The 144,179-nt window shown below is 38.7% G+C and overlaps 2 protein-coding genes across 3 annotated transcripts; both read left to right on the top strand.

Moving 5' to 3' along the window:
- Positions 1-40,911: 40,911 nt before the first annotated feature.
- Positions 40,912-60,624, top strand: EEF1E1 (eukaryotic translation elongation factor 1 epsilon 1). The gene is made up of 4 exons (XM_024552300.3): positions 40,912-41,021; positions 46,174-46,374; positions 52,413-52,508; positions 59,986-60,624. The coding sequence occupies exons 1-4, from the start codon at positions 40,935-40,937 to the stop codon at positions 60,124-60,126; spliced, it is 525 nt and encodes a 174-aa protein (XP_024408068.1). The 5' UTR covers positions 40,912-40,934; the 3' UTR covers positions 60,127-60,624.
- Positions 60,625-73,196: 12,572 nt separating this feature from the next.
- On the top strand, positions 73,197-121,851 carry BLOC1S5 (biogenesis of lysosomal organelles complex 1 subunit 5). 2 transcript variants are annotated; one of them, XM_024552298.3, is made up of 5 exons: positions 73,197-73,366; positions 79,145-79,227; positions 99,639-99,768; positions 110,296-110,354; positions 119,460-121,851. In XM_024552298.3, exons 1-5 carry the CDS (start codon positions 73,228-73,230, stop codon positions 119,637-119,639), a joined length of 591 nt encoding a protein of 196 aa, XP_024408066.1. In that variant the 5' UTR covers positions 73,197-73,227; the 3' UTR covers positions 119,640-121,851. The 2 variants fall into 2 exon arrangements, with proteins under 2 accessions (XP_024408066.1, XP_024408067.1); XM_024552299.3 differs by having other exon boundaries at positions 110,237-110,354; positions 119,460-119,610.
- The last annotated feature ends 22,328 nt before the right edge of the window (positions 121,852-144,179 follow it).

The following is a 144,179-nucleotide window of genomic DNA, read 5'->3' as shown; positions in this document are numbered from 1 at the left end:
GGCTGGCAGTTGCCAGAGGACTGGGCAAAAGAGGGAAAGGGGTTAAGAAGTACAAATGGGTAGTTACAAAATAGTCACATGGATGTAAATACGGAATAAGAAATACAGTCAGCAATACTGTAATAGCTATGTATGGTGGCAGGCGGGTATTGTAAATACAGGCATAAACATTTTGTAAAGTATATGATTGTCTAACCACTATGCTGGGCACCTGAAACCAATACAAATAATATTGAAAGTAAGCTGTAATTAAAAGTAAAGTTTAAAAAAATGAAAATTAAAAAACCCATGTTTGGTATAAAATTATTCTATGATGTGGTCAGGTTATGCTGGGGTAACAAACCTTCCCTCAAGTCTCCGTGTAATACAGCGTCACATGTTGCTTCTGATCATTTAATTGTCAAAGACGTGTCACACGAACACAGAGGGTCTCCCCCGGAAGGGCGGCACATATTCGGGAACAATAGTGAGGTACACCACAGTGACAGACCGGGTGACAAGATTTTAAATGTCTGCGTTTTACTCTTTTAGTCATTACTCACTGAAGTTTTCTTGTATCATAATTTATTTTCCAGTGGAGTGTGGATAGAAAAAAAAAAGAAACCATGAAATATATAGAATTTTCTGTAAGTTAAAATAGGATACTTTATGATAATATTTGAGTGCTAGTGTCTTCTGTTTAATGATCTTGGATGCCAACCCACGGCATGTGAAGGGAATGTTGCAGAGTTCGTCATCTTTCTTCTAACAATTATCTTGGCTTCTTCAATGGACGACTCTGATCATCATCTATGGTTCAGCCCAGTCACCTTCCCACAAGACAACCTCACTATGCTTACAAACTTTCAGTGGCTTCCTGTTGCTCTCAGCAGTGGCTGGTTATGGTCACCATGGTTCCTTCTGATGTGGCCCCAGCTTCCTTCTCCAGCCTCATCTTTTGCTGCCCCAAACTCCACCTACGTATACCTGACCCTTACCTTTCCATTTCCTAAATAAGCTGGCCACTGGGCCCTTTTACATGCTATTACCTGTGCGGAACAAGCACCCCTCCTTTCCATCCCAACTCTCAAAACACTCTCTGCCCTTGGGCTGGGCAGCCTCTTCCTACAAACCTGCAGTTGCAGTTTGAGAGCAACCCTTTCACAGGCAGCCTTTCCCGGGGATCAGAGCCAGGGCTCAGCACTCCTGATTTTCAACCTCCATCCCCCATGTTCAGTACTTGCTATATCACAGCACTTATTACACTTTGTTTTAGTTCTTGTTTAGTTGTTTGGCTCCTTCAACAGACTCTTAGGAGAGAAAGTACTGAGAGAACCAATGACCCATGGAGTTCTAGAATCAGTTCAGAGAGATCTTGAGTTCAGGGACCACAGAATTCCCCATCAGGCACTAGGAGGATGCACTAGGAGGATGCCCGAGGCCCATGCAGGACCTACCATTCTTCAGCAGATCCCTGTCGAGGCACAAAGTGACCAGGGAGCAATGCCCGTATCAGCTCCAAGGGAATTCCTGAGCTGACCTGGTGATAAAAACATGGCTGCCCAGATGATATTAGCCAAGCCTGGGCTATAACAAATATACTAATTCACTTGGATGCCATACTCAAGAGAATGAATAAGGGGTGGGGAGAAAGACCCTCATAGGGCATCTGAATTTTTGAATTGAACCAATATATCTTAAAAGGACTATTTTTAAAGAGAAAGAGATCATTATCTTTAGTTGTTTAATTTAAGTGTCTTCTGGCAGCAATGAGAATGGGGGCTCAGGAGTAATGCATGTTCAAGTTAAAAACAATAAGGAAAACTACTGTTTTCTTTTACACATCTCCATTATAGTGTATTGAATTTGACCCTACTTTACCAATGGGCAAATTATCACCTCTCACCAAATTATTGTGTGTGAACACTACATGTGTGTGAAGATTAATTAAATAACACTTTTAAGAAATACTCATCACCCTTAACAGGAAGTTTCTTCATTGTGATCAGTTCATGTGATATACTTAAAATTATACAAACGGTAATATTTACCAAGTGTCTACTATTTCTTAGTACAAGCACTTTCATGTTATAAATGAAGAACGTCAGATGGGGAAGGGGTTAGTACCTGGTACAAGATCACAAGCAGCATGTGGACTTTAAGTCCGTTGCGTCCAACTACAAAGCTTATGCATGCTCCACTTTTTCAAAACTTGTAACAGGAGTTTCTGTCTTTAAGGCATGTAGTAAAAAAATAATTTTTAAAACCTTTAACACAAGATTTAAAGTTCTATAAATATGGAATGTCATCTATATAAATAAACAAGCATAGTTTTCTAAAAAATAAATGAAAATTTTGATTTTAGGACTCAAAAGGTTAACTCCTGTATGTGACACCTTGAACAAATGATTTAACCATATTGAGCTCAGTGATTCCTCAGTGGTAAGATGAGAGGAAGAATACCACGATCAAAGGGAGTACTTGAGGTATAAACATTACATATATTTGCCATTTAACTCTTCCTTTTCCTGTGGGAATAAAGAGGAGACAGGTATTTCTTTAAGGAGAATGGAGGTGGATGTGTTCTATGGATGGCTTCCTCCAGCCATGTGTGGGCTTTGCTCAGGCTGTGGAACATGTCCAGTGTGGCCACAGGAAGGGCACTCTTTGATGCCCTTCTTGCTACACCCTCTTCAGCTGCACTATTTCTCCCACCACTGGTCTTCACTGAAGCCCACAGAGCAAGAGCAGAACTTGGCAACATGTCCCTGGAATTAGAATGACAAAAGAAGCCCTTGTACCTGTGCCTGCAAGAGTGCCATAGCAAGGATGCTGCTGTTCACAGCAGACTTCCATTCCATGAGTATCAAAATGCAGGCCCAGAGAGTGAAAACAGCCGCACTTCAACGCAGGAGAGGGCAGCACTGGAATACCAATGTCTTCATTGATCAAACCTGTTACAGTGAAGTGATTTTGTTTGGTCATCATTCATTGTTGAGAACATAGTTTTCCAAAACTTCGCATTAAATTAAACTGACCTAGTGGTAAAAACATGGTTGCCCAGATGATAGTACCCAAGCCTATACTACAACAAATACAGGGCACTGTTCTTTGAGATGGCAGGCACTGCCCGTTGTCCAGAATCCTGTTGGTTGACGGTAGTACAAAGAAAAAGGGACAAATTCTCTTAATTTTTTTTTAAATTGCTCTGATCTTTAAATCCAGAAATCACAATTTTTCTTTAAATAAAATGAATCACCAGACATGAGAATAAAAAGGAGTATAAGTTAAATGCTATTTTATATCTATTATTTTCAGGGGGGGGTTAATGCAAGCTTCAACACATAGATATTGCCTTGCCATTTAATAAATGTTTGAAAATAAAAGTTAGAAGCTGTTCAAACAAATTAAGTATAAATAAAATTCTTTGGAGTTAGAATCAGGACCCTTGCTGTTAAGAATTAAGGAGCAAATTTTCCCTGAGAATGTATTTAAGTTTGAGGGATGTTTGATAAATAATTTACTTATTTGTAGTAGAAAATAAATAGAAAAACAATAACAATGAGAAAATTTCCCCTAAGTAGACCCAACCTTCCTGGGAGATAAAGTAGTGATTGTAACTGTGGCGGTTTCGGTTTTCCCACACGGCCTCTGGGTGAGGGGTGGGTGGATGGAGACCAAGTTTTTCCTTCATGATCGTGACCTAAAATCCATTGTAAAAACATCACTTATCATCCCAAAGCACTGACTGATCCCATTTAAAAAACAACGCCTTCGGTAAGGGTTATACCTTAAGATTTTATCAGTCATTTACCACTTAGTACAAGTGTCTCCTAAAAGCGAGTCGGAAGTGAAGGGCCTGTTTGTCCAGGAAGATCCAGTGCTGAACCCCAAGCAACTTCAGCAAGAAGCATCAAAAATCCATTTAATAGTGTCCATTGATTTCTTTCAAACATGGCTTAAACAAATGATGAAAAATTGTCACACCCTTTCTAACACACTATGCATAACTTTGTACTAGTTGGGAAGAGGAAGCAGAAGGAACTGGAAGAGGTTCCTCTGGGAAGATAAGGGAAAACTAGGTCAGTACTCAATCAAACAGTACCTCTGTAGGAGGGTACCATCTCCACCTTCTTCAATGCTACACTCCCAGTACCAAGCACAGACGTGGGGCATGGTCCTCAGTGACTGACTACATGAAGAAATATCATATGACCATCATCAAACCCCTACAAAATATTCAGGGCAGGTATCACTTGGCCAATGAGGAAACTGAGGCTGAGAGAAGTTAAGACATTTCCCCAAAGTCATATAGGACAAAATGTGCTCCTGGTTCCTCCTGAAAACACTTCTATCCAACCAGGAGTCTCTCCTAATGGGCTGAATGATTGCATTTTTTTCTAAAATTCATACGTTAGAGCTCTAAACCCCAACATGATGTATTTGGAAGTAGAGTCTTTGGGGGAATATTAAGCTTAGATAAGGCCTTAAGAATAGAGCTCCCATGATGGAATTATTAATCAGAACACTCTCACTCTCCCTCCCTCTCTCTCTCTCTTCCTTCTTCACTGTATTAGATACAGCAAATAGGCAGTCTTTTGCATTCGAGGAAGAAGATCCTCTTTACCAGCAAGTAACCAAATCTATAGGCATCTTCACCTGCACTTTGGCTTCCAAACTGTGAGAAATAAATGCATATGATTTAGGCCACTTGGTCTACGGTATTATGTTATAACAGCCTGAGCAGACTAACACAGCTTCTACATTTACCTTGATTTATTTGAATCACTCATCATCACCTGATACAGCACCATATTCCCTAGAATCTAAAACACTGTACCTTGTGATACACAGAAGTATTTTATGTGTACCATTAGGAGAAAAACTGCCTCCAATTCCACTAGGACACCATGCTTCCTTATCACATAGAAAATCATTTATACTCATTAAGAGCTTTTAAAGATCTAATCAGACATAGATTTTATCATGTATCTCCCTGAACATACATTTTTTTAAATAAAATAAATCAGTTAAAACATTTCAGAACATTTTCGCAGACTCCAACTCCTGAATTATTTTTTGAGCCAGAGCCGTCTTATGCTTGTTTTGCCACACGGCGCCATCTTTAGTGCCTTAAGACCATTGGTCATGCAGCATTTCCTAAAATAAATCCATGAGACCTTAAACCCGCCAGGGCTGGGCTCCCGCCCAGCTTTGCATCTTGTGGCACGTGCCTGTTTGGACTCTGCCTTCCAGGAGGCGACTACATTCCTCTGATTTGTCAGTGCCCCCTCTCTCACCCAAAACCATTTGCTCCTAGAGGTTAAAGAGTTATATACATTGCCTCTAGAATTTTCTTCCAAGCTCTTGACAGCCATTGTGAAATCTCTAGAGTCACATGTTTCAGGAAGTGACCACTCTAGACCAGTGACTATAAGACGCATCTCAATATCAGAGATGTTTTAAATATATATGTGCATTTAGAATCAATAGCATGCAGTTTTTTATGGATTTGCTATTTGCTCCACTAGAGTGTGAGATCAGGGGTTGTGACTAATTGTTTATAGCTTTGTCTCCAGTCCTGGAACGATCTTGGCATGCACTGTGCTCAATAAACATTTATTGAAGACATGACTGGATTAATTCATTCATGAATTCCATTAAGTTACCACTGTAAGAGACGGTTCTTCTTTTTAGTTAAACTTGTTCTCTTTGTTCAAAAACAGTATTGATATCATGATTTTTCCAAAGAAAAATAAATGGCCTTATGTTAAGAGTTACAGTTAATTTTCTTTCTTTTATTTATCTTACTTTCTAAACTTTCTAACAAGACATTATTATGTTATTAATTTTATAATAAAGTATAATATGTACACATTATTTTAATTCATGCTGCTTCATTTTTTATGTAGTAAATGGTTAAAGCCATCCATATTGCATAGCACAAGCACAGCTCCAATTCAATTATTTTTGCATTAACTCTATTTTCAGTACTTTAACTTTTAGAGCACCTTGGTACAGGGTTTCTTGAAAATGCATATCTACAGCCTGAGGATAAATGGAAGGAGACCAAGGTAAGTTACTTTGGGATCAATCAAAACCTCTTTATAAACCCCAGGCTTGGGACCTGGCTCCTGTGGGCTCAAGCAGATCCTTCTGTTCTCCCAGATTCTGCAGTCTTTGGGGAGGCTCGCTGGACCCCCAGAAGTTCTCTGTGATCTGAAGGTGCTGAAGAACATTGCAGGCTATTGGTAAGCTTATAGCATGCTACTCAAAGAGGCAGGAAGGAGCTAATGGAGATTACTTGAACAACAATAAAAATGCAAAAAAAAAATTAAATAAAGAAAAAAAAAGTTGGGAAAATATTTCAGTCAAATAATCAGCCTCCCAGAATGGTCAATTTCAGTCTAGATAGTGAAGGGGTGGAAAGGGTTCTATGGATTGAACTGGACCCCCCTACACCCATTCTGTGTGTTGAAGCCCTAACCCCACTACCCCAGAATATTTGAAGATAGGACCTTTACAGAAGTGAATGAATTAAAGTGAGCCCCTTAGAGTGGGTCCTAATTCAATCTGACTAGTGTCCTCATAAGAAGAAGAAATCTGGACACCCACGAGAGACACCAGGTGTGCACAGCTGCCCAGAGGGGTGGCTGTGTGCAGACACAGGAAGACAGCCATCTACATGCTGAGCAGAGAAGCCTAAGAAGGAACCCACACTACCTCACTCCTCAGTCTTGAACCTCCCGCCTCCAGAATGGTGAGGAAATTAATTCTGGCTTCTTAGACCACCAGTCCGTGGAGTTTTGTCATAGCAGCCTGGACCGACTAACATGGGTTGTGCAGTCAGCAACCCTGAGCCAGCAGGACTCTTCTCCTCATACAGCTTTAAACTCGTAACATTATGTCCGTTCCCCGGTGTCCCTGAGAGTGTGTCCATGATTTATGATGGGGATAGTGAGTGGTGGCATAAATGCCTTACACTTATAGATAATTCCAAAACTCTTCCTAGCTCTTACTGTCAGCTTTCCTCCATACCCATCTCCATGATCTGTTAAAACTTTGCAGCCAAGAGACTGATTTGAAATTCCAAGTCCAGCCGGGTCTCTGTGATGGTCCACACAGGTCAAGGGTAGGCACAGAAAAGGATACAGGAAATAAATCTAGAAAAATACATCACCCAGTTAATCAGCTCCTTTACAGACAGCTCTAAGTTAGTTGTATCTGAAAAGATGGAAGTGAAAGTGTATAGCATAGGAAAGGAAACTGAAGAACTTTTAGCCCAACACTCTGCATTTGCTAAACGAAGGTAACAGATTCATTATGTCACCTCCACCCACCCCACTCCTCAACAGTATGCTTTTGATTGCCCTCTTACCTACAGGTAATTCTCCATCAAAATCAAATCTGTCAGCTGTTTCTCAATTTTATAAACTATGAAGGTAAGGGGAGAGAGGAGGGCAGCAGAGGCTGTGTTGAATGGGAGCAAGGCTATTTTTCCCAGGCTGCTAAAACACCAACCAAAACTTGTCCCAGCAAGGGTCTTGAAATATGCCTGCATTCACGGTGCCATAGTGACATCAGCTGGTCAGTTTCCAAACAACACCCAAGCCAGGGAGTAAGGAGCTCAGAAAAACATTTAAAAGTCAATGATAACCAAGAACCACTGGGTAAATTTTATTTTTAGCACCTGCACATCAGCTTGATTTTTTTGAAGTGCTTTTTATAGTGATTCTTCCAAATATGTAATATTAATAGCTGGTGGAGTAAACTTTTAGACATGGGAATTTAAAACATTTCAGTGGCAACAGGTGTGGTAATAAGTATAATAAATATAAATAAAGTACATAAATTTTAGATCATGAATAGATTTTAGTTTTACAAGGTAGGGTGGAAACTAAACACAGTTTGTATGGCTTCTCATATGATGTTAAGACATAAAGTCTTAACCTCTCTGCATAACCTCACAGAGAGTTACACAGCTCTGCCAATTGGCCAGACCAAATATGAAACACAAGAAAATTAACAGTACAAGGGTGTGAGCACAAGAAACTAGAGTACAATCTATTGTAGTTAGACTTCTTTGATTGGGTTACCAGATGAAGGACTTCAGTGGGAATTTTGGCACGGTGCTAACAGTTTCTTAACCCTGTTGTTTGCACACATTTGTAACAGTGCCGGAGACTCCATGGTTGAAGCAGAACAAGAATACAGGAGTGGAGGATTAAGAGAGTGGTGGAGGGAGAAACTAGAGCACCGTGCCTGTAATTCATGGTGGGAAGCAGAGAAAAGATTAAGAAACATTCTTGGAATCCACAAAACAGTTTGAAAATAACTGTCCAAAACTTAATAGTGTTCTAAGAGGAAGAAATCAGATGACCAAGTTTTACATAAGATAACTTGGAAACTAAAGAAATGAATTTGTAATTCAAGGTAAATTCTTTTTAAAGGTAAAGGAAATGTATTGGTAAAGAAAGAATAAGTATTGGGTTGACCAAAAAGTCCATATGTTTTTTTCCATAAAATAAGAGACACATTTTTCATTTTCACCAATAACTTTAGTGATTTGGATATTTTGAGTATGTTGGCTACCTCCCACATGGTACAACGTTGATTGTTCTCAGTTAATGTCTCCATTTGATCATAATCAACTTCAACTGGTCTACCCAACCCTGGAGCATTGTCCAGCAAGAAATCCTCAGTATGAAACTTCACAAACCATTTTTGACACGTTCTATCAGTCACAGCACCTTCTCCACACACTGCACAAATCTTTTTTTGCATTTCAGTTGTGTTTTTACTTTTCTTGAAAAAATAAAACATAATATGACTAAAACGTTGTGTATTTACTTCCATCTTCAATATTAAAATGGCTACACAAAAATTCACCAATTTTGATAAGTTTTTTTAATACACGCTGGTATGACAGCTGTCATAATACAATCTAACAAAATTCTTTCAAATGAAGTTAAAGACAACTAATCAATACTAGATCCTTCTTATGGAAAAAACCAAATGAACTTTTTTAGTCAAACCAATAGATTGATTAAAATTGAAAAATCCCCAAAATGTAGATATTGGATTGTTATATTATCTTAAAAACAACCACTTATTCAATAATTTGAGTTGTTTCTCATGTATAGAGAAGCTGAGCTCTTATTTGTAACAACTGCCCACAATGCTAAAGATTTCATGCTCACTACCCACATCAGCCAAAGGTCAGCAGTCATTCTGCCCTACGTGACTTCATCCCTCAGATCAGGCTGAAGAAACGCCCCTGTGTGGGCACAGTAATCTATGGCGGAGAATAGAACTAAGCCCAAACCACTAGTGGCTCTTCAAGCTCCTGCTCACATTTCTTTGACGGAAGGAAGTCAAATGTCTGCCCCTAACATCAGTGTGTGTGTGGGGGGGGGAGTACAGGGAGAGGCAAACATAGGTTTACAGTTGTTCGTATGGAAAAACAATATGATAATTTAAATAATAATACAAGAATAAACTCTGTGTTTCCCACACTCACAACTATAAACTTGCTTTTGTTCTTCCCTGTATATTGCTCTTACAGGGAGACCCTGCAAACCACATAGCTTCAGACAGGGATGTATAATGCTCTTACAGAGAGGGCAGAAAAGAATTAGAAACAATAGTACAATCTACCACCCCACTAAATGCTCCAAGTCTTGTACAAAGTAGATGCTTAATAAATGCTTTGAGTTGGTATGTGAACAACTTAAGGTTGACATGATGTCGCAGTAAATGTACATTGATTCGTCTTTTCTGGTGCAGAGTTTTATGCCTTGGAGTGTTACATAGTAACTTCCTCTTTTCTACCACAACTGTCTACTAGGAATAAATCTCACAAATATAATGTTGGGCAAAAGAAGCCAGTTGCCAAAAAGTACTTACTATGAGGTGAAAAGATAAAGAAATTGTGGCATTTTCATACACTGGAACACTACTCAGCAGTAGAAAGGAATGACCCATTGATACACACAACTGCATAAATATAAATGAGTCTCAAAATAATTACGGGGAATGAAAGACAAAAAAAAGAGTACATTATGTATGATCCCTTTACATAAAATTCTAGAAGATGCAAACTAATCTGTGATGACAGGAAGTGGTGACCTGAGGAGGGGAGAGGTCGAAGTGGGAGAGCGGGTGGATAAGGGATCTCTGGGGTGGTGGATATGGTCATTATCTTGATTGTGGTGATGGCTTCATGGGTGTTTTCATAGGTCAAAACTCATCAAACTGCACACTCCAAATATGTGCAATATATTCTATGTCAGTTAGGCCCAATAAAACTTGAAAAATGCTTTAAGAAGCACGTGCTATATGATAATATTTAGGCAATGTTTAAAGACAGGATAAACTAATCTTCGGTGGTCAGCATAGGTCGTGCCCAGACGGGCTACAAAGCAGTGCAGGAAATGTTGCTTCTCCATGTGGATACAAGTTACGCAGGGTGTTCTATTGGTCAAATTTAACTGAGCTATATATTTATGATTAGTGCACTTTTCTGTAGGCAAGTTATAATGCATAAAAAGTTTTTAAATGTGCTGCTAATTTTAGAACAAGTATCAACCATTTTAAAAATACCAAAGAAAGCCATCCTCATAAAGAATTTATTCATGACAGTAAATAATAGTTTTGTGATTGCATTCATTTACCATCTACTTTTGAAATTTGAGGGCTGTAATTGGATTTTATTTTCCTGCAAGCCTCCGTGACTGAGGACATAATGGGAACCGCCCTGCCTGGTTTCAGAGGCTGTAACCCCCCATGATTATGGCTGAGTCAGAGTTGGGACCATAAGCCACTAAGGAGACAAAGCTTGTCTCCCTGGCAGGTGTGCCACCTGTGCTCACTTCACCCTGCTTGGCCCTGAGCTTGGCCAGTTAGCCAATGACGGGTAAGAATCCTCAAGGGAGGATCAACCTAAGACAGGTTCTGGTCACCAGGAATAAACTCACAGGGAAGGACTTGGGGGACTGTGGAAAAAGGGGGTGATGGACCCTCGCCCCTTGGCTTTGAAATAGCCTGAGTCCTCATTCTGTCTGCAAGAAGTCTCCTTGGCTGCCTTACTTCCCTTGCCTGACTTAAGCCTGAAGCAATAACAGAGGGCAATACAGTCCTGTGCTGGGAGGTGCGGATTCCCTGGGGAATCAGGCCTAACAAAAATACATACATTCCTGTGAAACCTACTTAATTTGTACCCTCAGCTTAAAAGATAAGGGTCCAGACCTGAGATGAGTCTGGCACTAAAGTTTTATAGCCCTCTAACTAATTGGCTGTAACTCAGAATAAGCCCTCAAAGTTCTCTGTAAATCATGTATTGTTTAACCCTTACTGGCTGACAATGATTGATGAGCTTTATCCATATTCCTGTGCGAATGAACCTAATAAAAGCCCCTGGAGAGAGAGGCTCTGGGCCCTTCCCCTTTGAGAGAAGTGGACACCTTTCCTCCCCAAGCAGATCATGTCTTGGTAGTCTTTTTCTTCATCTGTGGCGGACCGGGGGCTGCGTTAAGCCCCCCAACAAGGACAGATCACCAAGTCTTGCAGGCTAGACCCTGGGAGTGAGCAGTCATGGAGACTAGTGGGGAAATGTACCTACACACAGACATGCTGCCAAGATCTGTCCCCCAAAGTGCGCAAAGGCTGGTGCTCTCTTTTGTGTCCCTAACTTGCATTATTGCTACCTGCCCTATCTCCTTATGCAGGGACACAAAGGGAAGCCACAAATGATGTACATGCACCCACACAACTCCAAAAGCAAGTGAGCTAATAAACTCCCACAGATGGGATGATACTATCATTACAAACAGCTGAGATAAGAAATGAAAACTCCTAGACATTTGTATGAACCCATCATTTTTACCATTTTAACATATTTTTAAAAAAGTATTCCCACTGAATGATTACTTTAATGAATAAATGTAATGTACAGGCAATGATTTGATAGTTGAAGTGGATTAAACTTCCCTTGTTGGTGAGAATGGTCTTTTTTAAAATAAATGTCTTTTATTTATTTACATATTTATTTATCTTTCTATCTTTAGATAGAGGGGAAGGAAGGGAGAAAAAGGGAGAGAAACATCAATGTGTGGCTGCCTTTCACGCGTCCCCTACTGGGGACCTGGCCTACAACCCAGGCATGTGCCCTGACTGGGAATCAAACCGGTGATGCTTTGGTTCACAGCCTGGCACTCAATCCACTGAGCCACACCAGCCAGGGCAGCAAGAATGGTCATAAATTGAAATGAGTTGAAGGGTTATCATTTCCATCAATCCCTCACTCCCAGTGCCCCAAAATAGAAAATCAGACTGATTTTCAAATGACTTTGATCTTTGTGTTTGCTTTATATTATAAACTATTACCTGGTCCCATTAATGCCTCTATGGATTAAGAGTAAATAACATGGTCTCAAACTGTGTGCTTAAGTAATTTTAAAAGAAAACTTTTCAAAACGCCTTTGATCTGTTGAAGAAACTACTACTCTCCTCTCATTCATAAAACTTTAAGATTCACCATTAGTTCTCATATAATAAAAGAAAAATGAAAATAACTATAACCACATATGATCATCATTTAAAATATGAAAAATTTAAAAATACCTGAAAATCCAATTCAACATCAAATATCCTCTACGTGCTTACCAGGTGGCGTGCTGTGGACTACATGGATGATAAAAGCCAGATTCTGGTGTCTGGAAAGCAGGGTGGTGCCCTAACAGACTCCTGGAGCCTATGCCAGTTTTCAGGGTCACGTGGCTGGTTAGCAGACACTTGGCAGTTAGCAGAATGTTGGTGATGGTCCGTCCCCAAAAGGCTCCCAGTGAGAGCTCAAAGGAAAAGGATGAAAATGTCATGGGAAGCTAAAGAAAAGGGGAGGCTCGTGATGTAGTAAAAGAAAAATTAGTAACACTGTTGCTGTGGGAAGATAGTAACAGAATATGCACTTCCAAAGGAATAACCTAGCTAAGGAGATTTCCAAACAGTGCATTCAAAGTGCCGCCTGCCTCCATTAGCTGCTTAGAGTAAACTGCGAGTAGAGAAATAAGGTAAACCAAAGAACTGCTAAATATAAAGGAACCAGGACTTACTAGGTTCATAAACAGAACTTTTTCTCATTCCCAGCCTTTCCAGATAGCAAGCAATGCTCACTTTAGAGAACGCCATCCAAGGTGTGGTTAGAGAAACCTGTCTAAAGATGAAACCGAGGGTGTGACTGTAAAACCTGTTGTTAAGATCTCAGAAGGTAGCACCCCTTCCAAATAGAAAATGGTCTCTCTAGGGATTTTAAAATTATTGTGCCTCACCTGCCTTACAGAGAACCAAAGCTGCAGAAGTATTTATTCAAGAAATTTCAGGTGGTGCTTTTGTCTAATGGAATGGATTACAAAGCAATGCACAATGAAACCTGTGATTTTTTAAAGAATTATACTAGTTTGAATTGAGAAGGATAAACAGCACAAAAGGAAACAATACCTTTGCATGCTATAATTCTATGGTTAGAAAGTAGACTGAGAAATTACTCCACTTCAAACAGGACCACATTTTATGAAAAAGGAAGTCGATTTCAGAAGACGGAGCCAAGAGCCACGGTGCCTCATTCCCAGGCAACGGGATGGAGCCCTAATTATGGAACAGGCAGCAAACCGCACGTGCCCGTGTGATTTACATAACTGGTGTGACCCATAACTGCTGTGCACCCTCACCTCCTTGGAACAAGAATGTCTGTAACGGTTTTCCCATGCCACCCCATCATTATATGTCGGGTAACTGGGGTCCAGATGATTTAGCACTTTACTTCACAGTCCTTTCAATCAAAAGGAACAGTTTTCAAGGAGTTGTTCCAGAGGAGTAATGTTCAAAAAGCCTCATTCTCACCTTGACCCTTCAGTAAAGTAAGGAAACAAAGGAAGAGAGCAGAAATGGATGTGGGGCCTGCCCATCTCCAATTCTCCACAGACACGTAGAGAGGGAGCAACATTTATCAAGGAATTGTATCCAGCTGAGAAATGAGCAGCTGTCCACAGAAAAGCTGAGAGCAGAGATGAAGAGAACCAGTGGCCAAGAGAACAGGTCAGGAAGGGGCACAAATTAAAATTTTCTCTTTCAATTTATGCCAAGAAAAAGGCCCTTCCAGACAGGAAAGCTTATGTTGCCTATAAACTGGAATCATGGGAACTTCAGACATCATCCAGTCAAGCTATTCCTCAAAAAAGGAAATTTTATAATTGTTGAAATTGGGTGATTAGTAATAGGAATTCATTATATTATTCTCTCTAGGTGTATGTATGTCTTTAGTTGTGCATGTGTTTGAAACATTCCATAATAAATATTTTAAAATAAATATTGCATTGAAGTTTAATACATGAAACAGATTAAACGCCTGCAGTTTAAACATATCTGAAGTATTTTTTCAACATCCAGCATACTTGCTAAGAATCATTTCCAAGGAATTCTTGGCAGATGATCAGCCATTGCTTAAGTACTTGTCATTACAAGGAGCATACTCATTTTGAGGCAGTCAGAGCTGGATGGCTCTGCTGGTGAGAAAATAATTTTGATATTGACCCCTTCTAACTTCAAGTGAGAGCCTGACAATTCCTCTACCAAGAAAATATATTTACCTTTTTATTTTCTGCAGCTCATTTTCAAATAACTGACAAAATTTGGTATTCTGCATCACAAATAATATATGCTACAAAGTCTGCTAGAGAGGTGCTAAGGGCTATGTTTCCATCCTCTGAGTTAAAAAGATGTGAACAAAATATTTAAGTTAAATTAAGATACCTACAGGCAAAACCTCACAAAGTGTTGCACATTGTGCTACATAATAGATTGAGATTTTTTTAATATCATGGTACCCTCCATTTTCACCTACCTGTCATCTCGACATCATTTGTTATTAATTTAACACCAGAAAGGCTGGGAAGTGCTGCAAGCTACAGAGAGCACACAAATCAGGAGCAAAGACAGCAAAATCTCCTTGGAGATTCTTGTTCACAAACTTTAAGGGAATTTGAAAAATGCCCCTCAATTTGGAGGAAGCTTGATATAAAAATCTAATAAAGTATGGAACACAAGTTTCAGGTGCCTGATTTAAATGCAGAACCCAAGACTAAGATACGGGCAACCAGGTCATCTGTGGAATTCCAAGAGGCATCGCCTCCTAATTACGTGGACTAATCCCCAGCATAAGATGATGCTGAGATAGGGAAGTCTACACGTACCTCAGCAGAATTGCTGGAGAGAAAAAAATGTGTGTAGTTTGCAGGCTAATTTTTGCAGCAGTGCTCCCTCACTAATAATCACATTTGGCTTTACCATGAAGAATTATATAAAACTTGCTTGTCCCATACTAGCCAAAGTCTAGTCTCAGGTGAGTATTCTTTATCCCAATACACGTCCAAATGCCACCCTACTCTCCAAAATGTTTTAAAGAAAATGCCACTTTAATGTCCACGACATGAAAAAGACCCTCCTTTACTAAATGTCTTAATCAAATCCCACTTACTGAGATAGGTACTCATATACACCCATATCTGTTGAAAAACAGTGATTAAATCTAAAGTTTCGTACTGACCACACTATGAAAGCAATTGACTAAATGCTCACCAAGCCTGTTTCTTCCTCTTCTGTTATCAGTCAGGTTTCTTGCAGAAAGTAGAATCCAACTCTGATGACTCGAGAAACTTCAGTGAAAGGACTATTTTCGGGGGAATAGAGAGGAGTAAGAAAATCCATCAGGGTGCTAAAGCACCGAGACACCAGCAGGAAGAGACAGTCACTACCACCCCCAGGGCTCCGACTACTCTCAGATAACGTCGCCTGTCTGCGGGTCATCCCAGGCTCAGGAAATGGACTCCTCTCAATGAATAGGTTGGGTGTCTTGACTGATGACACTTCATGTATCAAAAGGTTTCCAGGAAAGCTTATTACTCACACACAAGGAGCTTCAGGGGAGCAAGGCAGTCTGGAATGGCTGAGCAAAGAGCAGAGAGTGGGTTCGGCCTTCCTCGGGCCTGGGGGATCAGAGTGGAGAAGAGTTCCCATGCCCAGGCTAGGACTAGAGATACAAACCTCCCGTTGGTGTCCAGAACTCGGAAGGTGTATGGGGTTTCCTTATGTAAAGTAGCAGAAATGATGTGGTAGAAAGGGCGATGGTGGATGCTTAAATGTTGTCACCCATCAAGCACCAAAATAGAGTCAGACTCTTTGACACAGTGAAATGCAGCAAGATAAGGGAATAAAACCCCCAAACTCTAGCTCTCCAATCTCCTGCCTGTGCCTCCCACACTGAACCTATCTGGAAGTAAGAGAGCCTGGGTGATGATTTCTATAGGTGATGTCAGTCTTCTGAGGCCCAGAGCAGGGACAAAGACAGTGGAGAATTGAACTTGGGGACAAAGGCAGAATAAGCAGCAGATAGATTCCAGGACTCAGACTCCCTTCAGTCAGGTTTGGTTCATGGCTGAGTTCTGGCCAATGGCATGGGACAGAAGTGAGCTGCAACCTTTTCAGGCCCAGTCCCTAGCACCTGGCGTGGCCCCCAGGGCTCCCTTTTTCCCTTGATCTACAGTTCAGATTAAAAGGGTCCAGAGAAGCACTCTGAGGCCTTAGAACGGGATGGAGCCACTAAACTATGTGTTTAGGCCGTGTTCCTAAATGACTGTGGCTATCAGAGATCCACATTGAATAGTTACATGAGTAAGAAATCAGTTTTTATGTTCTAAACTTCTGAGGTTGTAAAATTACTTGTTATGTAAACAACTATAACCAATATACACATGAATATTGTTGGGAAAGAAAAAGTCTTAAATGAGCTGAAGTTAGCAAATGATTCTAAGAATAATTGTTTAAAAACCAGTAAAAACAACTTATTAGCAGAGAAGGACCAGGAAATAATAGGTTACCTACTATTAGGGACCAAGCCTTTGTTTCACATGTTCTGCGCCTGTGTTTTCCAGCTGTGTTATGGAAGGTGTGCTCTATTGAGTGGAAGAAAGGGGAGGAAAACAGCTTGGGGTAGGAACTCAACAGTGTCTGCAATAGCTGGGGAGGTGCAGCCTTTCAACACCAGCATGTAGGTTGCTAGCCCTTGTGCGTGCGTACAGTTTGGACCCCTGTAAGGTCCATCCTCTTCCTTCAGTGCTATTCTGCCTCCCTGAGATTTCACTCCTATAATTATTAACCATTTAATCTTCATTCACTCATTCTAGAAACATTTATTGAATGGCTATTCCATGCCAGTCACCTGTCATATGACTTAGAGTCTACTGGGAAAAGTCCCAAATATGAAGAAATAAGTGCTTTGTTGGAAGTATTTTTAAGGTTCAGTGGGACCCAAAAGGCAGCATGGCCAGCTCTCCTGGATTGAGGGTGGGGGCAGGAACGGATTAGGAAAGTCTTCAGAAAGAAAGTGAGCCTGACAAGGTCTGAAAGGAAGGAGCTGTGTGAGCACATGTCCTTCCAATAGCCTGTCCTCAAACAGAGGGAGTTGACCTGTCCCGAGGGAAGGATCTGTAAGGCATGCTGGCCGCTGGCTAACTCTTCACTCTAAGGACAGTACAGAGGACATGCTTCACCCTTGGCCCTTCCATGTTGGGAAGATAGTCGGCTGCTAAAAGTCCTGTGACTATCTGCCATCACCACCCCCAGGGATGCAGGTAAAGCTGTGCCAGCGGCTCTTCCCTAACACATCCTCAACTCAGCAGCAATCCTGGTGCTCCCAGTGCCTGCTGGCAGGAGAGCCACCACGTGCAGCGGTGACCCTTGGATGGCTCTCAGGCCAAGCTCTACTCAGACTCCGATGAACTGGTGTCCCTAAGAAGAGCCTGGAACTTCCAACTGAGTTGCCACTGAGTCTGAGAGGTAGGAGGCTGTAGAGGACCTGTCAGACTGGGGCAGACCTCCAAATGTGAGGGAAATAGGATCATTTTATTCATCTAAGGTACTTTGCTTTCTGAAATGCTCTGAAAGTTCATTTTCTTGCCCTTCTTTGAGGCTCAGTTTCCTTATTTCTAAAATGGGAATAATAATAACAGTAGCATTTGCTTTAAAGCTTGTAAGGATCCACAAGTTAATACAAGGCCTTAGAACAGAACTCAGCACACAGCAATGATCAATAAATGTTTGACTGGCCAATGATGAGGATGAGGATGAGGACGAGGATGAGGATGATGCCAAGATGATAAATAGCCACTTCCTGAGCCCAGATAACATGGTTCGGGAGATCAATGAATGAGCAGTTGGGAACTGGTGAAAGGAAATGATTTTTCTTCTAGTGAACTGGTTGCCAACTCTGCATCATTTCCATTTGCACTGGCCTACCCACCAGACATGATTTCCTTCTTTGTGGCTTTAATATAATTTAAAGGCAAATTACAATATCCTCCCAATTTGGATGTTAGTTGTTTTGACCCACTGGCCTAGCTTTCAGCCTCATTCTGTATCTTCGTATGTTCATGTATTTATTCAGTAAATGAATTTCTTGAGTGCCCCCTCTGTTCTGACCCCGTGCTAGGTGCTAAACAGGGCATAGTCTATGTCCTCAGCGAGCCTGCCAGCACAGGGCAGAGAGAGAAGGAGACAGTTTCAGTACAGTGGGGCACTTCTTGTGCAGGGAGCATTGCCATGGCTGCCACGAGAGTTCAGAGTCTCAGCCCTGAGAGGATTGGGGTAGGAGAGTGGGGGCATTCTGATGGAGAGAACAATAAATGCAAAGGCCCAAAGGAAAAAGAGCCCATGGGACTTTCAGGCATTTTGAGGAGACAGGCAGGGGGAACACAGAACACCAGGCAGGAAGTGCAAAGGTGAATCTGAAGAAGTCAGTGAAGTCAGGTTATAAAGGACCTTAGTTGCTGGGCTAAGGAGTCTGGACTAAATTCTAAGTTCTACGAGAGACCAGGGGTATGTTTTCAGCAGAGGTGTGACAAGAAAAAATTGGCAGCTTAGAGAGATCTTTAGAGCTGCAGGATGGAGGACAGATGGAAAGGAGGCAAAATGGACCTCAGGATCCTATCCAGGAGACCACTGAAAAATTTCAGATGGTCTATGACGGTGTTTGTGCTAAGACATGAGTGGTGAGGGAAGGGAGAAGGGCACATAAAGGGCAGCTTCCAAGGGGTAGGCAGTCTGGGCCCAAATACAAATGCAGTGAAAAGACGGTTAGCCTGTCTTCCCAGGGGGCTTCAGTTCACTGTCGGTTGCCTGCATTTGGGATGTGAATGGGAGGGAAGAGTCGAGGATGGCACCTAGACCTGTGACCACGGCAAATGTTTGAATGTCATTCAGTGAGATGGACACTAGAAGAGAAAGGCCAGATCTGGGGAAAGGGCATAAGGAAAATACAGTGAGTTCAGCTCAGACGTGTTGAGTTTCAGGCATCTAAGAGACTTTGGAGTAAAGAACCCAAAATGCACGTTACTGGCCTCCTCTGATCCAGCACCTGCTTACCTGGCCAGCCCTCTCCTCTGACCTTTTCAGCCTGAGTGACCCCTGCAAAGAATCATGTTCTCCTCACTTTATAGCCATTGCCCATGCAATTCCCACGACCCAGACCTGCACCCCACCCCCTCCAACACCACCGTTTTACCTCTCACCTGACCGACTTCTCATCCTTGAAAGTGCAGCTTGGACAGCCTGGCCTTCTGACAACCTTCCCTTACCTCCCCCAATTCCAGATTAAGTGCCCCTCTGTGCGTTCTTGTCATTCCGTTTCTTGATCCTTGCCTATCACACAATTCTACTTGTCTGTTGTCAAGTTTCTTCCCTCAGAACACTCTAACTAGACGGGGGGTTGCTTATCAACATGTCCCTGGTGCTCAGTTCAGTGCCTGGCCCATGGCAATGGCTTAACGAACACGTGGGGTAAATGCAGAGCATACGTAGATGTGAGAAGTACCTGTGACATAGAGTAAAAGTACACGTAGCACCTGCATCGCCTTCCTTACCACACAGCTGATGTCACTTAAACGTGGGTTTAACCTCCACATATTCTGAAACAGGAAGTTAAGCTGTCCTAAAACAACATTTTCAGATAGGCACTGCTAAGAGCAATGTGACACAGTAACAGTCTCTGGCATATGCAGCTCACGTTAACGGATGCACCTGTGACGTACAGAAAGCCGTCAAGCCCGCTCCAAAGAGCAACGTCAGTCAGTTCACGTTCCACTCGCTAAATTAATTTCATTTGACGTGTAATTTGTATCCTAAGGTGCTGGGGATTTAAACCTTGACTATGAGAATAGAAGATTACAGAAGTGTTCCATTAGACAAAATCAAATCACCAAGTTATTTTTATTATGAGTAAGGCTGTCTTGATAAGGATATCTCCAAATCACATATACAGATCACCTAAAATACATTTATTGATTATTTTAATTTAAATGCCTCCCCCCCTTTTTTTATACCTGCTTTTGAGTGAAGAAGAGCATGAATCAGCTCAGCACAACCACAGAGAAAGGAGACAGCAGGAAGTTGGAAGTGTGTGAGCTTGAGGACCAGAAAGCTGAGTTGAAATCTTAGGTCCTCCATCTATTAAAGGTGGTATCAACCCTGGCTGCACATTAGAATCACCTGGGGATTTTTATTTTTAATACCAATAACTTGTCCCACCCAGACAAAATAAATCAGAGTCTCCAGGAGTACTGCACAGCATCTGTATTTTTTTAGGTGATTCCTGCTCGTATCTATTAACTATGTGATTATATGGGCAAGTTACTCAGTACCCCTGATATACAAAATGGAGTGTGGTAGATACGGGCCACTGCCACTGACCATCAACCTTTTTTTTTTTTAATTTAATAGTTATTGCTAGAATTAGGCTTGAAAAAATTCATACACTGCAATTGGTTTATATATCCTTATAACTCTTTAAATTTATATGTTCCACTTTCCCTCTCTCTTCTTTTTTCTCTTCAATTTATTTATTGAAACAAATTATTTGTTCTATAGAGTTTTCTATGGTCTAGAATTTGCTGATTGCCTCTTCATGGTGGCACTTAACATGTTCCTCTTTCCTGCTTTTATTTGCTGTAAACTGGATTTTAGATCCAAAGGCTTAATCAGATTCAGATTCGACTGGCGAGACCACTCCACAGGTGATGATGTGTACCTCTCTCAGAAGCACATTATGTCAATTCGTCTCTACTTTTATGATGTGAACAATGATTAGTAATCATTGCCCAGATCCATTATTTCACAGGGGCCTGCAAAACAGTGATATCGGGTTGTTTTGTCTTCATTTATCAGCCAGAGCACCTCCACAAAGAAAACTACTCTCACCAGTGTGGGATTTCCCTGAGATAGAGTATATAAAGGACAATCAGGAAAAATTTTTCCTTTATATCACTTTTCAAAATAATGAATTGGATCTGTAGAATCCTCCAAAGGTAACTGATGAAGGTTGTTTTGATTTTCTTCTTGTTTTTGTTTTTTAGTACAATTATGAACTAATAGATTTAAACATATTTAATTTGTTTTAATCCATTGCAATTATTACTGACTTTCAAATGATTCTATCCTATCCTTCGACACTCCTCATCACTCTCTGATAATCCCTTTGCTTTCTGCTTTGACAAGATGACCCAGCTTATCTTTTGCACATATACTTCCCAGATCTGGAATCAGCCAGTTCTCCAAAGAACACTGATTCATGGAGTTGCCCTTTTTTCTAAGGCTTTTAAGTAAACTAAACAGGAAATACTTTTTATTTTCTTCAAGATAAAAATCATCATGACTGTATATATTGATATTTTGTTTCAAATTCAGAGCTGAGGAGTGTTGACTGAAGTTCATCTATCCTGCTTCTCTTTTCCTGTGATACCCCAACCCCTAGTTCTCAGCATCCCCCCTTCCCTTTGTGCCACGGTGCACTGCCTTTACATGGGGCGAGTGTCCTGCTTTCTTAGAGGCACAAAAACATACCAACACTAGCACCACTAGGATGGTAGCCGAACAAAAAAAATACATTTTCCATAAATTTTTGTCCTTAGAGTATATCACACAAAGAATGTGTAATTAAATTATTATTACAAGGTTGTTTAAAAGAGTTCTACCCTATGTGATCAAGTCACCAACTTGATGTATATTTTGTTTTATTTTTCTTTGAGTTCTTTAGGGATTTCTTTTTAAATTTAACATGCTCATAATTATGTAAAAATATATATCCTATTTCAAAGTCAAATCTATGTGAAAAGGTACAGTTACCAAAGTCTGGTTTCTGTTTCTGTCCTCTCCATAACATCTCCTCCCTCACCAGTAATCGCTTTTTTATTTTTTAGGTTTTGGTTTATAATTCCATTTTTTAAATAAAAGCAAAATTTTGTGTATGTTTTTAGCACCCCCATCTTTATTAGTAAATGATAGCATTCCATAAACACTTTCTACACCTTGTTTTTTCACTTAACGATATGTCTGGAGATTATTCTACACGGCTACCTGGGCACGTCCTTCTTCCTCCTTAGGGTTGCATACTGCTCCGCCATGTGACCGTACCAACATTTATTCAAACAGTCCTCTATTTCAGAACATTTGGGTGGTTAAATTTTTGCTATCATAAGCAGGATAAGAGCCTATAACCCTATGCATACATTTTTTTCATCAGTATTCCATGAAAGAGACTCCTGGAAGTGGGATTTCTGGATCAAATGGTAAATGTGTTTGTAATTGTGCTGGACGTCACCCAGTTCCTCTGATAAAGATCAGGGACTGTATCATTTCACTGTCCCCAAAATGTAGGAGGGATCTATTTCTTCACAGCAGCTTGCCAGGTGCTTGGTCACACCTTTGGATCATTGCCAATCTGTTAGATGAAAAATGGTATCTGGGTGGTTATAATTTACATTTATCTTATAATAAGTAAATTTACCATCTCTTTATAGCTTTAATGGACATTTGTATAATTTTTTGTGAAATGTCTGTTCATGTTTCTACCCGTTTTACTACATAATTAGTCTGGTCTTTTTCTTCTCTATTTTTAGTTCCTTTATACTTCAAGGTTACTAAACTTTTATAATGATATAAGTTGTAAATGTTTCCCAGTTTTTCATGTTATTTTTACTTTGTGTGTGACTTTTTTTCCAATCAAAACTTTCTTTATTGTTATGCAGTTAACTATATGTGTCTTCTCTCTTATTGCATTTGGATTTGGAGTAATGATTAGGAATGTTTCCCCCACCCCCTGAGTATAGAAGAATTTATCCATGTTTTCTTCTGGTATTTGTATGCTTTTATTTTTTACATTTAATCTCTAATGCATTGGAATTTATCAGTGTGTATGATGCAGGCTATTAAACACCATTTATTAAAAAGTCCATCTTTCCTCCCCTTAATTTGAAATGCTGCCTGTATTGCATATTAGCAAATGCAACTGGATCTATATCTGGATTTTCTATTCTGTTTCATTGATTTGTCTATTCATATGTCAATACCACACTGTTTTCATTATAGAGAATGTACAACAATGTTTTAATATCTTAAAGGGCTCTCCGGAACGCGGGATAAGCAGCACCGGCGCTCACCTGAGGTCCGGTTGCGCGCGGTAGCGCGCGCGCAGATTAGCGAACGGGGCCCATACGTGAAACCCCGGAGGGGCGCCCACACCTGAAACCTCCGAGATCTTTTGGAGCAGAGACTAGCTGCTCCACCCACAGACCCAAAACCTCGGAACCGAGGACCGCGTGATTCGGTCCCAGGGCGGCCCCGCCCACCCGAGAGTCTCAAGCCCCGGGCGGCTGGATCGGGCTCCCAAGCGTAGAGCCTCTGGCTCGGCGGCGGGCTGCGCGCTCACCAAGCGTAGGGCCGGCTGGATGCGCACTTCCCAAGCACAAAGGGGCTGGCGAGAGTCGTAACACCAAGGCGGCTGAACCAGCAGCTTGCAGCGCGCCAGCCTCCCTAGCCTGGGCGGCTCGATTGGTCGGCCGGCTGCGCGCTCAGAGCCCAAATAACGTCACAAACCCAAAGCGGCTGGATTCCCCTGCTGCGCGCGCACGCGTCCGGAGCCAAAGCGGCTGGAGCGGCCACTCGAGAGTCCCAAGAACAAAGCTGCTGGATTGGCTGATCAACGGCCTGATTGCCTGCCAGGGACCACACCTACAAAACAGTGAAGAGTGTGACCCAGAAAGGAAGAAAAGTAAAACCAATCCTTCCAACCACCCCCTCCCGTTGCACAGACAGGACAACAGCAGAAATAACCTGAACGGTTTAAAGCCAACAGAAGATTTTTTTTTTTTTCCCCTTTTTTTTTTTTTTTTTTTCCCTTTTCCTTTCCACCTGAACTCCTTCTTCCTCTCTCTCTCTTTTTTTTTCTTTCATTCCTTCTTCCTCCCATCCTTTACCATTTTTATGTCTTCTTCCTGCCTTCTTTTATCTATTTCTATGTTTTAATTTTTGTTAAAATTCCTTCTTATCTTGCCTCCGATCTTTCTTTAATCCTTCTTCCCTCCTTCCTCCCTTTCCTCCTTTCCTATTTCCTTTTTCCCTCCTTCCCATCTTTGGTTTTTTTTGTTTGTTTGTTTGTTTGTTTGTTTTTTCCTTTTCTTTCTCCCCCCCTTTCTATTTTTCCCACAGGTGCGACAACAAAACCTGGAGTGCTGAAAAGACTAGAGTTAGACCGTGTTAAACACATAAACGTCAGCTCAAGACCAGTGAGCACAGGAGAGTAAGGAGACAGCACCACCGAATCCCATTGGCATTCTACCATAGAAGTTCATATCATAAACCCAGGGATTCAGAACAAAGCAATTTAAGAAGCAGAGGCCAACAAGAAGAGCCTCACAAACAATGGGAAGACAAAGAAACAATTCCCAAATGAAAGGAAAGGAGGAAGTCTCAGAAAGAATGCTAACCGAAAAAGAGGCAAGTCAACTATCAGATACTGAGTTCAAAGCAATGGTCATCAGGAAGCTCACTGAGCTCTCTGAGCTCAAAGAGAACTACCAGAAACTACAAGGAAACTACAATGAACTCACTGCAAACTATATCAACATGAAAAAGGAAATAGAAAATATCAACAAGAGCCAAGAGGAAATGAAGAATACAATTTCTGAATTGAAGAACACAGTAGAAGGAATTAAAAGCAGACTTGATGAAGCAGAGGATCGGATCAGCGAGCTGGAGGATAAAGTAGAAAAAAACACCCAGAAGGAGCAAGAAAAGGAAAAGAGGCTCAGAAAGAATGAAGAGGCAATAAGGGAAATGCAGGACAACATGAAACGTAACAATATCCGTATAATAGGAATACCAGAAGGAGAAGAAGAAGAGCAAGGGATAGAAAACCTGTTTGAAAAAGTAATGATGGAAAATTTCCCTAATCTGAGGAGAGAAAAAGTCACCCAAATCCAGGAATCACAGAGAGTCCCAAACAAGAGGAACCCAAAGAGACCCACTGCAAGACACATCATAATTAAAATGGCAAATTTCCAAGACAAAGAGAGGATCTTAAAGGCAGCAAGGGAGAAAAAGGAAGTAACATACAAGGGAGCCCCAATAAGGTTAGCAACTGACTTCTCAATGGAAACGCTCCAAGCCAGAAGAGAATGGCAAAAAATATTCCAAGTAATGAGAACCAGAGGCCTCCAACCAAGACTACTTTACCCAGCAAGGCTCTCAATCAAGATAGAAGACCAAATAAAGAGCTTCCCAGACAAAAGAAGTCTAAAAGAATACAGCTCCACCAAACCAGCTCTGCAAGAGATGCTAAAGGGACTGCTTTAAGGAAAGGAAGGAAAAGAGAAAGACAGAGGAACACAGGTAGGAAATAATGGCAATGAATAACTACCTATCGATAATAACCTTAAATGTAAATGGATTAAATGCTCCAATCAAAAGACATAGAACAGCTGAATGGATAAGAAAACATGACCCACACATATGCTGCCTACAAGAAACCCATCTCAGGACAAAAGACTTACACAGACTGAAAGTGAAGGGCTGGAAACAAATTTTCCAAGCAAACGGACAGGAAAAAAAAGCAGGGGTAGCAATACTCATATCAGACAAAATAGACTTCCAAAGAAGGGCCATAAAGAGAGACCCAGAAGGTCACTTCATAATACTCAAAGGAAGAATCCACCAAGAAGACATAAACATTATAAATATATATGCACCCAACATAGGAGCACCCAAATACATAAAGAAAATCTTGGAGGATTTCAAGAAAGATATTGACAGCAACACAATTATAGTAGGGGATTTTAACACCCCACTATCAAAAATGGACAGGTCTTCCAAACAAAAGATTAACAAAGATATTGTGTCACTTAACAATACCCTAGAGGAAATGGACTTAACTGATATATACAGAGCTTTTCATCCCAAAGAAGCAAAATACACATTCTTTTCAAGTGTCCATGGATCTTTTTCAAAGATAGACCACATGATAGGACACAAAGCAACCCTCAACAAATTCAAGAAAATTGAAATCATATCAAGCATCTTCTCTGACCACAAGGGTCTGAAACTAGAAACCAACCCCAAGGGTAAAAACCCAAAACACTCAAAATCATGGAGACTGAATAGCATGCTATTAAACAATGAATGGGTCAAGAACGAGATTAGGGAAGAAATCAAAAACTTCCTGGAAACAAATGAAAACGAACTCACAACAACCCAAAACCTATGGGACACAGCTAAGGCAGTCCTGAGAGGGAAGTTCATAGCAATACAGGCCTACCTTAAGAAGTTAGAAACAGTTCACACAAACAACCTAACCCTACGCCTACAAGAACTGGAGGAACAACAACAAAGACAGCCCAGAGCAAGCAGAAGGAAGGAAATAACCAAGATCAGAGCAGAACTAAATGACATAGAGACTAAAAGCACAATTGTAAGGATCAATGAATCCAGAAGCTGGTTCTTTGAAAAGATAAACAAAATCGACAAGCCTTTAAGTAGGCTTATCAAGAAGAAAAGAGAGAGGATCCAAATAAACAGAATTAGAAATGAAAGAGGAGAGATTACAACTGATACCACAGAAATACAAAGGATCGTAAGAAATTACTATGAAGACCTATATGCTAAGAAATTTGAAAACCTAGATGAAATGGACACATTTCTAGAAAAATATAATCTTCCAAAACTGACTGAAGAAGAAGCAGAAAACCTGAACAGACCAATATCAGCAAAGGAAATTGAAGCAGTCATCAAGAAACTCCCATCACACAAAAGCCCTGGACCAGATGGTTTCACAGGAGATTTCTACAAAGCATTTAAGGAAGAACTAACCCCTATCCTTCACAGACTATTCGAAAAAATCCAAACTGATGGAAGACTCCCAAACTCTTTTTATGAAGCCAACATCATCCTAATCCCAAAACCAGATAAAGACACAACGAAGAAAGAAAACTTCAGGCCAATATCGCTGATGAACATAGACGCTAAAATTCTCAACAAAATATTAGCAAACCGCATCCAGCAATATATTAAAAAGATCATCCACCATGACCAAGTGGGATTCATCCCAGGGATGCAAGGATGGTACAATATTCGCAAATCAATAAACATAATACATCACATCAACAACAGCAAAGACAAAAATCACATGATCATATCAATAGATGCGGAAAAAGCATTCGATAAGATACAGCACCCATTTCTGATAAAAACACTCAGCCAAGTGGGAATAAAGGGAGCAGTCCTCAACATAATTAAGGCCATATATGAGAGACCTACAGCCAGCATCACATTCAATGGACAAAAACTTAGAGCTTTCCCACTAAGATCAGGAACAAGACAAGGATGCCCTCTCTCACCACTCCTATTCAACATAGTATTGGAAGTCCTAGCCACAGCAATCAGACAAGAAAAAGCAATAAAAGGCATCCAAATTGGAAAGGAGGAAATGAAACTGTCACTGTTTGCAGACGACATGATAGTGTACATGGAAAACCCTATAGACTCCACTCAAAAACTACTCGACCTAATAAATGAATTTGGCAAAATAGCTGGATACAGAGTCAATACCCAGAAATCAAAGGCATTCCTGTACACCAACAACGAAACTGCAGAAACACAAATCAGGAAAAAAATCCCATTCGATATAGCAACAAGAAAAATAAAGTACCTAGGAATAAACCTAACCAAGGAGGTAAAAGACCTGTACTCAGAAAACTACACAACACTGAAGAAAGAAATTAAGGAAGATACAAACAAATGGAAGCATGTACCATGTTCATGGATTGGAAGAATTAACATCATCAAAATGGCCATACTACCCAAAGCAATTTATAGATTCAATGCAATCCCTATTAGAGTACCCATGACATATTTCACAGATATAGAACAAACATTGCAGAAATTCATATGGAACCATAAACGACCTCGAATAGCAGCAGCAATTTTGAGAAAGAAGGAGAAAGCAGGAGGTATCACAATACCTGATATCAAACTGTATTACAAGGCAACGGTAATCAAAACAGCCTGGTACTGGCATAAAAACAGGCTCATAGACCAATGGAACAGAATAGAGAGCCCAGAAATAAACTCAAATCTATACGATCAATTAATATTTGACAAAGGAGGCAGGAGCATAAAATGGAGCAAAAACAGTCTCTTCAACAGATGGTGTTGGGAGATCTGGACAGCTACGTGCAAAAAAATGAAACTCGATCACCAACTTACGCCATACACGAAAATAAACTCAAGATGGATAAAAGACTTAAATATAAGCCGTAACACCATAAAAGTCCTTGAGGAAAACATTGGCAGGAAAATCTCAGACATTCCACGCAGCAACATCCTCACAGACACATCCCCTAAAGCAAGGGACATAAAGGAAAGAATAAACAAATGGGACCTCATCAAAATAAAAAGCTTCTGCATGGCTAAAGAAAACAGCACCAAATTACAAAGAGAACCAACAATATGGGAAAGCATATTTGCCAATGATACCTCAGACAAGGGCCTGATCTCCAAAATATATAAAGAACTCACACGACTCCACTCCAGGAAGACAAACAACCCAATTAAAAAATGGGCAAAGGACTTGAACAGACACTTCTCCAAGGAAGACATACAGAAGGCCCAGAGACATATGAAAAGATGCTCAGCATCACTAGCCATCAGAGAGATGCAAATTAAAACCACAATGAGGTATCATCTCACACCAGTCAGAATGGCCAACATAAACAAATCCACAAACAAATGTTGGAGAGGATGCGGAGAAAAGGGAACCCTAGTGCACTGTTGGTGGGAATGCAGACTGGTGAGGCCACTGTGGAAAACAATATGGAATTTCCTCAGAAAACTAAAAATGGAACTGCCCTTTGACCCAGTAATTCCACTGCTGGGATTATACCCTAAGAACACTGAAACACCAATCCAAAAGAATCTGTGCACCCCAATGTTCATAGCAGCACAATTTACAATAGCCAAATACTGGAAGCAACCGAAGTGCCCATCAGCAAACGAGTGGATCCAAAAACTATGGTATATTTACACAATGGAATTCTACGCAGCAGAGAGAAAGAAGGAGCTTATACCCTTTGCAACAGCATGGATGAAACTGGAGAGCATTATGCTAAGTGAAATAAGCCAGGAAGTGAGGGACAAATACCATATGATCTCACCTTTAACTGGAACATAAGCAATAGAAGGAAAAAGCAAACAAAATATAACCAGAGACATTGAAGTTAAGAACAATGTAACAATAGCAAGGGCGGGGGTGGGGGGTGGGGGCGGGGACAGTGGGTAGAGGGGATTACAGGAACTACTATAAAGGACACATGAACAAATCCAAGGGGGAGGGTGGAGAGGGGGGAGGGAAGTGGGTTCACCTGGGGTGGGGTGAAGGGATGGGGGAAAAGGCATACAACTGTAATTAAATAACAATAAATAAATTAAAAAAAAAAAAAAAAAAAAAAAAAAAGGGCTCTCCAAGACAGCACTTCATGTTGCTCTTTTTAACTCCATAGGATTTCTATGGCTTTTCTTGCTTGTGTGTTCTTCCAAATGAACTTTTCGTTGTCTCCAGCTCCCGATTAACACACACACACACACACACACACACATACACACACATACACCCCACCTATGGCTTTTTATTAAAGTTTGCTAATAATTAATTTAGGATTGACATCATATGGCATGTCTACACATTTGTTCAAATATACTTTGCAGCCTTTTGTTTTTACATATTTATTCATATAAATTATACTTTCTATTATGTTTACATCTAGATTTTTAAATATTTAATAAAAATGGGGTTTTTCTCTAATTATAACTTCTAACTGTTAATTTTTTGATGTTGAATTATAATCTGCTCCTGTGATAAATTCCCTTATTGTTTATAGTTTTTCCATTGATTCTCCTGACTTTTCAAGATACAAAATCATATTATCTACAGAGATAACTGACCTCTCATTTCCACTGGATGCCTCTCATTACTTTCTCTCCTAAGTGCACTGCCTAAAACCTTCTAACACAATGTCACCAAATAGTGGTGATGGTGAGCATTCTTACCTTGTTCCTTATGGTAACAGGAAAATCTCTAATGTTTTCTCATTAAATAAAAAATAAACCACCACCTTTTAGATTTTGGAACACACGCACCATATCAATTGCTATTTTATTGAGTAGTCTTAGTGTGAATGAGTATTAAATAATGTTAAGTGACTATTCTGAACCTGTAGAGATGACTATATAATTTTTCTCCTTAGCTGTATTACTATGATGGATTATGTTAACAGATTTCCTAATGTTGAACCTCCATAGTATTCTTGAAATAAATTCCACTTATTTATGATGTATTATTTTTAACATGCTATTGGATTCTATTTGCTAATACTTTATTTATAATATTTATATTTATATTTAGAACTGAGATTGTTCTGTGGCTTACTTGTTTAGAGAAATCATTGACAAAGTTAGAGATCAATGTTTTACTCTGTAAAACAAATTTTCAAGTTTTTCTTCCTCTTCTATGCTCTGGAATAGTTTCACCAGAGATAATTTGATCTTTAAGTTTGATATACTCCCCCTGTGAACACATCTGGAATTGATACTTTTTTGTGGGAAAGATCTTTTACTACTTCCTCTATTTCTTCCATAGCAATTCTTAGTCTATTTAAGAATTTCTGTCCCACTGGTGTCAATTTTATTGTCATCCTTGAAAATGAAATAGCCAGTTGTTTACCAGTGAAATGAGTTTATTTGGGAATAACAGGAGACTCGTAACTTGGGAATTGCAAACTATGGCAAAACCATAGGCAAGTTAGGAGAACAGAGGAGAGGGCTTGCTTTTGTAGAGGAAAGGAAGGGGTGGGGAGGGTGGTCTCAAATGAAAGACCGTTAGAGGAGAGAGAGAGTTGCAGGGGGTAGGGTGGGTTATTGTGGCTTCTCCTTGACTGAGTTGCTGCTGGGCAAGGAGAAATTCTCCTCCCCTCCCGCTGGGGTAGTAAAGCAAGGTTCTTCCTGCAGCCTTCTATGAACAAGGAGCAGTAGAAGTGCACGAGAGCTCCCACTCAGGTCTTCCCAGCTCCATTTCAAATGAAGTGTTCCTTCACATGTTTTCACATTAAGTTGCACTGTTCTAGAACATAATTCAGAACATTTTTTTCTCGAAAACTTCATATAAGCTTACACATTTATTTGCAGAAACTTGTTGAAATTAAGTCTCATGATTTTTTAAATTCTCTGTTATGGTAGATTTTTTCCTCTTGTTAATATATAATATTAATCACTGTTTTATCTTCATTACATATTTTGTGTGCTTTGATTTGTGCCTTTTTCACTTTTTCACTACATACAGTAGCTTGTGGGTTTTTTTCAACTTTCATAATTTGAATTTATTTATATTTCTACTTTTGCACTGTTATTGCTGTTTTCTTACACATTTATTTTATCTTTATTACTTCTTTCCTTCGGCTTTCTTTTGGCTTATTTTTAAATTCTTTACCTAGATTTTAGTTTCATGTTAGGTTATTTTTCATTATTGTTAATATACATATTTCACTGTATACATTTTCCTTTTATAACTGTCTCTAACATTTATGATCCTGCAGTTTCAGCCTGTGTTTGCTCTTTGACCCCATAGTTATTTATTAGAGTATTTTTACATTTCTAAAAAAAGCCTTTCCAAATTTTTAGTTTATTATTAGTTTCTGATTTTATTTCATTGTGGTAAAAAAATCATGTTTTGGTTATTTTTATTCTTTAGAATTTGTTTACTTTCAAAATGTATTTTCTTTATAACCTAAGACACAATCAATTTTCACAAGTAGTCATGTGCACTCAAAATGAAGGTATGGTGGGCTGACAATGTCCCCCAAATACATCAGGTGCTAATCCCTAGAACCTAGAAATGTGACTTCATAAGGAAAAGGGGTCTTCTCGGATATGACTAAGTTAAGAATTTGTAGATGTGGAGATTACTCAATTGTGCCCTAAATGCAATCACAGTGAGAGAGAGGCTGAGGGAGATTTGACACACACAAGGAGAAGGCCGTGCAAAGATGGAACAGACAGAGGTTTGAAGATGCAGCCTTGCTGTACCTTGATTTTGGCCCAATGAAATCGATTTTGGATTTCAGCCTCTGTCAGATGACAGAATAAACTTCTGTTGTTTAGGCCACCAAGATTGTGGGAATTTGCCACAGCAACTGTAGGAAACTAATACAGAAGGTGCTCCCTCTATTAATTAGGTTTCAGAGATTCACAGGTAGGTATATGTTCTATACTATTGATTATCCTATCTAGATTTTCTATAGTGCTCCTGATTTTTCTGTCCACTTGCTCTGTCTTTGATGAAGACATATTAAAGGTTCCTATTATTACTGACTTCCTGTTTCTCCCAGCATCCCGTTGTAGATACATGAAAACTTTGAAAATTTTGTCCTGTTATCGAATATATAATATTAATCACTGTTTTATCTTCATTACATATTGTAGCCTTTCGCATTATAAAATGTCCTTGTACTGTTTGGGGTATGCTCTTGCAAACAACATAAAGTGAATTTGTTAGTCAACTCAAAAACCCTTTTCTCTTTATAGGTGATTTAAACCTATATATGTATTTATTCATATCATCTATATGCGTGGCCTTAGTTCCTTCATATTGTTTCATGCTGTATAAATTATACATACCCATATGGACAAACATGTAGTCTTCTTCATATGTAGTCTGTTTTATTTGTTTGCATTCTCTCTTTTGATATTTAGGAAAGTTCATATTTTCGTTCTAAGGTTACCTTTAGAATAATGCTTTTATATAATAATCTTGATCCCCTCTTCTTTTGCCTCTCAGTTACATATAATAAACAATATTAGAATTAGCTAGTATTGTTTTTTCTCCTTCCATCCTGTTCCCTCAGCATCTAATTTGAAATAATAGCTTTTTCCTAATTAAAACCCATAGAGTCATCAGCAAGCTGTTTTCACTTCCATATGCTCTTCATCTTATCTCCCCAATATTTCATAGTTACTCAAATACTTATCATTTTTGATAGCTATACATTGATGTTATATTGTTTCTACAATGCAGAGCAGATAAGCATTGCATAATGAGCAGCTCCTTTATTGCAATCGTTCAGTCACGGTGCTAGAGGTAGACATACAGTCAAGGTCCCTCAAATCTAAAAGTCAAAACTCAGTTTCCCAGGTTACCTTACAAACAGGACACAAGCCAGTGACTAGATTTTGGCAATCACACATTGCATTCAGAACTGAGCAATGTTAAGAAGCACACCGTGTATGGAGCTGCCGTTTGTGCTGGAATAGCTGGCACTCCAGGGCATCCAGCTCCCAAAGGCAACAGAGGGAGACGAGCAGTTTCCCAAAGATTTCAAGGTCATGTTCCTGATGCAGAAATGGTATTAGCAGTAGTGCCAGTAGTTACAGTAAAATCTAATTTCTGGGTTTGTACTTGGTAGTCGTGACATCGGTGACAGGGGTTTCCTGAGCAAATCACTTCTCCAGTTTGGTTTGGGAACTCTGGGTTTGAGATTGTTTCTGCAGCCATTCTACTATTATTGTGATCTTACTAAAATTCTTTAATATACTCCTGCTTTGCTCAAATTATTCAGAGTAGATACTGTCATTTGCATTCAAAGCCCTCAGTGATACTTGGAGGCCATATATGTCCCCTTACTGCTGTGAAAACTGAATGATATGCTAAAATTCTTTTTTCAAATTTTCATTGAATTTATTGGGGTGACATAATAAAATATGTTTTAGGTGTACAATTCTATATACCTTATCTGTCCACAACCCAAAGTCAAGTCTCTTTCCACCACCATTTATCCCAACTTTATTCTCTTCAGTTTCCCCTACACCCTTTCCCCCCTAGCAATCATCATACTGCTATACTATTATCTGTGTCTAGAGGGTTTGGGGTTTTTTTGCTTAATTCCTTCACCTTTTTTCACCCAGCCCCCCAACTACCCTCCACCATGACAGCTGTCAGTCTGTTCTCTCTATGAGTCTGTTTCTATTTTGTTTGTTTACCCCTTTTGTTCATCAGATTCTACATATAGCTGAAATCATATGGTACTTGTCTTTCTCTGACTGGCTTATTTCACTTAGCATAATACTGTCCAAGTCCATCCATGCTGTTGCGAAAGGTAAGATTTGCTTCTTTTCTATGGCCGAGTAGTATTCCATTGTATAAATGTACCACACTTTTTTATATACTCATTACTGATGGGCACTTGGCCTGCTTCCAGATCTTGGCAATTGTAAATGATGTTGCAATGAACATAGGAGTGCCTATATTCTTTCAAATCAGTGTTTCAGGTTTCTTCAGATATATTCCCAGGATTGGAGTCTCTGGGTCACAAGACAGCTCCATTTTTAATTTTTTGAGGAATCTCTGTAATTTTTTTACACAGTGGTTGCACCAATCTGCATTCTTACCAACAGTGCACAAGGATTTCCTTTTCTTCACATCCTTGCCAACACATTGTGCCTGGGTTCTCTATTCTGTTCCATTGAGCTATATATCTGCTTTATGCCAGCACCATGCTGTTTTGATTACTATAGCCTTGTAGCATAGTTGTTTGTTGATTTATTGATGATAGCTGTTATGGCAGGTGTGAGGTAATAACTCATTGGGGTTTTAACTTGCATTTCTCTGATGGTTAGTGATTGAACATCTTTTCATGTGCCTACTGACCACCTGTGTCTTCTTTGAAGACAGGAGTTTATTCAGATCTTTTGCCCATTTTTAAATTGAATTTTTTTTGGTGTGGAGTTGTTTGAGTGTTTTATAAATTTTGGATATTAATCCATTATGAGATGTAACATTGGCAAACATGGCCTCCCATTCAGTGGGTTGTCTTTTTATTTTCTTGATGCTTTCCTTTACTGTACAAAAACATTTTAGTGTGATGTAGTCTCACTTACTCATTTTTTTTGTTTCTCTTGCTTAAAAAGACATATCAGAAAAAAATATTACTACAAGAAGTATTCCAGATTTTACTGCCTATGTTTTCTTCTAGGATTTTTGTGATTTCGAGTCTTACATTTAAGTTTTTAATCCATATTGAGTTTATTCTTGTGTGTGGTATAAGAAAGTGATCTAATTTGATTTTTTGCATGTATATGCCCAATTTTCCCATCCTCATTTATTGAATAGACTTTTACCCCATTCTATGTTCTTGCCACTCCATTAATTAACCATAAAGATGTGGGTTTATTTCTGGGCTCTCTATTCTGTTCCACTGGTCTATGTGTCTGTTTTTGTGCCAGTACCATGCTGTTTTGATTACCATGGCCTTGTACTATAGTTTGATATCAGGTAGCATGATTCTTCCAACAATGTGCTTCTTTATCAAGATAGCTGAGGCTATTCAAAGTTTTTTGTGGTTCCTTATAGATTTTTGGAATATTCATTTTAGTTCCGTGGAAAAAGACATTGGTAACTTCACAGAAATTGCATTGACTCTACAGATTGCTTTGGGTGGTATGAACATGTTAATGATGTTAATTCTTCCTTTCCAAGAACACAGTGTGTGCTTCCACTTATTTGTATCTTCTTTAGTTTCTTTCTTCAGTGTGTTATAGTTTTCTGAGTACAGGCCTTTTTAAATCCTTGATTAAATTTATTCCAAGGTATTTTTTTATGCAATTGTAAATAGGATTATTTTCTTGGTTTCCCTTTCTGATAGTTCATTATTGGTGTATAAAAATGAAACTGATTTCTGCATATTTATTTTATATCCTGCTACATTATTAAATTCATTCATCATTTCTAGTAGATTTTTTTGGTGGAGTCTTAAGGGCTCTCTCTCTATAGCAATGTATCAGGTAGACCTGCTGTGACTCCCAGGGTTGATAAGGTAGTCTGATGTAGTAGGTGTCCTGTAGGAACCCAGTAGGAACCCGGCCATGCTGTCTACTTGATCACTGTATCTGGTGCTCCAGGAACTAATGTCTCTTGTGTGTGTTATATGGACCCTCCTGTTGTGATTGAGACTTGATTGCTATTGTCCCATTTTTGCATGTGATCATCAGTGAAGACTGACCTTGACCACAGTGTATGAACTTCTCTGCAGATAATCACATAAGCCAAAATTCACCTCAGCCAGGTCTGGTGCCTTCCAAGCTCTTCCTTTGGATATGCCACATTTGAAGCTAATTGGATGTTGTCTGAAGCTGGCCACTGGGACTAGTGGTTCTGGGCCCTCCTGGGAGGTACTCTGGTATAGGACAATGTCAGATGCTGCCTGTGGCTGGTCCTGAGAAACCTGTTTGGAGCTACAAAGTGATCCACAGTTTGTGGCTGCCTCTGCTGGTCCTGGTGTGCATGGGAAGGACCAAACTGCACCTCAGTACTGGTTTTACCATCACTGGGCCTGGGGACAGGCAAAAGTCCCAAGGCACCCCGAGATCTACTTCTGTCCGCCTCCACCTGCCAGCTATGTGTTAGGCTCAGTCACTAAAAGTACCTCTGGCAGTACTCAAATTATATGAGATAGGTTCTCAGTGAGTCACCAGGCAGGGGTGAGTGGTGTTGCCTAGATTGATACAGGTTCAAACTCAGTGCCAGTGCTGGGTCTAAGGCCACTCAGCAAGGCTATACTAAGGTGGCTGCCACCCACCAGGTACCCACAGACCTTTGTGGTGGGGCAGGGCTCAGGGAGTCATGAGAATGAGGCCAGCACAGTTTATCAGGCCCAAACATACCAAAATTGGGCAGTGTGAATGGAGGGCTCTGCACCAGGGGGATAATTCAAGGGAAAAATGGCCCCCATTCTAGAGTCACACAGCTCAGTCTGTCCAAGACTGTGCCAGAAATCCAAGCTCAACACAACAGGCTGCCAGGAGTCAGTGGGGGGAGGTGGGGGGCGCCTAATAGATCTTCCATGAAGGGGAGGTGCCAGTCAGGATTGGGGTAAGGTGGGAGGAGTGGCCTCTGCCCCAGACTCATACAACTCAGTCTGCCCCAGGCTCTGCCCAGACCTTGGCAGGATAGGACCACCAGGAGTTGAAAGTGTGGGGCCGACTGGAGTCCAGAAGGTGGGGTTAGAGAAATAGGCACCAGTAAGGTTCACAGGAAAGTGGGAAGAATGGCCCCTGCCCCAAAGCTAAACCAGTCACTGGCACCTCCTGCGTCTGCCCGGACCTCTACACCCAGGCCCAGGCAACTGATTCCTCAGCAGAGCATGAGCTCTGCAGGATGGGGTGACGAGGAGTCCAGAGGATGGGGCCATTAGGGATATTCCCCCAGGCTGATGCCATGTGTAGAGGAGTGCTCCACCCAAGAAAGATGGTGTCTGCAGCGTGGGACAGGGACTCAGCACAGGGGTTCTGGTGGCTGTCCTCTTAGCTCTCTCCTGTGAGCCACAGCCACAAACCCCAGTCTCTCCTCACACAACTCCAGTCCACTTCATCCTTCCTCTGCTGGAGCCCAGGATGAGTGGTGCAAAAAAAAAGTGTTTGGGCACTTTAAGAGGACACTAGTGTCTCTAGCAGACTCTTGTGTCTCCCTGATGGACAGACTCTCTGCTGATTTTCACAGCCAGATTTTATGTGGGTGCCTTTTCCCAGCTCAGATGATCTGGGCTGGGAATCCCAGTGTGCAGTTCAGACATCTCGCTCTTCAGGGGGAACATTTGCAGCTGAGATATCCTTCTGGAATCTCAGCTGTCACCCACAGTAGCAGGGCCAGCCCCTTTTCACATCTCTGCCCTACACTACCCTTCCAGTGTAGCTAATTCTGTAAATCCTTGGTCATAAGACTTCCCTTCAGCTAGTCTTCAGTTGGTTATCCAGGTTGATTTGTCTAAATGTTAGTCGCAATTCCATTTTAGTCCTGGGAGGAGGTGAGTATAACGTCCACCTAGTTTGCCGTCATCTTGGATCTTTATCAATTCTTCCCAGGCAATATTGCTTAGCAGTTATTAGTTTCTTTCTGGGTCTCTTGAGGAGGCAGATAATGGGAACAGATGCAGCCATACTATTGAAGTTTCTGAATAGATATATTCATTTTCCTTCATCTGGGCACTGAATGTCAAATCTTCAAATGTTTCTTGGAATCTTTCTAGTCTATTAGACTCAGAGAGCAAAAATAATAAGCTTTACATGCAGAACTGGCTATAGGAGTCATGGGGTGCAAAACAAAAATACAGGCTGCTTTTAAAAAAATTGTTAAGAATTTTAAGATGGCAACACCTGAGCATTACACCAAGCACAGGCTCCTTCTGAGAATTTGTACATGAGGCGCTTCTGATCATCTTTCTCATCTGTTGATATTAAGAATTGAGATTATGACAGGGACACTTAGAGCCCTCTCTCTGTGGCCATCCATAAATTCTGTTCAAAACAGGGAAGCCGGTATATTTATACACCACAGCTAGCCACAACAAAAGGCTCTTCCAGTCATCTATACAAAGTTGCATTCATAGTACAGTTATATTACAAAATTACATCAGTAGTACAAAATTCATGTCTACTTTAAGGTAAAAGTATACAAAAATGCATGTTCAACTGAAGGCCCAAAGTGAAGCACATGTTCACTTTCAATACTGCAAGACAGAATGGCAACACCAAAAGGAACAAGAGAGAATATCTAACCCAAGCCCACTGAGTTATTCTTGGGGAAACTGAGTCCCAATGGAGTTAACTGCCTACCTAAAGTGATATAAGTAGTTACTGTTGAATAGACTAGAATCTCTGGCTCCTGAAATCCAGTTTAAATTTGCCTCTTTTATGTGCTGCAGTGGGTAACCAATTTTTTCCCCCGGTCATGCACATCCACAACAAAAGTAAGAATACCAGAGAAGGAAAGGAAATTCAAGGTTAAAAACCATCAGGACTTGAAGGGAAGAAAGAAGCTTGAAACTACATTAAAGCAAACAAAGTTTCTTTTTAATTATAAAATCTATCTGCAATAATTCAAATCAAAAAGCATAAATTAAAAAGTGATATTACACCCATGTATTCAATCTAACTCCTCAAATATTATTGCTTGTATCACCTGGGCGAACATCCATTCAGATATTTTATACTGGAACTCAAATCTCAGTTTAGGCCAGTTAGCCTTATTTTATTTCTTCCCCCCCCCCTCACCTGAGGATAAGCTTATTGATTTTAGAGAGAGAGGTAGGGAGAGAGCGCATGAGAAACATCAATGTGAGAAGGAAACACTGATTGGTTGCCCCCTGCACACACCCTGACCGGGGATCGAACCCACAACCTAGGTATGTGCCCTGACTGGGAATTGAGTGTGTAATCTTTTGATGTTCTGGATGATGCTCCAACCAACTGAGCCACCTAGCCAGGGCTTAGCCTTATTTTAAATATACCACCCACTGGAAATAAAAAACTGAAAAAAATTTAAATGTCTTATTACAAGCAAAAAATGTTCCTAAACACTGAAAATAGACATGTGAATTTCCTCAGAAGGCTAGCCTATTTGGAAGTAGTGAAGTAGTTATTCAATTTTCAATAAATGGAAAATGAACAAATTATAAATGCACAATGCAATTATACTGAAATTTTTTATATTGATTTGGCCCAATTCTCTTTTCCTTACATTTACTTTTGCTGCCAATGTTAACTTATTAAGTATTCTAGAATGGGAAAGATGTCACACAGTACATTTTCCACTAAACTTCTATATTTCTCATTTAGTGATGAACTACCTTGTAATAATTCTTTTCCATTTCTCTCAAACTAAAACACATTTTGTTTATTCATTCTGAAATATGGAATTTTTTTTTCAGAAATCGTTCGGAAATAGGGGTCAAGTCTTCAACATATACTGCACATTTCGTACTTTGAAGATATAGCAACTCAGGGGGGAAATGCCATGTGCATTTCTTACTCACGTAACAAAGGCTACATAAATCATATCGCTATCTTTCTGGTATTACTAACAAAGATCCTTGAAACTGCTAGTGGCTGATTTTCTTGGACTATAGGAATTACTTGATGCTAGCATAACCAGTGCTTGTATAAGTAATCCTTAAATTTATATTCCACTGCTGCTATTGCGATGTAGATTTACAGAAAATTTAGTTCTTCCATTTCACCACTAACACACAATTAAAATCCCCATGGATAATGCTGTATGTTGGAAACCCCTAACAGATTGTGAATTCTTTGCTATTCAACTAGATTGTTCAAATTCAGATTCCTCGGCTAAACTAAGGTAAATTTCGGTTCCAATCATGTATAAATCTGTTAGTTAACTGGCAGTCAAGCCAAAAGCCTACGGTTTGTAAATCGTCAGATTCAGTCTACTGGGGCAACCAAAGCCTGGATCTGCAGGTAGTACCCTCAAAAGCTCCACGACTTCGGAAGACCGACTAGCCATCCTTTCACCTGTCTCACAACACGCTCTTTCTCTTCCCCCTGGCACCGCCTCCTGAGCGCAGGCCCCTCCTTCCACGCCCTGGTTCAGCCAATAGTCGGAGAGTTTTGTGGGCGGGTCTTCCCTCCCCGCCAATGCTGGAGATCCTTGCTGCCCTGGTTCCGCCCCTGCCGGCAGCTCAGACCGAAAGATGGCGGCGGCCGCTGAGTTGGCGCTGCTGGAGAAGTCCCTGGGGCTGAGTAAAGGGAACAAATACAGCGCTCAGGGCGAGCGCCAGGTGAGAAGCAGAAGCGGCGCGGAGGGGAAGAGGTGCGGGGGAGCGGTGCCTACTGAGCATTGCCGGCTGGCCGGCAAAGTCTGACAGTGAGGTTGCGGCCCCGCTTCTCCGCACGTGTCGGCGTCGCGTAGCGGGCTGGAGCCTCTGGGCCTCTTCCTGCCGCCCTAGGTCCCGCAAAGGGAAGAGGGAACAGGCTTTGGCCGGTCTTGGCCCGAACATTTCCTTCTGGTAAATTGTTATAATCCCATTCCGAGAAAGAGAAGAGAATCCTCAAAGATAGACAAACCTGGTTCAATGACAGTTGCTGTCCGAGTACCTTTCATTCATTATTACACAGCTACTCGAGAGCCAACAGGGTGCCTAGTAGTAAGTACTGTGCTGGGTCTGGCACGCTCCTTCTCCTCGGGAAGCTTGCTTTTTTAGCTGGGTGGACAAACATTGCAGCTATTTTCATTACAATACTGAATAGTTACATTGAAGCTAGACGGTTTAGAGAACACAAAGATCCTGACCCAAAGGGGAAGATTGAGGGAAGGCTTTTCTGAGGCCTGTGTATCGATTTCAGTATGCTACGTGCAGAGAATGAAAGACGAAAACTGTATGAGCTTGACTGGTGAGCTATAAGGACTCATTTCTCAAGGCATTGAAAGACATTTGTGTTTTATCAAGATCGTTATTTGCCTTTGAGGGAATGTAGAGGAGGAGAATGTACGTACAGTCTTTATTGCTTAATGGTGGGGATACCTTCAGAGGTTATGCCTGGTTAGGCGATTTCATCCTTGGGAGAACGTGATGGAGTGACACACAAACCTAGATTTATTTATAGCCTACTACACACCTGGGCTACATGGTATGGCCTGTTGCTGCTGGGCTACAAACCTATACAGCATGTCTCTGTACTGTAGGCAATTGGAACACAGTGGTAAGTATTTGTCTCTCTAACCACAGAAAAGTAAAGATATGGTATAAAAGAATTTTTTAAAATGGTACACCTGTGTAGAGCGCTTACCTGAATGGAGCTTGCAGGACTGGAAGTTGCTCTGAGTCAGTGAGTTAGTTAGTGGTGCGCCTGAATGTGAAGGCCTACGAGATTACTGTATACTTGTGTAGGATTTATAAACACCGTACACTTAGGCTACATTAGATTTGTAAAAAAAAATTTTTTTCAGTAATAAATTAATCTTAGGTTACAATAATTTTTTACATTATAAACTTAACTTTTTTTTAACTTTTGGCTGATAAGAACACTTAGCTTAAAATACAAACATATTGTACAGCTTCCAAAAATACTTTTTCCTCCTTATTCTATGAGATTTTTTCTATTTAAATGATGCTTATTATTTTACTTTTTAAACGTTTTTGTTAAAAACTTAGGCACATACACACACATTAGCCTAGGCCCACACAGGGTCAGGATCAGCAGTATCCCCGTGTTCCACCTCCACATCTTGTCCCACTGGAAGGTCTCCAGGGACAATAACGCACATAGAGCTGTCATCTCCTGTGATGACAGTCCGCCTTCTGGAACATCTTGTGAAGGACCTGCCTGAGGCTCTTCTTGATGAAGAGTCACTCTTTTCAGAAATATGTCCATGGTGGTTTGCTTGGGTTTTTTTTCTTCATAATAGATTTGCTTGGAAGCAGATAAATCACCATAAACATTCCTCTCTATTGATAATAACTCTGACATCCCTAGCGATAGGAATTTTTTAGCTTCATTATTATCTTATGGGACCACCATTGTATATGCAATCTGTCATTGACCAGAACATCATTACGCAGTACGTAACTATACACATTTTTTGCCTCCTTGAGATTTTTTTTCCAAATGCCGTTTATTTTCTGTTCTTCATTTGCCCCTGTTAAAATCTTGTCTTAAAAGCAACATATTATAGTTCTTACACATAAGTTAAACTGAAGTCTACAATGGGTCCACAACTTGCTTAAGATCAGCTGCCCAGTGACTGGTGGCAGAGTAAGCATTTGAGCCAAAGTGACCTGCTTTGCTTTTTCCTCAGGCCTCATGTGGATTCCTTCCCTTCAGCCACTATTCACTAGTTTGGTTTCTATTTTTCAGAAAACATTGCTAAGAGATGAGACTTGCCTTGAGGGATCTTATTATCTAGTATGAGAAACAGTCCTTGGCAGCTGATTTAAAGCAGAACAGAGTGTTCACTAAATGGTGGTAAGCATTGTTTAGGAGGTTGGAGAACTTGTTAGCAATGGTTAGGAGGTTAATTCTGACTATAAGAATGGGTTTGTAAACCTCACAGAAAAGTTGGTTTTTAAATTGTGTAAGACCAGTAAATTAGGGAACGTTGAGAAGTTTGGGGCAACAAGTAGAGGAATAAGATGGTGATGCAGTGCAAAGTAAACCCAAAATTACAGTTTTAGGCCCAATTGTGAAGGCTTTGGAATTCAGAGTATTTGCTGGGGGGTGGTCAGGACAGCTATTGAAAGTTTCTGTTTATGGGTTTGAAGAAGGGATGAGGATATCTGATAAGATTCACTTCAGGGTTTTTTTTGTTTTTTGTTTTTGGAAGGCAGTTGACAGCAGTACGCCAGCAATAAGGTATTCTCTGCAACATTATCGATAGTGATTAAAAAATTGAAAACAGTTCAGAGGTCCAGCTCTAGGAGAATGGTTCATTAAATCACGGTACATCAGCACAGTGGAATATTACTTATGTAGACATTAGAAGTGGCTAATTAGCCCTTTCCAGCACAGCTCAGTTGGTTGAGCGTTGTCCTGCAAAGTGGAAGACTGCAGGTTCAATTCCCAGTCAGGACATATGCCTGAGTTGTGGGCCTGGCCCACTGGTTGGGGCACGTGTGGGAGGCAACTGATCGATGTTTCTCTCCCTGTCTTTCTCCCTCCCTACTCCTCTCTCTAAAGATAAGTAAAATCCTTTTTTTTTTAAGTGATTAATTGAAAACCATGGAACCCTAAAATGAGTATGGAAATAGTATGTTTCCCATGATTGCAACTGTGTAAGATTTCTATACTACGGTCTGTGTAAAGAAAACAGAATGGACTTTGGAGCAACTGTATTTTATTTAAACTTGACTCTGCCATTCCTGCTGACCTTGGTTCTTTATCTGTAAAATGAGGATGAGATTACTTACCTATCTTAGAAGATGTAATGATTAGATGAGAAGGTAACTGGGAGTTTTTTGTGTTAGGGTTCTGGGGTTGTACATAATTTATTTTTACTAATCTCTTTAGAATTCTCCCCCCACCCTGCTCCCACACATACTCACAGTTGCAAGTTCATTGGTTTCTTTTTCCTTCCTTCCTCCCTTCCTTCCTCCCTTCCTCCCTCCCTTCCCCCCTCCTTCCCTCCTTCCCTCCCTCCCTCCCTCCCTTTCTTCCTTCCTTCCCATTCAGAAAAGCTTATAAATCTCAGTGAGTTACCACAAAGTAAACACACCCAGATAACCACATAGGCAAGGAATAGAACAATACCAGCAACTCCAGAGGGTTCCATATTTTCTTTTAATATATTTTTAAGGAAGTTATCGATTATCTTACAGGTAGTAATTTTATTTGATTGTAAAAGCAAAAGTGAGGATTCAAGGAGCTAAGTAGTGAATGGGAAATACTGTTGACCTTTGCATAATGTGGAGGTTTAAGGTACCAACCCCTCATGCAGATAAAAATCCACTTATAATTTTTCAGTCCATCAAAACTTTAGTAGTAGGTGAGGAAGCAGAAAGTAGTTACGTCCTTTACCTTTCAGTGGGTAACCTTTGACTCTGTAGCCATGAAATGTTAATCTCCCCATACACGTCAGAGAGTCCCGTTGACCTAGATGTGAGAGTGTCCTCAAAAGTGTAAATCACTAGATGAATGTAAGATACTACTTCATGGCTGAAAAGAGCAGCAGTCTTTCCGAGAATATATGCTTTTTTGATTTGCAGGTCATTTAGATTGTATTCTTGTTATTTATAATGATCGGTCTCCCCCTTGGATAATACTTTGCATTTTGTTTTAAATTTCTTACATTGCTTCACTAAATTGTACATCAAGAACATTTAAATCAGTTAGCAATTTTTCATGATCTGATGCTTTGTGTTGCTGTTACGATAGGGGAAACATGAAAAGTAGGGGTATTTTTCAGATGATTACCTGAAGCCCAGACTTTATTATCTATAGCCCCAATTAAAAATTAAAGCCAGCCTAGATCCCATTCGGTGGTTCTAACTATTGGGTAGGCCAAAAAGTCCACTTCATTTTTTCCGTAAAATAAAAGACACATTTTTCATTTTCACCAATAACTTTATTGATTTGGATATTTTGAGTATGTCGGCTATCTTCAGCTATTGGCTTCTAGTGGGTAGAGGCCAGGAGTGCTGCCAAACCTCTTCCAATGCATGAGACAGTCCTACAGCAAAGAATTATTTGGCCAAAGTGTCAATAGTACCAAGAAACTTCACAAACCACTTTTGACATGTTGCATCAGACACAGCACCTTCTCCATACACTACACAAGTCTTTTTTTCAATTCAGTTGCATTTTTACCTTTCTTGGAATAATAAAGCATAATATGCGAAAAATATTGCATTATTCTTTCATCTTCTGTGTTAAAGTGGCTACACAAAAATTCACCAATTTTGGTTTTTTTCTTAATGCATATTGATACGACAGCTGTCACAATACAATCTGTAACAAAATTGTTTCAAATGAAGTTAAAGACAACTAAGCACTACTAGAACCATCCTATGGAAAAAACTAAACAACTTCCTGGCACATCCAGTATATCAATATGAACTCAGTGTTACTATAACCTTCTTGTTTGTGTTATTACAGAAGGTGGGTTTACTTAAGTATATGTTCACCTTGCTAAAATAAAATAGGATATGGGTAAACTTGATCAAAATTAATGCATGTTACTAGGATTTTCATGTTTTTGTACATAAAATATTACTGATTTTTGTAATGTTATTACCAGTTTCATCATCATCTGTTATCAAATATAAATTATATTGCTGCTATTTTCCTGGCTTATTTACATAATGTAGTATGTAGTTTAGTAAAATTTCTTAAGAGTATTTGAAAAACAGTTGGGGGATTTAGCAATTACTTAGAATTGCAGTCGTGATAGTATTTGTTTTTAAAAGTTACCTGAAGAACTTTTTTTTTCTTTTTAAGATTCCAGTTCTTCAAACAAACAATGGTCCAAGTCTAACAGGATTGACCACTATAGCAGCTCATCTAGTCAAGCAAGCCAACAAAGAATATTTGCTCGGCAGCACTGCCGAAGAAAAAGCGATAGTTCAACAATGGCTAGAATACAGAGTAACTCGAGTAGATGGAAACTCCAATAAAGATGATATCCGCATTCTGTTGAAGGTACTGTGACTTCGCTTTACAGGCTGAGATGAATGAACTATTAATAGGAGGAATCTCTCTTGCCTGAGATACAGTAGCTGAAGCTATAGGCCCTCGTTTTCTTCTGCCCCAGGGCAGTTTGATCTGTTAGTACCTTTGCCTGAACGGACTGTGCCAGCCTTACCACTTCAGATCTCAGCTCAGATACCCCTTCCTCAGAAACGTTCCGGACTACCTTTCTCTCAAACAAGTGCCATTCCTTGTTCTATATCCTTTTCCTTCATAATACGACACCCTGTGTTTTTCCTTCATATAACTTATCGTAGTCAATAATTACAGCTTTGTAAAGATTTTTTTTTAAGATTTTATTTATTTATTTGTAGAGAGAGGAGAAGGGAAGTAGAAAGCGAGGGAGAAAAACATCAATGTGTGGTTGCCTCTCGCGTCCCCTGTACTGGGGACCTGGCCCACAACCCAGGCGTGTGCCCTGACTCGGCATCAACCCAGCGACCCTATGGTTCACAGGCCGGCACTCAATCCACTGAGCCACACCTGCCAGGGCTAGATTTTTTCTTTATATAATGTGATGGCTTAATGTTTATTTTTCTACTGGGCAATCCTGATTTCCTAATCAATAAGCTGCTTTCTCACAGACAATGGGGAATCAGAATCTTTGGGGATTATAGTTTGGAAAAAAACTGTCAGATTGATATAAGAAAGCCCACATTTCTCTCCCTTAAGACTTAATGCATTAGGATTTATATTTTCTTTCTAAAGAAATCACATTAAAATAAAAGACTATATTAATATAAAATAGAAAGTGAATGTGGTTCCAGAGTCACAAAGAATGGAAAACATTCCAAATGAAATTATTTTTGTTCATTATTTTTATAAAAATAAAGCAAATTAAAAAAATTTCTAAAAGCTTACATTTAAAGGAAACTTAGAGATCACCCAGACAACCAAATATCATTGCAGGAACCCCTTCTGTATCCTAATTTTATTTCCATTGTCATATAAATTGGTCATATAAGTTGTGCAAGAAGATCTTAACAGTACTGAAAGTTTTTCATTTATCATTCTGGGGAAAATGCTTTAAACTATGTTCTTGATAGGCACTATCATTAGAACTGGTAGAAAATAAATTTCAGGCCTGTTACTTTATAGGCCTGTCATAGTAACTGTTCATTTTTAACATCCATGCCGACCCTTCCCCCTGCCCCCTTCCCCCTACCCCCTGCCCCACTCGGCAGCATTTCCAGAGGGAAACAAGCAAGTCTTCCAAGTGAATGTGAGATTTCAGGCAAATAAAAATAATTATAATTATCTCTTATAGTTTTCCCCCTGAAAAGGAGAGTAATAAAGTACTTAATTCTGAAAGATAGGAACAGGATTTCATTGAATTGGGTTTCTAAGGTCAAAGGATAGATTTGCTGTTAGGAACATAAAAAGTAATTCTACTAAGATGTATCTGGATATGTAAATCTCGTTATCTGAAATTTCAGTTGTGACAGTCTGACTGGAACTATTACCGTTTTTGAAATGTGTGAGGAACTGGGTGATCTGGGCAGTGGTCCTTGCTCCGCCACTGTTGGCTCATCTGTACCTGTGCTGATGTGTCAGATACAGTTCTAGGAGCTGGTGATGCAGTGAACCAACCATCAGACACAGTCCCTACTTTAACAGAACTTGGACCAGGGGGGAGACTGTATGGATAGTGGACTGCAATGTGACTTTTGGCCATATGAGCACAGATGAAAAAGGGTTGTATTCTCTTTTGCTTTGCTTTTTGATATTTTATGATAGTGTTTTTATTTTAAAGGCATTGGATATTTATTATAGAATTAGGAAATATAAATAAGAAAATGAAAGAAATCTCAAACATTTCTAGTTCCGGTAAGAGAGAGCTGTTAAATAACATTAATGTTTAGTCACCAAATATTTTTTGAACCCCTTTGGTGTTCCTTCCACACTTTTTCTTTTCACATATACGTGTGTTTTATTTTTAAAATTGGCAGTTACCTGGACACTAACTTATTTTATTTTCTTTACTGACAGTGTTCTGTGAACGGCTTTACGTGTCCATAAATACTCACTTACACTATCTTCTTTGATAACCTGTTAATATTGCATCATATAGTCGTGCCAGAACTTAAATAGTCTCTCCCTATGCAGTTATACTTGATTGCTGCTATGTATTGCACCACGTTCTCATTGTTTCCTTAGTTAATTTCTATAGGGGAAATTGCTGAACCGAAACTATGTACATTTTTAAGGGTATGCTGCTCATTTGTCCTCCAGAAAAATGTATTATTATAGTTTGCTGGTATGTGAGGGTTACCTTCCGTAAACCCTTGCTGACATGGATATTACCCTGTTTTTCCTTCACCACCCCAGGCTCATTGCCAAAACAAATAAACCAAAAAGTGATTTATTTGTTTTGTGTTTTTCTTCTTAAAATTATTAATGCTTTGGCATTTTTTCATAATGCTTATGAGCATTTTGATTATTTTAAAAAATTGTTTGTATATGTATTTGCCCATTTTAGACTGGACTATTTATCTTTTTATTATTTTTAAAGTTCTTGCTATTAGGATATTATGAAAGGGTTAATTGTTACTCTAGAGTTACATTTCATTACTGAAATCACAATTATGAATTTAAATGACTCATAATTAAGGTAACATGTAATTTCAAACAGCAGGCATTACATAACACATTTGTTGAATCTGGATGGAGGATATATATTTTATCAAACTGCTTTTTCAATATTAGACAGTTAAGAAGAAAAAGAAAAATCAGGTGGAACTCTATGGGGGAAATAATTTTTTAGAGTTTGGCAGTAGCATGAGAAAGACTTGTTAAAACAAAAGGGGAATAAGTGGAAGACAGTCACTAATCAGAAAAATATTACCTAATCATAATTTTTGACCTCAGTTATAAGATTATAACCTTAAGGGTCTTTATAAAGAAAACATTTATATAGATTTTACTTTAAGAATATTATATGTACACTACATTAAGGAGTGCTAAATTATTGTTTCAGACCTTTTTTTAAAATGCTTCTTAGAATTAAATGAAAATATGTTTGTTTTATTTTTATACTTTATCAAAGTTGTTTTACTTGAAGACGTTTGGAGAAAAACTATCTCCATTCAACAGATTGCTATAGAATTTAAGTGGTAGCGCCTAATATGGATTTTAATGTCCACATTTTAAGGAGAGATACATTTTTAATGTCTCCTTATTTATGTCCACATTTCTTTATGCACTCATCTGTAACACCCCTAGCAGTCGATGATATATGGCATTTTGAAAATTACTGTCTTTAAATGAAGGTGTGGCAAATTTAAGTAGATTAAATTCAGTTTCAGCGAACCTTTACTGATTACTGAACCACTGTTGCCAGACATTTGGAATGTGATTTAAGAAAACAAAATGCTGGCCCTGGCTGGTGTGGCTCAGTAGATTGAGTGCCGGCCTGTAAACCAAAAGGTCGCTGGTTCAATTCCCAGTCAGGGCACATGGCTTAGTTGTAGGCCAGGTCCCCAGTAGGGGGCATGTGAAAGGCAACCACACACTGATGATTCTCTCCCTCTTTTTCCTTCCCTTCCTCTCTTTCTAAAAATAAATAAATAAAATCTTTAAAAAGAAAACAAAATGCTGTCTCTATAGTTTAAGAAACTTTTCCAGAATAAATGCTATTGACTGCTAGGCAGCATTTTACAGCTAGTCTTTAGAGGAGCTTGTGAGAATATCTGATGATAATTCACATAACTTATAATACAAACATTTTGTCTTATTTAATTTAAAGGTAATTGAACATAAATTCCTGTGCTATTAAATTATACATTAAATTTGAAAGGGACCAAAAGTATTCATATTTTTTTTATCTAGATTTTTTTCTTTTCTCAGGAAATTAATTGATTTATTCATGCTGGTCTTTCAGACAATACTTCAAATTAGATTAGGAACTTTTAGATGTTTTATGTTAAGACATGTTAGGACATTGGAACCGTTTAAGATGTTTTATGTACTTTCAGTAGTTTTTCCTTCAAAAGTACCTATTGGCTATCTAGGGAGCTCAGTGCATATTAGTATTTTTTTGTAATGATGTTAAATGAACTTTTTTGTATATATTTAACCTTTTAAAGTTGATAATTGGAGAACAAATGATAGAAGTTTGTATAGCTTTAAATTGTATTTAAACCTGGGGTCTTTAAGGTGTTAGAAAAACTAGGTACCATTTGCAAAAGAATGAAGTTAAACCCTTACCATACACAATATATACAAATTAACTCAAAATGGAAAGTTCTAAAAGTAGACTAAAACTAAAACTCTTAGAAGAAAACATAACAGGAAATATCACATCATTTTATTTGACAGTGATTTCTTGGATATGAACTAAAGCACAGGCATCAAACGTAAAAATTTTGGACTATATCAAAATTTAAAACTTTTGTTCATCAACAGCCACAATCAACAGAGTGAAGAGGCAATCCATGGAATAGGAGAAAATATTTGCAAATTCTATATCTAATAAAGGGTTAAAACAGAATTCACAGGGCCTGGCAGAAGTAAGGCCTGCTTGAGTGTGGTTGATAGGGTAATAATATGGGTGTGATAATATATAGTTTTAATTTGAACATTTCACTAAAATGTCATATGGTGTGCTTGAGTGTGATATTGTTATGTTACAGAACTACATGCTTATGATTTTGTAATGAAAGGTTTTGTAATAAAAAATGGGCATTATTTGTACTGGACCCTGTATAAAGAGCTGCTGCAACTCAACCAAGAAAAACTAAGAACCCAATGAAAAAATGAACTAAGGACCTGAGTAGGCATTTCTTCAGATATGCAAAGCTAATAAGGATATGAAAAAATGCTCAACATTAATAATAATTAGGGAAATGTAAATCAAAACCACAGTGAGATAATCCTCACATCCATTAGGTTGGCTACTACCAAAAATACAGAAAATAATGTTGATGAAGGTATAGAGAAATTAGAAAACTTGTGCATTACTGAGAATGTAAAATGGTGCAGCTGAAATAAAAAAGTACAGTGTTTTCTCAAAACATTAAGAATACAATTACCATATGATCCAGTTTTCCACTGGCAGATATACTTGTATGGCCAAACTGGGTCTCAAACAGACGTATGCGCGCCCATGTTCACAGCAGTATTATTCACAGTAGTGTAGCAGTGGAAACGGCGCAGTGTCCACTGACAGATGAGTGGATAAACAACGTGTGGTGTATCCATACAGTGGAATAATATTCAGCCTTGAAAGGGAAGGAAATTCTGATGCATGCCACAACATGGGTGAACCATGAAGAACACATACTAAGTGAAGTAAGCTAGTTGCATATGCCAGATAATCTGCTTCCACTTATATGCAGTATCCAAAGTAGTCAAATTCATGGAAACGGCAGAATGGCAGTTGCCAGGGACTGGGGTGAGGGGGAAATGGGTAGTTGTTTGAATAGAGTTTTTGTTTTGCGAGATGACAAAATTCTGAAGATTGGTTGCACAGCAGTGTGAATACCCTTAACACGTACTGAAGTATACAGTTACAAATGGTTAAGATGGTAAATCTTAAGTATTCTACTGCAATTAAAAATTTAAAAATACACATGTATAAAAATGCAAGCCAATAAATTATAATTCTCTTAAGAGTTACAAATTGTTGAGGAAGCTTTTTATATTTTAATGGAAAAAATAATTCTAACATGAGCACGATTTACAAAATGTTCCCCTCGCAAAACAAATAAAATTGGGACTCTGAAATGATCACTTTGAATACCATTTTTAATGTTTTCTTATTTCTTTAAAATAACACTAAAATTATTTTCCCTACTTTTTAAATGAGGTGATTGGTATATGATTTGTGATTTTCAATGAATCTGAATATTAGTGTCAAAGATGATTTGTTAAACTAAATGTCAATATTCTGTTTTTCTAATAGCCTTCTAAACGTTTTAAAGTCAAATGATATGGTAGTTAACTTTAGTATTACCGTTTTTTAAATAAATATTTTATTTGTTTTTTTCTAGGATCTTAATTCATATCTTGAAGATAAAGTCTACCTTACAGGATATAATTTTACCTTAGCAGATATCCTGTTATACTATGGACTCCATCGCTTCATAGTGAGTATTTGAATAGTTACCGGCTTTTTTTCTATAATGTTCAGATGAGGTTTTTTGTCTTGAATAGAAATCAAATTTCAGTTTTCAGTTTATCAAATTAAAATGAAAGAAGTAATTTTTATACAAAGTACTTTATGCAGATATTCCTTCCATGTGTCCATCAAACATAGTTGCTTCCTCTTCCTTGACCTGCTTGATTCCTGTTCCTGCTTCTGCTCTTCTTTGCAACTCCTTCTCTTGCCACCTTTTGGACTTGATCATCATCATCACCTGGACCCCACCTCTCCATCTTAATTCCACCACCCCGTCTTCTGGGCGAGTTCTTATCCCTAAATCCCATCATTATCTGAAGTAACCCCCTCCCTTTTTTTAACCTATATACCTTCTTCCCAGTCGAACCTAGATCCACTTTTGTGAAACTTTGACTACACCCTTTTATTACAGCATCTTCAACTTCTTTGCTCCTCTGTACATTCACCCCCTTTTCCCTGTAAATCCCCAACTCTTGGTCAGTCTAAATAAATGCCTTCAATACTATATCCAGGCTGAGTTCTGGTTGGAGATATTACAACTCTATAGATTGATACCACTGCAAATTTATACTGTTCAGTTTCAGCAGGGCTGTTAAACTGATCGGCTCTTTTATTCCTCCCAGGCACAAATCCAGACCTTTAACACTTTGCCCAAGCCCCACCCTCCCGTCTCCCCCTTTATCTTCAGTCATTGTGGCAGAGCCCCCCATCCCTTACTCAGCGGGAAAATAGAGGCCAGCCTATGGATGCACTCACCTTCCAGCTGTGCCTTGTGCACATCCTCGTTCATCGCGGCTCCTTCTTCTGGCCTCAGAAAGAATCATCTTGCTTTTTTCCTCAGCTAATCCATTCATCTGGCCACTTACCTCAGTTCCCCCTCTACCTTCTGCCCACTCTCTGGATCTGGTCCCAAATTTTATATCTTTTCTTTCTTGTATCTTCAGTTTTTCCCTCTGTCTGGTCAATCTCTTTACATTACATTGTTTCCTATCTTAAATTTATTTACAAACAGTTAAGTGGCACTAACTGTATAGGCTCTGTTCTGTATGCTTTATAAATGGAAACTCATTTAATCCTTGTAACTACCTGTGAGATAGGCACTGGTATCATCCCCACTGTACAGATGAAGTAACTGAGGCATGAGAGAGATCAAATGTCTGCTTTGCGATCACCCAAGTAAACGGCAAAACCAGGTCTGGAAACCAGGCAGTTTGGCCCAGAGTTTGTACTTTCTCACGTCTCTCCCTAAAACCTCCTCCCAACACCCATCTTCCCCCTGGGGAAAAGTAAGAACTCGCATGTTTTTCTGTATTCTGCACCTCATGCATTCAGTCCGGGAGGTCTTGTTTCCACCTTGTGGATGCCTCTCCCATGCGTCTCTTGCTATGATCCTAGATGACTTGGCCCTCATTCCAGAATTCATTGTCTTCAGTCTGGGCTACTGAAACGTCCTCCTGCCACCCGTCTCATCTCTTACAGTCCCTCTTTATTGCCACTGAGGCCGCTTTTCTCATGAATGTGTCTTTCTCAAAATACTGAAGTAGCTCCGCACTGCCTGGGATAGGAGACCCTCCGTCCTGTGACCCTGCCTCACTTGCTGGCCTCACTGTCATTATCCTCCCCACATGCCTCTCTGTCAGCCACGTCCTCTCCTCCGCCTTTGCTCTTCCTGCCCAGTATTCTTGTGCTGTCCCTCTCTGTTGCCGCTTGGCCCAGCCCTTATTTTCCTCCCCAATTCATCTGTATTTCAGGTGTCGCTCAGTTCTAGCACCAATTTCCCGGGGAAAGTCCTCCTGGGCCCCTAAAGCATTCTCAGGTGCTCTCTGTCCATTTCTTTGTGTGCCTCACGGACTGCCTGAGTTCTGGCTTGTTTTCCTTTCTGCTGTAAGTCTTAGAAAATGTCTCTGCCTTTTAAATTGCAAGTTGTTTGAGTTAGAGGTTATAACAGTTCATATTTGAACACCATTACACTATCCTGGAGGGACACGAAAGAAGTATAAAACTATTTTCAAGCAACTTTTGATCGCATTGAAGAGATAAGACTTCTACGTGAAAACAGTAAGAGAAAATGGAATCTAGTGCTAATTTCTGATTAGAATATTGTGAGATCAATTACAGAGGCATATAGAGAAAATTAGAATGTAGAATGATGAAATCGTCAGAAAAATATCTTTGAATTTGTATGGCTTTGGTTCTCCAACGCAATTTTTATGGTTTTATAAAACTTATGATAAGTTTGACTCTAAATATTGCCTTTATAAGTAGGATGGCCATATGATTTATCTAAAATAACGCGTTCTTCAGTGAAAGTGGGGCTACTGATGATTACACTGGTCCGACAGGAATAAAGCAGCGTGAATGCTCCCTGCACGTGACAGGAGTAAGGCTCAATTTTAAGCACAATAAGGAGATTGAGGAGAATCATGTCATACTTCCCTCTGTACCTCTCTCAGCTCCTGGCACAGTGCCTTGAACAGCTAAGTGCTAGTTGAGATTAGCAGTATTTAGCAATCTCTTCCTCTTTATATTCCTATTTCAGGTTGTATAACTTTATAGTGAAAGTATAATATTCAGTTATATACTTCAATATAATTAAATCTAAAGTAATCATATTTAAATGTCAAGACAGTTTAAGTAGAGCTGAAATACTTTGATCACACCAGCCTCTTTCTTCCATTCTGATTCAAAATATTTTAGTAGCTTTTTAAAAATAAATTTCATTTTGAAGTGCAAAAAGCCTTCAGGTAAAGAGCTTGCTTGCTATTAAGGTATCTGTCTTTCTCCTGGTGCAAACCCAGGAGTCTTTCAACTTGGGGAAGTCCTTAACTTGATTTGAGGGAGACCGCAGTGCTGTGAGCAAAGCCACCTTAGAGAGGGGAACAAGGACCATTTATATCTAAAAACAACAGCACACTTACTGACATCTGAAAAACATTTAAATGTGGCATTACTTAATTTTAAAGTGAATGTTAGAGAAATGTCATCTCTAATCCTATGTGATGCCTCTCACGGGCTAAGGAAGGTCTTTGAGGGCCCTCGCAAAGACTGGCTTCGTTTAGTATCAAGCTGTCATTAAGAAGGAGGGCATTTCTTCCATCTAATTAAAAAAAAAGGTGATAATGAAGATGAGTAACTCTTACAAACCAAGTATGAATTTACATTTTTCTGTCTTCGGGCTCATGCCAGTCATGCAGTAGGGAAAGGAAATACCCTGAACAGGAGGGGGCTTGTGTGGAATTTCTCTGCCAGCAGAGTGAACAAGGTCAAGTTTCCACAATGCAAAATACTCATAATGCCAGCTGCAGAGTTATTTAATTATAAGTCTGGGTGCCTCCCAGGACGTTTGCTTTTCAATCAGGTTAGAAGTGTTTCATTCAATGTTGCGTGTTAAAATGAGGGTTCCATTGACAATACTTAATGATCTGTACCTGTCTATAGTTCCTATTTTGAAATGTATATCCTCTTTATATGTAGTGACTAGGCTATTATGATGAAGGATATTATGCTTTTCTTTTAAAAGTAAGGTAGCCATCTTTTGGGGTTCATAAAATGAGTTCATAACCAAAGCATCTCTCTCACCCTGGTCCAAGTGCAGGCAAAGTACATGGGAGAAGTGAACACTTTCTCAAGGAACAGGCCTCACAGACTGTATAACCTGTACTGTGACAGAATTGCACTGTGGTGTTAAGTGACATCCCTGTTGAGTTAGGTGTAAATATACCCAGATGAGAAAAAAATGATTACTAGGTATTAAATTCAGGCAGAGTAGATGCGAAGTTCAGATTGGCTACCTGCTCATATTCATCACACAGTTTCCCGTGCTCTGTTTGCTCTGGCAGTATATCTTTGCCCTCATTCTTTCACGTATTTGTTCATGTTATTAAATACTTAAAATGTAATCACTGCAGTATACAAAACAGCAGTCAGGGAACCTTCAAGTCTTCAAATAATCCTACTGTATTTTGTTTCGGTGTGAACCCAATTTTAGTTGTGGCCAGCATACACTGATTATAAGATCTGGCCTTTCTAAATTCCCTCTAAGGAATATTATGTTGTTCTTGCTTTGTTAAACAGCCAGTTAGTGTGGCTGTTTATTATCATAACACTGACTCATTGCTTTCTTAAGCTGATTTCACTAGTAGATAACAGTCCCTGTGAGCAGACTGTTACTCAAGATTGTTAAAATCCTTTGTAAGGTTCTGTGCTGCTTGAATATAAGATTCTTATCAATTGAAATCCATTTGTTTTGAAGTTCAGAACACTGATGGAGATAGGTCGCTCTTTTAGAAAGAAAAGTAAAGTAAAAGAAAGAGCTGCAGAGCAGTCCAGGACGCCATCCGTAACATGTGCCCCAAAGGCAGCATGGTGCCAGTTGGAAAGGTAGCAAAGCAGGATTTCACCCTGATCGGGAACGGTCCTTCAAGTGTTTCTCACATGTCTTCATGGAAAATTAGTGACTAAGAATATTATCTGTTTGGCTTTAAAGCTCAAACTAGTTATAGAATGCCAGTAGAAATAAAAAAAAGGAATGGTTAAGGAGAAAGAGCCAAGCCTCACCGTAGACACACTGGCATACAGACCAATGGGAAGCAGGAAGTGGGAACTAGAACAATTGCATTGTGTTTCCTGTTGTACAGAGCGGGGGAGGGGACCCAAACTAGTCCACTAGAAATGGGTGAGGGAAAGTCAATGTTGTAAGTGAAACAGTTGAAGGGGACCCCATCCAAACAGTTCTAAAAAGACTAAGTTTGTTGTTGTTTGTTTACAGTAAGTTCCAAAGTAGATTGTCTATGAAAAAAAGTAGCAAAGATAACAAGTCAAGGTCAATCATAATTTTCTCACACTCAAGAGACAAGCTCCAAAGTTTAAACTAAAAGTAGGTTAAGTGGTAACTTGAACATTGTGGAAAAGCTCTGTGTATTTCTAGCAAAGTTTTCTGAGGGAAAATGAACAAATTTATATTCTCTGAAATAGATCATCTAGGTAAAAATTATTCAGATAAATAGGAAAATGTTAGATGAAATTCAAGAAAGTCTTGGAATAACAATTATTTTATACAGTGGGTATGTTACAATCCTTACACTAGAGACTCTAAATATGAAATTTTTAAGTTGAAGAAGAATGATTTTGCTGTGTGTTATAGTTTGTTATTTTAAATAATAAGCCTGGTAGCAGTATATGCTAGTCCTCTGATAGCAGATGCTGTTCTAAAATGTAAATAGTAAATATACTTTGCCCTTTTTATCCTGTTCCAAATTCTCAGTGACCAGCTTCAACGTGGATCAAACAAGCATTAGTACTTTGTTTGGAAATGCCTTCTTCTCAGTGCATTTAATTCATTCTGAAAAATAACATCTCACAAAAATGGCTGAGTGGAGACTTTATGAAAGAAAGTTCTGGAGAAACTAAATTGTAAGAGAGTTATCATATTTGAATGGCCATAAGATCATGTTGGAGTAAAACATGTTTTTCTGTTTGCTTTAACTGTCAGTAAAGAGGTTTCCTGAAGTTGATTTTGAATTTTATTTATTTATTTGGGAACTCACCCCAATTTCCTGTTAGATTTGCAGCTATGTTTACTAAGGGTTGAGCTTTTTACAAAAATTTAACATTTTCTTTCAAAATCACTGGTGAAGTTCACATATGGTAAAGATTTAGAAAAAGAACCAAAAAGCTCTTTCACAAAACATCTTACCTTTTGAAATACAGACTGATGCTTAGTTTATTCCACAGTGGTGGTTTAAGTGTGTACAGCACACCAGACCGGAATAACTGAGTTCTTCAGATGTGGAATCATGAGTTCTTGTTTAATAAAAGTTACCTTTTGCATAAAAAAGACATTCTTGACCAATTTTTTTTATCTCCATGCCATTGACTGACTGTACTGTAGGTAAAACAATTGTAGTAGCATATATCTGATAACTAAACGAACCCCCTTTAGTGAATATTTCTTATAATTTGCTATAGCAGCTTTTGTGGGGAACTTAAACCCAAAACTTAAATTTTTATGTAACAGAAGCAGTGAGAGTCTCATTGCTAATAATTTAAGTAAACGGGGCTTCCAGAGATGGTTCAGAGCACCAAAGATAATGTTCAGAGATCACATACTGAAACAGTAGTATCCTGATGTCCTAAAGGCAAAGAGGAAGGCAGGGTAACTTGAATTAATTTTTCTTTTTAAATGGGCTCCTAGTATATATAAAATGGAAATAGGAATTCACTTAAATATTTGCTGAGAAAATACTATGTATCTATCTTTTTATTGCTAATGGTATTTTATATTCTGTCATAATTATTGCATACTAGAGTGATTTATCCTTCACCCAGTAACTTAACAGAGTATTTGTCTATAAGCACAAGTACGTATATGCTAAATTCTGAGCAGTGATAAGACGTCCATCTCACTAAAAGTGCCTCCCAACAAGCAGACTGCTGGTGGGTTTGAAGCACACAAGGGTGATTGAAGTATTTTTCTTTGTGTAAGCATCTCCATCAGTTTCACAGACACTTGCAATAGCCTTTAAATAACTGTTGAATTAACAACAGGAGCAGGAACTGTACTGCTTTTACGTGGGTCATGCTGTTTGTTACTGCCCTACTGATTTTCTCTTTACTTGACAATTCTTTGTGATTCCAAACTAAGATTTGTCTTAGAGAAAGGCTATTTTGGATTTTTAGCCCAGTGAAATGATAGGCAATAAACTCTTTTTATTGCATCTTTTCTGAGCAGATCTCTGGGCATTCTTGTAACCTGATAGTATATTCTGTGAACTGTTACATCCACTGAAGATAGAGTTGAGTTCAGCTTTATTGCAAACAGTTTAGAAGGTCTGTTGTTCATCTGAGGAATTTGCCAGTGGAAATAGCCCTCCCTTCTTGTATTAAGCAATAATCACTTAAAATTATATAGGTGATTGTTTTCTTGAGTGAAGTTTTTCCCCAGGGTTCAAGAGAAAGGAAGCAGTAGTTCATATATACATACCCCAGACACCTATAAGATTCTGTACATATATATATATATGAGTTTACATAGTATTCCCTTGTTACGTATGTTAGATGCCACTAAACCTTTCTTTTTTAGGTTTGCTCAAAAATATTAGAGAAAACCATGTCTTAGTGTTTTGGAAGCTATTCTCTTTCTCCTATTTTCCTTTACAGTAAAGTAAAAAAATAAACTCTTTGGCTTCCAGATCCTGGGTTAATGTAAAATTGGCATTTGTTGAAAACTTGATTTCCCTAGAAAGCACATCCGGTATTGAACTGAAAATAAAAGCATTAAACAAATGGACAGCTCTTCCAGTGTCTGAAATTTTTTACTCCTATCTGAACATGTTGGCTTTGAGAACTGGGTTTTTTCCCCCAATTTCTACCTCCTATTCAGATGATATTAATAGTTTCGCTTATGTAATATCTGTGTTGTGTGTGTGTGTTTAATCTCTACTTAGGTTGACCTGACAGTTCAAGAAAAGGAAAAATATCTTAATGTGTCTCGCTGGTTTTGTCACATTCAGCATTATCCAGGCATCAGGCAACATCTGTCTAGTGTTGTCTTCATCAAGAACAGACTCTATACTAATTCCCACTAGAAGCTACCCAGTTGTACAGAAGAGTGATTAGAGATGCTTAAATGGGAAGTGCATACTGGACCAGAGGACTAATGTAAACTGATATGCAGTAATTCTTTATTTGCTGAAGTTGATAGAATTTTCAAAGTATAAACTTGTTCCGAATGTTTTATTTTGTTCTTGAGTTGAAATTTTGCAATTTTTTAATGTAAAATTCAACTGCTGTCAAAACTTGAGTTAAGATCAAGTTATAAATTACCATGTTTTTATATGAAATTTATTTTAATAAAAGTTGTAAATCAGTGGCTTAATTTTTTTTTTAAAATAGTCATTTTAATGGTTGACCTATTTGGATATTTATTGACCTCTTTCATATTTTAAAATTCATTTGCCCCTTATGAATATTTATAGTAGTTTGTTTATGAAGATCTATAATAAATTGTGCCACGGATAAAAAGAGATGACACATGTATTTGTTTTCAAATATTTATGTGAACCAGTAAAGGTGGTTGAAAAGTCTTTTTTGTTTGTTTGTTTCTTTCTTTCCTATAATCAGTATTCATTGAGGTGAAAGTAACTACCGAACTGCCCTAGAGGGGACTAGAATAAGATACATTATCTTGAGTTAATGGTTCTTTTTGTTGTTGTTGGGGTTAGTGGAATATGCAGTGGATAAATACAGATGGGAAATCCTGCTATCCCACTAATTTTGGACTTGATAGCTACTAGATGTTTTTAAGTTAAAAGCTAGGTCTCAAAGACGATATGATTTCACTCATATGTGGAATCTAATGAACAAATTGAACTAATAAGCAAAATAGAGACAGACTCATAGCAAGGAACACAGCTATTGTAGGGGGAGGTTAGGGGGCGGAGGGACTGAGCAGAAAGGACAAAGGACTCATGGACATGGACAACAGTGTGGTGGTTACAGCGGGGTGGAGGATATAAGGAGGTTAACTGGTAATGGAAAAATACAATAAATTTTTTTAAATAAAGTAAAAATGCAACTGATTTCTGGAAAATAAATAAAAGCCAACTCATAGAAAGGCTGCTGTGGAAGCCCTTGTAAAGAAGGAAGAGAGACACTTTGTTTAACAAATCTACACAATGCGTAACTCTTACTGCCTGAGTAATTAAGTAATTATTGAGCTAAAGAACTTATATTTCCAAATAATAAGAAAAATGAAGTCTTCTAGTGCTTTACTATTTAACACTATTTACTATTTTCGATTCTGTAGCTGAATCTAAGCACTAGTAAACGAATAAAAGTTCAAGTGGAAAGCGCAGACACAGGAAACAGATAGCCCTTTGGTTGAGTCCTGCTTTCATTATTTACTAGCCGTGTGACCTTAAGCAAATCAATTAACCATATTTACTGAATGTGAATAAAATGTAAAACCAAAGATAACTATGAGGATTAAAGGAGAGAATGTATGTGTAAAGCCTACCATATGGCCTATGGCTATTAGTAAACTTTTCTCTTCGTAAGAGTCCCACATTTTTTGTCCTTCATGTTACTGAGTCAAGAGATTTACTAGGCCAAGTACCTAAATACATTGTAATAGATCAATACAATTTTTACAGGATTGGATTTAACAATTCATTGCCTTTAGAAGCATTTTTAATTTTATAAAATGGCCTTTAAATTAGGAACAATAAACTTAATATTTGCATCTTCAGAGACTAAAGGGCTCAAGTTACTCTTGGGAATTAGGACGTGTGCCCTAGAGGCAGGCCCAGTCTCGACTCCATTCCCCTGCTGAGTCTGCTCCAGCATTCCGTGTTACGGTTCACCGCTACAAATTATTCCTGTCCCCACGCCTCTCTTCTCCCCTGGACTGCAGGTGACCAGGACAGGCAGGGTAGGCGGGATATGGGCTACCCTGGCTTCCCATCCCAACCATCTCGTTTTTTTTCTTTCTTAAGTTAGGTCCACAGTGAGGAAAGGGTAGGAGGATACCTCTTTACCTCTTTGTCAAATGTCCCCTCTTCCCACTTCTATCTTGTGAGTCTTAACCCTCTGAACCCTAACATCTGTTGGTTAATTCTTTATTGAAGTGCACAGCATTGCTTCAACAGATATTACCTGGTGTTCCTATGTCTCAAGACTTCCCTCTACCAACATAGATCTTACTGGACGAGGGGATGGCATAAATACAAAATCATGTCTCCATCTTGTCACGGGTTAGATAATGTTTTCAGTATCTAAACTGAAATAATTCATTTCCTTGTAGAAATGCTGCAGTGCATCATGGGTCATTTCTGTCAGACGCTTCGCTGCCTAAAATTCTCTTTGCTTTTCACTTGATAGCCTCTCTCCCTACCCTTGTTTCTGGCACTGCTGGCATTATACTATTTCGGATTATTTGTCTCTGAAAACTGTTAATTCCCTGAGAGTAGAGATTCTCTTTTTCCTGGCCTCTCCAGCCCTCAAAACAATGACTGGCACACAACAGCAGATGCTCAGTGAGAGCTTGTCGCAACATAGTATTCTTTTAAGTCTATTTTGAGCTGACCAAGAAAAGAAAAAGTAAAAAGTGTGAATCAAAATTAGGTACAGCTGAATAATGCACAATAACCAGAAAATGTTAAGGCAGGTGGTTTTTCTCTCACGTAAAAGAAAATAAGAAAGTCCCCAATAGTATGCACCCAGCCCCCACCTTTCTTCATATTGAACATGTAGTTTTCTTTCTCTGGTTCAATTTATGAAGCTCTAGACATCAAGTTCATGATCAAGACCCAGAGGAAGAGGAAGACGGGAAGGGCAAAAGACTCCTCTCCCAACTGAGTCCTGGAAGTCCTAGTCAGCAATATGTATATCTCTGGTATCCCAGTGGGGACAGAGTCCAGAAATGTAGTCCTCTACCGCACACATTGCTATCCAGAATAAAGTCTGCTCTGTCAATCAGGACGAAGGCAAAAGGGGGTTATTACGCAGGCAACTGGGTAGGCAGCTAGCTGGCTCTGTCACAGTAAGTAGTGTTTAAGTGGGAAAATGCCTTCTGAATGCCAAATAATCAACTTGTAAAATATTTTTACTATTATGTTATTGACATTCCATGGATCATCAATTTGCAAAAAATTAGAATACAATAAAAAATACTTTTTACTAACTAAAATATTCGTGATTCAGAAACTCTCAGGATCCTGCAATATTCAGTTACCAGAAGGATCTGTTCATGTGCACTTTTAATAATAGTAACGACAATAGCTAACATTTATTGAGCGTTTGGTATGTATCAGGCAGCATTTTACATGCTTTAAGTGAATTTAATTTTTATACCCTTTTTGCAGATAATGAAACTTGCCTAAGGTCACACAACCAGTATCAAGGGCTGGGACTGAGACAAGTGTCTGGCTCCAGCTTAACCTATAAACCATTTTCTTGGTGTGCTAGTAAAGTTCTGCTTAATCAATTTGTGAAGTTAGTTTCTAAACAACCGTAGAAAAAAGCTTCCCTGGACATTAGATGAAATGTGTGTGTGTGTCCTCAAGAATAAATGAGGTGGTTACACAGCTCGAATGTACTAAAGCGTACTGACTTGGGCCCTTTACATGGCTAGGTTTATGATGCGTGAACCATAGTGCAGAAGCAGTGTCTTTAGGAGGAGGGTTAAATCACTGCACGTGAAATTCCTCGTAGGAAGTAGAGGTAAACTGACTGATCTCCTGGTTTTTGAATTTGCAATTTGAATTTGCAGTGTATAAACATTACCCAGTACAGAGCCAGCACCCAGAAAATGATCGGTAAAAGAATTTTTAAGGTCACATTCTTTAATTCTTTAGTCTTTTCCCACCTGCCATCCCTGAGGCACCTCCTCAATGTAAGCCTATCAGAGATGAGACAACTTGGCAGAGCATCTTGTAATTTTTGGTAAAACATGAATTCATCAAAGGGCTTACCATTTTAAAAATCTGTGGTCCTTACATCTTTCGGGCTGTTGAAAAATGGACCATACTATTTTTTTTTCTTCTTCTCTAAAGTATCACTGAAACACCTCTAAAACAAAGTGGGGCCATCTTTGTTCGCGTCATTGCTTCTGCAAAGTGGATGCCCTTTTCCGACCATTTACTTCCTGTCATTCCAAGAAGCCTGCAGCACTGATCATTCAGTAAAACCTCAAATATATATTTAGTACCTGCTCTGTATGAGACACTGTGCTAGGCCCCAGGGATAACACAACTACATCTTTGCCCTCAGAGTTTACTTACAATCCAGTGGTCTGTGGACAAATTTCTGAAATAGCATGTAAGGCATTCTTTGGGACATTGCCAGCCACTTAACATTCTTGAAAATAAATAAATATAATCAAATGCCATTAACTGAGTGTCTGTGACATTCTGAGCTCTATACCAGACATGACAACAATCACATTATCTCCTGTTAATTTATGAGCTAGGGAGGTGCAGAGACTAAGCCACATGCTAACCAACATCTCCATTAGACCATGACTGGAGTGAATGGGAACTGTACACTTTCAGAATTAGACAACACAGTCTGTCATGATATGAACTGGGGTTGATTTGACTGCCCTGATTAGATACTTGGCCTTATCTCCCAATTCCACATGGCAACTTTTAAGAACAGACAAAAAATTCCAAATAAGAGCCGTGAATTTTTCCTTATTTAAATACTGGTTTTTTAAACAAGTAGAAATAATGAAACTGCAGGCAGTAACAAAAGGCCATTTACCTTTAGGCACAGTTATGCCCCCAAAATCCAAGGCATCATGAAGTATTTTGTGGAGTTTTGTGGTTGTAAATCTCAAGTAGCTGCTGTCACAATGCAGTTTAAGAAGTGACATAACTTCAGGAATGACATAATCATCCACCCAGGACGTGACTTCCCGGTTAAACTCTACCCCATCTCCATGTGGACTCAGCCATAAGGTATTGCCCTGAGGTTTTCCACAGATAATGTGAGCATTCTCATTGTTACTTCCTATTAAGCAGAGATCCTCCATTGGCTCCACCAGTCATACCTGAAGCCGGTAAATAGGCACGTTAGCTTTCCTGCCTGGATGTAGCAGGAAGGCAGGAACGAAATAAATGGGAAGATCACCCATTGCCAGTACATCACTTGAGAGCCCTGCTGAAAGTCCTTCCAGAATAGCTTCAAAATGTGTTGATAAAAATTTAAGCAGATATTGTTAGGAAAGAATCAAACTATTATAATTAGGAATATACGTGTATCACATTAAAAGGTTAAATGCAAAACTAATTTACCTTTTAGTTTTAATTAGTTAAGTAGTCAATTTAAAATTGTAAATTGAGTTAAAATTGTAATTGTATATACGTGGTAAGTTACCCAGTTAGAATTATTGTTAAATATAGTTCTTTCATGTATATATTTTTGCTAACATTTGACTTTATTTTTTAAATTTAATCTTTATTGTGTTTTTTCCATTACCATGTAGTCCCCTTATACCACCCTCCCCCCAGGAATCACCACACTGTTGTCCATGTCCATGAGTCCTTTTTCCTTTTTGCCCAATCCCTCCTCCCCCTCACTCCTCCCCCGCAACTAGCTGTCATCCTGCTCTCCATCAATGAGTCTCTCCCCCAAAATTAGATGTTACATGAACTTTTTTTTTATTCTCCATTTAAGTTACATGAACTTTAATATTAATCTAGCTTTGACAGGATGTGGTGGTTTAATGGATTAGAGCATTTAGCTTTTTACCCCAGAGAGCAGTATTTCTTCTTTCTCTCCATAATTAGATAATCTGCTCCTACCCATTACCAGGGCACTAAATTTCAAATTCTCCACACACCTGAGCAGGCTGCTACATATCTGGCCATCTTAATCTTAGTCTTGATTTATTGAAGCTGAATTACATTCCTAACTCTTCCTGGAGCTCTGGGTGAATTTTATTGCAAAAGCAATGGGGAGAAAGTTGCTGTCATATATCTCTCTTGCCGGGCAGAGCTTTCGGATACACAAGGGGCTCTATATCCCACTGCTCCATGTCTTGTATGCTGGATTTATAACACTGTGAAGCCCAGCTTTAGGGTTACATGCAGGCATATCAGAGATGAGAAGGGGAATTTGATTTTGCAATAATGATTACTTGTTGCTGGAGCCTACATTCCTGCAGGCTCTGCCTTTATTCCCCATACTGCTGATGAATAAAACTAATTCCAGCTGCTACCTAATCTAGCAAAACTCATCTTTCACTTATGAGGCTGAAAAAAGGTAGACAGGAAGTCAGGAGATTTTGAGATGTTAGCAATTTTTGCTATTATGTCTCAAGGATTTCTGCTCCTATTAGTGCAATTCCTTTAGGAACATTTTAATCTTTTAAACTTTCCTTTCTTTGTGGGGAGAACTAAAGCTTTACATCTTTTCCAGCCTGGTCAGTTGATTTGATGGCTCATTCGTGCTGTCTTCCACTTCAAAGAGGCTGGTCCCTAGGGCTAGCCAACTGTATAATGGATTCAGCAGATTTGGCTTGCCATTCCTGCCGGGTGTCATCTGCCCTCCCAGTCTTGCAGTGGATAATTTCTGTCCTCCCTAACATCATCTGCTTGAGAAATTTGTGCCTGGAAGGCCTGTCTGTCCAAGTTAAGCTTGAAATACAGTAGCCACACAACTAATTTTACAAGATATCTTTAAACAATAAGGCTACAGGCTTGCCTTGACTGAGACCACAAACTTATAGCTGTTTGATTACAAATTCCAAAGTTTCTTTGGTGCAGTCTATGAACTAGTCTCTTCTTATAACATAGGTTATCCTTCCTCCACTGCTCCCTTTTCCTGACTTATAACATGCACACACGCGCACGCGCGCACACACACACACCCTTATCTCCTTATTTTAAAGGGCCTTAGAGGTTTTGAACCCTCTGGTTGGCCTCACCAGCCTTACAGTGCCTGACCACTTTCAGCATTTGACGCGAGCCCTGTTGCTTGGATGAAGGAACTAGAGTTAACTACCATCGTCAGAAGTTGGGGGAATGGGTAACAGACGTTGCACTAAGTAACTGCAGTGCTTCTCAGACTAGCCTGCACGGCCATCAACTGGGGCTTCTCAGAACACAGGTTGCTGGGCCCACTTTGAGTTTCTGATTCAGGAGGTCTGGTGCAGAGACCACACCCTGAGAACGGCTGTATTACATCTGTCCGAACCTTAGGTGACAGGCATAGCACAGCTGCATTCGTCCCAGAACTCAGGTTTTTGTCTTTTGGCACAGCTGAGTCAGATTTTCCGGAGGAAGGATCAGTGTGGTGGAGCAGTCTGTGCTCTGCTTGGTCGGCCCTGTCCCAGGAACAGAGATCTCTCCACAGCAGCTCTCAGTAAAACACTACATGTGCTCCAAGTGAGGCAGCGACACCAGAAGCACCTCTAGAGGGAACAAGCAGAATTCAGTACAGGAAGGTTTAGCACAGGATTTTAAGGTTGCTTCTGCCTGGAAGCTCACTGATGCCAATGTACCACGTGCCACTTCACACCAAACGACCTCTCAGGCCGAGGGTGCCGGATGTATTTCCAAAACTTAATGAGATTAATATGCAGCAATATTCACTAAACCCAAAAGGCTCTCTAATCTTTTCCCCTCTTTGCTTTCACTAGTTTCTTCCATTTTTAATTTTTTAACCCACTTCTAAAATAGGTTAGACAAAAAGAGGTAAACAGTAATACAAAAAATGTTCTAGAGGAAATCTAGATGAAAGGCATTTGATAAAAAAAAACAAAATAGCTCTAGCTGGTGTGGCTCAGTGGACTGAGTTCCAGCCTGTGGATCAAAAGGTCACCAGTTCGATTCCCGTTTAGGGCACATACCTGGGTTACAGGCCGGTCCCCAGTTGGCGGTGTGCGAGAGGCAACTAATCCATGTTTCTCTCACACATCGATATTTCTCTCCCTCTCTTTCTCTTTTCCCCTCTCTCTAAAAATAAATAAATAAAATTAAACAAAAATAAATTTAGGAGTCCCCTTCCTCAATTATGCTTATCCTTGATGGGCTTATACTAAGGAATGAATTTCAAATTTTGTTCTCAATATGCATATAGTTATATACACATTTTATTTTTATTTTCTAATTTTCATAAGATTCAATAGAAAATTAGCAATAATTTACCCTGAAGTCAGAACTTTAATTCTGTTAAATTCACATTATTTCCATGATTTAGATATCTTAACTCTCTCACAAATACAAGAATTGGAAAAGTCCCTTTATAATTCCATGGTTTTAAAGTATCTGATATTTAGAATCTCTGAAAAATGATTTTTTATAGTGTTATAAAGGTGAGAACAGCTAATCTTAAAACCACAGGTAAAGTACTTAGTGTGTGATTCCATTTATGTAATATTTTTGAAATGACGAAGTTTTGGGAATGGAGGGTACAATACAGGTTGCCACAGGTTGGGAGTGGGCAAAGAGGAGTAGGTGTGGTTACAAAAAGGCACCTTGTGGGATCCTTTTGGTTTGGAAATTGTTCAATATCTTGACTGTGCTTGTGAACTCATAAACTTCCATGTGATTAAATTGTACAGAGCTACATACACAAACACACAATGGTCACAAGCAAAACTGGGGAAACGTGAATAAGATTCGCAGAAGATACAATATTAACATCCTGATTGTAATGCTGACATTTGCAAAATGGTACCATTGAGGGAAACCTAGGCAAAGTGTGCAAGGAATCTGTATTTTGTTATACAACTGTGTGAGAATCTACAATGATTTCAGTTAAAGTTTTATTTTAAAAAATACAAAAAAAAAAGTCCCATTAATCCAGAAACAACAAGAGATAACACAAGACATTTTTAGTTTCAAAACTCTGCGATTCCGTGGGTCAGAAGCCAAGGACACGGAGCTGCCCTACCCCCAGCTGAAGCTGCAGGCAGAACAATGCTGCCAGTGTGGCCCTTCTCTGACTCTCTCCTCGGTGTCTGAGCTGCAGTTTAAAGACTCTGGAAAGGGAGAGAAATAAACAGAGGCATACACTGAACCTGGCCATCCCAGGGAAATGGTACAACTCAATAGCGTACAGAGCAATGCAGTCAAATGGCTAAAACATGTATGTACAGGCTATCAGCATCAGGATTGCAGAAAAGTAATTGTATAGTGATTTCATATTATCCCCTCTGGTGGGCTGTACACTACACAGGGGACGGATGAGGATGGACACTCTTGTCACCCTTATATCTCAGCTCCTAGCACTGTGTTTTACATGTAGAAAGTGCTCAATGCATGTTTGTTCACTGTGTTTGGATGAAAAAATGAAAAGCCCACATGGGCTTTTAGAGTTAGTGTGGCTTCTTTTCCTTCCCTCCAAATCTCCTTCACTTTCTCCTCACCCGCCACCCACACTTAAGCACATATACAGGGACCAAGGTTGTTTCTGTCACAAGTCCTTGCTTTAGACACCAGCCACAAGCTCTGGGGTTCCCAGGCCACATGTGCTACTGACACGCTGTCTACTAATTTTAAGGGTCCCCTCGGTCCCCCTCAGGTTCAGTGAGTCACTAGATTGGCCGATAGAACTCAGTAAATCGATGTAGTTGGGATTACAGACTTATTGTAAAGGATACAAATCAGGACAAGACAAATGAATAGGTGCATAGAACAAGGTCTGGGTGGGTCCCCAACACAAAGCTGCTTTGTCCTCAGTACTCCTTAGCTGTCAGCATATCAGTGCATGATTACCAAACAGGAGGCCCTCCGGAGCATCAACGTCCAGGAAGAGGTTTTTACTGGGGTTTCATTACACAGCCACGGATGATGGAATCATTGGCCACATGATTAAGCTCAGTCTCCAGCCCTCCTCCTTTTCCCACTTGGGAAATTCCAAAGATTGAGAGGTTATCTCCCAGGAACCAGGGACAAAGATCAACCAAATTCTTTGTTAGTTGTACAACATTACGAAAGTTCAGTAAATTGAATAGGCAGAAGGGAACAGGAAAGCATTTCAGGATGGAGGATATCTAAAAATAAAGAGGCCGAAATAAGTCTGGCAGAGTCACAGCGCAGTAGAAAAAATCCCTAGCTGATTGGGCTGTGCTGTATTGAAATGTACCAGCCTTGAATTCAAAACACTGTTGGGGGACTCAAGAGTTAGAACATTTTTGGTTTTAAGTTACAGTTAATGAACTTAGTAATTAACGCAGGTAGAAAGCTATTGTTCTAAGAACTGGGATGCTCAGACCCACCTTGACTGCAAGAGACCCTCAAGCAATTCGATCTTTGTGCCCAGGAGGACTACAGGCAATGAGATGGTGTCTGAGCCATTGTGCTCTAGGGAGACAATGACCATCTGCTGACCAGGGTGCAGATAAAGAATCACCAGTCAACAGGTGAAAGGATGCTAAGAAAGCTGCAGCTTTTATCTGGTTAACCTTTTCCCTGAATTCCAAACCCCTCACCTGTTTATTCTCCTGAATTCCAAGCCCCTAATCTACACTTTTCTTCTTATAAAAATGATCAGTTTGAGATGAGAGATAAGACGGCCTTTTAGGATTCATAGCCTGCAGTCTTCTCAGATCGCCAGCCATCTGAATAAAGTGCCCATGAAGATTTAATCCTTGCCTGTATTTATTGTTTTGGGTAGTGACAGGCAGCTCAAATGCCAACTTTTCCGGTTTCAAGACCAGGACTTTGACTAAGGTTCTGCTACTCGATAACTATGGTGCCATCTTGTGGGAGTATAGGGATTGTTGTAAATCATCTTAAATCCTTTCTATGAAAGCGGGGCATAATTCAAATAGATACAGACACAACTTAGTGGATTAAAGCAACAAAAATATATTATTTCTCACAATACTGTGGGTTGGTTATGCAGCTTTCCAGCTCCTGCAATTCATGTGTCTGCATTCAGCTGGCTGGGGGCTAGGCTGAAAGCTCCAAGAAGGCCTCCTTCACACATGGGGTTGGAGGGGCCTTGGTGCTGACAGCTAGGGTGCCTCAGTTCTCACCTCCACAACATCTCTCTGCAGGTGATGTCTCATCTTACAGTGCTTCTCTCCACGGCCTCACGGCAGCAGGAGAGCCTAGACTTTCGACAAGAAAGCAAAAGCAGAAGCTGCCAGTTGTGTTGAGGCCCAGCTCTTTTTCCACCATGTTCTATTGGTCAAAGCAAGTCACAAGGCCAATCTAAATTCCAGGGGAAGGGAAACAAACTCCAGCTTGTTGCATGTGTGTGCAGGTCGGGGAGAAATCATTGCAGCCATCTTTGGAAACTGGACCGTATTCTCTGACTCCCCCTTTACTCATGTGAAAATGGATATTTTATCATCTACTTCAACTAGATGAGGGAGATTAAGAGACATGATATATGATACATGATAGCATTTTATAAATTGTAAAGTGCTAAACAATTACACTATAGGTAGATGATAAAGGCAGATTGGAAAAATGAGAGATTGTACAGAACTATAAAAGGAGATAGAGGAGGTTTTTGCAATATTAATAACATTTATGGAGCATTTGTTATGTGCCAGACATTGTACTAAGTGCTTTGCATGTATTGTCTTCTTTAAATCACCACAACAACCGTAAAAGATGGATATTTCATTGCCATTTTACAGAAAAGGAACTGGAGGCAAGTGGCAGAGCCAGAATTTGAATTCAATTCTGTTTGGTTCCGAAGTCTTATCTATTACTGTACCCAGAGTTCTTTTTATCACTTGTATCATAATCTATCAGGAATTAGGTAAGGGGAGGTAGCGCCTACCCCAGAACTAGTGAAACAGAATTTTTGAAGGCGGAACCCAGAATCTGCATTTTAACAGCCACAGCAATGTGGGAGAAGCATTCAACCTCACTGTGTATAGTAAGCTTACAAAGGTTTTTCAGTAGTTCGAAGACAATAAGAGGACAACCTTAGAGAAAATTTAGGATTGCAGATACAGAAGAAAAGGAGTAAGAAAAGTGCCTAGCAGAGAATAATGAAGGGCTTTCAAAATAATTATGCTTTTTAGAGGTTGATCCTACAGCTGGGAAATGAAGTGAGACTAGAAAAGTTAGAAGCTTGACCCAACAACCTGCAATGAACCAAATTTACATTTTGTTTATTAATTCATCTACTTTTCGCTTTTTTGCCTTTGGGCTTGTTGTCTCCCCTAGAAAACTACAAGTTCCATCTTCACCCCCACCCAACTTGTCTAACATCTCTTCATTTCAGGTCTGAGGACAAATGTGTGCCTCCTCTGGGAGGTGCCCCACGTGTGTGCTGCACCTTCCTCCATCCTGTCATTTATGGGCCCTGTATTGTAAACGTTGTTTATGTGCCTTCTTTGGCACAAGACCGAGACCCTTGAGGGGAAGGACAGTGTAGAAAGAGAGGAGGGAGAAAGGGAAAGATTAAGAGATGGGTTTTGGAACCACTGAATGAACATAGGAGGTGAAGGAGCCATTGCTAAGTTGCACAGTGTTTGTATTTTGAAAACTTATTGAGAGTAAGATGAACTTTATGGAGTTTACCAAATGGTAGTAGTTTGATGTATTGCAGCCCCACAGATGTCTCTTCATGACCAAAACAATTAAAAGCAGCCTAGCAAACTGGTCCCTTCAATTATTACATGTATTTTATCTTAGCCCATGTAACAACTGGTTGATATTTTGTATACACAAAGATCACATTTTTTTTTCTTCACATTGGCACGAATGAGCCTGGTAAGTGATTTGGGAAAATTACTTAACCTCTAATCCTGTTTCTTAATTTGTTGGAATGAAATGATTAAACCATTCCTCCAAATTGCTATGGTGACCAAATGTGGTCACCTCAACATGCTTTACAAACTTTTGGTGCAAAGTAATGACATAGATAATATATTTATGGGACTATTATTAATGTTACGCGACGACTGCATGCCCTCTCTCCAGCCCCTCTAAATCACAACAAATTCCAGAAGGTTGAGAGAAGAATAGTAGGATTTCGCTCCAACTTTTAGGCAGCTTTCTATTCGGGCAGTATGTGCCCCAATCTAGCTTGGCGGTATCGACTCCTTTAAGTTCACAGCCCTAGTTACACTACAGCAGCCTTATTGGGACCACCCGCTGGGTACACTCGGCTTCCTCGACGCCCTTTGATGACGGCAAAGCCCGTGCCTCGAAAACAGGCAGATCTAGTTTGCGCAGGCGCAGCGCGGGCGCGAGTGGGCGGAGGTGGTCGGGATGAGTGGCGAAGGGACGGAGACGACTGTGAGTTGTGAGGCCGCCGCGGGAGGAGGAGGCGGCGGCAGCGGCGGCAACGGCCACAAGAAGAGGGACTCGCTAGGGGCCGCGGGCTCACCGGCTCACCTCATTATCAAGGGTACGGAGTGATAGGGATCTAGCGCTCGTGGACGTCCGGGCAGCCCCACCTCCCAGACGGTGCCCTTTGACCTGGGGCGGTGTCTCGGACCCCCGCCCCGCTCCCCGCGGCCTCGCGTTTGCGTGAGTGTTGTGGGTCCTGGCGGTGCTCGCTATTTCTCTGCGCCTGGAGCCTTCTAGTAACTGCAAGGCCAGTCTGTCACTTCCTCAAGGAAGAAAAAAAAAAAAACCCATCTCTAAGGACGTGAGCCTTCGGCCGCCTCACCCCCCACCCCCAAACCCCGGGCCCCTGGCCGCAGAGGCACCGGACCCGCCTCGCGACCGCCGTGTACTGCGAAGAACCGCGAGACTGGGAGTCGGGAAGGCCTGCGCCTCCCGGCAGGTCGCTTAGAGTTGTGTGAGTTAGGTCGTTCGCTTTCCCCACTCCAGCCCTGTCTGCCCAGCAGTGAATGGGGTACCATGAAAGCGTCTTGAAACACTAATTTCCCTAGACGTGTGCGGATGTCCGTTTGTCCTGTGTGCCTTGAGCTGGGAGAAGGTTGCGACCTAGCTGAAACCTGGATTGTCGCAGAACCAGAATTTAGTTTGAGTTCCAGAGCTCACAGTAACTGCTTCCTGCAACGAGATCTTTGCCAGTTTCTCATCGCCGATGTTTCTTAGCCCCATCCCTACCCCTGTCGGCCCCACCACAGGGCAATGTTGAAGAAGCCCTCGTAGGATTCCAGACCTTCAGCACCAGCCACAGAGCGGCACCGGCGCCCCTCGGATGCCGGCTATGTCAGTTTAACTTTATCTCATGGTTGTAGCAGCCCCAATGCGGCTATTTCTAGACTTCAGGTTGTCTCTCAAATTTACAATAATTAGGAGTGTGGGAGTGGTGCATGGGTGTTAGGGCTAAATTATAATAGTTGATACGTGTAATCTTAGTGAGCTACTTAATTATTTTTAGTTGTAAAATACACGGAACAAAATTTATCTTGATTTATCTTGACCATTTTAAGTGTACAGTTCAGTGGCATTAGTACACTCACATGGTTGTGCAACCTTCCATCTTCAGACCTTTTTCAGCTTCCCAGAGGGAAGGTCTGTCCCCATTAAACACTTGACGCCCTGCAGCCCCTGGCAACCACCATTCTGTTTTGTCTCTGGGTGGGACTACTCTTGGCACTTTATATAAGTGTAATGATACAGTATTTATCCTTTTGTGACTGGCTAGTTGACCTAACATACTGTCCTCAAGGTTCGTGCATGTCGTAGCGTGTCAGAATTTCTTTGTTAAAGCTCAGTAATGTTCTGTAGTGAGTGTGTGTGCACACATACCACATTTTGTGTGTCATTTATCTGTGGGTGAACACTCCTATTGCTTCCACCTTTTGGTTATTGGGAATAATGCTGCTGTGAACATGGGTATGCAAGTATTTGTTTGAGTCTCCGCTTTCAATTTTTTTGAGTATATAGCCAAAACTGCTATTGCTGGATCAAAGGTAATTCTATTTTTTAATCTTTTGAGCACTCACCATACTTGTTTTCCATAAAGGCTGTATGATATATTCTCACTCACAGTGAACCAAGAGTTCCAGTTTCTCCACATCCTTACCAAGACTTACTGTTTTGTGTTTCCTTGCCCGTCCCTCCTAATGGGAATGAAGTAGTATCTTTTAGTTTGGGTTTGCATTTCCCTAATGAATAGTGATGTTTAGCATCTCTTAATGTGCTGTCTAGCCATTTGCATAGGATTTTTGGAGAAATGTCTATTTAAGTCCTTTGCCCATTTTTAAATCAAATAATTTTGTGGGTTTTTTTTTTTAAGTTGTAGGAGTTGGTTATTTATTCTGGACATCAACCCCTTTTCAAATACATGATTTACGTATATTTTCCCCCACTCCACAGGTTGCCTTTTCACTCTGTCGATTGTATCCTTTGATGTACAGAAGTTTTTAAATTTTAAAGACTTTTTTTTAAAAGATAATTCAAGGGAATTTTTTCAAGTTAATCCAAAACTGAGTTGTAATTAAAAATATGTCTAGAACATCCTTGGCTTTTTCAATAGAACCATTCTTTTTATTCAGAAAAATCAATTTTTAGTTCATCTTATTTGAAGACCGTCAAATGTGGCCAGATACTTGTTTAATCCTACTGCCAGAGACTAGTGAAAGGGAAGCATGTAAATGATTTCAGTACTTATGCCCTGGGTCTTTGAGGGTTTCTGACCCACAAGTGGGTGTTAGAGGTTGGGCCTGGGCGACAGGAGGGCTTCCTGGATGATGGAGTGTCTGATCTGAGTCTTGAGGAATAACACATTAGCAATTAAGAAAAGAGAGCAAGTATTTTGGACTTCGTTTGGAACAGCATAAGCAAAAGCACATCTGGGAAACTACACATATCGTTACAGCGGGACTCGAGAGAGGTGGAGTTTGGTGGGTATCCGACCATATAAGACTTTTTACCTTTATAAGGAAATTGGACTTTTTCTTCAGTGACAGGAAACTATCCAATAACAAGTATGAGCATCATGTGGTTAGATTTTGATTTTTAAGTAGAGCACTCGGGCAGACAGTAGTTGACCCTCATCTTGCAGATGCATTGCCTGTGTGTGAAGATATATTCATAACTCCAAAATCTATACTGGTGGTGCTTTCATAGTCATTCCCACATAGGCAGAGTGGAGAAAAATTTGAGTTGCCCTGTGCGCACATTCACTTGACACTGAACAATGCAACACTGTGCTTTTTGTTTCACCTCTCATACCATAAACAAATGTCCTTCTTGCTTTCTGCTTAATGCCATGTTTTTCACATTTTTGTACTTTTTGTTGGTGTTTTTGCTATTGAAAGTGGTTTCAGGTGTACTGCTGAAGTGGCCGTATGCACAAGAAGGCTCTGTGATGTGCTTTACAGAGTATTGGAGAAGTGTCTTTCAGGCCTGAGTTACAGTGGCATTTGCTGTGAGTTCAATGTTAATCAGCAATCCAGGAAAAAAAAAAGAAAATTCACCAATCTGTGTGTGAGGCCACTTCAGAAAGTGCCAAGGTAACATTCATGGTGTGTGATGAAGCAATGGAAGAGCAGCTAAATTTGTGGATTTATGAGATGGTGACTTAGGGAGAAAGCATAGTGGACAGCACTGTTGTGCAGTTCAAAAGCAAAGAAATTTATAGTCAATTACCAACGGTCAGGAAAATGTTAAATCCTCTGCTAGTGCTGGCTGGAACTTCCAAAAGTGGTACAGAGTGAAAAATGTTAGACTTGCGGTGAAGCAGGTTCTGCAGATCAGGAGGCTGTAGAAGAACTTTAAAAATACCTGCTGAGTGTTATACAGGAAACAGTATTATTGGAAGAGTAGACCTTCAACACGAAGGCTGGTGTGTTTCACAAGGGCCTTGGTAAACCTGTATGACAGAGATGGTGTTTTGGTGGGCAAAAATGTGGCAAGAGGCTTGCAGAAACCTATCCTGTGTTTCTTTTAGGAGCATTGTTCAGTATTCTCTAGTTCTGTGTTTGTGGCAACTTTATAAACATAACTACTGCAAATAATGAGAATCGACTCTGTGTGGAGTGGTTTATAGAGAGATGTGATGAACTGTCGATGTAGTCAAAGTGAGGCAAGCAGGGATGGAAAAGGGGGTGATTCGCTAAGTTGTGAGGACGAACAACATCTGGTGACACTGAGGGTATTAGGAAAAATTGCTAGGCAGTAAATTGTTCCTTAACATACACAAAGCTCCACATATTACATTAAAGGCATCCATCTGAATTTAGGGCCAGGGGCAAAAAGCATCTTTTATTAGATAAGGAGAGATCTGGAATGTACTGTGTTCCTCCTTGTTCCCTAGTCCCATAGCATATTGGTCTTTAATTAAAGTGATTATCCTATCTTTGGGATGACGGGATATGTGTCTAACTCCCACAGTAGAGTATGGACTTTGGAAGAACAAAAGATGACATCTTTTGTCTTACATCAAACAACAAAAGAATGCTTCTCTTGTATAGTAGGTCAACAAAACTTAACAAATCAACAAAACTTAATGACTTCTGAGTCACATAGACAATTATATGTTAACTCATTATATGCACTGTGGGCAGTGTAAATACTTTGGTCTTGTAGATAATTGCTGGCGGATAGAGATAATTTTAGGACAACATAATAAGTGGTGTGATGAAAGTATATATCCTGAGTGCTTTGGGAACATAAAGTACGGACGCTCCTGGAAACCTAGGAGGAAGCTAAATAGAATTAATGAACATTTTAAGGAAGTACAGTGTCTGAGCAGTTTTGAAGGGAGAGCGCAGGGATTAGGGAGTTGGGGAATGGTTCCATGGGGAATGGTTCCAGGTGGTGACAGTATTATGAATGAGGCAGTGTGGTGTGTTTGGAAAACTGCAGGTAGTTCAAAATTGCTGACAGGTCGACGACGAAGCTGGAGCCAGACCATGGAGGCCCTTACGTGGTTTCTAAGGAGCCTGAGACTTTAACCTCTTAGCCAGACACAGGTGTTTGTTGAGATGTGAATAGATACTCTTTGCAAATATATTCTCTTGTTAAATGGGGTCCGGAAATTTCTGCATAGCATAGCCCTCACTTGGGCATTTGTAATTTGTGTGTGTATACTCTAGGCTACCAGAAGATCAGAGGTAAAGGAATCTGTGTAACTTCATTTTATCTGTTTCCCGAGCTTAGAACTAAGTAGAACTTTTTAAAGATGAACTATTATCTTCTCAGAGAACTGTTCTAGTTAATGAACCATTTAAGTATTTAAGCAAAAGTAATACTTTCATTTATATATTTTTACTTAGTATACTTCCCATGACATATCCTAATAAAACTCATTAACATAGAGAATGGAAATTTGCCCCATTGCATGTCTGCAAAAATAAGAAATTTGAGGAACAGATTATACCAATGAGTGAACCTGAATGGTACATGTTCTTATTTGGGGATTTAACTCCTCCAGGGAATTTTGAGGTTTACTTCTTAAACTATATAGTTGTTACTAAGTAGAATGAATAGAATGACTCTCCCAAACAGTTAAAATTCAGAACTTTTTTCTTTAATGATGGCTTTTTCAGACCTATCAAAAAGGACAAGACTTTATCGTGAACACTGGCCACCAATCTTAATAAATAAACATTAAAAGATCACAGTGTATCTTGCTCTAATTGCATTACTCTCCCTCCTCTAAAGGTAACTGCTGTCTTGAATTTGGTATTTGTTGTTCTCACAGATTTCTTTATAGTTGTATTGCTCCTGTATGTATGGCAAAAGGAAGTGTCCTTTTGCATATTTTGAAAGTTTATGTAAATAGTTTTGTCCTACTGAAACCTTTTTGTGTATAACATTATATTTGTGGAATTCATCCATGTTAATAAGTGTAACTCTAGTGTATTTATTTTACCTGTTGATTAATAGTGTTCCATCATGAGTATGTTTAAGTTGTACCCTTTTTCTTTGGACATTACACTTGCTTATAAATGTCTCATTTGGCATTTGACGTTATATTCATTTATAAGTGTCTACTTTGTTTGGGTAAGAGATTTTCTAGAGTACATAGTAGGCATGAAATTGCTAGGCATACATGTCTTCAGTTTTATTAGATATTGCCACATTGCTCTCAAAAGTATTTGTATCAATTTACTGACAGTGGATGAAAAGATTTCCTCTTAATTCATTATCTAAACTAGATTTTAACCTTCATATTTTGTGGGAAACAGGAAGAGTAAAACATGCTAGAGATTGTGTCACTTAACATGGATTGATCTTGAATTTTATTTTGTCTTTATAGATCTTGGAGAAATTCATTCAAGACTGTTAGATCACAAGCCAGTTATTCAAGGTGAAATCCGTTATTTTGTGAAAGAATTTGAAGTGAGTATTTAAAACTTATTTTGTAAAAATACTTCCCTAATTGTTACTGTGTTCATATACAGAAGGGACATTTTCTAGTTTTAAAATTTCTGATTTCATGTGCTTATAAAGTTTACAAAATAAAACTAAGAGTTACTACTATTAATGGAAGCAGCACAAGACTAGGCAACAGGTGACTTTGGCTCAAGTTCTGTTGCCTACTCTGGCATATTTAATGTCTGTCGATCTCAGTTTTTTTCATCTCTATAATGAGATGTGGCGGGGTGGGGGGTGGGAGACCTTAAAGACTGATTGGCCTTTTCCAGACCCATTTTCTATGTTTTTTCTCAGTTGGGACTTCAGCACTCAAATTAAAACATGAGAATCATCCTTAGGTATTCTCTCATGTTCAGTGAGCAGGTCTTGTAGATGTTATATCGTAAATCTCTAGCTCTTCTAACTTAATGTGACTGCTTTATGAACCCAGACAAATCCAATCTTTACCCTGCTGCGAGTGGTCTGACATTATTTCACTTTTTAAAACTCTTTGATAATATTTTCCATCTACAGGATAGAGTCCAAGCATTGTTCTGTGACCTGTTACGTACCTTTCTAGCTTTCTTGCCCCACCCTGCCTTGCATGCTCTGTTCCAGCAATACTGATGCACCAACCTGCCGTCCTATTTCATATTACTGTTGTTTCGCACATATGTAATTGGTTCCCCATTAAGGATTCACTTGATTTAAGTCAGACCCACTGAGGATAATGTCCCTTTTTTAAAGTCAACTAATTTGGGACCTAAAATGTATCTGCAGAGTATCTTCACAGCAGCACCTAGACTAGGGTTTGGTTCAATGACTGAAAGGAGGTCTGCGTACATTAGGGGTGGTGTCTTGGTGGCCATCTCAGCATTCAGCCTACCATAAACTCTTATAACTACTTGATAGTTTTCTTGTTACATACTTGTGTATTACCTGTCTTCCTTCATTAGAATATAGGCACCATGAGAATAATAGGGACTTACCTTTTTTATTTTCTGTTGTACTCAAAATGCCCCCAAAAATGTCTGGTGCATTGTAGGTGCTTAATATGATTCAAAAAAATGAGTAGCAGAGCTTGGACTAAAACTTGGGTTTTCAACATCCAGTGATATCATAAATCATTTTTCATAAGTCATCTTTTTTGCCAGTCTGGTTAATTTGAAGTACTGAATAATTACTATTAAATTTTTTTAATATACTTTTAAAGATCTACTCTACAGTTAAAGAAGCATAGAATTCTGTAACAACGGATTCTCTAATTCAGTTTCCTCCCTTCTTAGAAACTGCGCCCAGAGATGGAAAGCAATGTGTGAAAAGCCATGCAGCTAAGTAGTGGCTGAGTGATCCCTAGAATACAGGTGTCACTGTACTTCCTCAGTGTTCTTTAAACAATGTAGATACTTTCTGTGAAACTGAGCCTTGTATGGAAGACAGAAGAAGTGGCACATTTATGCTGCTTGAGTGTGTTCTATTTAAGAGCTCACTTCCTGTTGAAGTCAATACCTCTTTTTTTATTTTGTTTTTTATCCTTACCTGAGGACATTTTTCAGAGGGAAAGGAAGGGAGTGAGGAAAGGAAAGAGAAAAACATCAATATGAGAGAGAAACATTGGTTGGTTGCCTCCTGTACATGCCCAGACTGGGGATCATTTGTGCCCTGTTGGGGAAATGAATTTGCAACCTATGTATGTGCCCTCATTGGAAATCTGAACCCGCAACCCTTTGGTTTTGGGATGATGCTCCAACCAATGGAGCCACACTTGGCATTTTTAACTAGGATGAAGGTAGTTGCCAGAAGCATGTGTCTAAAAGGAGATGAATTACAGTTGGCCCTCTGTTTCCATGGGTTTTGTATCTATGGATTGAAAATATTCAGCAAAAAAGTAACGTCGTTGGTGTGTATTATATACTTAAGCCTAAGATGGTTGTGTTTATACTGAACGTGTACAGATTTTTTCTTGTTGTTATTCCCTAAACAATACAGTATAACAACTATTTATAAAGCACTTACATTGCATTAGTATTTTAGGTAATGTAGAGATGATATAAGGTATTTGGGTGGCTGTGTGTGGAATATATGCAAATACTATACCGTTTCATGTAAGGGATTTGAGCATCCTCAGATTTTGGTATCTGAGGGGTTCCTGGAACCAGTCCTCCATTATACTGAGGAACAGCTGTGTCTGCATTCTGGATTATTAAGCCCTCAAAGATCTTTTTGGAGAGGAGGCTGTGTTGAAGAACAGAAAAAACATGGGCCACGGAGCTTTATGTATCTGAGTTAAGTCCTGGTACTCTTCTTACTAGTTATGATTACTTGCTCTACTGAGGCTTAGTTTTCTTACTTTAAAAATGGGAACAATAATAATATATAATATATACTGAGGGTTAAATGAAATATTGTTTGAAAAAAATTCCTGGTATATAGATATTTGACAAATGTTGGTAATTTATCAAAAGAAAATGGTAGTGAGTACAATCAAATAAAAATGTATTAATTCAGAATTTGCAGTAATTTTTATGAACTTGGGTTCAATTTTTCATGTCTTAGGGAAAATAGGGATTTACTAAGCAAGTGGGACAAGCATTATCTGAAGAATATGTTTACTAAAGAATGAAATTTTCACCCTGGGTATGATAGATACAAGGTCATCTAAATGTCTTAAGCATTGAATTTGTGTGCGACAATGTCAGGAACTAATGCATGAAGCAAGGCATTCTTATAATGTCTTTGAAAAACAGTCTCTGAAGGGCTCAAAAATATTTTATCAGCAAAGTTTCAGCCATTATCTTCAACTAAATATATTTTCTTTTCTTGAAATATACGTGATCCAGTCTTTTCACACAGTGACCCTCCCCAGTTGGCCTTCTTGAGGGTTTGGTGGAGAAAAGCTGAAAGCATTTTAGACTTTAGAGTTAAAAGGATATGTGCATTATTTACGATTCTTTTCTATGTTGGTCCAAACAATAACACCCCCTGAGTCTAATTAGTCCAAGTGCTCTTTACCCAGGCTTGCATGGTCGGACAGAAAGGGATGAAAGCAGAGCTATCAGTAGATCTTTATACCATTTAATTGTGGTTCCCTTTAAGAAAAACTGGCTAGTATTTGAAACTAAAGTTGTTTATAGTTTATATGTTTAAAAAAGTTAACGCACATGGCAACAATCATCTTTTTCTGTGTAAAATTTTATCTCCAAAAGAAGGGAATAAATGCCACATGGTGGCAGCATTACTTAAATTATTGAAGTGCTGATACCCTATATATTATTTTAAGCTTTCTTTTTTGTGTGTTTGCTAGTATTTCTGGACATTGACTGTCCTCCTGGCTTTATACAAATCTTTTATCCCCTTGATTCCAGTGACCATTGTGAACAGAGATCCCAGTGAGCACCAATTTGGTAGTGTCGGTGGGAAGAGGCGTTGCCTTCTGCACCACTGTCTTTCTAGCCATAAGGAGATGTCATGGCCTCTCTCTCACGAAGAACAGAGGAGAGACCTATGTTGTCGGCATTTATAAAGTGCTTGCTTATGGGGTATATGGTCCTGTTCCAGTTTCATATTTTATTTTTAGCAAATTTTGTTCTTTGAATGCTTTATTGAATAGTTATTGAGTACCCAGGTATATCAGTAAGAAATGTGTTTAGTTACTAGTAACAGATATCTGAAAAATAGTAGCTTTAGCAAGTGTGTATATTTCTCTCACAATACCCGGAGCTATGCTGGTATGGTGGCTCTATGATGTCAGCTTCCCCTGCCCCCTGATTTTTTTTCTTCTACCTCCCTGGGGTGTTTATCCTTATATTTGGAAGTTGTATTGGAAGTTGTATAAGTTATATTTTTAAGTTGTCTTTGGGAGCTCCAGCCTTGACATGTGCATTTCATGTAGCAAAAAGGAAGGCAGGTGGGAAACATCTAGCAGTCTCTGTTACAGGCAAATTTACCGCTCCTAATGATACTTGGGTGCTGCTAGGAAGAGGGAGAGGAGAGGAGAGCCAGGACTCTCTCTCACAGTAGATATATAAAAATAAGTAAGAAACAGTCTCTACCTCCAGGAAGTTTATAAACTAGAGAGAAGAAAGACATTAAACAAAGAGTTTTAAGGGTGGAATTATGACAAAATAAGCACAAAGTACTTGAGATCACAGAGGAGGAACCAACTCTCAACAGAGAGGGAAGGAAAATTTTCATAAAGGAGGTGATGTTTGAACTGAGAAAGAAAAACAGATGTTATCCAGATAGGGAAAAAAATAGATTATTAAAATTAGAAGCAAAAACAGTATTCAAGTAAGTATAGTAATTATAGGAGTTGGGACAGATTGTGTCGATGAGTTTGAACGTAAGTTAAATTGATAGAGAGGAAATCCCTTAGAAGGCAGGACAAACTAGAATTTCACTTGATATCCCGACCTCTCATTTTTTAGTTTGCTTATTAGAGTAACTGTCAGATTATTAAATATCAGTATAAAGTCTATCCCATGTAGCATGTAATAAATATATGCACAAAAAAAAGGTTTAAATCTGGAATACTGATCAATTTTGTAATTGAAAGAAAAATTTAAATGGTTTCTCATTTTCTTTGATACATTTTCTTTGATTCAAATTAAATTTTCATTTTTCACACTTTTTTTGTTCACGTACACTTCTCTCCATTTTCTGCCCACCACTCCCCATCACCCCAGCCATCCCCACTTCCCACCCTCAATCCTACCCCCCTTTGTAAATTTTTAATGTAAATATTATAGTAACTAATACTAATGTTATAGTACTAATGTTATTAATAATTGCTAACATTTTTAAGTGCTTAGTTGCCAGGCATTGTTTTAAGTATATTACATAAGCACTTGTTATTACTGTCAACCTAAGAAAAATTAACTGTATATGAATTTTTTAGGGATATTACACATTGGAAACCAAGTTTCATTAGTGCCAATATTTGTTTTGAGAATTTTCACCTCAGAAATAATAAGAATATATAAATAAAAAGATGTTAGCTTATAGTTTTCCTTTTGTAATAGATGTCAGTAGTATGCCTTAGTCAAAAATATCAGTATAAAAACAATCACAGCCCTGGCCAGGTGGCTCAGTTGGTTGGAGCATTGTCCCATACCCCAGCAAAGGTTGTGGGTTCGGTCCCTGTCAGGGCACATACCTAGGTTGCAGATTCTATTCCTGGTTGGGGTGCTCATGGGAGGCAACTGATCAATGTTTCTCTCTCTCTCCCCCAAATCAATAAATACATCCTCAGGTTAGGATTTAAAACAAAACAAAAAAACCAAACAGGCACATACCAGATGGTAAGTTTAAGGGTAGAGACTATTTCTGACATCTTGTCTCATGTAACACTATCATTGGGCCTAATTGTAGTTTAAATTAATTATTGTCATCAGTAGGCTGTTAGAGAGGTAAGACTACAAATTCACTTACTAAAATGAGTGGCTACCAATTCACCTGTTACAAGAATTTACTCTTTAAATAAGTGGTTCTTAAGTCTAGGAGGTCATGGACTCCTTGGAGAATTTTCCCCCCAGAAAAACAGAGGACATATATATTCAATTTGAGTGCAATTTCAAGGGGATTCTTGAGTAAGACCTGTACTCGGAATGGAGCTGTAGAACTCCCCTGTCTTTTCTTTCTTGTCTTTCTCTATGAAATGTATCATTCTCTTGTATCATAATAATCTACTATAAGGGATGAAATAATCTCTAGTCTTATTTTTTTTTAACTCTCCAGTCCTGATTCTTTCAAATTCCAGTGCCATCTGGAGAAGATGGCAGTAGCTGTGGTGTAGTGTTTTATTTCTTCCTGTTTATAAAAATAGAATTAGGATAGCAATACCAAGCAACATCTATAAAACCAGGGGAAAAGTTATAACACAAAATGACCAAATCACCAAGAGCTAAAAAGCTTCTGTGGTATTAGAAACTGCAGGAAGAAGAGGAGAGAAAGCAGAGGGCTAGAAAACCTCAAAATTACCACCAGGTATCTTTGGAAACTTGATGGGCCAGTCTGAGAACAGCAGCAGAAACTGGGAAGGGGCTTCTTCACAGGCTGTAATTTATGAGTGCTAGCAAACCACAGGAAAGTCTCCTGGAGTTGAAGCAAGCAGTCTGTGAGTTTGAAACTCACAAAACCTTTTCAGAACAATGTCTTGCACTCTGGAGATACTATAGGAAAGTGAATACTTTCTGAAACAGACAAATGGGAGTTTTAGAATTTCCAAGTTAGAAAGGCATGTCCTGACCACTCCTCCCTTCTAAAGACCAAGGGAAACAAATTTTCAGTTTTTAAGCAAGAGTCAAATCCCATACAAATTTATTAGAGGATGAAGACCAAACAATGTCCTTTAAGGCAATGAAAGTAAGAAAAATATGAGCACAAAGAAACATGAAAACTGTAACATAATGTTTTTAACAAACTATAGAAATGATCCCTGAAAGTATAGTCTTTGTAACCTAATGTTTTTAAATGAGCTTGGAGACGTAAGAAAATTATAGAAGGAAGGAAAGAATGGTATATGTCAGAATTATAAAAACTCATAAATGATTGGATAAAATAGAAAAAATAAAAGGTAAAGTGAAAAATATCAGTAAAAAGAAAATTTAAAAAGTATTTTAAAAATTAAAACTAGAGAGACATAAGGATGAATAACAATGAATTAAGTGACATTAAAAATAAACTTTAAAATTTGAAAGACATATCTAAAGATATAAAAAGAATTCCAGAAAAACGAGTAGTCAATATAAATACCGAATATCCAATATATGCATAATAATGAGTCCCTAGAGAAGAAAATCAAAACAATGTAATAGAACAAATGTAAAAACTACAATTCAAGAAAACTTTACTGGAATAAAAATATTAATGACATTTTATTAAAGGATGTACTGCATTCAGGGACAATTAACCCAGAACAGCCAACACTGAGATATTTTTTAAATAAATCTGTTGGACTTCATAGAAAAAAAAATTGTTTGGGCAACCCAACAAAATTGCTAAACCCTTTATTAGTTGAAAAAAATATGATTATTGACAGATTTACCTATCTTAAGGCAGAAGACAGTGGAGTAACAGACAGGGGTTTTCTGTCTAACCAAACTGACCCCTAGGTATAGGGAACACAGGTACATTGTTAGGGTCATGCAAGGACCCTGGGAGTATTGTTCCCGTGAGCCTTTCCCGAGGAGTCTATTACATAATCAACAGAATTAGTTTTAGACAACAAAATGATGGGAGACACTCTTACCTAATGACAATTCGTAAGCATTAAGTATATATTTACTTATAGAACTCAAACTAAACTGTGGTTATAGGGGAGACAGTATGACGTGTCATAGCTCTGTTCTGACGGTGTAGATAGATAAGTCTATCAAAACATGGAAGGAGAGGGGAGGGTAGGTAAAACGTAGAATATCCTATTTGTTGCCTTATAAATATTTGGTGAGAGTGAAAGGATACTATTTCAAATTGGGTCCTGAGGGAGATGGAAGGGGTAGGGAAGGAACAGGTAATAATCTACTAATACCGCTTATTGCAGGCAACTGGTAGACAACAGCCAAAAAAGTGGGGACCATAAAGTATTAGTATCAACATAATCATGAAAGCAAAAATGTCAACTTTTCTAAATACTAGAATAAATAGACCACATGACCACATAAAGATTATATACATTGTTTGTAGTTATGAATCACTTATAAAGTGAAATAAGAAAGGTTTGTATATCATGTTTCTCTTTAAGAATTGAAAAAATATGTGTATACTTATATATATGTTTATGTACATTTTATATATGCATGTGTATATACATACACATGTGTGTGGGTGTATGTGTGTGAATGTTTGTGGACGTGGGTGCATATCCTTATACTTAAAACAATGGTAGAATAAAAAAATTTAAATAATTACCTAAAGAGAGAGTGGTAGAGGGAATAGGATGTAAAGGATAGGTATAGAAGTGAGACCTTTTGAATATATATATACATTTTTAGAGATATAACTTTGGAGCCATGTAAATATTTTTCATAATTAAAATAAAATTAAATTTTAATGAGCAATTCCTCCCAAGTAAAAACTGTAATAAAGCAAACCTGCGTTTGTAGATGTTGGCATTGCCACGCAGAGAGAAGTTATTCCAAGTAACTGTATTTTCTTTTTAAATCCTCAGCTAAGGACATTTTTTTATCAGAGAGACAGAGAGAAAAACACTGATTGTTTATCTCCAGTACATACTGACTGGGGTGTCCTGACAGGGAAATGAGCCTGCAATCTTACGTTTTCGGGAAGATGCTCCAACCAACTGAGCCACACAGGCTAGGGCTATTCCAAGTAACTTGAAAACAGTAATTTGACTGTACATTCTTTGTGGAATATCCCTCGAAAACAAAAAAAATCCAAAACAAAAAACTTTTCACTAATCATTTTGTTGATGCTAGTATTGTTAATTTGATTGAATTGGTGATAAAGCAAATGTTGTGGATTTTAAAGAGATAAGACAGAGGAGGGTAATTAAAAACTCTGTAGTCCGGAAATTAAGTTTGACTATGAGTATGAACTTAAAATGTATCTTTTCTTTAAAAACAAACCTATTTCCTAGTCTTGTCCACTGAAGGGCCTAAAAATAATGACCAGCCCTGTAGCAGTGAGCACCCCTAGTGCTCAATCTCTAAATACTACTTTAAAATACTAGTGGTATTTAGAGAACTATTGATTCCAGGTCTGGGCCAGGAAATGTACGAGATGAGCCTGGGGCATCAGGTTATATGAGAAAGGAAAGAAACTGCTAAAGAACAATAGAGTTTGCTCTAACGCAGTCCAGAGTCAACTTGAATAGGTGCTTACTGGACAAAGACAGGGCAGTTTAAGCACCAGTAAGGCGAAATACTTGTAATGGATGAAAATTTTCAAGTATTTTTAATTTTTGAGTTACACAGAAATATGTAAAAACAAAAACCTTCAGAGAATACTAGGGAACCAAATCATTGTTTTAGGGAAATGACCCAGTGTTTTATTTTGCCTTTCATATGTGAGCAGTCCTCGTAATAACCAAATAGTCAGTGAGGGAAAATTTCTCTTTATGGTACTCCTGCTGGTAAATGAAGGCGGGATGCTAGCAACATCCTGTCAGATGTACACAACCCACATCTGAAATGTTTTTTATGAACAAAAAATAAAACCCTGAATCTGATCAGGCCTCTAGTTCTACCTACCAATTTACAGGACAGGGAAGAGACAAAAGAATATGTTTAATTACACCATAGGGATTCATTCAGCAAAAAAACAGACTGTGGGAAACTGCAGAACAAATGACTCACATTTTTTTTTTCAATAAATTGCAAGGGGGGGAAGTGATGGGGGGACAAATCTATAGCTTAAAAAATATTTGAGAAACACAGTAACCAATTACAATATAAGAATCTTATTTAGATTTTGCTTTTTTAATTATATTTTATTGATTATGCTATTACAGTTGTCCTAATTTTTACCATCTTGCCCCCCTGCATCCAGCAACCCCCATGCCCTCAAGCATTCCCCCCTCCCCCACCATTGTCCATGTCCATGGGTCATGAGTATAACTTCTTTGGCTACTCCATTTCCTATACTGTACTTTACATCCCCCTGGCTGCTCTGTAACTACCTATTTGTACTTCTTATTCCCCTCTTCTCTTCACCCATTCCCCCACGCCCCCTCCCATATGGCAACCATCAAAACATTCTTTGTATCCATGATTCTGTCCCTGTTCTTATTGTTTGCTTATTTTGTTTTTTAGATTCAATTGTTGATATGTATTTTTTTTGCCATTTTATTGTTCATAATTTTGATCTTCTTTTTCTTAAATAAGTCTCTTTAACATTTCATATAATAATGGTTTGGTGATGATGAACTCCTTTAGTTTTTTCTTGTCTGGGGTGCTCTTTATCTGCCCTTTGATTCTAAATGATAGCTTTGCTGGGTAGAGCAGCCTTGGCTGTAGGTCCCTGCTTTTCATGGCTTTGAATATTTCTTGCCAATCCCATTTAGCCTGCAAAGTTTCTTTTGAGAAATCACCTGACAGCCTTAGTGTAACTCCCCTGTAAGTGACTAACTACTTTTCTCTGCAGCTTTTAAGATTCACACTTTATCTTTAACATATGGCATTTTAATTATGATATGTCTTGGAGTGGGCCTCTCTGCTTTGGGGCCCTCTGTGCTTCAAACAAACTGGAGGATTAAAACATTTTTGGGACATTCAAGGGGATACTAACCTTTATTTTTAATGATAAAGATTTGGGGAAAGATTGGTTGAGTTCATGTGTGAGAGAGAGAGAAGAGAGGTGGTCTTATTGTATCTTTTTTCAAAAGGATTTTTTGTCTTTTAAAGGTACATGCTGAAATATTTATAGTTGAATTTGTTTCAACTATATTCTGAGATTTGCTTCAAAAGAATCTAGGATGTGGGTAGGGAGATGTATGGAGCGTTACAGAGGGAACAAAATCAGCCATGAAGCTTGTTGATAGGACTCTAGTTCTGTTGCCTGCTCTGGCATATAAATGATTTCAGTACTTATGCCCTGGGTCTTTGAGGGTTTCTGGCCCGCGGATGGGTGTTAGAGGTGGGGACTGGGAGACAGGAAGACTTCCTGGAGGATGGAGTGGGAGTGTCTGATCTGAGTCTTGAGGAATAACATCAGCAGTTAAGAAAAAAGACCAAGAGGAAGATGGCGGAAACATAGGTGGGAGTGGAGTCCACTTCCCCTCAACGCCAGGAAAATACCAAGCTGATCTGAGGAGCAGAGCGAACAGCCAACAGTTTTCCAGCATATATGAAGATCAGAGACCAAAGATAGAGGACATTGAAAGATCTGACGGTAAGAAGAGTGCTTAAGGACAATAAGGTCCCCGGGACCCGGGACCCGGGACCCAGGACCCAGGTCCATGCGGTACAAGGGCGGCAGAAGCGCCAGCCCAGGCGCAGGGGCTGCTGCAGGAGTCTTGGGAGAGGGCCAGGCTGAGCTGTGAGCAGCCAGGTGCTTGATTGGACCAGGGGGGCTTGAAAAGGAGGAATTTCTCAAAAAGAAAAAGAAAATAGAGACACTCAGGGGCTAGTTAGAGAACTCTCGGCAGCAGCCGCGGCCCCTGGCGCCCCTCCCCCCTCCGCCCCTGGACTTCGAGCGCGGGATAAGCAGCACCGGAGCCCCGGCACTCACCTGAGGCCGGGTTGTGTGCACGCAGATTAGCGAACGGCGGCCCATACTTGAAACCCCAGAGGGGCGCCCACACCTGAAACCCCCGAGAGCATCTGGAGCAGAAGCTAGCTGCTCCAACCACAGGCCCAAAACCTCGGAACCGAGTGCCGCGTGATTCAGTCCCAGGGCGGCCCCGCCCACCCGAGAGACTCAAGCCCAGGGCGGCTGGATCAGCCTCCCAAGCACAGGGCCACTGGCTCGGCTGGCTGCGCGCTCGCCAAGCACAAAGCCGCTTGCGAGCTTCCTAAACCTAAGGCGGCTGAATCCGCCGACTGTGCGCGTCCCAAGAACAAAGCTGCTGGATTGGCTGATCAACTGCCTGATTGCCTGCCAGGGACCACACCTACAACGCCTACCTAACACCTGCGCACAGAGCCCAGCAGGGCCTACTAGCTCTCTAAGACAAAGGCAGAACACCCAGCAGAGGGGAGCTGCAGGGCTAGGGGAGACTGCAGGCTGAACAACAGTGAAGAGTGTAGCCCAGGAAGGGAGAAAAGTGAAACCAATCCTTCCAACCACCCCCTCCCGTTGCACAGACAGGACGACCAGCAGAACTAACCTGACCGGTTTAAAGCCAGCAGAAGATTTTTCTTTTTTTTTCCCCTTTCCTCCTTTCCCCCTGAAGTCCTTCTTCCTCTCTCTTTCTTTTTTTTTTTTTTTCATTCCTTCTTCCTCCCATCCTTTACCATTTTTATGTCTTCTTCCTGCCTTCTTTTATCTATTTCTATGTTTTAATTTTTGTTAAAATTCCTTCTTATCTTGCCTCCAATCTTTCTTTATTCCTTCTTCCCTCCTCCCTTCCTTTCCTCCTTTTCTATTTCCTTTTTCCCTCCTCCCCTTTTTTTTTTTTTTCTTTCTTCCCCCCTTTCTCCTTTTCCCACAGGTGAGACAACAAAACCTGGAGTGCTGAAAAGACTACAGTTAGACCGTGTTAAACCCATAAACATCAGCTCAAGACCAGTGAGCACAGGAGATTAAGGAGACAGCACCACCGAATCCTATTGGCATTCTACCATAGAAGTGCATACCATAAACCCAGGGAGTCAGAACAGAGCAATTTAAGCAGCAGAGGCCAACAAGAAGAGTATCACAAACAATGGGAAGACAAAGAAACAATTCCCAAATGAAAGGAAAGGAGGAAGTCTCAGAAAGAATGCTAACTGAAAAAGAGGCAAGTCAACTATCAGATACTGAGTTCAAAGCAATGGTCATCAGGAAGCTCACTGAGCTCTCTGAGCTCAAAGAGAACTACCAGAAACTACAAGGAAACTACAATGAACTCACTGCAAACTATATCAACATGAAAAAGGAAATAGAAACTATCAACAAGAACCAAGAGGAAATGAAGAATACAATTTCTGAATTGAAGAACACAGTAGAAGGAATGAAAAGCAGAATTGATGAAGCAGAGGATCGGATCGGCGAGCTGGAGGACAAAGTAGAAAAAAACACCCAGAAAGAGGAAGAAAAGGAAAAGAGGCTCAGAAAGAATGAAGAGACAATAAGGGAAATGCAGGACAACATGAAACATAACAATATCCGTATAATAGGAATACCAGAAGGAGAAGAAGAAGTGCAATGGATAGAAAACCTGTTTGAAAAAGTAATGATGGAAAATTTCCCTAATCTGAGGAGAGAAAAAGTCACCCAAATCCAGGAATCACAGAGAGTCCCAAGCAAGAGGAACCCAAAGAGATCCACTGCAAGACACATCATAATTAAAATGGCAAATTTCCAAGACAAAGAGAGGATCTTAAAGGCAGCAAGGGAGAAAAAGGAAGTAACATACAAGGGAGCCCCAATAAGGTTAGCAACTGACTTCTCAATGGAAACGCTCCAAGCCAGAAGAGAATGACAAAAAATATTCCAAGTACTGAGAACCAGAGGCCTGCAACCAAGACTACTTTACCCAGCAAGGCTCTCAATCAAGATAGAAGACCAAATAAAGAGTTTCCCAGACAAAAGAAGTCTAAAAGAATACAGCTCCACCAAACCAGCTCTGCAAGAGATGCTAAAGGGACTGCTTTAAGGAAAGAAAGGAAAAGAGAAAGACAGAGGAACACAGGTAGGAAAAAATGGCAATGAATAACTACCTATCGATAATAACCTTAAATGTAAATGGATTAAATGCTCCAATCAAAAGACACAGAATAGGTGAATGGATAAGAAAACATGACCCACACATATGCTGCCTACAAGAGACCCATCTCAGGACAAAAGACTTACACGGACTGAAAGTGAAGGGCTGGAAACAAATTTTCCAAGCAAACGGACAGGAAAAAAAAGCAGGGGTAGCAATACTCATATCAGACAAAATAGACTTCCAAACAAGGGCCATAAAGAGAGACCCAGAAGGTCACTTCATAATACTCAAAGGAAGAATCCACCAAGAAGACATAAACATTGTCAATATATATGCACCCAACATAGGAGCACCCAAATACATAAAGAAAATCTTGGAGGATTCCAAGAAAGATATTGACAGCAACACAATTATAGTAGGGGACTTTAACACCCCACTATCAAAAATGGACAGGTCTTCCAAACAAAATATCAACAAAGATATTGTGTCACTTAACAATACCCTAGAGGAAATGGACTTAACTGATATATACGGAGCTTTTCATCCCAAAGAAGCAAAATACACATTCTTTTCAAGTGTCCATGGAACTTCTTCAAAGATAGACCACATGATAGGACACAAAGCAAGCCTCAACAAATTCAAGAAAATTGAAATCATATCAAGCATTTTGTCTGACCGTAAGGGACTGAAACTAGAAACCAACCCCAAAGGAAGAAACCCAAAACACTCAAAATCATGGAGACTGAATAGCATGCTATTAAACAATGAATGGGTCAAGAACGAGATTAGGGAAGAAATCAAAAACTTCCTGGAAACAAATGAAAATGAACTCAAAACAACCCAAAACCTATGGGACACAGCAAAGGCAGTCCTGAGAGGGAAGTTCATAGCAATACAGGCCTACCTTAAGAAGTTAGAAACAGTGCAAACAAACAACCTAACCCTACGGGTACAAGAACTCGAGGAACAACAACAAAGACAGCCCAGAGCAAGCAGAAGGAAGGAAATAATCAAGATCAGAGCAGAACTAAATGACATAGAGACTAAAAGCACAATCCTAAGGATCAATGAATCCAGGATCTGGTTCTTTGAAAAGATACACAAAATTGACAAGCCTTTAAGTAGGCTCATCAAGAAGAAAACAGAGAGGATCCAAATAAACAGAATTAGAAATGAAAGAGGAGAGATTACAACTGATACCACAGAAATACAAAGGATTGTAAGAAATTACTATGAAGAACTGTATGCTAACAAATTTGAAAACCTAGATGAAATGGACACATTTCTAGAAAAATATAATCTTCCAAAACTGAATGAAGAAGAAGCAGAAAACCTGAACAGACCAATAACAGCAAAGGAAATTGAAGCAGTCATCAAAAAACTCCCATCACACAAAAGCCCTGGACCAGATGGTTTCACAGGAGATTTCTACAAAGCATTTAAGGAAGAGCTAACCCCTATCCTTCACAGACTATTCGAAAAAATCCAAACTGATGGAAGACTCCCAAACTCTTTTTATGAAGCCAGCATCATCCTAATCCCAAAACCAGATAAAGACACACGAAGAAAGAAAACTTCAGGCCAATATCGCTGATGAACATAGACGCTAAAATCCTCAACAAAATATTGGCAAACCACATCCAGCAATACATTAAAAAGATCATACACCATGACCAAGTGGGATTCATCCCAGGGATGCAAGGATGGTACAATATTCGCAAATCAATAAACATAATACATCACATCAACAACAGCAAAGACAAAAATCACATAATCATATCAATAGATGCGGAAAAAGCGTTCGATAAGATACAGCACCCATTTCTGATAAAAACACTCAGCAAAGTGGGAATAGAGGGAGCAGTCCTCAACATAATAAAGGCCATATATGAGAGACCTACAGCCAACATCACACTCAATGGACAAAAACTTAGAGCTTTCCCACTAAGATCAGGAACAAGACAAGGATGCCCTCTCTCACCACTCCTATTCAACATAGTATTGGAAGTCCTAGCCACAGCAATCAGACAAAAAAAAGCAATAAAAGGCATCCAAATTGGAAAGGAGGAAATGAAATTTTCACTGTTTGCAGATGACATGATAGTGTACATGGAAAACCCTATAGATTCCACCAAAAAACTACTCGACCTAATAAATGAATTTGGCAAAACAGCTGGATACAGAGTCAATACCCAGAAATCAAAGGCATTCCTGTACATCAGCAACGAAACTGCAGAAACAGAATTCAGGAAAAAAAATCCCATTTGATATAGCAACAAGAAAAATAAAGTACCTAGGAATAAACCTAACCAAGGAGGTAAAAGACCTGTACTCAGAAAACTACACAACACTGAAGAAAGAAATTAAGGAAGACACAAACAAATGGAAGCATGTACCATGTTCATGGATTGGAAGAATTAACATCAAAATGGCCATACTACCCAAAGCAATTTATACATTCAATGCAATCCCTATTAGAGTACCCATGACATATTTCACAGATATAGAACAAACATTTCAGAAATTCATATGGAACCATAAACGACCCTGAATAGCTGCAGCAATTTTGAGAAAGAAGAACAAAGCGGGAGGGATCACAATACCTGATATCAAACTGTATTACAAGGCCACTGTAATCAAAACAGCCTGGTACTGGCATAAAAACAGGCACATAGACCAATGGAACAGAACAGAGAGCCCAGAAATAAACTCAAGTCTATACGGTCAATTAATATTTGACAAAGGAGGCAGGAGCATAAAATGGAGCAAAAACAGCCTCTTCAACAGATGGTGTTGGGAGATCTGGACAGCTACGTGCAAAAAAATGAAACTTGATCACCAACTTACGCCATACACGAAAATAAACTCAAGATGGATAAAAGACTTAAATATAAGTCGTAACACCATAAAAGTCCTTGAGGAAAACATTGGCAGGAAAATCTCAGACATTCCACGCAGCAACATCCTCACAGACACATCCCCTAAAGCAAGGGACATAAAGGAAAGAATAAACAAATGGGACCTCATGAAAATAAAGAGCTTCTGCATGGCTAAAGAAAACAGCACCAAATTACAAAGAGAACCAACAGTATGGGAAAACATATTTGCCAATGATACCTCAGACAAGGGCCTGATCTCCAAAATATATAAAGAACTCACACGACTCCACTGCAGGAAGACAAACAACCCAATTAAAAAATGGGCAAAGGACTTGAACAGACACTTCTCCAAGGAAGACATACAGAGGGCCCAGAGACATATGAAAAGATGCTCAGCATCACTAGCCATCAGAGAGATGCAAATTAAAACCAGTGAGGTATCATCTCACACCAGTCAGAGTGGCCAACATAAACAAATCCACAAGCAAATGTTGGAGAGGATGCAGAGAAAAGGGAACCCTAGTGCACTGTTGGTGGGAATGCAGACTGGTGAGGCCACTGTGGAAAACAATATGGAATTTCCTCACAAAACTAAAAGTGGAACTGCCCTTTGACCCAGCAATTCCGCTGCTGGGATTATACCCTAAGAACCCTGAAACACCAATCCAAAAGAACCTGTGCACCCCAATGTTCATAGCAGCACAATTTACAATAGTCAAGTAGTGGAAGCAACCGAAGTGCCCACCAGCAAACGAGTGGATCCAAAAACTATGGTATATTTACACAATGGAATTCTACGCAGCAGAGAGAAAGAAGGAGCTTATACCCTTTGCAACAGCATGGATGAAACTGGAGAGCATTATGCTGAGTGAAATAAGTCAGGCGGTGAGGGACAAATACCATATGATCTCACCTTTGACTGGAACATAATCAATAGAAGAAAAAACCAAACAAAATATAACCAGAGACATTGAAGTTAAGAACAATCTAAGAATAGCCAGAGCGGGGGGGAGGGGGGCGGGGGGCAGGGACAGTGGGAAGAGGGGATTACAGGAACTACTATAAAGGACACATGGACAAAACCAAGGGGGAGGGTGGAGGTTGGGGAGGGAGGTGGGTTCAGCTGGGGTGGGGTGGAGGGATGGGGAGAAAAGGCATACATCTGTAATTGAATAACAATAAAAAAAATAAATAAATAAAAATAAAAACTGGACACAACCGAAAAAAAAAGAAAAGAAAAGAAAAGAGACCAAGCCACCTACTGCCTAGACCTGTGCTCCTTCCATTAATAGTAATAACTCTTAATGACTTTTATTTTCTCAACTTTTGTATAAGTTTTAAATTTTTTAATATGGAAAAATAGGAAGAATAAAAATCTGGCTACAGCTCTTCCATAAGAATGGCTCAAAATAAAACAAATCCCTGGCAACATAATTAATTTCTTAACCCCTTAAATCAAATTTACCTGTCTTTTTTATTTTTTAAAGTATATTTATTGATTATGCTATTATAGTTGTCCAATTTTTTTTCCCTACTTTATTCCTCTCCACCCTGCATCCCCCCTCCCATCAGCATTCCCCCACTTAGTTCATGTCAGTTGGTTGTACATGTAAGTTCTTTGGCTTCTCCATTTCCTATACTATTCTTAACTTCCCCCTGTCTATTTTGTACCTACCAATCATGCTTCCTATTCCCTGTACCTTTTCCTCCATTCTCTTCCCTCCCCACTGATAACCTTCTGTGTGATCTCCATTTCTGTGATTCTGTTCCTCTTCTAGTTGTTTGCTTATTATTATTTTTTTTTAGGGTCAGTTGTTGATAGCTGTGAGTTTGTTGTCATTTTACTGTTCATAGTTTTGATCTTCTTTTTCTTACATAAGTCCTTCTAGCATTTCATGTAATAAGCGCTTGGTGATGATGAACTCCTTTAACTTTACCTTATCTGGGAAGCACTTTACCTGCCCTTCCATTCTAAATGACAGCTTTGCTGGATAGAGCAATCTTGGATGTAGGTTCTTGCCTTTCATGACTTGGAATACTTCTTGCCAGCCCCTTCTTGCCTGTAAGCTTTCTTTTGAGAAATCAGCTGATTGTCTTCGGGGAACTCCTTTGTAGGTAACTGTCTCCTTTTCTCTTGGTGTTTTTAAGATTCTCTCTTTCTCCTTAATCTTGAGTAATGTAATTATGATGTGCTTTGGTGTGTGCTTCCCTGGGTCCAATTTGTTTGGGACTCTGTGAGTTTCCTGGACTTCCTGAAAGTCTATTTCCTTTGCCAGATTGGGGAAATTCTCCTTCATTATTTTTTCAAATAAGTTTTCAACTTCTTGCTCTCCCTTCTCTCCTTCTGGCACCCCTATGATTCAGATGTTGTAACACTTAAAGTTGTCCCAGAGGTTCCAAAGCCTCTCCTCATTTTTTTGAATTCTTGTTTCTTCATTCTGTTCCAGTTGAATGCTTATTTCTTCTTTCTGCTCCAAATTGTTGATTTGAATCCTGGTTTCCTTCCCTTCACTGTTGGTTCCCTGTACATTTTTCTTTATTTCACTTTCATAGCCTTCATTTCTTCCTCTTATTTTGTGACCATACTCAACCATTTATGTTAGTATCCTGATTACCAGTGTTTTGAACTCTGCATCTGATAGGTTGGCTATCTCTTTGTTGCTTAGTTCTTTTTCTGGAGTTTTGATCCATTCTTTCATTTCAGTCATTTTCTTTTGTCTTGGCACACCTGTATGTAGTAAGCGGCGGAGCCTTAGCTATTGGCCAGGGTGGGGCAACCCACAACACTGCCTTGTGGTACTGTCTGTGGGGGAGGGGTCTGAGAGGGAAAATGCTGCTTGCTCAGCTCTCAGCTGGCTTCTGCCGCTACCCATAAGCAAATGGGGCCCTTCTGGTAATGATTGCCTTGTGGATGGGTTTGTGTGCATTCTAGGATCCCATGGGTATCTCCAATGAACTCCCCTGTGAGGCTGGGAGCTTCTCCTGCCGCCTCAGCCCCCCACAGTTTTTTCTAATCTTTTTTTAAATAAACATTTCATTTTGTATTGTTTTTAGATTTGCAATAAATTTGTAAAGAGAGTGCAGAGAGTTCTTCTATACTGTTCCCCTTTTTATCTCATTGTTAATGTTTTATATTACCATGCTACAGTGGTTAAAAACTAAGAAACCAGCATTGGTATGTTACTATTAATGAAACACCAGATATTATTTGGATTTCACCAGTTTTTCTCTTACAGTCCTCTTTCTGTTTCAGGATCTACTCTAGGGTACCACATTGCATTTAATTTTCATGTCTCTAGTCTTTGGTCTGTGATAGTTTCTTAGCCTTCCTCGTTTTTCATAATCTTGACTTAGCATATAGTTGTTCTAGTGACTAATGTGTTATTATGGCAAAAGAATACAGAAAAAGGCCATTAAAGGAAACAAGTGCATGGGGAGGAGTCTGGGTGAAACCAGGCAGAAGCTTCCAAAAGTCCTCTCCCAGTGGAGTCACATAGTATGTGCTTCACTCCCTCAGCAGTGGGCTGTAACAACACATGTGAGATGTCATCCACCAGTAAGGCTGGCCTCAGCCTCGTAGTCCAGAGTTTTTATTGGGGACTGGTCAGGTAGGCAGTCTCTGCCCAGCACGTATCCAAATTCCAGATTCCCGAAAGGATGGAAGTGTCTTACCATTTATAGAAAGTTTTATACCAGTCAGTGTAAGGGACTGTTTACTGGTCAACTTCCTAGCCCATAGCCAATGGCCAGTCTTGAAAGGAGGCCTTTCTAAGGATAGTAATCTGTGGCCTTCACCGTTAACTCTTTTCTGCATAGGGAAGTATTTCCATATTACCTTTACTTCATATTTTTATTTGAGAAAAATGATTAAAAATGTAGAGTATATAAGTAATATAAGAATAAAAAAATGAAATTTAAAATCTAATAAAGGGCCTCTTACTTGTTCTTTTAGTACTTCTCATTCCCATTTTAAAATATTGCTGTAAAAATATTACTCATATTGCAACTTTTCAACTTTTGAAGCATTTCATGATTAAAAAAATGCCTCCAGATTGTGACCTCATTTGTTGCCAAATAATTAGAAGAAGGCTGTGTAAATTTCAGTAATAGGTAATAACATAACAACCAAAACCTGGGTGGAAATCCCAGAAAGTAATCACTAAGATTTAAGACACAGTATGAACTAGTCACTTATTTTCTTTTAATAGGAAAAACGTGGTCTTCGAGAATTGCGAGTTCTTGAGAATTGGAAGAATATGATCCATGAAACAAATGAACATACTCTTCCCAAATGTAGAGAAACAATGCAAGACAACTTAAACCAAGTTCTCCAGAGATGTAAGCCAGCTTCTTTTTTTTAAATATTGCTTATTTCAAATGAGTGCTATGCCAAAATATATCTCCTTGAGTATTCTGGTGGGAGGTAAAGAGAGAGAATTCTTCACCAGAACATGTAAGAGAGGTGCCCTGTCACAGAGAAAGTGGTTATCTCGTGGTTAATATGTGTTGCCATTGATGTTAAGAGCATTTATCTCCAAAGTGAGATGTGTGCTTCCGCAGTGCACAGGATTATCCTTTCAGGATATGAAAACATTGAAACATTTTTTACTTGAAAAAATCCTTTAGAAAAAATTTTGATAACCAACAATTAGGATCTGAAATAAGACTTTTTCAAATAGGATACTAGAGGGGTTTTTTTAACTTTTTTCAAAAATAATCCTGTCAAAAACATTAGTATTTTACCACTTACTTTCATTAAGCAAACTAATTCATTTGAAGTCATAGTTGATTGAAAAGAATAGTTATTAAACTTGTCAAATTACAACATAAAAGGAGTTTTATTAGTATTGATTTTAAAATTAGAAGTATATCAGAAATGTATGTAAGGCTTCTCCTTGCGTCTGTATTTACACTATTCAGCTTGTCCAAGGATAATCCTGGTAAATAATGATGGATTACTGAAGTGCAAAATAAAAAAATATCTTTCTGCGGAACAAAAAGAAAAAAACTGGCCAGTGAAGGAAAACAACTAAGAGACCTTGGCTAATAATTGAGTCTTTTTGTGCCAGTCCAAGTTAACTTTGTGTACTCTAATGCTGAAAGGAGATTGGAGAGGATAAATAAAATCACATTTGGTTTCTTTGAGGGAACAGCAAAAAGTCTAAAATTAATCTTAGGCTTTTGCATTTTACAATACTACCAACTTGTTCTTGTTTGTTCATACTGTCACTTCCTAAACTTGACAAACATTCTCAATATTATGCTAAAAATAAAGCTTAATTATTATTAATAAGAATGCTTATGTATGCATTTGAGCTGTGCCTATAACTTTCCTTTTCTATACTTCGAATATATAAAAATAAATTGGGTAAAACTTGGTAAAAATCTATAAATGGTTATTTCTACTTGCTTCATTCTGGGTCTAAAGTTACTTCTAATATGAAGACTAGCCTCTTAAAAGTAGAGTCTTCAGCCCTAGCCAGGTGGCTCAGTTGGTCGAACACCAAAAAAGGTTGAGGGTTCGATTCCCAGTGGGAATGCATATGGGAGGCAATCAATCAATGTTTCCCTCTCTCTTTCCCCTCCCTCCACCCCCCCTTTACTTCCCTCTCCTTCTTCTGCCCTACTTTCTGTACCTCTCTCCTTCTCCCCTGTCCCTCTTCTCCTCTTTCCCTCTCCCTTCCTTTCTCTGTAAAATCAGTAAACATATCCTTGGGTGTGGGAGGGTTTAAAGAAAAAAAAGAGTCTTCACAATGAAAGAGTCTTCAAAATGAAGTAGAGAAGTATTATAGGTAATATGGAATCCAAAATTAAATGTATTCTTCTGAAAAGAAGAATTAAAACACAGAAAATGCCAAGTTAATAATTAAGGTTTTAATGTATGTGGACTGCTTTGGGTCTTATTTTTAGCTTTAGAAAGTAAACAGTGGCTTTTGGAAGTGTTTTTCTGCTAGAAGCAGGAAAGGCTTCCTCAGTAGACTCCAGTAAAAATATTTTATTATATTTTTTCATACTATATTATATTATATTATCCTGAGCAGCACAGGTATAATGGAGATAATTACCTGCTTTTGAAACTGATGTAGTTTTAATAATTGACCTAGGCCAGGGTGTCAGACTCATTTTCACTGGGGGCCACATCACCCTTGTGGTTCCCTTCAAAGGGCCGAATGTCATTTTAGGACTGTATAAATGTAACTACTCCTTAACTAGGGGCAAGGAGCTCTACATTCGTTCCTTTGAAGGCAACCAGGAGGCTGATGTGGCCCCCCTGGTGAAAAGGAGTTTGACACCCCTGACCTAGGTCCTGCTGTTGTTCCTGGGGAAGTTCAAATTTAAAAATTTGACATTTTGGGTTATAGTGCTGGCTTATTTATTTTCACTACTGATTGACCAGGGAGTTGTGCAGAATCATCAAGTGAATTTATATATGGAATATATTCTGATCTAAGTAATACTTTACAAGAGTAGTGATGAGTTGTTTTGTTCTGTGCCTGCTTGGAGGGAGAACTGCCTCATTTGTCTCTTCTATGCCTGTTCGAGAACTGTGCTGAGATTGCCATCAACTGCACGTCAGAACGCTACTGGTGTGGGTCTTGGTCTAACATGGTACACAAAACTAAGTAACTGTGGAACAGTAAAGTGGGGACATCTCAGATGATTTGAACAGAGACCCATTACAGAATCTACAGCTCAGAACCATTTCTGCTTTTGTGTGTATAGCGCCACCTACCTTGCAAATTGGGTTTGGGTGAGCAGAGGCTTTTTAGACTAAAACTTTCCTGTGGTTCCTTAACACCACAAAAAGTAAACGAGAGATGTAGGACGGCAATTTTCAACCATTTTCATCTTCTGGCACACATACACTAATTACTTAAATTCTGTGGCACACCAAAAAATATATTTGACAAAAAATAGTTGTAATTTGGACTCTTCTATACACCAGAGGCTATTGTTGTATTGGCTGTTGTCATTTTTTTATTTGACACTCTAAAGGAAAAGAGGTCAGTGCCCCTGACTAAATAGTCAGGTACCGCATGTTTTAAAAATTCTTGTGACACACTGGTTAAAAATTGCTAGGAAGATGCATAAAAGCAACTCATAAAGTAACCTGTCAAGACACAGTCTTTACTTTTTTCTCATCCTGTGTTCTACACATTAATTATTTAATATACTTCATCAAGTTTGTTATCTAGAGATCTGGTTCTTCATGTAGAGAGTAAGAAGGACAAAAAACCTTTAGGTTATTCCTGATTCAATTTAACTAATACAGCCATGGTAAAAAAACAAAAACAAACAAACATAAAAACTCTTTTCCTGCCTCCCTCTTTCTTTTTAATAGCAGTGACTTTTTTAAATTATTTAAACAAAAGATAAATGTTAAATAATAAGAAAAAGAAATAAGAAAATAGAAAGAAAAAGGAGAAAACAACAAATCACTTTAATTACCTAAAGATAACTATTGTTTTTGAACTTTGGAGAACATCATTCCAGAAATCTTTCTGTATTGTATATCCAAATGGGAGGATGAGTGGTGGGATGATAGCTGAATGAATAGATGGGAGGGTGTGGGGGGAGAGAGTACTTCTGATGAGAATGGGATCATATACTTTTTAAGTTGAGGTATTTATTTTAAATTTTATTTTAATTTAGCAGAACAAAAACTTTAGTAAAGAAAAGTCATGAGACATTTTGAAATTATTAGCATCCTGCTATTGCATTAATTAATGCCACAAGAGATCGAGGGGTTGGGACTTTTATACCTTTTCTCACGCAGCTAGCTCTTCTCCAGTCCTTCAGTTGTGAATTTTAGGTTTTGCAGGGTTTATAGTATTTGCTTTGTGTTCTGCAGTTTTAATGCTGCTAATTGTTTATTTAGTTGTACACTATTTAATTCCTTTCTGGTTTATTGATTAGATCTGTAATGATGTTGTTATAGTTCTCAGTTTCATTAGCTTTACAATCTCATTTTTATTTCGTGCCGTATGTTTGATGTCTTTTAATAAATTCAGTTGGTTTTTATTCTTTTTGTATTACAAAGTGGAGAACTTTATTAGATTTTCTTTCAGAATGCATGCTTTGCCTGTCTTACCTGCTTTTCACATATTTGTTCCTTCCCCCCTACCACCTGTTTGTGTTTCTCTATAAATGAAAGCGTATTATACTTCTAAGAATTTTGTCAGCTCATTTTCTTTCTCTAACTTTTGGAGATTGAATGCTTATGGTGGGGTTAGGAGTCTTAAGTTCTTAATTGGAATCTGTGTTCCTATTCTTGGCCACCACTTTTCAAAGTTTATAGTATGCAATTATAATACTTCCTTGTTCAATAAAAGATGGAGATCCCCCCCCCTTATTCTTTTATGGTTTTTATGTAGTTTGTGAGGTATTTAAGGGACTAAATGTGTCTGATTTTGCTACACTCTGCCTTTTTACCTAGAAATCTTTAAGGATTCATGATTTTTTTTGTTCTTTATTTATTTTTAGAGACAGGGGAAGAGAAGGAGAAAGGGAGGGAAACATCAATGTGTGGTTGGTTGCCTCTCACATGCCCCGTACCGGGGACCTGGCCTGCAACCCAGGCATGTGCCCTGAGTAGGAATTGAACCAGTGACCCTTTGGTTCACAGGCTGGCATTCAATCCACTGAGCCACACCAGCCAGGGCAGGATTCATGGTTTAAAATACTACTTTATAGTGCTTTATTAGTTAGCATTTTTACCTGTATTTGCTTCATTGATTATCATAACTCTGTAAAATAAATAGTATCATAACTCTGTAAAATAAATAGTATCATCTTCCCCACTTTATAGAAACTAAAAATTTTTTTAATATATTTTATTGATTATGCTATTACAGTTGTCCCAATTTTTCCCCCTTTGCCCTCCTCCATCCAGTACCCCCATTCCCTCCAGCAATCCACCCCCTTATTTCAAGTCCATGGGTCATGCATGTAAGTTCTTTGGCTTCTCCATTTCCTATACTATCCTTAACATTCCCCTGTCTATTTTGTACCTACCAGTTATGCTTCTTAATCCCTGCACCTTTTCCCCCGTTCTCTCCCTCCCCACTCCCGGCTGATAACCCTCCTAATGATCTCCATATCTATGATTCTGTTCCTGTTCTTGTTGTTTACTTAGATTGGTTTTTTTTTATATTCAGTTGTTGATAGTTGTGAATTTTTTGCCATTTTAATGTTCATAGTTTTGATCTTCTTTTTCTTAAGTAAGTCCCTTTCACATTTCGTGTAATAATGGCTTGCTAATAATGAACTCCTTTTGCTTTTTCTTGTCTGGGAAGCACTTTATCTGCCCTTAGATTCTAAGTGATAGCTTTGCTGGATAGAGAAATCTAAGTTGTAGGTCCTTGCTTTTCATCATTTTGAATACTTCTTGCCAGTCCCTTCTTACCTACAGAGTTTCTTTTGAGAAATCAGCTGATAGGGAACTCCTTTGTCGGTAACTCTCTGCTTTTCTCTTGCTGCTTTTAAGATTCTCTCCTTATCTTTACCTTTGGCATTTTAATTATGATTTATCTTGGTGTGTTCTTCTTTGGGTCCAACTTGTTTGGGTCTCTCTGTTCTCCCTTGCACTTGTATGTCTATTACCTTCATCAAATTAGGGAAGTTTTCTTTCATTATTTGTTCAAATAAGTTTTCAATTTCTTGTTCTTCCTCTTCTACTCTGGCACCCATGTGATCTGGATATTGGTACTTTTGGAAATGTCCCAGAGGTACCTTGTCCGTGTTATACTATCCTTGTTTTGGGTTTTTTTCCCATTCTTTTTTCTTCTTGCTGTTCTGGTTGAATGCTTATTTCTTCCTTATGTTCCAAATCGCTGATTTAAATCCCAGCTTCATCTCCTCCACTGTTGATTCCTTGTAGATTTTTCTTGATTTCACCTAGTGTAACTTTGATTTCTTCCTGGGTCTTTTTTATTTTTTTGCCATACTCAGTGAGTTCTTTGAGCATCCTGTTCACCAGTGTTTTGAACTTTGCATCTGATAGTTTGGTTATCTGTTTCTCTTAGTCCTTTCCTGGGTTTTCTGTTCTTTCATTTGGGCCATATTTCTTTGTCTCCTCAATTTGGCGGCCTCCTTGTATCTGTTTCTGTGTATGAGGTAGAGCTGCTTGACTCCCTGTCTTAGTAACCCATCACAGAAAAGGCTTCTGTAAGTTGCATGGGGCAAAGTCTTAGGTAATGCCAGGGTGGGCAACTCACTTCACTGCTCTGTGGTTCTGTGGGGGAGGGCTCGGAGAGGGGTCAGTGCTGCTGCCTGGCTTCTGGAGGTTTGCCCAGCACTCACCCAGTGTGACTGGTGCCCTTCCACCTGTTGACCTGGTGCTGAATTCCAGAGGGGGTGGGTTTCTGTACCTTTTAAGTCAGTATAGGCCCTTAAGCGGAGTCTCCTGAAAATCTGGCCATTTCTTCCTCAGCTCCAACCCCCACTGATTTTTACAGCCAGAAGTTATGGGGATTTATCTTCCCTGTGCTGGAACCCTGGGCTGTGTGGTCTGGCCTGGGGTTGAGATCACTCGCTCCCAAGGTATCCCTCCCAATTTTTATCCACCACGTGTGAATGTGGGACCCTTTGTTCCACCACTGCCTCTCCATGCTGCACCACGTCTCTGTACATCTCTGCCCGTCGCCACATCTCTGCCCCTCCTACCTGCCTGGATGAATGTGGCTTCTTTAAATCCTTGGTTGTGGAACTTCCATACAGCTTGATTTTTCTGATTTTGGGTGTTACTTATTTTGAGGTCTAGTTGTAGTTCTTTCTGTGGTTGCTCAAGGAGGTGAAGCATGTTTACCTACACCTCTATCTTGACCAGAAGTCACTAGAAACTGAAGTTTATAGTGGTTTAACATCCATGTTCTCCTACAATAATTGGAGGAACATTCATGTAAATCTAGTTCTCCTTCTCCAAAGCTCAAGTTCTTTCAACTTCAGGATACTGCTTCTGTGCATTTTTGAGAAGGCAATAATAAAAGTCTACTTTTTCTTCGGAGACATCACTTTCTCTTGGATTTTCCCCTACAACTCAGATTCTGCCTTCTCATTCTGCTTCTTCAGAAAAGATCCCACATCTTTTCTGGACTTTTAACATTGGGGTACCCTAAGACTTGGTTCTGGGATATCTTTTCTGTCTGACTACCTTGCTTGGTGATCTCATATAGAATCACAGCTTTAAATATTATCTCTATGCTAGTCATTAATTCCACATTCATGTTTTCACCCAGACCCCTCTCCAGAATTCTAGACTTTTACATCCAACTGCCTCGTCTACTTAGGTGTCTAATAAGCATCTCAGTATAACGTCCAGGACCAAACTTGAATTCTTTCATCAGTTCTGCTTTTACCTCATTTTATCCCATTTCAGTAATGGCATCATCATTTCCTAGCTGCTCAGGCTGAAAATCCTGAGCTCCTATCTCTCTCTCTCCTCCCCCGTCTTTCTTTTTCTGGAGTACTCTCTCTCTCCCACTTCCTCCTCTTCACCTGCCTCCTTCCCTGTGTCTTACTCTTTCCTACTCTCTGCCCTTTCTTCCCCTTCCTTGCCTTCTCTCCTCTCTTTTTCCCTCCTCATCTCCTCTCCTTCCCTCCCTCCATTCTTTTCTTCTACCCTTTTTCACTCTTTCCCTCTTCTTCCCCTCACATGTATTTTATTAACAAATCTTTATGGCTCAGTGACTTTTATTTTCCATCATTTTCTTTTTCCCTCACTTTGTTTTAGCTACTCTGGACTCCTTACTCTACCTCCAATGTGCCAAGTACATTCCTGCCTCAGGACCTTTTCACTTGCTATTCCCTCTGGAATACTCTTTTCTCAGATTCCTGTACATTCTCATTTCCTATTCATCTCTGCTCGGATGTCAACAGTGAGACCTAACTCAGCCACTTTTAACATTCATCTCCCCTCACTCTGGCATTCTCTGGCCTCCCTACCTTGCTTTGTTTTTCTTCATCACCCTCTGACATGCTAAATATTTATCTATGTGCTGTCTTCCCAACTAAAATAAAAGTTTCATGAGCTCAGGGACTAGTTCTCTACAGTATCTCTGGCACCTAGAACAGTCGTGGCTGGCACATTGTAGCCACTGAGTAATTATTTGTTTATTGAAATGAATGAATGAGAATTCAGCCAACATCTGCTCCTAATACCAAACCAGAATTTTTTTCTTATGTATGTATTTGAGGTTTATATATACACACCATGGCAGAATGAATTTCTTTCTTTTATGTGAAGACAGTCAGGACAGTGTTAAGTGTTGTATATGGCACAATTACTGTATGTGATACTAATGTCCTTGAATAATCCTTTGATTGAGAGAAAATAATTTGATAAATTCATGACTCCTTGAAGTCAGGTACAGTCTCCTAAAGCACTGTGACAACAGGGGAAACTGCTTCCTATTGACCAGTAAGTCCTGTGGGAGTGTTAGGAAAGTTCAGATAAATGGGCCTTTTCCTCTTCGAGTCTGTCATTGTGAAGAAAAGGAATGTTTGCTCTAGTCAGGTGATTTTCTTAGACTGTAGAAAATCAGATTTTATTAAATTCAGAAAATAAACTTTTTTATTGAATGACTAAAGAATTAAAAAGTAAATTACTTCAAAAGAGCTGAATTCTCTAAAAATGGGTATTTTGCCTCAGTACCAAGGCAATCCTGATAGTGAACAGAAGTGTGACTTTGTCAGACGTGTTTTAATAGAATTTTTAAAGGATATAAAAAATGACAAAATAAATGTCATAGTCCTGTAACTCTTGTTAGGTTAAGCTAAGAAAAACCTGAAAATAATGAAGCACCTAAAGACTACAAAATGGATTTTTCTTGAAGTGATGTTCAGAGCTTGAAAAAAAATCCTACCAGGAAATGATAAAAACCACTGCTCAGGAAAGATGATGTAATATTAATATGCCACAGAAAGAAGACAGATCTAATCAACTCCTATTTTGTTTTGTTTCCATCTTTCCTGTTAGAACAAACAATGATTGGGAACCTAATTTTCAGTACTAAAATACTGTCTTTGATACAACTAAAGTGGTTGCTGATGAAAATATGACTCTGAAAGCAGAATCCTCCTCTTTACCATATTTTCACAGGGTGGGCCCTAACATTTTTCTGAAAGAGAAATCACAATCCCTGCCCTGTTATGGAACTGTGGCCTAGCTGGGGTGGGTCGAGGTGGGCTAGGAAGGCATAATTGTGAAACAGCTAGGTAAACCTCTGGTTAAGCAGATGAAAAGTAAAGTGATAGGGTATTATATACTAAATAAGAGAAAATTCTTATAGGGAAAGGGTTAACCTGGGAGGATTTTATGAAGGTAGTAAACTTTGACCTGGGCTTTTGAAACAAGTAAAACATTTTAATTAGAAGAAAGGAATAAGGAAAGAACTTTTAGTAGAGATAATACAGTGAATAGAATAATAGTTCTAATAATAGAACAGTAACCTTTCTTGACTGCTTACATAACTCAGCGTTACACATGCCATTAATTCTACACATGCCTTATACAGACAAATGAAAAAGCATTTTGGTAAGAAGTGTCAGGATATCAGCTGTCAGTAGTAATTTTAAATAGAATATTATGTGCTGATCTATTACTCTGCTTACTGTGTATGAAGAAATGCCCTAAGTAACTGACTTATATTTAAATATTTTAATATCTACTGTGTTACCTCATTTAATTCTCATGTCAGTTCTGAAGTCCTCATACAGGTTGTTATGTTCATTTTACAAATGAGGAACTAAGGTACTGCAAAATTAGTAGCAGTAGCAATACCAGCACCTAGCAAAAAGCAAATGCTCAATAAATATTTAGCAAATGAATGAAAGAGTAAGTAAGCAAACATACCCAGGATCAGTTATACCACTCGTAAGTGCTCAGCTCTAGATTTTATGATACTAAGTCTGACTCTTGGCCTGCACACTACACAGTCAAGTAAGTGAAAACATTTGTCTATATGAATAAAATGGATCCAATAAATTAAGAGGTTTGAATAACTGATTAATTAAAACCAGCTTTATTGAAATCATAAGAGAAGTAGAGTGTTGAGGATAAGAGTCAAGTCTTTAGAGTCAGAGATCTGGTTTTAAATCCTGCTTTTTGTACTTACTAGTCACATTACCTCCTTCAGTAACACTCACCTCTTTACACCTGTTTTTTTACAGATGCCAAAACTCTGTAAAATGTGACATTGATCCTCTCCTAAATAAGAAAGTGGGATTAGGAGGAGTAATACGTGGAAAGTTCTTAGCACACATCTTGGCACATAGTAATACTCAATTAATATATATAATAATAATTGCTAAGAGTTTTGGTCCATTAGAAAGGGAAATGACTGAATGAAAACAATCCAGAGAAATCTGAATCTGGCAGTGGCAGCCAGGATGAATTAGAAGACGCGAGCAGAGGTAAGAATAGCAGAAAGTGTTAAAGCCTTCTAGGTATCAAGGACTGACTACAAGAGAGCAGTGGTATGAATGAGACAAAGCGAGAGGGGGCCAATGAATTGGAAACACACTGTAAAGACATAGTCAATCAAACTGTGGTAATTTTATCATGTGTTTTATAATGTTTTATATCTCTTTAGAGAATTCTGAGGTCATTGTTGACAACTTGTCATTGGAATTAGTACTTAAATGCTTTTGGCTTGCAAGAGTGATGGTAGTTCTAATTATGACATACTGAATATATTGGCAGAACTTCCCTTTTTTTTCTGGCCACCCTACCACAACCAAAATAATATCAGGTTTTTTTGCATAGCTTTTTGAGATCTAAAACAATCCAAGTATTTTTTTTTTTCAGGGAATTCTTTCCTTGAACAAGGGCCGCTGATTGAAAACCCATGCTCTGTTTTATTGCAGTGCAAGCAGTTACCGACTCAGTCTGTAGACTCCAACAGAGGGAGCAGGAACAAAAACAGGTAAAAGTAGATCGTTTGGATCTTGGAGCATATAACTCCAGGGCTTTTATTATCATCCTATTATTAGCAGTTGCTTTGTATAAAAGGAAATTTTCTTAATTTGCTTTTTTATGCAATGATTTTATGCAAAGATTTAAAATGGATAATTTAAGATGTATTGATGGGGAATGGGCATATGATTGTACCATCCATATTTTTACTATACAAATTACAGACCTCTTTTTTTCTTCTCTCTTGTTTTTTTACCTTTTCAACATTTTCATCTTTCCCTTGAAAGTGGTATTTATCTTATGGAGAAGAGAGAATAGGACTTTTACATGGAACAAAAAATACCCACCAGATTGGAAATATAAATCTTTCCTTCACGCCTGAAGTGTTGAATATATTATGTATATTTCTTCTAGAAAAGGAAGCATTCATGCCTGTGGATGGGTTATTTAATGAATAGTCATAAGATTGTGTGAATCACTTGTTGAGTAGTGCTTTGCTTATTTGAATTATATCTTAACTAAATTCAGATGTGGAAAAATAGCACAAGATTTTAAGTTCCCGTAATAATTTTGTGTTTTCACATATAATTATGGAGTATTTATATAACTTATTTATTGCCTTAAGCTAATAAAGATACACTTACTAAGAAATGTTGAAAATACTAAGTCATTCTGAAATATATACCTTTTTGCATGTGTGTGCATCAATGAGTGTTACTGTGTCCATTTCTCTGGAATGTCTTGTGGTTAATCCATAATAATGGTTCAGATTTTGCACTGTATAAAAATATAATGGAATGAACCTTGCCAGAGTTTAAATTTCCGCACCCTCTGCTCCATTTTAAATACTGATAAAAAGTTTAAACATCGAATGAATTGATGAATCAGGCCTACTGAAAGGACTTGACATTTAAGCCAGGTGGCAGGGCTGCCCAAGATGAGTAGGATTGTTTCTAGCAGGTCAGGTCAGGAAGCAGGGCCATTGCTGAGCACAGTGATAGAAGGGCCAGGCAGAGCCATGGGCAGGAGAATCTGTGTGAGGGTGAAGTGTTTGCATGGAGTCTAAAGAACACTGTAAAGGCAGGCACGGGAGCTTCAATGGGTCATTCCTGGCCAGACAGATTTTTTTAAGTCCTCTACTAGATGTAACTGGAGAGTGAAAGATTTTAGTTTTTTGAGTTTAAGGCAGTTTATACACTTAGGAGGTAAAAGTCTAGGGGTCCCAAACCACTAGCGCTAATATAATACAGAATAAAATAAGAGCTGTGGTCAGGTTACAAAGAACTTCATAGGATCTTGGCAAAAGGAGTAATTTATTAGGAGATGGTGACATTCGAGCCCTACATTGATCAGTGAGTTAAAATTCAATTGATATGAGATGGGAAGAAAGATACTACAGGGTGAGGGATATTGTGTAAGTAAAAACAAAGGATGTGAGAAGTTATTAGTCTGGAGCTGGGATGTGGAATATCTAAAGGGGTATATCTGAAGATGATTGTGGAGAATGTTGATTGCTATATTAAATAATTTGTTACTGAAGGCACAAAGAACATTTCTGTGTTTGAGAAACAGATTTTTTTTGTAGGGATGGTGGTTGTACTAGCTATTACTGGCTGTAACATATGCAATTATCTTGGCTTTCAAAATAAAAATTTAAACAGAGTATCCTGTGCAGGATGTTGCCTCTCTAACATGTTGCCACATGACTTAAGCAGATTCACGTGAATGTGCTCTCACACGTTGTTGGTCTTTCTAAGTCATCATCAAAGTAGTTATCATTCTGACAAAATGGCGATTCTTTGCATCCTTGAGCAGAACTAACCTAAAACTAAATTATAATTGGAATAGTTCCTCTTGGCACTTTGAACTTTTTTCTTATTTAGTGTATTAACCATAAGAACGTAGGAGAATGATCAGATTAGGTAAAAAAAATAATAATAATAACACTGGTGTCTTCTATTTCTGGCTGTTTCCTTTATTAGCTAGTTGTATGTTCTTGGACAATGCCTTGAGCTTCAGGTTCCTCATCTGCAAAATAAATACCTGTTCCGCTTAACCTGATAGATTAAGATTGTAGTTAACTGATATATTGTACTATATAGTTTATGTGAAATGGCTTTGCAAATTGTATATCACTCTCCAAATGTAAGGTGGCACTTTTTCCCTGCCAGCTCAGTCATTTGTTTAAAATGCAGGCAATCACTTTGTGGATAAGAACTCAGCTGTGGTCTGTTAGAGTTGGTGAAGGCCTTGAAAATCCTGTCATTTATGGTTTTCTGAATTAAAAGATATTGTCCTATGATTTAAAAAAAGTGGCCTCAATAAATAATAAATCCCTTAAAATATTTTAGTCTTAAATATATTTCTTACAGGTATTATGTCAGAGAATGGTACTGAACTATCTTTTTATGGAGTACACCTTAAAGTTACTATTTTAGAATGTACTAAAATGTAGTTCCACTAAGAACTGGTATGGAGTCTGTAAAACCTACATGCATAATCAGCCACTGTATTTTCTTTTCTCAAAATAATTTAATAAAATTAACCAGCTGAAAGTCACACACAAAAAAATGCATTTTTCAGACAGCTCAGAGAAAAGTAAAAATTCTTTATATTCTTACAAGGCGATAAACCTTTAGTCTTTATTTCTTTTTCAGTGTTTACTTAGCAAAACATCTGAAATACAGATCTTTAAAGATTCTTTTTTTCTGTCATATCTGTTTGCCAAAACTTGGACATGTCAGAGGTTTGAGACTACACCTGTATAAAAGACATAGAGATAAAGTTTAATTTCTCATCTAAGAAATACATACAAAGCAAAACTGACCTCTAGTTATAATTAGATTTTGCAATCTAACGTTAATGGTTGCCCTTAGTTATACTGTTGGCTACATTTTGTGTACTTGAATGGCTCTCAGAACAAAGAAAGATGGGAGTAGTAATGGAATAAAATAGACTCTTGCCATTAATCATTAATTCTTTTATGTCAAGACAATTTGTGGAATTCTGTGGGAAGTAAATTATGATAAACGTCATTCATCCAAATCACATTTCCCACAATTGATGTCTAAAAGTACATTCAGAAGAACAATAAACGCACATTCCCTAGTGATTTGACATATGTTTTGAAAATAACCCACTAATACAAAGTTGCGTTTGGGTGCTAGCAATAAGAGTAGTGCAATGAAAATACAATTAGCTCATAAAATTCATTAACTCTTAAAAATATGCCATTGAGGGAGATGAGCTTGTTAATATGTGTGAATAGTTTAAACTTAGGTTCCATACACAAGCACCAACTTTTGAAGCAATGTTCAACCAAACAGAGATAGTATTAAAGAAAACATGAATCTTTTGCACCCATGCAGGAGAGTACTGGGGTTTGTCAGTCAGAGTGAAAGAGGAAAACATGGGCAAGAGCTTTTTTTGTGGTTTCCACAGGAAGTAACATGTGAAGCAGGGTAGTCAGGTCTAGGACTGTGTAGTTTGAGTAATTTCTTCAAGCTCTGGGGCATAGGGCCTGCCTGTAGTTGTCTGTTTCCTGGCCCTGGGTGATTAGGACAGGTAGATAGTGGCTCAGAAAGTGCAAGCCCCGTAAAGAAGGTAGTCGAGGTATGGGCTTTGCATTGGTTGGCTTGCATATAGAAGGTGTGTATGCTCACAGGGGAGGTGTTTACTCTATGTAGGAATAGGCTGGCTCTGGGAGGGACAGTCTCCAGGGTCAGCAAGGCCCCAGATGTAGAGCCATCATGAACATATGGTTACTACAGTATGAGACATCCGACTTTGTTCTTTGTCAAAACTGTTTTTGTTTTGACTATTTGGTATCACTTGAAATTTTATATATATTTTAGGATGAGTTCTTCTGTTTTTGCAAAAATCATCATTGGGATTTTAATAAGGATTTCATCATACTGTAGATCACTTTGGATAGTATTGACATCTTAACAAAATTAAATCTTCCAGTCCATGAACGTGAGCTGTCTTTCATTGGTTTGTGTCATTTCTTTCAACAGTGTTTTATAGTTTTTAGTGTACAAGTCTTTTGCCTTCTTGATTAAATTTGTTCCTAAGTATTTTATTTTTCAGTGCTATTGTAAATGGAATTATTTTCTTAATTTCCTTTTTGGATTATTCTTTGTTAGTGTATAGAAACTGCAGCTGATTTTGAGTGTTGATTTTGTATCCTGCAAATTTGCTCAATTTGTTTATTATTTCTAGCAGTTTTCTGTGGAATCTTATGGGTTTTGACATGTAGACCATGTTGCCTGTAAATACAGATAATTTCACTTCTTTCTTTCCATTTTGGTTTCCTTTCATTTTCTTGCCTGATAGCTCTGGCTCGGACTTCCAGTACTATGTTGAATATAAAAGCAGAATCCTTATCTTCCTGATATTGGAGGGAAAACTTTCAATTTTTCACCATCAGATATGATATTGTCTGTGAGTTTTTCACATATTGCCTTTATTATGTTGAGATAATTTTAGTTTGTGGGTTGTTTTTATAATGCAGGATGTTGAACTTTGTCAAATGTGTTTTCAGCAACAGTTGAGATGATTATGTGGTTTTTTCCTTCATTCTGTTGATGTGGAGTATTTTGTCAGTTGATTCTCATATGGTGAACCATCCTTGCATTCCAGGAACAAATCGCACTTAATTACGGTGTTTGATTCTTTTACTATGTTGTTGAATTCAGTTTGCTAGGTTTGGGATGAGAATTTTTGTGTGGGTTGGTATTAGCACAGTGCTGGCCTCATAGAATGAGTTAAGTCTTCCATCCTCTTTAATTTTGGAGGGGGTGGGGATAGTTTGAAAAACATTAGTGTTAATTCTTTAAATGTTTGGTAGAATTCACCAACAAAGTTATTGGTACTTGTGTGACTTGATTTTTAATATCATGCTTTTATATGATTGCTTGCTAGAAGAAACAAAAACTAGACCAAAGTCATTTGTACTTTTGTTTTTAAAGTCCCACATATAAATCCCTAAGTGGTTCATGTTGTGTTTTTTTTAAAGCTCTTAATTACTTTTGAAATTGGAATATGAAATACTTACAGTTTTTGCCATTTTAAAAACAATGCCAATCCGCAGAGCTCATAATGTTTGGTTTAAACAACACCACTATATATCAAAAAAGAGTGGAACTGGATTTTTACTCTTGATTCTGCCTCTTTTTCCCTGTGTGACCTTGGAAAGATGTCCATAGGGGCAGTGTGCCTATCATGTTTGACATCTAGAATATATCATTTTAAATCCCTTGCAGATAAAATTATTTCTAATAATAATCCTGATGCTAATAAATAATAATGAAAAAATGCAGCAGTGTTTTTAAACTTAATGTACATAATCATACCATTAAAAAATAAAAAACTTAAGAAGTACTATAACCCCAAAGGAAAAAGTAAGAGATTAATAATCTTAAGTACATTGATATCATTTTTGTAAAAAGGAGGAAAAAAAATATCTACATACATATTGGTCTGTTTCAGTAATGATAATAATGTTATAGTTTCCTTTAGATTTTTATGCAAATTTCTTAATGACCTCATCAAATTTGATCTTTGTATATTCAATTTAAAATAGTATATCAGATGTATCAACCTATCTTGACTCATAGTTGATTGAAAATACATTTTAGTATGAATTTGGAAAAGTTCTTTCACATGAAACAACATATATGTAGTTTGGAAGTTTTAAACATAATAAATCTGGATGAGATTCATAAAAGTCACATTTTTATAATAAATCCCCAAAATTATAATACTGTCTTTGTTTCTGTGGAAACAGTTGTGGCTCTTAATGTCTCCACAGGATAAAACTTTTAAATACAAGTAAAAATATACAAATTTAAGTATAAAAATTGGCAGTGTAGTATGATAGATTTGAACTTTTCGGGGTTTAGTTCAGCAGTCACTCTGCTATTATTGTTTAAATGCAAGAATATTTCATTACCCATTTAGCCTTTGCTTCAAGCTTAGCAATATATTCAGTGGTACTCATATCCAAAGAAAGAAACTTCTACTGGAGTCTTAATGAAATGTGTAGTGGAAGAAGAGTGCTACATCTTTCCAGTTTAAGTGCCTATATGTGATTATTTGAATGGGCAGGAGTAGGAGAAAAACAGGATCGATGTACTTTGTTTTAATCAGAATTGGCCTTTTTTATTGATGAGGTTGGAGGGGCTGAGCATCCAAAGAAAACTAAAATGATCCTGAGCTACTGGGAATTTACTTTTGAAATGAACATGTATAGCTGAGTTCACCTTTGTCCAGGACTGGTCTGTAACTGGATGTCCTCTAAATTATCTCCAATGTAGAATACAAAGTTTATTAAAAATTAAACAATAAAAAGTGTTAATTTGTAACACTCATTCAACAATAACCTCAGCAATTGTTTAGAACTTAGACCAAAGAAAGATTTTTGGTTTAGATGTATTTTATCACTGACATTATTCAGAATTACCAGTGCCTGGTGGTAATAAAAAAAAGTCTTTCAGTTGTTTCTGTCATTGATTTAAATTCTGTACTGACAATGCACCCGGATTGCTTGTACCCAGGGAAGAGCTCTCCCACCTTCCTGCTGTTGGTGTGCTATATCAGTATTAAAAAAAGAAAGTTGCAGACCATCATATGTAATACAACTTCATTTTGTTGTTATTAAAGATATAAGCTGTGTAAACATAAGAAAAAAATCTACAGGTACCCATCAAACTGTTAATACTAGGAAAAAAAAAACACTTGGAAAGGATTTAGTATGTAAGTGTGGGGTGGGGGGAACTGTCACTTTCTGTTAGCCTTGTACGAATCCGTTTGAATGTAGCTATGGCAATGTCGTATAGCAAAATAGTAAGTAGTGGAATCATCAAAAGGGATTGGATTGAATATGGGAATGGCAGGAGGGAACTATTATTTGAGTTGCTTCTATTTGAATTATTACAAGGATCTATTGCTAAAATTAAATTACTAGTATTAAAGAACAAAAAGCTTAAGTTGGGGAGGATAAAAAATTGTTTGATATGTCTTCCAGATTCTTTGCTTGTGATTTTGTATAATAATAATATTGACCTTTTGTTAAGCACCATAGGCACTGAGTTAGGAACTTGACATGTGTTACCTTTGGTTTTCATAAATATTATTTGTGAATGTAAAGTATTTTCCTCATTTTAAAGTTACAGAAACCTTGCTCAGGATCATACCACTGGTAATAAGTGAACCAGAATTTGAAGTAAGGTCTATGTACCTCCCAAATCTTCATTTTTCTCCATTGAGCTGCACTGGAGATTGTGCTGCATGGCAGGGAGTGGGACCATGGCTGTTGCCTTGTGGTCTAAACCACAGGTCAGCTGAGCTAATTATGGTGTTTTGAATAAAAAGAAAAGAGTACTCTGTTAAACAACATCTGAGCTTGGATGTTAATTTTCTCTATTTATTAAAAATTAATTTACAGCTAAAGGAACATACCATTTTGAGGAAGTTTATTTGCATTTTTTTTTCTTTTTAGTCTAATGGCTTTTCTCTTACAATAGTTTTTGTAAAAGTCCCATGAAAAGAGTTTAATGAACTCTTCATGTTTTATTCGTCTTTTGGAAAATTACAATCTGTGAGGCTAAAAAGTTAAAAAGTAATATTTTGAATTTTGCTTAGCCTGTTTCCAAAATTTATTGGATCTGCAAAACCCTTCTTAATCCTCTCTCCTCTACTGCTACTGTAATGCCTGTTCCGATTCCAGTGGTCTCTGAGACATATTTTAGCATATTTTAGGGGAACGTTTTACTGTAACTCAAACTTCAGAACCTCAGCCTCTTTTCACTTGAAAAGCCTCTGTACTGAGGAACTTCAGATAAGATTGGCAGAAAACAGTCTTGCAGTAGCTTTTATTTTTATTTATGTATTTATTATTTATTTATTTATTTATTTGGTCTAGTGAAAGGAACTTTTAGCTGCATGTGTAAAACCTCTAAACAAACTTGATTTCCACTTGGTGATAGAAAAGGCATAGCTGTTAGAAAGACAAGTCTGAATCTTCAACTTTGTAGTTGAGTGACCATGGAGGAAATTGAGTGTCCTTCATCCTTCATTTCTTCATCTGTAAAATGAGAATAATGTAATCTTATGAGGGGTTTTTAGAAGTAGATAAATAGGCATTTCATCTAGTGTGATGGCTTATCCAGTTCTTCATCCTGCCTCTCATCATGTCCCAGATAAGAGAGAAAATAGAGCAGCAAGGACATCATGGGCTACATGAAAACCCAGGTTTTTCTTTTTGCTGGTAGCTGTGTTCTGGCACCTGAGGTACCAGTATGTAAGTACACCAGATGTCCTGTTCACATTAGAGCACCGGAATCAGTAATGACTTTAGGTGCTTTGTAGGTTTTTATGGTTTGCTTCCATCACATTTTGCTTGTTTGCTTAATAGGACTTGCTTGTGTCAAAACTTAACTTCTAAAGACATACATAGACTATTTAAGGCAGAGATATAAAGTTATTTTTCATCCTCTTTTTCTATATAGCTCATTGTACATATTCAAACATAATGATTGAAATTATACTAAATTTATGCCTTTTTTACTTACACATTTTTCCATCTTTCTTATGGTATGCAAAAGAAAAAATATTTTCATCCTTATATAGAATATTAAGGAGCATCTCAAGAAGAACTTAGATGTTTGAAAACAGGTGCTTTTGGTGTTTGTTTGCTTTAAGAAATGAAACTGAACCAGAAGAGATTTCTTGAGTTCTCTTCCTGTGATTAATGATGTATGATTCTTTTTAATACATCTAAAAATATTTTATGTAAGACATGCATTTTAATTTCTTATAATAATCATTCTTTGGGCATATTTCTTTAAACATGATTTAAAAGTTATTTGCAGTTAAATGGAATTTGAGGAGAAACAGAGGTATGAAAATTACTTGAATTGCATTTGATTTTTGTCACGTAATAATGTCATGTTCTTATTGGACATTAAAACTATAATGCAATTTTATCATTGTGACTCTCAAGCTGATTGCTATAGTAACCAAATATCAAGAGGTAAAGTTATGTTTGTGTCTTCTACATAGAAAAATAATTGTCTGGAAAATGTTACGTGACTTTCAAATTTTCTTTTCTCAGATTCATAATGACCATTTAATAGGTAGTGAAAACCGGCATGTAACCCAGTGGGATGATTTCATGAAGGAACAACACAGCGCGCAGGCTGAAGTGGATGAAGAGCACAGAAGAGCTATGGAAAGGCTTAAAGAACAATACGCTGAGATGGAGAAGGACCTAGCAAAATTTTCAACCTTTTAAGAACTTGAAACACAGCAATGACTAACAAGAAAACATTGACTTCCCCCAAAGAACTAACTCTTCCCACCAAACCATTTAGCCTTTGCTTCGAGCTTAGCAATATATTCAGTGGTACTCATATCCAAAGAAACTTCTACTGGAGTCTTAATGAAATGTGTAGTGGAAGAAGAGAGTGCTACATCTTTCCAGTTTAAGTGCCTATATGTGATTATTTGAATGGGCAGGAGTAGAAGAAAAATGGGATCAATGTACTTTGTGTTAATCAGAATTGGCCTTTTTTATTGATTATCTCAGAATTGTAAGTATAGACTTCATAGAGAGAAAAATAATTTAATTCATTCTTACAGGGTTAGCATTAGTTTATTATTGTGGCTTATAAAATAGATAGAATAGTTGCCTATTTAGTCTCCTTGGCTGTTGGAAGGATGTGCGAAGTGTTGTCCCATGAGTAATGTAGACAAAAACAGCTGTCCTCGGAACAGAGATCACACTTACGAGAGGTGAGAAGACAACGTATCCTCTGCTATGGCAAAGGTGGCCCTGTTGGTCTGTGACTGGCCCGAAAGGTTACAGGTTGTGCGGGGCACCATAATGCCACATGTTTCCCTGGTGACAAGACATACTCATTAAGTTTTGTGGCCTTCTAGCAATTAATATTTTCAGCTTTTAAAACATGCTTAGAAGGAAAAGCTTACCAAAAATATAGTTGAATTTTAGCCTTTCCAAGAACCATAATCTTGCCCATAATATTTACCTCATTTTTGTGTCTATTTTGCAGTGTGTGAGCTTTGTAAAACAAGTAATGTCTATATGTGTTTCAACTGCTTAATGAGTCATCAGCAAAATCTGCCAAGGAGTCCCTCTGGAGCCATATAAAGATTCTGGCTCCGAATATACCAGAAGTATTTGCCCACATGGCAAATGACCCATGTGAAACGTAAATCCTTTTAGTGTTTAATGTCTGTTCTCATAGGCAGGTGTATTATGATGAAACATTTACCAACTCTGTCATCACTGTGCTTTTTAAAAATCTGCATTTAACAGTCTAATTGAGGAATTAAGTCGATTTTTTATTTGCCATAAATGAAGCAAAATTAAGTGCAATATTTCAAGAGATTTATGGCCAATGAATTTGAGGTATGGATAAATCTTTCAAATATTTTTTTATTGCTCTTCAATGAAGAAAGGCACAAGAAAGAAAATACCCAACTCTCTCATGTTATCTCAGTGTTGCTAGTGGGGGAAAGTGACAATGCTTGCTTGTGTAAATTTATGGCTCACTGTCAAAGCTTCATTCTTGGCTGTATGTTGAAAATGTGATTAAAGTTAATAGAGGAGATGAAATAAGTATTTGAGATTTCTTTCAATAACACTGAACTTCTGCCAAGTTTCTCTGTCCGCTACCGTAGGCTTGACAGGCTCATCAATCATCCTCTGGTACCTGGACTAAAAAGAGCCCTTGCTGACACTAAGGCATGTTGGAATTTTCTTAATTCTCTTTCAGGGGATGAAAAAAAAAAAATGCTTCCAAAAATATCTCACACGTGAAAAGTGAGGGGAACCTTAAATGAAAATTCCCTTTGTACCATAGGCAGTTTTTGGAATGCTATTTATTGCCAATGCACTACTGAACAGATGCTGTAACCAAGAAAACAGGACTGTGGTGAGCAGGAATGTACTGTTAACTGTGGTTACTCAGCTCGTGCGACAAGGATTCCTGATAGTATTTGTTCATCTCATGAATAATAAATACTTTACCGTATGAGTTTCTGTATATGATATAAGGATCTAATGGACTTCTTACCCCGGAAAGGAATAATGGGCTCTTTAACCTTTAAACATTTAAGATAATTCTTTCTTTAGCTATTCCACTTCTGAAAGAGATGGTTGGTTTGCCTTCCTTTCAACATTTTAGTACTGAATGCTCTCACTTATATTTCCCAGTTTCCAAATCACTTTTGATGTGTAATTTATATATGTAAATTAACTTTTTATATAATTATTATGTAATTTACAACATTGTTGCTGTTTATGCTGTTGAGCAGAGGTAATATGGGTTCTGTGTAGCTTATAAAATTATTTTGTGATGAATATTATTTAAATGGTAAATATTTATTTTTAAGTTCTGAGTGTTTTCTATTTTTCATGTTTCTGTTTTGACTTACATATGTGTGTAGCTTTTGTTTTATTTCCTAACATGTAGATATTTTAATTTTGTTCTTATTATTTCTGCTTTAATTGGATTGTGGTCAGAGAATAGTTCATGTAAAGTTGATATGATGACATTTGGTTGAGACTTTATGACCTAAAATATGGTCAGTTTTTATAAATGTTTGATAAGCGCTTGAAAGTCTGCATATTTTCTAGTTGCTGGGTGTCTATTAGACCAGAATTGTTAATTATATTGTTCAAATTGTCTCCAGTTTTTCTGTTGTTTTTCCTTCTGCTTGATCTCTCATATTCTAAGATGTGTTAAAATTTTTGATTTTTTCTCCCTATAATTCTGTCAACTTTTGTTTTGTATATTTTAACGCTTTGTTATTAGGTACATACAAAATTAGAATTATCTTCCAAGTTTAGAATTGGAATTAGAATTTAATCTTATATTTATAGTCATGACCTCTATTTCAAATAATGTTTTTATTTCATTTTAAATTGCTTTAAAATCTATGCTTCAAAAAATGTATACAGGCCACACCAGCTGGTTAGTATTTGTATGATACATATTCTTTGTCCTTCTGTTGAACCTTTCTGTTGCACCTTAAGAACTGTAATTTTTTTCTATCTGACTATCTTTTACTGGGAGCATTAAATCAATCTGTGTTTATTGAACTTACTAATATATTATAAAGGTTTATTTGTACTGTCTTACTGTGATTTTTGTCTCACTTTTTCTGGTTCCTTACTGCCCTAACGGGTTATTTTTTTTTTAGCCTTCTTTCTGATCGACTCTTGTTTTTCCATTCACTTTTTTCTTTCTAGTTTAGAAGGTAAAAAAAATAGTTTTTATGTTTTAGTGCTTACCAAGAAATTTAATTTGCATAGGTAGCATAAAATCTTTACTCTCTTTGTAAACATAAGAGACTTTTGAACAAGCTCGGACTTTTCTCCCTTGACTCAACTTGTTGTGTCTAGAATTTGTTTTATCTCAGTTTAACTCCAAAAGTAATTATGCAGTCAGTATTTGTTTACATTTACCTGCAAGTTTACCATTTTATTATGCTTGAAAGTTAGCTGAGTGGATTGAGTTATTTTTTCTCAGTATTTACTATTATTCCACTGTCGTCTTGCTGCCACTGTTTCTTCTGAAATGACAGTTGTCAGTGTGATCAGATAAGCTACTCGTTTGCAGCTCATCTGTCTTTTCTCTCAGGCTATTTTTAAGGTCCTTTATCTTTGGTGGTCTGCAGTCACATGTCACTATACTACAGTGTGTCCAACTACGCGTTTCTTTTTATTTTCCTGTTCAGATTCATTTTTAAATGTGAGAATTAGTGTCTTTCATACATTCTGAAAATTCTCAACTTTCATCTCTTCGAACATTGTACTTTCCCCATTCTGCCTATTCTCTTCTTTAGGGAATTAAGTTAGACTTATGTTTCACTTCTTTACCTAGTTTTCTTTATCTCTGATTCACATTTTCTATCTCTTTATGTGTTGAGTTCTGGATAATTTTTTAAATCTGTTGGTAAGTTCAATTGTAACAATAGCCAGAGGGGAGTGGGGAGAGGGGTCTATAGGAGCTACTATAAAGGACACAAGGACAAAATCAAAGGGGAGGGTAGAGGTGGGGGAGGAAGGTAGGACTGGCTGGGGTGGGGTGGAGGGATGGGGAGAAAATGCAGACAATTGTAACTGAATAAAAATAAATAAATTTTTTAAAAATCTGTTGTTAAGTTCACTAATTCTGCCTTCTCACTGTCTCTAACCTATTTAACCTATCAAATTTTTAATTACAGTTACATTTTTTTCATTTCCACAAGTGTTCCTTGGTTCTTTCTCAAACTTCCTTGGTCATTTGAGATAGTTCTATTATTCCCTCTTTCTCTTTTCTTTAAAAATATTAAATGTACTTTTTTTTGGTAGCTCTGACTCTCTATAGTGTGTTGGTATTTTTTTTTTCCTGAAACAAGTTTATGATGATTTATTTTCTAATGTGATCAGTGATTTTGATTGTGAGTTTCATATGACTCTTAATTTTATTTGGGGGGATTTTTTGTTTAAGGTTAGATTTCTTAGTTTCTAGCACTACTGGTTTGTTTTTTGTGGCACTGCTAACCTTGGACCACTTCAAAGTCAGTTTTCACCTTGCGTTTCCCTGCCTCTCCCTTCCCTGTTCTTTAGCGCATGCATGCTCACACACACCAGTGTGGATTTCATCCTTAAACATATGTGAGTGTTGGGCTGTAATAGGCATTCCCAGGGGAGAGTTTTTCCCCTTTCACAGCTCTACTTCAAGTAATGAAGAGAAACTTTAGGTGTTTTCCTGGTTCACTCACTGGAAGTGGTGCCGAGGGGGGTTCACCAGTCCTGTTGCTCATACAGCTGAGTCCCTCTTATGAACTGAATTGTGTCCTTCAAAATTTGTGTGTGGAAGTCCTAACCCTCCATGTGACTGCATTTGGAGGTAGAGCCTTTAAGGAGGTAGTTAAGGGTAAACGAGGTCATAAGGGTAGGGTCCTAATCTGATAGCACTGGTGTCCTTGTAAGAAGAGAAAGAGACAACAGAGCACACTCTACACATACTCAAGGAAAAGGTCACATGACAAAGCGAAAAGGTGGCCATCTGCAAACCAGGAAGAGAGACCTGACCAGAAATGGAATTTTCTGACAACTTGCTCTTTAGACTTCTTCCCTGCAGAACTGTGAGAAAATAACTATTTTTTGTTGATGCTGTGTTATCTGTGGCATTTTACGGTGGCAGCTGGAGCACGCCGATACAGCCCCAAACCGTGATTCTTGTCCCCCATGCAGGCATGGCTCCTTCCAACTGGGGTCCTTCTGGCTGCAGAGGATGTGAAATGCCTTTATGACAATTACAAGTTCTGAGCTAACTGATCCTATGAAATTTCACTTTTATCTGATCTTTTTTCATTTGTTTTTAAAGTAAATAGGAAGATTTCTCTATAGAATTGACGTATTAAGTATATATTGATTTTATTATATGAAAGTTTATTCCCCCAAATATAACCATATTTTAGTATAAAAGATCATACCCTTTCTTTCATATATTGTGCTAAATATTTTCTATTTCATTGTTTCTTATTACATCTGTGAACTGCTTTGATAGTTTCTATTCTATGGATTCTTTTTACTAATTATGAGCTAATGAAAGCAATTGAAAATACTATAGTCTTACTCTAAAGTGAATCACTTATACCTGAATACTTCATTTTAGTTTCTTTTTTTTTCTTTTTAGGACAGTATTGTGGTTTATGAAAATGCCCCAGGTCCCTATTTGGATGTGTAGGTAGAAGTACTAGATCTGTGGTATTAAACCCAAAGTATATGGAAATCTGGAGGAGTCATAGATGCTTCCAAGAGACATTGTAAATTCTCTTTTTTTGCTCCTGTAGCATGCAGCGTTCATACTGAAGACTTCCATTTAGTTTGTAAACTGTTTTTCTAACATACAGGGTAGAGCAAAAGTAGGTTTACAATTGCGAGTATGCAAAAACACAGAATTTATTCTTATATTATTTATTTGTTTTCCATACAAATAACTGTAAACCTACTTTTGACACACCCTGTACATGTGTTTTAATATATTGGACTCTGTTTGCCATTGCAAATTAAAAGGCAGAGGGTTTTATTGCTTGGGAATTTAACGTAATGACAACTTTTCCTGAAATTTTACCCTAGGGGCTCTTTTTTGCTGTTTGGGACTGTAAGTCTTTATCTCATGATAAAAAGTACCAGAAAAATATTTTAAACATTAAGCCAAAATATTTGAAACTACCATTATAGAAAATATATTTTCTGGTAGATGATTCTTAATTCTTCAGAAAGATTATATCATTAATTTTTAACTCCAATAAAATGTGAATCTTAATATTATATTGACTTAGTGCAACCCACAGTCACACCATGAAAGGAAGATCGAAATCAGTTATGTCACTTACATTCTGGTCTTTCTTGTTCTAATTTTTTACTTTTAACTGCTGAAGACGGTGCTTTTTTGTGTGACTTTTCTGCCAGTATTAGCAACGTTTTCCAGTTTTTTTATATTTACGTTCCATAAACAAGAAAAAAGAAACTTAGATTTTAAAAAATGATCACTCCACATAGCAATAAATTAATAAATACACTAACAGTTGATCCTCACGAAAATTCAAAATTCAAATTATCTCTGAAGAAATAGAGTCAATTTAAAGTAAGTAAACACAGTACGTGCACTTGTACAACAGCTTACAGCTTGCAGTTTACAGTGTACTTTTAAGAGGCTAACAATCTATTTTTAAAATCAAGATGTATTCACTTTATTTTTTTCTCTTATTTTTTTGATTATTTTTTAAAGATTGATTGATTTTTAGAAAGAGGTGAAGGGAAGGAGAAAGGGAAGGAAACATCAATGTGTGGTTGCCTCTCCCCCCTTACTGGGGACGTGGCCCATTCATGACCCAGGCATGTGTCCTGAGTAGGAATCAAACCAGCAACCCTTTGGTTTGCAGGTGTGGGCTCAATCCACTGAGCTACACCAGCCAGGGTATATTTTTAAATTATATTTTCTTGGTTATGCTATTAGAGTTGTCCTGTTTTTTTCCCCTTTGCCCCCCCCCCAGCCCCTTACCCAGCACCCCCTACTCCCTCAGGCAATCCCCCAACCATTGTTCATGTCCATGGATCATGCATGTAAGTTCTTCGGCTGCTCCATTCCCTATACTGTACTTTACATCCCCATGACTATTTTGTAACTGCGTACTTGTACTTCTTCACCCATTCCCCCACACCCCCTCTCATCTGGCAGCCATCAAAACGCTCTTTGTATTCATGATTCTGTCTTTGTTCTTGTTTGCTTAGTTTGTTTTTTAGATTCACTTGTTGATAGGTATGTATTTTTTGCCATTTTATTGTTAATAGTTTTGATCTTTTTCTTAAATAAATGCCATATAATTTATATAAACACCTCATATAATAATGGTTTGGTGATGCTGAACTCCTTTAGTTTTTTCATGTCTGGGAAATTCTTTATCTGCCCTTTGATTCTAAATGATAGTAGCTTTTCTGGGTAGAGCAATCTTGGTTGTAAGGCCTGATTTTCATGACTTTGAATATTTCTTGCCAATCCCTTCTAGCCTGCAAAAGTTTCTTTTGTGAGAAATTAGCTTACAGCCTTATGAGAACTCCCCTGTAGGTAACTTTTTTTTTGCTACTTTTAAGGTTCTCTCTTTGTCTTTAACATTTGGCATTTTAATTATGATGTGTCTTGGAGTGGGCCTCTTCATATCTATCTTCTTTGGGACTCTGTGCTTCCTGGACTTGCATGTCTATTTCCTTCACCAAATTAGGTAAGTTTTCTTTAACTATTTTTTCAAATAAATTTCCAATTTCTTGCTTTTTTTCTTCTCCTTCTGGCGTCCCTATGATGTGAATGTTGGACCTCTTTAAGCTGCCCCAGAGGCTGCTTACACAGTCCTCTTTCTATTGCATTCTTTTTTCTTCTAGTTCTGATTGGTGGTTTTGTGCTTCTTTGTGTCCCAAATCATCAGTTTGATTCTTGGCTTCATCCACTCTACTGTTGTTTCCCTATAAATTGTTCTTTATTTCAATTAGTGTGTCCTTCATTTCTGACTGGATCTTTTGTATGCTCTTAATGTCCTCACTGAATTACTTGAGCATCCATATGACCAATATTTTGAATTCTGCATCTGATAGATTGCTTATCTCCATTTCTTATAGCCCTTTTTCTGGAGTTTTGATCTGTTCTTTCATTTGGGCCATGTTTCTTTGTCTCCTCACTTTGGCAACCTCCCTGTGTTTGTTTCTATGTATTAGGTAGAGCTGCTTTGCCTCCATGTCTTCATAGTATGGCCTAATGTAAGGTATTCTATAGGGTCCAGTGGCACAGCCTCCCCTATCACCCAAGCGAGGTACTTGAGGTGTGCCCTTCATGTGGGCTGAGTACACCCTCTTACAGTTAAGCCCTGATTGCTGTTGGGATAAATGTTGGCAAGGATGTGGAGAAAGGGAACCTTTGTGTACTGTTAGTGGGAATGTAAATTTGTGCAACCACTATAGAAAACAGTATGGAGATTTCTTAAAAAAATTAAATAGAGCTACTGTATGATCTAGCAGTTTGATTTCCGGGTATATATCCAAAGTTTTTCAATCACTGTCTAGAAGGATTATCTATGCCACGTTCATTGCAGCATTATTTACAGTAGCCAACACATAGAAACAACCTAAGTGACCGTGGCTAGATGGATTTTTTTTTTTAAAAAAGTGGTATGTGGTAAATAGGAATAAACTTAACAAAGGATATAAAGGATGTATACACTGAAAACTGCAAGACATACTTGAAAGAAATTGAAGAAGACACAAAGAAATGGAAAGATATTCCATGTTCATTGGTTGGAAGAATCATCATAGTTAAATGTCCGTATTAACCTAAATCCATATAAAGATTTAATGTATCATCAAAATCCCAGTGGTTTTTTCAAAGAAATGGAAGGATAAATCATCCATATTGTATGGAACCACAAAAGACCCAGAATAGCCAAAGCAGTCCCGAGGAAAGAGTAAAGCCAGAGGTATCACACTGCCTGACTTCAGATTACACTGCCAAGCTGCCATAATCAAAACAGTATGGTATTAACAGAAAGACACACACAATGGAACGAGATTAAGAGCCCAGAAACAAACCTACATATACATGGGCAACTGATTTTTGATAAAAGAGCCAAAAACATACAATGGAGAGAATGCCTTTTCAATAAATGCTGCTGGAAAAAAATTGGAAAACCACATGCAAAAGGATGAAACTAGACTACTGTTTCGTACCATACACAAAAATTAAAATGGATTAAAAACTTAAATGTAAGACTTAATAAAACACATAGAAGAAAATACTAAACTTTTCAACTCTGGTCTCAGAGGATTTTATGACATTGACCCCAAAGGCAAGGGAATTAAAAGCAAAAAAACGAATGGGACTACATCAAACTAAAAAGCCGTACAGCAAAAGAAACATTACCAACCAAACAAAAAGGCAATCAGCCTAATAGAAGAAGATGTTTGCAAACAATACCCATGATAAGGAGTTAATATCTAAAACATATAAGGAATTCATACAACTCAACAATAAAACCATGCAATTAAAAAGTGGGAAGAGGACCTGACAGACACTTTTCCCAAGAAGACTTACACAGATGGCCAACAGGTACATGAAAAGATGCTCAACCAGCTGTTAGGAAAATACATATCAAAACCACAATGAGATACCACCTCACCACTGTTAGAATGGCCACTAATAAGACAAGAAATAACAAGTATTGGAAAGGATGTGGAGAAAAAGAATCTTTATACAATGCTGGTGGGAATGTAAATTGGTATAGCAGTGTGGAAAACAGTATGGGTTCCCCCCAAAATAAGAATCGAGCCAGCAATCCCTCTTCTACCAAAAAAACAATGGAAACACTTATTTGTAAAGGCTACATATATACAGATTATATGTATTTATATATTAGAAATATATAATATATATCACATATATTTATGTAACAGTATATAAATATATATATAATCTGTCCCTGTTTTCATGCAGCATTATACACACTGGTCAAGACAACCTCAATGTCCTTCAGTGGATGACTGGATAAAGAAGGTGTGGTATGGATATACAGTGGAATACCACTTGGCCATAAGAAAAGATGAAATACTGCCATTTGTGACAGTGTGGATGGATCTTGAGAGTATCATGCTAAGCAAAATAAGTCATGAAAAAGGACAACCATATGATTCCACTCATATGTGAGATATAGAGCAAAGCAACAAATGAACGAACTTACAGGCATAGACAACAGAAGGGCGGTTCCCAGACGGGGCTAGGAGAGGATGAAGAAGGTAAACGGGGTCAAACGTGTAGTTTAGACTACACTAGACTGGGTGGCGGGAACGCAATGCAATATGTAGATGATGTATTACAGAATTGTACACTTGAAACTTGCGCAGTTTTATTAATGTCACCCAATACAAATGTGGTGTATACACAATGGAATATTATTCGGGTATAGAAAACATGGAAATCCTGCCATTTGTGACAACATGGATGGACACTGAAGACATTATGCTAAGTAAAGCCGGACAGGGAAAGAAATACTACATGATCTCATATGTAGAATCTTAAAAACAAGAACAAACTCATAGAAACAGCAAAGAGATTGATGGTTGCCAGAGGTGGGAGGGGGGCGTGACATGAGTAAAGTGTGTCAAAAGGTACAAACTTCCAGATTTAACGTTAGTAAGTTCTGAGGATATAATGTCCACCATGGTAATTGTAATTAGCAATGCTGTATTGTATATTTGAATGTTGTTAAGACAATAGATCTTTTTACTATTAAATCATGTTTTATTGTTACTCTTATTATAGTTGTCCCAATTTTTCCCCCTTTGCACTCCTCTGCCCATCCCCTCCCACCCCCCCACCCCCGCTCCTTGCAACAGCATCGATGGAACTAGAGAATATTATGCTAAGACAATAGATCTTAAAAGTCCTCATCACAAGAAGAAAAAATTGTAACTGTGAGGTGATGGATGATAACTTATTGTTACCACTGTGATCATTTCACCACGTATACATATATCAAACCATCTGGTTGTACACCTTAAAGTAAAACACTGTGTTAATTATATCTCAATAAAACTGGGAGAAAGAGTGACTGTATGGGTTCAGCTAGATTATGTTTAAAAGTTCCTGTATTACTACATAGATCTAATTCTTTACTTTTATGGAATTGCCCATATTGCTAAAATTGCAATTCTTCATTCTGTTAATGTTTTTAAGATTTAATGTAATGCATTCCCTTAAATAGAATTTGTAAAGAATTTGAAAAGAAAGTCACAAGATAAATCAATTTTAAAAAATTCATGCACTCTGAAATGCTTAAGCAGCTTTTTGGGAAATGTATCTTTTTAAAGAAAATGTATCTTGTTAATGCCCTGGCTGGGTAGCCAGTTGGTTAGAGTGTTGTCCTGATGTGCTGAGGTTGTGAGTTCAATCCCAGGTCAGGGCACATACAAGAACCAACCAGTGAGTGCATGAATAAGTGGGACAACAAACCGATGTCTGTCTCTTCTCTCTCTCCCCCCTCACGCACCGCACCCTTCTCCCTCAAATAGTTCATAAAATTACAGTAGACCATTGTCACAAAAAATTTTATATGGTTAATTATGTATTAAATTTGTTTTAAAAATTAATTATACATCGAATTGATTTATTAAAATGGAAAGCATTAACATTTAATTTTACTAAGAAAAAATTTGACACTAAAGAATCTGTTCTTTATTGGAATCTAAAATTTATAGCTAAAAACCAGCAGGTGTCACTGTGACAACAGACTTTTTCCCCTGTAAGCAGCTCTGTGTAGATGGATACATGACATCTGTGAACAAAGATGTGTAAGAGATAACTAGTATGTTATATCACTAAGGAAAAATGACAAAATGTAGGAAAGCATATATATAGTACATGGACAGTTAGTACTTTTGAGAATTTCCAACTTTTTTCATATCTCAAGGTGTGGTTTTTTAAATATTTTTATTTATTTATTTTTAGACAGAGGGGAAGGGAGGAAGAAAGAGAGGGAGAGAAATATCAGTGTGTGGTTGCCTCTCATATGCCCCCAACTGGAAACCTGACCCACAATCCAGGCATGTGCCCTGACTGGGAATCGAACCAGTAACCCTTTGGTTCACAGGCCGGCACTCAGACCACTGAGCCACACAAGCCAGGTTACATCTTAAGGTTTTATTAATAGTAAAAGTCTAGTAAAATCCTAATGGTGATATTTTGGACTTTATATTGAAGTAAAGAATAGTGTACAAGTCACTGGGTTACAACTTGTGTACCCAAAATTAAATTAAGGAACAGCATTCCTAGTAAATTTTTAAAATGGATTTTGAAAAACTTTTGGCCCTTTCCTCCAAATTAAGGTAGAGTTTTAATTGCTAAGTTAATCTTTAAAGGCAAAAATATGGTGACTGGTAGAAAATAATAGTAGGGATTAAGGAGCTAGTATGGAGGCCAATGTAGAACTTAATAAAGCATTATTCATTGGAACATTGTGTTGGGTCTGGAGTCTATTCTGAGAGAAATACAGTCAATCATAGCACTCCACCTGAAAGGGATTTATAATCAGTAGTGCACTTTTAATAATAAAATACAAAAACCAAGACCATGATATTACATAAGATATGAAAAGCCATGGTATACAAAGCAAGCAGGTTATGATTCTTTGTGAATTATAATCAAAAAATTATTCATAATAAAAATAAAACTTTAATTCAGTAGGATTTAGAGAATGAAAAAGGATGGCAAAATACCCGATTCAATTTAGTTCAGTAAGCATTAACGAAGCACCTGTGTTCTGCCCACATTATGTTCCTGGACAGATACTAGGAATACTAAAACAGTAAATAAATAAAGCTTGCTTTCTGGCCTTGTTTATCAAAAACAGATGGAAGTACTGGAAAATTCAAATGATAATTAATAGGCTTTGATGTTGAAAACAGTGGTAGGTCAATAAGACTGGAAATTGAAAAGCACACTGACCTAGAGAGACAAAGGACCTCGGTTTGGTCATGCGTGTGTCACTAAATTGATGCAGGAATCACGCACATCACTTCAACACTTTTCACGCCATCTCCAACTGTAACAGTTGTGCTTTTTCCATAGGTACCGAGACTACTAGAGAAGTGCCGTGACGAAAATGTTACAGGAAGCTTACTCTATGAATTCAGATGTGTGATTGATAGAGGGAATTACTACTCTGTGCTTGGGTTTTGAGAACGTAGCAGAAAATAGCAATTCTTAGTCTAGACAGAGCGGGGATAGAGATGAAGCTCTTCCTTTGGAATTTGAGGTAGTGGGGACTTTCAATATCCTCACGCAGATGGGTCTATGCACTGTGTACTTGGGTCAGCTGCTGGCACCGCTGCACAGGTAGGTAATCCGCACTATGCATTTTTATGTAAATACTCATAACTGTTAACTGTTAACCCAGGTAACTGACTTTTGGCTTTTGAGAACACTAATCACTATGAATTAGGAAAATCAAAAAGCTCTCTTTGCCTAGATAAATATTTTGCTTTCGTATAGTTAGTGAAAAAATCCTCTGGGGTTTTAGTAAGCAGCTACCTCTGTTTAAGGATTTCCCATCTCCTGTCCTAGAAATCTAAATTGGTCCAGGGTGAGCAATATGTTTTATGCTGTTTTCTATCCCGTACTTACAACATGTGCTATATATTTGAAAAGGAAAGTTCTCTCCCTGTCACAGGGCTAGTCCTGAGTTTGGTTAAAGAAGATCTGATTGTCCTTGCTGCTTACATTTGGTTTACAGTGGCTGAATATGAAGGTAAACACCAGATGAATGTGTTTCATTGCTTTAGACATCGTCAGCTGTCTAGTCTATAATCACCCAATTTATGATATTTGCTAGTTGTCTCAGGAAAGCTCTTAAAGTGAACTACCTATGATGAAAGTAGAAACTTGAAATCTTATCTCTCTGAAAAAAACATTCTCAATTAACAAATTTTTTTTTCTTAAAAATGTAGGTTATTTGTTTAGAACTTGCAAAGAATCAGCAGACAGAAACAATGCCGTGTGTGTAGTGCTCAGGCTCTTAGCCCACAGAGACTATTGTGTCTCTCAGTATTCTCAGCACAATCCCGGTAGGAGGAGGGACAGTGGTGTGTCATGCTGTAAGCTAGTGACCAGCCACTGTATTTAATGATTCTTTTTGAGATGTTTTGACTTGTGGGACCTGGAGTATACACCCTTCCCGCCAAAGCTCTGGAAGTCGTGTTACCAGGTAGGAACAGGGGAGACAGATCTATTGGTTCTCAAGGGAAGCTTCTACAGTTTAGGCCAAACCCTCCATCCCCCGTCCTGGCCTCCCCCAAGTCTACTTCCCTTTCTGTATTAGATTTACTGTCTCAAAGTTCTCCATCTCACTGCCAGATGAAGTCTCACAGTGTCTTACCTGGTGCTGAAGAGATTTTCTAGTTTTTAATATGAGTTGTTGAGAATAAGAAGTAGATGAGAGAGGCACCCATCCGCAGCACAACCACACAGACACATTGTTTAGTCTGCTTAGGTGACAGTGATAGTTCTTTAGATAGTTCTTTAAACCCATTACTGGGTAAAGGTATCTCATCTGCAGATTCAGTGAGCTTCCGTAACCTGGGTCCTTGGTTCTCTGAATGTGGGATGTTGTGTGTGGTGACTGCGTTGGCTGTGAGGTTGCTGCCTGCAGGCTTACACTGAGACTGGAGAAATGCCAGGTAAGGGTGGACAGCAGCTCTAAAGGATTGTTTTCATTTTTTCCTTCCTCTTCTCTCTTGCTCAGGCTAGTCCTGCCATCACAGACCTGGGTTACCATGAAGTGAGATAGGGAGGTGGTGGAGATCCCGGGTTCCAATGACGAGAGCATAGCACAACAGCTTCCTCTCATGAATCTAATATACGTGTATCTCGTATAGTGGTCTTGGGCTTATTGTCTCATACTCTCATGCAGGTCTTTTATTTAGGACACAGAGGAGACTGCCTGTGAGTCCTGGCATGTGTGGACATCGGTAAACAGTAATCACCCGAGACAGTGGTGATTCTTAAGAGAGGACCAGGCCGGTGTGAGAACCTCTCCTCTCTCCTCCTTCCCCTCCTTTGTCCTCTGGACTTGGGGGGGTCTAGGAACACCTGATGGCATGCCCAGGGGGTAGGGGTCACAGATGACCTCTGCTACGTGGAGATAGTTGGAGTCGTCTTCGCAGGAGTGCCTGAGCCAAAGATGAGTGAGTTATGCTTTATAATCTGGATTATCTAGTTATGTTTTATTTTGTGCCTATCTCTATGATGTAACCCCCAAATCCTCAGTGAAACCTTGTTTAAATGCTCCCACTCTCTCTCAGTGGTGTGGAAGAGCTCCATCTGTAGCTTTGCTGCTGTCTCAATCCCTTTCCCTTGTGTGTCCCTTGAGCCCTTCCAGCCTGCTGTTCAGTGCCGCTCCTCCACTGAAACTCCTCCTGTCAAGGTCGCCAGGAACCTCCATGGAGCCCAATCCAATGACTGATCCCGAGGTCACATTATTCTGTCTCAGCAGTTGACACAGTTGCTTACTCCCTTCTTCTAGAAATATTCTCTTCGTATGACTTTCTGATTGCCACGTACGCGTGGTTTCCTTCCACCTCTCTGGGTACTCTTCTTTCTAGCCTCTAATTTTAATGTGCTTCAGGGTCAGACCTCCAACCTATTCTCTTCCCTACAGCCAGTCCCATGACTTGATCAGCTCCCCAGTTTGTATCTTCAGCCCTGACCTTTCCCCTCACACATTCAACTGCCCGATGAGCTTAGATATGTCTGAAAAGGTATCTCAAACTGGAGTGTTGAAACAATTCTCGATGCCCCTTCCTCCTAAACCTGTTTCTCCCTCAGTCTCCCCATTTCAGTGTCCAGCCCCACTATTCATCCAGTTGCTTGGATCAAAATCTAGGCATCATGCTAGATAGAGCTCCTCTCCCCACCCCCCACACACATCCAGTCCTAGTTAGTAAAGTTTGCTTTGCCTTTGTAACATATCCCACATCTATCCACCACCACAATTCTAGTCTAAGCCACTATCATCTTTTTTTACCTAGATGACTTCTTAACCGGTCTCCTTGCTTTCATCCTTGACATGCCCCTGATCCGTGCAGCAGCCATGTCTCTCTCAGAAAGCATGAACCAGAGCATGCCATTCACCTGCTAAAAACCCTCTGATGGCATCCTCTCCCACTCCATAAAGTCCGTACTCCTTGGCAGGGACTGAGAGGTCCCATCTGAGCCGCGTGTCATCGCCCACCCCCGTGCAGCTTGCGCAGTTTCGTCCAGCCATGCTGGCCTTCTTGCTGATCTTCAAATGCCCAAGTCCATTTCCACCTGGAGCCTCTGCCCGACATGCTCTTCCACCAGGTCCTATCAAGACTCCTTCCCTCACTTTAGATCTCTGTTCAAATGCCACCTCAGAAATTTAAAAAGAAAGATAAAAAGACCAATGTTACCTCAGAGAGACCTTCCATGACCACTCAGTCTAAATAGCACCTTCACATTTGTATCTCCTATCTCCCCAACCAGAATGTAAACTTCATGAGGGAAGGGACCTGTCCGTATTGTCCATTCTGTCTTCCCAGGGCCTGGTATGTGGGAGCTGTTGGCTGACGGGATGGATGGAGGGGCGTGGATGGGGGGTAGACGAGTGGGCATGCTGCAGTGCAGTGCTCTTTCCAGCTGGATTGTGTCACACCTGATTTTTAAAAATGGTAATATGACAAATAGTTATTTCTAAATAGCTTAATTCTACATTTGGTAATGGATTCAAAAAAGTATTTAAAGATAATACCTTGAATTTTTGAATGATAATGCTAGGCATCGCTATTCCATGGAAATGGTTTCCTCTTTATTAAAGTATCATAGAGTAACATAGCGTACTCTTCAAGGGAAAAATAAAACCTCTCTAAAGCAACTATTGGAAACTAATGTTAAATCATAATATGGACTCTAGCTAGAAAATATATTTTGGAACATTTGATTTTATTGACAAACTATCCAAATGCTAACCTCTCATAAGAGGAGATGTGACCATTGTATCACCACCGAATCGGAAGAATCTGAGAGCCGTGAAAAGTGAGATAGGTAAGGGGATAAGAGTGTGTACTAGGAGTTCAAATCCCACCTCTTTTACTTACTGGCTGGGCAGCCATGGGCAAGTTAACTAACATCTCTGTGCCTCAGTCTCCTCCTTTGTAAAGCAGGGATGGTACAAGCACCAAAATGTACCTTTTAAGTTTGTTTTGAGGATTAAATGATTTAACTTGTGTAGTATAGTAAAACAGAGCCTGACATGTAAGTGCTTTATTTTATCTAGCGTTTGCTTTTATGGCAGTTTTCTCATCATCATCATCATCGACTCCAGGTGTCCATCTGGGAATATTTACTCTTTATAAGCTATCAATAAAAGGTGGACAAGCCATGATCATAAGTAGTTTCAACTTATTAAAATGAAGTCCACAGCGGTTCCCCTTGGAGCACTTAGCTGGATTAAACTGCTTTCTCTGATTTTAAAATACATATTAAAGCCAAAGAAATGCTAGTTTTGTAAACCCTTCGATGGCACACCCATACAGCTGGTACCACAAATGATGTCACATTTCAGGAAGATCAGCTAATATATTCCATGGAATCAAAGGTACTTCTCAGGATAAAATGTGTTTTACTTCTAGTTCCCAGGCTGGTCTTTGGTTCAGACCCAAATTAGAGAAAAGTCTAGCTTCACAAATAGGTCTCTGCTGAACCCATTTGATAATTTCCTTATTTATTACCGGGTTTAGTAATTTTGGTGAAATTTCTCATTTCTCAAAACAAGTGTTGCTTACACCCTTTCAAAAGAATGTTGCTGGAACGTGGGTAGGCTGTCTGGAGCCAGCCTCTTATCTAGAGACCAGATGCAAAAAGTCTGAGTTCAGCGAAGGGACTGAGACCGCAAGCTTGGGTTTTGTTTTGTTTAATAGGCACGTATGGGTCCCGCTGAAGCACAGTGCTACCCCCATCTGGGAACAATGCCACACATGTCACTTCCTGAAATAATGGAGCTGGAAGGCAATTATCTACTCACAAAACAGACTGAAACAACAGTTCCTGATATTCTTCTCAAATACTTTAACTTCCCAAGGAATCCGGAAAAAATAATTCCATGAGACGGTGTTGTGAATGAAAGTATGACATTTCAGTTTCCTTGCCTGGAATCCAGTAACCAGCAGTAATGAATTACTGCCCACTCGGTGTTACTGAGAGGGGCCCTGGTGGGGGGACTTGTTTGTCCTTGCTTTGGGAACACCGCACTGCCTTAGAGCTTGTGACATGATGACCTTGAATTCCGTTGTGCTCACTTTTGGGAACCATTCCAGAGATTACCTGCAGCTTCTGGAACTATACTTACTTATGACATTCTTTTCCTTTTACTCCTGCAGAGAATTTGGGACTGCTGTTTGAGACTTTCCAGATAAGCAAGGTACACTTTCTAGGAGGAATGAATATCTACTTCATCAAAAAATGTTAAGTAATGTGACAGAGAGAGAGAGCTTTTGAACTCTTGGCTCCATTACCTTGGATGTGGGCTGGTAGGAGTTCATAATAAGAGCTGTCTTCTTTGAGATCCTTGACAATCTGGACATTGCCAAGGTAGATTAATGGCATTAACGATGCTAATGGCAAATATATATATAAATTAAAAAGGTTTCTAATATTTACACATTGCCTTCTGGAATTCTCCTCTGAAAGAAAACCGGCACAATATATTACTGCGTCAGGGGTGGACACACAGGTTTTCTTATTCATGTGAGGAGGAAAAAATTGGGGAAAGTCATCTGGATGTTGAGTCCATACAATGTCAGTTATAAAGCCATTCAGAAAATTCCAGAAGATTGCCTGTCTTGAATTTCATCTGAATATTTGACTTTGGGTTGACATATCCTCTCTATGAAATAGAAAGTATAATGCATTGTGTGTTAAGTGTCACAGGGAATGGTGCGTAGCAGAATGAAGAGAAACCTGAGACACTGTCACGTTATTCAGGGAGGCTGTATAAGCTGTCCCCAGAAGTTTTTCACAGAAAGACTACTTTCAGTCTGGCTCGGTTGTATTCATAAATCTTCTCCCCCTTTGGAAGCTTAGGTATTGACTTAGTGTCTTTCATTCTGATACATCACAGTCAAATTGCTTGATGTTTTCTCTAGTAAAATATATAACTTTTAGAATTGTAGTCGAAATTTGCATTTAAAATTTTTTATTTCCGATTGTATCAGAAATTGACCAATTCTTTGCAAATAGTGGGAATAGCTACCCTGAGGTTTTCTTCCTGTAAGATATCTTTCCATTTAGCCTGGTTGGTTCTTAGCCAAACAGTGTGGTTGGCACCCTTCATTTGGCTCCTCACGTCCACATGAGAGAATTTCTTAACACTCAGTATTGTCTCCTTTTGACTCCCACTAACTCTTTTCAAGTCAAGACACTCAAGTTGAGAAACTATAAATGGAAGTGATCAATTTGTTTCATTAAAATGATAATAGATAAAATTAAGAATATTTAAAGAAGACTCCATGCCAAAAGCTAAAAGTAAAAGTAGGGCTTGTGCCTCTGCCAGTCACGAGCAGGAAGCAGGTCATGTCTGGTATGAGGGGTTGTGGGCAAAGTAGTCTTTTGGGGTGGAGAGGGCCACACCTAAGGTCCTGGCACCTTATTCCTTCTGGGGAGTATGCTGGGGCCAGCTTCCAGTCGTCGTAGGCCTAGATTAAGAATTTAAAGAGAGTGAACTGTATCTGGAAATTTAAATCAGTTGTCTGTGTTGCTTTGGCTTTAGTTGGTATCAACAGAATCATTTTTGGCTTCTTATCTTGGTGCCCTCCCAGGATTGACTTAACACAGTAGTTAGCCAGTCCTAGAAATTCCAGTTACCTTCATAGTCTTTATGACTGCCTCAAAGGAAATCGCCGACTGTGAGTGACAGACACATCTGTGAAGACTTGAATCCTGATGACTGTCATATATTTAAGGATGTGTTCTGATGTCAACATTATTTCCTTGGTAATATAGCAGTTCAGTAAGATATATTACAACTCTTTAAATACCAAGAGTTTTTTGGCCTTCAACTACTAGGCATATCACAGTTACTAGGTACCTAAACATACTAAGCATATGAAGTAGGAAAGTTTGTTTGTTCCTCATTTTCAATTCATTGTTATGGTAGATCAATGATAGGCATGAACCTGTATTTGCCATAATACCATTTTATAAGCATTTTAAAATATAAAATGACATTTTTTCTGAAGCCAGCTCTATCATAACTGTATCCAGGGGGCTACATGGCTAATTCAGTCAGCGTTTGTGTGGTTCTTATGATGTATTGATACTTTGCAAAGTACAGGAGATGTAAAGGAAACATAATGTATAAATGCGGCCTGTAAAACACTTTAGGTGAAGAAGCAAAAACTAGCTTAAATGACATATTTATAAAACAGAACTAAATTTCAGACCTCTTGGATTGCACAGGAAAAAGAAATCAGTGTAGGCTGAAAGTGTATTCCGTCTTCCAAGGAGGCTTCATGAAAGAGTCAGGATGTAAGGGATGAGTGTGATGTGACTGGACAGAAAAGAGACAGAAACATTTTGGACCCTCTTTTGAACGCCAGACTCTTTGACAGGAGCTCCTCATGCATAATCTCATTAATCCTGCAGAGCAGACATTTATATTCCTGTTTATATATGAGGATGTTGAGGATTGAAGAGATTAAGTAGCTTCCTCAAGTTTATACAACCAGTGAGTTGCTGTTATGTAGTTAAGACTGCTGGCTCTGAATTCCAGGCAGATTTGGATTTGAGTCCCATCTACTCTACTGACTGGCTGTGATTAATTTCCTTGTGCTTCATTTTCTTTTTCACGTGTAAACTGGGAGAAATCATAGTAGTACTTTATAGGTCTAGTGTGATGAAGAAACTACTCAACGAGACAAAGAACTTGGCGCACTTACTGCCGTACTGTAGCTACTCAATAAAGTGTGTATATATGTGTGTGTGTATATATGTATATATAGGGGGAGAGAGAATTTGACTGAGATTCACATCTACATCTTGTCTGACTCCAAAGTCTATACTTGTTTGTGTCGTATTACCCTGCAGAGAGTGCTGGTAGAAAATTCCAGACAGAACAAGAACAAACATATTGTCCACTAAAGAAAGGTGAAGCCATCTTCAAGCCTGAAGGAAGGCTGGGCTGGGAAGCGATGAAAAAGTGATCGGATGCATCAGGGGGAAGCTGATGACACAGGGCCTTAGGAGCTGGGCAGAGGACTTGAGACTAGATGCCACGGGGACCTAGAAAGCCAGCGTGGACAGGGAGTGGAAAGATGAGTGTTTCCCTGAGCTTATGTGGGGTAAAGGTTGAGGGGTGCTGGAAGTCAACTTTGGAAGCTGCCAGTGAAGGTTCAGGTAACTTAGCCCCGCACTGGAAGGGAATAACGAAAAGCCAAAGGAAGGATGCGGAAGGATGCGGAGCCGAGTGCTGGTATTGGTGACCCCACCCCGCACAGGGGACAGCACAGCCGCGGGGCAGTGGGTCTGCCCTCTCTGCCGATGGACCCAACCCGTCACTGATGCCACACTGCCCATCAGTAACAGTTTCTCCTGCTGTGGACCTTGAACTACCAAAGTTTCAGTCAACTTTAACTAAAAATGATTCTGTCTTCATGAAAAGAACTTAATACTGCTTTATTCTATTTAAATAACAAAATTAAGTGAGTGAGAAACTGTAGTATACTAGAGCCTTTCTTAAGGCATAATATTTTGGCGTAAGCAAGCCTCACATACTGTTGTAATACCTACCTATAATTTACTAAAGCTTTAGCAAATTGACTACACTTCTCAAAAGATTTGACATTTCTGAATTTTATATCCCATTTCCCTCCTTTTTTTACATCTTTACCTGATAATGTCCAGTTTGAATACAATAATACCAAAACTTCTTTCTTTGAAACACAGACTAGTGGTTTTACCTAACAGGTCTTAGAGTTACCTACAAATATTACTATCTGAAGATTTTTTGAAAGCGGCATATCTTAGCTGTATGGTTCCTGAGCTAATCCTTCAGTTGTTAAACTAGAGCTCTCATCTGTAGGCATTGCCAGCCAGTCACAGGAGCCTGAGTCTGTTAGATTAACAGTCACTGTTATGTTCAACCGGTAGCTGGACTACAGGAATTGTTAAAATAGTAGTAATAGTAATAGTTATATCAAGTTAGGAAAGAGTATCATAATGATTAAGAATATGGAACTGAAACCAGACAGTCACAAATTTGGTGGTACCCAGAAACCTCTAGGGGACCCTCCTTGGGTTGTGCATGTAACCCGTTCTGTTTTTCATCTTGTTTGTTTTGCTCCGCTAGACATTAGGGGTTGAGCTCTGACCCTACTCCTCACTAGCTAAAACTTAGCTAATTAATCCTCTCAGCTTCCTTATGTGGTGGCTACAAGGGCTAGATGGGGTAATACTTGTATCCGACAGTATCTGCCACTTTTAAAATGCTCAGTAAATGTTACTTACACTTTTATCATACATTATAGTTTACAAAAAAAAAAAAAGCCTTGCTCACATATTTAATTTGTTTGAACAGATCAGTCCTATGAGGTGGGTAGGAAAGGTGTTATTCTCATCTGACATTAAGAACTGCAGTTCAAAGAGTTGGTAAGTAGCTTAACCCAAGTTAATTCATGGCAAACCCAGGACTCACAACCCGCTGCCCTTTCCTCTGGATTTTTCAGCCAGACGGTAGCGAGGCCCTGGGACTTTCAGCAACTTCAGAGCAGATCCCCGATGGCAGTAGTTCCCAAGGGCCAGTCCAGACACGGGCTGCGTGAGATTTCCTGTCTGTGACATCAGATTCTCGGGCTAGAGGTGAAACAAGAAGTCAGGGTCAGTTTAGTGAGTTTTAAATAGAGTTCAATTTATTCAACTTAGAGGACTGCCTTTCACTCTAAAGTTACCGCTTTCTTACTTTTTTGGTGTGAAAATACCCTTATGAAATGATGACAGAACAGTTATTTTTTTGGTAACACCTCTAGCTGATGTAATAGAACTTTGACAAATCACTACTCTGGTGTGATTTTATTATTTTATATGGTGACAGTTTAAGTTTACAGTGTTATTAGTTTACCTCCATTGACCAGTAAAATCAGGAACTTGGATTTTTATACAGTTTTGATATTATCTCTATTTTTTTATTATCCAGGCCACTGATTCTTAGCTATTTTGGCAAAAGTCACAGACTATTTTGACAATCTGATAACTGTGGATTCCTGTCACCACCTCCAGCCCCCAAAAGCACACACACAAATAATTACTCGTGCAAAGTGAGTAGTTCACGAACTCGGTGGTACCCAGAGTCCTCTAGGTGGCTCTAGTTGGTTGGTTTGTGTACCCCATTCTGTTTGTTTTTTTCATCCTGTTTTGCTCGGGTAGGTATTAGGGCTTCTACAGAGGAGACTGGTTTTACAAGAGACTGTGCAAGGCCCACTGTCAGAACCCAATGTCTACTTGGAGGTCCTTAAACCTTGTGTGGTTTTTCAGCTAAAATTGGTATTTGATGGAGAACAAGGACTCACATACAGTTGGTAGCAAGAATATAAATTAATGTCACCTCTTTGGAGGGCAGTCTGGATACATCTATCAACATTTAAAATGCACATATTTGTATTTATATGTTGAGACATGTATATAAATATCTTTGATTTTTTGTTGTAGCTTTGCACATATGGGCAAACTAGTAGAAACACAAGCATCCATCAATATGGAACTGGTTAAATAAATTGTGGTATATTCAAGATAGAACACTATGAAGCCGTGCAAAAAGATGAAGTAGCACTATTGATGACCAAATGGGATGACCCCAAGACATACTGTAACATGAAAGTGAATTTGTAAAAGGGGGAATGCGCACGTGCGTGGGCGTGGGTGTTTCTGGAGCCCGCACCAGCAGGTGGTAGTAATGGTGGCCCGGATGGAGGTGGGGGTGGGGAGGCAATGGTGTGCAGTGGAGAGATGCTTACTTTTTCTGTTTATTATGATGCCTAAATAATGTTGAACAGGTCCTTGTATTATGTATTCAAATTTTTCAAAGCTAGTTTCAAAAAGAAATTAAATTTAAAACTTACCACGCAACACGTGAAAAAGAGGTTGGTGGGTATTTAGATTAAATGACCTAAATTAAATGAGATGATGCAAAAGGAACAGGCTTTTCTTTTTGCCTGCTCTCTAGCATGAGAACCAGCAGCACCTGATGGAATTTAGAACTGGTAAAAGAATAAATCAAAGGCAATAGCTTTTCACACAGTATGCGGCCAGTCTAAGGAATTTACCGCCACAGGCAGTCATAGAGTCAAATATTGTGGCTGGATTTTTTTTTTTGGAAGTCTGCTCACTTATGTCCAGTCATAACATTTGTAGTTATGCAAGAAGAGATAAGGATAATCAAATCTGATGGTGCAGGATGTAAGCTGATCATTGCAAAGGAAGGAATTTCTGCCCAACCTCCCTTCTTTTTTGGCTTCTCCCAGTGCCTCGGAATAACATTACACAATTAGCTAGGTTCACTTTGAAGCATTGACAGTACTTCCTCTGAATCACTGGGTATTATTCATGGCCCAGGGAAGAATTCCAGAGCTGCCAGGGCAGCAAAGCTCATAAGTCTTTTTTTGCACCCAGAGTGATGGCCCCTCCAGGTCGGAGTTAAGCGTTTTGGCAGGGCA

Source organism: Desmodus rotundus, chromosome 3, assembly GCF_022682495.2.
Source record: "Desmodus rotundus isolate HL8 chromosome 3, HLdesRot8A.1, whole genome shotgun sequence".
Taxonomy (NCBI): Eukaryota; Metazoa; Chordata; class Mammalia; order Chiroptera; family Phyllostomidae; genus Desmodus; species Desmodus rotundus.
This window is presented reverse-complemented; position numbering and strand designations above follow the sequence as displayed.

Coding starts and splice junctions, on each gene's coding strand:
- EEF1E1 (XM_024552300.3), top strand. CDS start 40,935: ATGGCGGCGGCCGCTGAGTTGGCGCTGCTGGAGAAGTCCCTGGGGCTG. Junction 41,022..46,173: donor GCGCTCAGGGCGAGCGCCAG/GTGAGAAGCAGA, acceptor TTTCTTTTTAAG/ATTCCAGTTCTTCAAACAAA. Junction 52,509..59,985: donor ATGGACTCCATCGCTTCATA/GTGAGTATTTGA, acceptor ATCTCTACTTAG/GTTGACCTGACAGTTCAAGA.
- BLOC1S5 (XM_024552298.3), top strand. CDS start 73,228: ATGAGTGGCGAAGGGACGGAGACGACTGTGAGTTGTGAGGCCGCCGCG. Junction 99,769..110,295: donor AAACCAAGTTCTCCAGAGAT/GTAAGCCAGCTT, acceptor GTTTTATTGCAG/TGCAAGCAGTTACCGACTCA. Junction 110,355..119,459: donor GGGAGCAGGAACAAAAACAG/GTAAAAGTAGAT, acceptor TTCTTTTCTCAG/ATTCATAATGACCATTTAAT.